The 116,436-nt window shown below is 42.2% G+C and overlaps 3 protein-coding genes across 7 annotated transcripts; 1 reads left to right on the top strand and 2 right to left on the bottom strand.

Moving 5' to 3' along the window:
• The first annotated feature begins 4,121 nt into the window (after positions 1-4,121).
• On the top strand, positions 4,122-6,882 carry LOC147893351 (splicing factor U2af small subunit A-like). Of its 4 annotated transcripts, none has more exons than XM_087385580.1 (7): positions 4,122-4,255; positions 4,430-4,681; positions 4,924-5,010; positions 5,195-5,276; positions 5,415-5,541; positions 5,667-6,074; positions 6,507-6,882. In XM_087385580.1, the coding sequence occupies exons 2-6, from the start codon at positions 4,445-4,447 to the stop codon at positions 6,049-6,051; spliced, it is 918 nt and encodes a 305-aa protein (XP_087241706.1). In that variant the 5' UTR covers positions 4,122-4,255; positions 4,430-4,444; the 3' UTR covers positions 6,052-6,074; positions 6,507-6,882. The 4 variants fall into 4 exon arrangements, with proteins under 4 accessions (XP_087241706.1, XP_087241704.1, XP_087241707.1 ...); XM_087385578.1 differs by having other exon boundaries at positions 6,185-6,882; XM_087385581.1 differs by having other exon boundaries at positions 5,667-6,078.
• Positions 6,883-11,773: 4,891 nt separating this feature from the next.
• LOC147893350 (uncharacterized) lies at positions 11,774-14,828 on the bottom strand. The gene is made up of 2 exons (XM_087386673.1): positions 13,422-14,828; positions 11,774-11,789 (listed from the first exon to the last, which is right to left on the bottom strand). The coding sequence occupies exon 1, from the start codon at positions 13,927-13,929 to the stop codon at positions 13,591-13,593; it is 339 nt and encodes a 112-aa protein (XP_087242799.1). The 5' UTR covers positions 13,930-14,828; the 3' UTR covers positions 11,774-11,789; positions 13,422-13,590.
• Positions 14,829-60,144: 45,316 nt separating this feature from the next.
• LOC147893349 (ENHANCER OF AG-4 protein 2-like) lies at positions 60,145-111,403 on the bottom strand. 2 transcript variants are annotated; one of them, XM_087385497.1, is made up of 14 exons: positions 111,281-111,403; positions 110,993-111,148; positions 110,737-110,911; positions 110,204-110,280; positions 108,707-109,946; positions 107,341-108,578; positions 106,815-107,241; positions 79,760-79,868; positions 79,557-79,669; positions 62,934-63,121; positions 61,754-62,853; positions 61,389-61,613; positions 61,129-61,254; positions 60,145-60,986 (listed from the first exon to the last, which is right to left on the bottom strand). In XM_087385497.1, the coding sequence occupies exons 3-13, from the start codon at positions 110,851-110,853 to the stop codon at positions 61,184-61,186; spliced, it is 4,905 nt and encodes a 1,634-aa protein (XP_087241623.1). In that variant the 5' UTR covers positions 110,854-110,911; positions 110,993-111,148; positions 111,281-111,403; the 3' UTR covers positions 60,145-60,986; positions 61,129-61,183. The 2 variants fall into 2 exon arrangements, with proteins under 2 accessions (XP_087241623.1, XP_087241624.1); XM_087385498.1 differs by having other exon boundaries at positions 61,129-61,234.
• Between the last annotated feature and the right edge of the window lie 5,033 nt (positions 111,404-116,436).

The raw sequence follows: 116,436 nt of genomic DNA, 5'->3' as shown, positions 1-116,436 counted from the left end.
TTGTTTTGCACGAGGAAGCTAACTTGGGTCCTTCAGGAGGATATTTCCAAGGGGAGTTAACTGCCAGAAAATGTTGTAGGTAGGATTATGGTGGGAAACCTTGTTCAAGGATGCTCAAACTAAGTGCATTCACTATGATGTGTGCTAGTGCATTAGACAGTTATTGGTCAATTAAACTATGCCATTGCAACCTACTTGTGAGTGGGAAGCTTTTCAAAGATGGAGCTTGGATTTTGTTGGCCCTTTCAAACCTGCAAGTTTTACACATAATAAATACATAATTGTAGCTATTGACTACACTACTAAGTGGGCTGAAGCCAAAGCACTCCGAGATAACTCGGCTCGGAGGAACACTGCTAAGTTCATTTTCGAAAATATCACCTACAGATATGGATGCCCTTTACAGCTTCTTAGTGATCAAGGTACACATTTCCTTAATGACATGGTGTAGTTGCTCAAGACTGAATTCAAAGTCATGAATACAGTTTCCACTACTTATTATCCTCGTGGCAATGGTGAAGCCGAGTCCATGAACAAAACACTTAAGCTTATCCTCACGAAAATAGTGCAATCATCCAAGAGTGAATCGGATACCAAACTTCATTGTGCTTTATAGGCATATAGAACTACTTATAAGGTCACTAGAAATCCTACTCCTTTTTGTGTGGCCTTTGAAAGCTTGGAAATAGTAGTTCCCTTAGAGTGAATCGGATACCAAACTTCATTCTGCTTTATGGGCATATAGAATTGCTTATAAGGTCACTAGAAATCTTACTCCTTTTCGTGTGGCCTTTGGCTTGGAAGCAGTAGTTCCCTTAGAGTGAATCGGATACAAAACTTCATTCTACTTTATGGGCATATAGAACTGCTTATAAGGTCACTAGAAATCTTACTCCTTTTAGTGTGACCTATGGCTTGGAAGTAGGAGTTCCTTAGAATTTACTATTCTCAGTCTTCGTATTGTTGCTGACTATCACTTGGATGAGTCAGAAGCAATCAAGGGGCGATTGCATTAACTAAGCCACCTGGATGAGTCACGCTTTTGAGCAGCTTGGTCACAACAGGTGATATACCGTAGGAGAAAGCCATGGCATGACATGCATATTGTGCCTAAGCATTTGAAGAGGGTATGCTCATATTACTTTACAATGCTAAGTTGGGACCTCTCAAGACAAATTTCAAATTGGGATGGAATGGTCCCTACTAGTTAGCTGAATTTAGTTTTCTCTAATGGGACAGTCCAGCTTGAAGATTTGCAAGGGAATGTATTCCTCGAGTTGTATCATGGAAGTAAGGTAAAGCCATACCGATCAGTGGGTCCCTCGGTCAGGTAGGACACGGATGTAGATCACTTGATCAACAATGCCTTGGTGAATTTTATGCCAACAAGAGTGCCAGTTAGCTATTTAGTGACAATGGAAGAGATGCATCGTATGCTGACACATGGCAGTTTAAACGTTGTGGGCACATTAATGCAAGATAATCATGCCTAAAAAAGAGAGACTCTACACTATAATGCAGCCATCCATTTTGACGGGACGTCCAATTTTAGATCTAGTTTGAGTACATTGGGTTGGGAACTTTCGTCATCGTCTCCATTTGCTTTTGCAACTTTCTATTGCTCTCATATTTTTGTTGTTTACTATAGCTTCTTTGTTTCGTCGCACCCAATCATTTGATGTGCTTTCCACTTTGCTTCTTCATCATCCTAATCCTCAATCAGCTTCTATGCAGTTTTCGTGGCTATGGAGAAGCGCAAAAGCATTCTAATCAATAGAAGAGGCAAAGAACACCCTCTCGTGTGTCGGCTCTATGCCAAATCGAAAATTTTGAGAACGACATTCTCAGAGGGATTTTGAGGAGCAATAAGCTCCTAAAGTTCACACGACTTCTGTGGAGGCAGGTTTGGAATGAAGCCTTAACAGAGGAAATTTTGGATTCCTACGATGAAGACAATCACAGTGTTGTGATCAACTATATTCAAAGTATTCAGATTCAGAGCACACCCAAGGCCTAGAAAGCTAGCCTCTGCCCAAAGGTGTGATGTATACTTTGATGAGGATACTACTCGACCTCGTAAGCAGCAAGGCGTTTGATGAGAACCTAAGGATCGTATACAGATTCTGTACGAGTTCATTGGTCTCAAGAAGAGCGTAGGCTCATATTCCATGACAATATGTGGCTTGGATGGTGGTGGTAGCATTAGAGGATGACTTGGTAGTGGATTAGTTCACTACCTTTGCAAAGGCGTTCGAGTCCCAACTAAAGGCAGAGAGCAAGGACCAGATGCACTGCAAGCTCGAGCCTCACCTTCGCATGCTGCATCACCGTCTTATGATGGGACAAGTTCCATGGCCCAACACTCTTCCAGCACAGGGTGGAGCAGGCTCATTAGGAGCCCAGAATGATGAGCACCTAGAAGAACAAGAATAGGGACAAGATGACATGGAACAGGAACAGGAGCAGGGTGACAAGGGTGCCAAAGAGAAGGTACAGGGACAGACTCCGGAGGAGAATAGCGGTGAGGGCACCTTCGAGCAAAAGACATAGGAATAGACACGGAAGGGAAACAATGGTAAGGGTACCTTGAGGAGCGAGGACAAGGACAAGCCTTGAAGGGGAACACTGGCAAGGGCTCCTCTGAGGGACAGTTGGCTCAAGAATGTGCAAAGGGGGCACAGGGAATTGAAATGCCGAGAGAGCAAAGGGAAGAGGAGGCTGCCAAGGGAACAAACAATGGCAACACCGAACAACCTTTGTAGAGACCTGCCGAGTAGTAACCCCGAGTAGTAACCCGAGCAACAGAGTGGCAATATAGCAACTCAGACCCACCACTACCTTACCTTTGCCTCCCTCTCCTCTACAAAGTTTGCCAAGTGTCGAGCCATTTTCCTTGGATCCCTTGCTGACTGAGAACAATCATCAGGATCCGAGTGCCACTTAGTCACAGTGGTAGGTCCTAAGGGAGAATATGGTGCACACGGCACAGGCCCATGACTACTTAGCCAATCATTGGCTCCCTCATCATGTCCTGGAACATAATCTCTTCATGCAGACGCGGTATCGGGAGGAGATGGACCAATTAGCTTGAGGTGGGTCAAGGCAAATCTAGCAGCGGAGTGTAAGAGTCTCCAGGAACAATTGGATAGCAAGAGAGTAGTGCACGACGAGCTACTCCAGAGCTACTCCCAGCTTAGCCAAACCCACAGTGAGCTGCAAACGGACTTTGGCAATCTCCAGTGCGAAGTCGAAAGGCTAAAGATGGTCGTTGCTGCCATGTCCTGGAGTGAGCTCATGGGTGTTGCGGGACCGACATCCAGCTATAGCATGCGTTGAAGATATATGCAACAAAGGGTCGACCCAAAGCTCTACCAGGTGGCCCAGGTTAAAATTGAGATGCTCGAGAAGGAGAATGCCCGCCTATGTCAAGTAGTTGCTTTGACACTGAAGAGCTAAGGGAGGAGAACACTTGGCTATAAACGAAGTTGGAGCAGTACGCCCAACTTCAATCACTTATTTGTCTCCTCCAAGCTCTAGACTAGATAAACACCCTCGCAAGTTGCCCCGAAGACAACCACCAGATTAGGACGATGTAGTAAGTTAGGTTGCTGTGCGTGAGCTTCACAGGCAAACACGCAGGCATGTATCTCGAAATCAAAGCCAGTAGAATGAGGAGGTACATTAGGGTCTAAGGTAGTAGAGGAGGTAACGGCCCAAGCACTAGTATTGGTTGATCCAGTGGATCGAGTAAAATGTAGGAGTATGGCTATGCAGACTTGTTGCGATTTTGCAGACACCGCTGTTCAAGTCAAAATTTTGACAAACACGTGATGTGGGAGTTCAGACCAAGCATGTTTTGATGCTGAACCAATTTTGGCGAGGCAAGATCTTCAGGCTGTGCTAGTTCCCGAAGTTTTGCACCGTGTTCTGGGCCGGGAAGAGATACCTATCAGATATCGAGCATGGTCGGCACATTGGAGGAGTTGTTTTTAGTGCTCCCCCAAAGTTGACCTACTATATAACATATGATTCTTGCACCTAGGCTCAGCTGAAATAGCATTAGAGCTCGCTTATCCCCTGCTCGCTTATCCCCGACTAGGGTTCACAAACCCAACAATGGCAAGTGAGGGTGGTTATCTTCCTGGTTGGAGCCCTAATTTATATTCGGTTCATCCGCATCTTCATCTTTGCTCGCAGGACAATTTCTTCGCTTGAATCTTCGTCTTTCCTGCCGTGGTGCTTGCCCAACCTCCAGGTCCTCTCCCTTGCCAGTTTTTAGTGATTGCGACTTTTCTTACTTTCCATCAACGCTTCTGTTCTTGTAGCTTCTTTTCTCGCAAGATGTTGCCTTTTCTTTCTTTCTTGCGTTTGTTTCCGCTCAATCCTGCAGATCCTTTGCCCTCGCCTGTCTCGCTTGCCTCTCCTGCAGGTAGATTTCCAGGCAATGGCGGAACACTTGGCCTCCATCTTTGGAACCGAGAAAGATAGGGTCAACTGTCCGTTCTATTTCAAGATTGGAGCGTGCCGACACGGCGATCGCTGCTCCCGCTTGCATAACAGGCCCACTATTAGTCCCACGCTACTGTTCTCCAATATGTACCAGAGGCCTGATCTGGCCACGCCCGGGATGGATCCGCAGGGTCAGAATATTGATCCTCGTAAAGTACAGGAGCACTTTGAGGTAGTAGATCGTTTGTCGATGGCTTTCCGCTCAGTGTCGGTTTATGTTCGACTCGTCTAAGCCTTCTTTTTGGAACGAGCGTACTAGTACGTTGGGACTTGGCGCACAAGATATTTTGTTACATATTATACTTGACACGGTTTAATTCGGTGTTCGTTTGTTGCATCGACTCTCCTCTCTCGTAACCTTATGGTATGCTTTTTATGCATGCGTTTTCTAAAGAAGAGGTAGATGTTTTGCAGGATTTCTACGAAGATATTTTTGAAGAACTCAGCAAATATGGGGAGCTAGAGAGCTTAAATGTTTGTGACAATTTAGCCGATCATATGGTAAAACTGTCAGCCGTGACATTTCAGAGAAGTTTAATAACGGTGACAAAGTTATGCTGGAAAGCTTGGGGATTTTTGTCCGTGCTTCTTGAAGTTTGTGGTAATTGTTTCAAATTTACCGTGCTTCTGATGTTTTTGTTGTGGTTAAGTCTTCTCATCGATTTATGTCTCTGCATTGAGGTAGGTTGGCAATGTATATGCTCAATTTCGAGAGGAAGAACAGGCAGCAGCTGCCTTGCAAGGAATGACAGGACGATTTTATGCTGGTAGGTGTTTTTTACAAGGATAAGCATCTATTTTCTTGTCTTACTTGATAATGCCACGTGTGTTGTTTCTGTCTTCAAGGGGTATCTCTGTAAAGTGGCGTGAGTGGAAACTGATCTGGCTCATATTGTCAATGGCAGGACGCCCTATTATTGTGGATTTCTCTCCTGTAACTGATTTTAGGGAAGCAACGTGCAGACAGTACGAAGAGAACACCTGTAATCGTGGTGGATACTGTAATTTCATGCATTTGAAGAAGACGAGCAGGTTTGACAAGATGTTTTTTTCTTGACATATACCGTGTGTTTTCTTAAGTGAGTTTGGCTGGCTTGTATGTAATGCTTTTTAAAGTTGTCATGGGCTCCAGTTGCATTGGGTTTGATTGCATACAGGGAACTTCGAAGGAAGCTTTTTGGAAGTTATGGAAGGCATGGCAAAAGTCGCAGCAGGAGTCGCAGTAGGAGCCATAGCCCTCGCAGAGACCACGATAGACGGGAGAGGTACTATGATGACTACCCTCATGGTGGTCGGGGACATGGGAGGCGGCATTATGATGTTGATGATCGGAGAGATGAACGCGATGATAGGAGATACCCTAGGAGGGAAGGCGAACGAACACACAGCCCTGGAGGCCGTCGTCGAAGTCCTCCAGGACATAGAAACAGGAGTCCTGTACGGGAAGGCAGTGCCGAGCGCAGAGCCAGGATAGAACAGTGGAACAGAGAACGAGAAGAGCAACAGTCTTCAGCTTATCCTAATGCTAATGGAGCATATTAGCTATCAACAGTGAGATTATTTGTGTAGGTAACTAGCCTTGCAAGTTTCCTTCCACCATTCGGGACAGCACCACTTTTCCCCTTGCACAAGTTGGCTACAATCTGTAGCTCACAGGTAGTTTGATTTTGTGCAGGTGTGCAGGTTGAGGATGCTGTACTCTTCAGTGTGAATGTTAGGATACTGGCATGGCTGATGTGCATGGATGTATTTGCTTGGGAAATGAATGTTTTGCATGTATGCGTATGCTTGCAGCATGTAAGTTAGGTTGGCATGGCAGGTAAACCATGGTGTATTGAGTCCTAGGTTGGTCAAGCAGGTTTTTGGGTGAAATGTATGGTTCATGTATTTCAATCTGGGTGGGCTCATATGTTTGCATGAGGTGGATGCAGGTTTCAGGTGTACCTGCCTCTGATGGGAGTAATGGTGTCTGGCGCTAACTGCAGTTTTGTTTACAGGTGGAAGTACAAGAACCTTAAAGTGCTATCTGATAGGCGTGTGGCACAGGCTCGATGCAGGATCTATACACATTGCCAGCCATGTCTACAAGAACCAATGAACTCGGATCTTGGCGCATACAAGGAGGCAGCAGCAACGCCAAGCAATTTGCTGATGTTAACTTTCAGTGTTCTGCAGGATGGGCCTTTCCATGTGTAGTAGGATCCTTTACTTTATACTCTGGTTGCAGGGTATTTTGCAGGTGTGCCATCTGAAGTTAAAGTCGAGTAATGTCATAGTTTTATGTTCTCGCTCTGTAAAAAAGTGGTTTCCTGATATGAGATTCAACTGGCTGGACCTTTTTTGCTTCAATATACCTGATTTGGGTTCTGTTTATTGGTGGAGTCCAATGTGAAGATGGTCCATTGACCAAATTTGCTTGCAACTGAGTATAAAAATATGCATAGGTATATTAGTACCTTTTAGCTCTTTTGGACGTTGTGATGTGTGGTCTATATTTGTATCAATGGCTGCCTGCCTTTTCCTTCTTGTATACCGATGGACTTGCTTGAGTGTACGGAAATGCATAGCCCTGTTTCATTCTTCAACCTGGACTCTCAAACATGTTTGTGGTTCATAACTTGTAGTCTGCAATGTGCATGTTGAACTTGACGACAAGTGGAGTGCTGTGAATTGTGCATGTGTTTGCTGTTACAAATAAGTGTCTTTCTGCCAGTTTTGAATATTGCATTGTGTGTTGAATCTTTTTCTTGCTCTCAAGTTGTCAGAGCTTCGTGTGGGTGCACCCCTGCCTATGTCTGCAGTTACTAATGGGTGCCGATAGTGTACCTCATGAGACCTACTGAGCTATTTTATGCATGGTTGAGTGCATGCTTCTCTGTAGAGAGCTGACACATCATATGATCTATTTTGTTGATCTACTGGCCTGATTGTGAAGCTTAAGTATCTTTGAAGGCGGAGTGCTGTGTGAAGTGTGCATGTGCTTGCTGTTTTTGAGATTAGAAATAGAATTAATGCTCTTCATTAAATTGTCATAATTGCGAAAGTGTAGGGAGACCTACAAGAGCTTTTTATGGGTGATTTGAGTGCAATGTTCTGTGGAGAGCTGATATTCTCCTCTTGTACAATCTATTTTGTACTGGTCTGACTAAAAACAAGTAAAAGCTTCATCAAACTACATATCACTGAGCTCTGATGATCAGTTTGGTTTGTATGGTACATTACCGAGAACTGTTTCTGCACTGGAAAATATCTTACTGTTTCTGAAGTAAAGTGATCTTTGAGCCAATACATTGGCTGAAGAGCAAGGTCTTGTTAATTTGATATGCTCATTGGGCTGAGTTTCTTGCTATATGGTGCAATGCTTTGCTATTGATGTAAGGGTAAAGCGAGTCATTCTGAAACTCTCTGTTTTATATGCCTTGAATCTTGGAAGAAATAGGTTTTGGAAGATTTACTGTGTAATCTCCCTCAACATGAATGAAAGTAATGTGAATTTCAAAAAAAACTTCCCAGGATTGGATTAGAGAATGCTACTAAAGAATTGAAGTATGCACAGTAGTAAAAGTGAAAAACAAATGCTAGGATTAGATCTATTATGATAAGCTCCTTGGATTACTTCAATTTTTGCTCTGGGGGATGTATTTGCATTTGACTATGGCGTTAGAGCAGAACCTCTATGGACTCCCGTATTTTTTCCCAAAAAAGTATAACCCCTCCAAAAAAAAGAGAGATTGTCTTCATCCATCCTAACATCAGTTATATGAGCAGGATCATAGAGTTAATATCTAGATTCTTAGTTTGAGGAGTCGAGAGAGTATAGCTTACCTAATTAATTCATTTGTTATGTCAATTTACTTATTAAGGCTTTTAATCTCAATATATTATTGGATACTCATAACTTGCTCTAAGAAGAAATTGATAGGGTATTTGTTAATGTAAAAATTGAATTGGAAGGGAAAGGAATTCAATTAAAAAGCTAAGATCTAATTGAACTGCAAAATAAGGAGCAAAGGGTGAGATGAATTTGTAGGGTCTTTTGTAGAAGGAAAAAGAAAGAGTTTTAATTTGAACCCTACTAAAAAAGAGTGGATGAACCCTACTAAATAGAAGGGGATTTTTCTTTTTACTTATATTGGCTTGCCATAGGTAGGCTTGAGATGGGAGGGAAAAATCATTGATATTATTTATGCTCTATTACATGTTAATTTGTGATTGGTGCGCTTTTTGGGAGGTTTCATTGTTATTTTGGGTGTTCCAAATTCCCATTGGCTGCTCCTAACTTTGGCAAAGAATATGGATGTTCTGCGGTCCCCTTGTATAACTTTTACTCAATTCTCATTTACTCCTCTTCACCCACTCTTAATCTCCTTCCTTCCCACCTGCTCTCTATGGTCATAGTAATAATGAGGTGGCCATGTGGTAGTCCCCAATGCATGCTCACCTACCACCTTCACCCCCTCTCTCTTCTTTCACGTTTGTCCGTTAAAACTTTAGAGACTTGTCTGTTAAAGCTTTGCTTGTCGATAAATGCCCTTTAGGGTGGTTATGATAAACTCTTTGTTGTCCCAATGCTAACAAAATCTCAATACGAAGACTTTGTATAAATGGATGCTCAAGTATGTGGGTATATGTGAGAGCATACTTTTATACTATGGTTTGCACCCATTGTTGGGTGTTGATGTCAGTGGGGATGTCATAGTAGCTAGTCCTTGCTATGCGTGATGGAGTTTATGGTTTTTAATCTTATGAGTGACTATCGTGAGATTGAAATTGCACTATATTGTGTTTTTAGAGGATGACTTTGGGAATGTTCTTGGATTCATCTAGGTATATATCTTTGTTGTTGTCCCAATGCCTAAAGTAGAGTTCAATCTAATCAAGTCGCATGTTGAAAGTATGGCACATGCCTCTCGTCAAACGCCTCCCTCACTCCTTGGGATGGGATGCATCGATATGCGAAGCTTGACTAACATGATCGCCTTGTGTATTCATCCTCACCCTATCATTGACTTTTGCTCTTCATAGATAGCACCTTTAAAAAATCGATGTGAATGCAATTCCTCAATAGATCTTTAATTCAATCTTGATGTTGTAGAATAATGAGAAAGCCCCAAATTTGCTCGCTTTCACTACAAACGCTTGCCAATAGGACTAGTGATTGGGTGAAACAACGTGAATATTTGTTTCTTTGTATTTGCAAGGTGTTGCTACTACTAAAATAGCATTGATGCACAGGGCATGCCATAACTTCAAACATTTTGGTTGACAGAGATATTGCTTAGCTGAGCTTGAGCACATGCTTGTGTATCGGAATCCATTTTACCAATGTTAAAAGCTAGTCGCTTTGAGTTTTTCAACATCATTGTAAATGATCCTACTAACCTTGATCTCTCAAGAAAAAGTTCACACACAGGGAAAGAAAGAAAGGCCTTCTCTTCTAGGCCTTAAAGAGTATCTATAGTGTTAGAAGCAAAACATGACCCAAATACAGTCATTGATAGATCTCGTCGGCCACAATCGTGAAAACAGACTTTAACATTGTCAAAACAAGAAAATACTTTGAAGAAAGGAGGAAAAAAAGCAGGGGAAAGGATACAAATTGTGGCACATTTTGGCACAGAAGTAATCTTGGAAGCCATGAAGATGAGAGCTTGAGAAGAGTTGGACGAGATGATTGGAACAAAGAAAGGCTAAACTTGAAAAGAAAACAGAATAGAGTGCAACAGAGCAGAGCAAAAGGCAAATACTTTACTGAGAATTCCACAGGGTAGTTTTGAGAAAGAGCCCTGGTCCCTTTATACAACATGGCACCTCCACCAACAAATTAGTCAAATATTTCTCTTGATGAAGATGTACTTCACTTCTATCTACAGACCACTCTATTTGAATACCCAAAAAATTGTGCGCATTCCCCACGTCCTTCATGCGAAAATTCAGTTGAAGTGTCATTTTGGTATTTTCTAACAGAGTAAGATTTGAATGGGCTATCAGTAAATCATCAACATACATAGCAACTACAATGACACTTTCAGCAGCACGTTTGAAATAGACACTTGGGTAACTAGAACACCTGGCAAATCCTTCTTGCAAAAAGAAAATGTCAATCTTTTTATACCAAGTACGAGAAGACTGTTTCAACCCATAAATTACCTTTTTCAATTTGCAAACTAAATTCTCCTTACCCATCACAACAAAGCCTTGAGGTTGCTGCATATACACGTCTTCATTCAACTCTCCATGTAAAAAGGTTGTAGTGACATCCATATGATGAACAATCCAACCATGTGAAACTGCTAAAGCTAGTAGAATTTTGACAGATGTAAGTCGAGCAACTAGTGCATAGGTTTCTGAATAATCCATCCCTTCACACTGGGCGAAACCCCTTAGCAACAAGTCGTGCCTTGTATCGGGCAATATCACCTTTTTCTCCTATTTTGAGCTTGAATATCCACTTACATTGCACTACATTCTTTCCTATAGGGAGTGGAACAAGAGCCCAAGTGTCATTTAGCTGAATAGAGCTCATCTCTTCTTGCATTGCAGTAGCCCACTTAGTAGCATGCTCAAATCTTAAGGCTTCATTGACAGTGAGAGGTTCAGCATCATCTACAAATAAGCCATGATCATGGTTGCCCAATTAATAGTCATTCAACCATGCAGGCACCCTACGAGATCTAACAAGTTGTGGCATCAATTCATGAACATTGGTGTCAAGATCCCTTTCATCAAAGCTATCTTCATTGGGCTGCTCATCAAGAGTAGGACCTACGGCTTGCATAAGGAGGCAATGGCATCTCATGATCATCACGATCTAGACTGTGATGCTGTAATGACTCATCAAGAATAGGCATTTATAAGGCATTATCATTCACAACAGCATCTGTACCAATTTCAAGAGAACATAGTGGCATGGGGGTTGCAAGAAACTCTGTGTAATCTCCATAAAAGGGAATGCCTGCATCACTTTTATTATCCATTGTACCAGGGCATTTCATCTTCTATAAACTTTACATCATGACTACATACAACTTCTTTGTTTCAGGGCAATACAACCGATATGACTTAGAGGAGTATGAGTACCCTACCATGATGCACTGGACACACTTCGAATCAAGCGTGCGTCTCCTTTCATCCAGTATATGAACCAAGGCTCGGCATCCAAAAGTTTTAAAAATAGAACACATTCGGTCTACAACTAGTCCATCTTTCTTCAAACGTACTACCTAGACATGCACTTGTTGGAAGGTAATTTATGATTGTTGCAGCAGTGGATGCAGCTTCTGCCCAAAACTCAGTGCCAAGATTAGCACCATAAAGCATAGAACATATCATATCAGCAATCGTTATATTTTTCCTTTTTGCTATGCCATGAGTGTAATAAAACTCAATACAAAACAGATGTGTATTCTCCACCCCCATCAGAGTGAAAAGCTGCTATCTTTTTAGAAGTCTGATTTTCCACCAATGCTTTGAATGCTTTAAAATTTTCAGATGTTTCACTTTTCATTGTAACCATATCACAAATATCTGAGTGTACTAATTGAAGACGCTTGTTACTACGTCGATTGAAGGGAGAAACGGATTCCTAGTTTGCTTTCCTTGATGGCAAGGCACACATTTATGTTGCTAACTGAATGAGCATGCTTCCATTCCTTCAACAAGTTGATCACGCTGAAGTTGCATCAATTTCCCAACACTAGCATTGAAGGACAAATTGATGTAATGGGATCATACCTAGGGTCCTAAGGTCTACGATTGTGAGTGTGTGAACAGATGGTGTGCCTGGTTAGGTGTCAGTAGTTGTGATTGAGTGAATCTAGGTGTGTGATGTGTGATTAAGAGATTCATGGAGGTGGTAGCTTGATTATAGGATCTTGGTGGCTTCTATTGTGACATCACATATAATGTACACTGGATACAACATGGTGCCTATATAATGGCCCTCTATTCATGAATACAATGCTCTTGCCTTTGCTTCTATCTCGTGTACTCTCTGCCTCTACCATGATCTCCATTGTGTTCCTAAAAGCATGACCCATCCTCTTGTGCCACAGAAGGCCGAGCATCTCTTTGCGACATGAATCAGCATAAAACATAGCAATGGATGCATCTTCAGTAACCAATTCGTATAGCTTTCCATGGCATACATCTTTGGCAATGATGTCTCCATCTACATGCCGGATAGTGCATTTTCCTCGTGCAAAGGTTGTTACATGACCCTTGTCATCTAAGGAACTAACTGAAACTAAATTGCACTTGAATCGAGGTACATACATTACCTCTTTGAGTTCCACAAACTCATCTTCAGGGAGGTGAATGCGCACTCTACCCATTCCAAGGCCAAACTAAAGATTGCAATTTTCCATGCGAATTGGTCTTGGAGCAATGAATGATTGATACTCAAACATCCAATCCCATCGAGGAGACATGTGCCGAGAAGCTCCGGAATCAAGGAACCATTTGTCAAGAACCTGATCTTCTTCAGCGGTGCATGAATCATCTACCATCAATACCTTGTCTTTCACTTTGATCTCCTCAAGAAGGGCTGAGAACTCTGGCTGCTTAGGCATCTCTCCTTTTGGCATTTTCAATTTACAGAATCTAGCAATATGCCCCAATTTCCCATATTCATAACAGCAGACTTTGCTCATGTCTCGTTAAACCCATTGTTTGTTTCTTCACTTAATCTTTCTTTACTGTTGCGTTGGCAGAGTAAGCAGAATCTCTTTCAGGTTTGTGCCTCCCTCGTCTAAGTTCTTCTTCAAGAATGCATGCAACGACATCATCAAATGTCATGCTATCTGTACTATTCCCTAGAGTTATAACCAGCATCTCATAGTCGTTGCTTAGGCTATTCAACAGGGTTCAACAACATATCCTATGGTAGCAAGTTCATCAATGATAGCTCGTACCTTTTCAATATGCTTGAGAGCTTGTTCTCCTCCTTGCATGCGAATAGTGGCTAGCTGCATCTTCAGTTGGTGCTTGCTGATGGGAGATCTACGTTCAAATAGAGTTGCCAACTTTGTCCACATTTCTTTGGCAGATGTGCATGATTGAACTTGCCTTGCTGGTCCATCTTCAAGGGGCACGACTGATAACAAACATCGCTTGATTGTCCTTCTCAACTATGATGAACTCCTCCTTAGTGAGCTCCTTGAAAGCCTCCTTCCCCTCTAGAGTATCAGGGTTCTCAATGACAGGCATAGCTACACTGCCAGTCGTTACTTCCCACAGATCATACTCCTTCAAAAACATGCGTAACCTCCATTTCCACATTTGGAAATCTACTCCATTGAAAGGCTTAACAAACTTGCACTCTAAAATAGGGATGCTTGAAGTAGCAGAAGCAGAAGCGAGAGGAGTGGCAACAATTCCTTGCGCTACTTGCCCCACGCTAGAATCTGCAGTAGATGCCATGATAGGAGAAAAGAGAAACACTTGATTCTAGAACAGCTATTCGCTTGAGCTCACCTCTATGCAAGATGCTTCATAGCGCCTAGCTTCTCCAATGCTTCACCGATGGGGCATAGGCACACCTTTGCCTCTCTCTCCCCAAACACTCGTCTCACCAGCGATGTAGTATCTGAGCCTTCCCACAAAATTTACCTCAACGATAAGACATAGAGCCAGAATCAGTACGCTCTCATACCATGAAAAGAAAACACAAATACTTTACTAAAAAATTTGTAGGGTAGTTCTGAGAAAGAGCCCCGGTCTCTGTATACAACTTGGAGCATTATGGCACCTCCACCAAATAGAGAATCTAGATCCTAAATCTTCGGGGATCCTTGAGCTTATCGACTCTACCTAACACCCAACACAGAGGGAATGAATTCTCAGCTACAATTCGGCAGTATGTTGAACTTCTTTATTCAACAAAACTTCCTTCTGTGTAGTAGAACATTTGACCCATTGTAGATGCATGCCACAGAGAATGTCTTTTGCATCCACCAAGCTGGGCTCCCTTTGCTATTGAAGCCTTCGTTCTTGTATTGATTGTGTGAGCGCAATTGTTCTCCAATAGATGGGTCTAGTTGGAAAAATAATTTATCAATCGCGACATGCCAACGAGGAAGCTTCAGGCCCATGTTCACTTGTCAGAGAAATCCTTGGGAGAAGGCATTGAACAGGGTTGCCAATCCTTGGGAGAAGGCATTGAACATGGTTGCCATACCTTTATTTGAGTCTGCCTCCTCCCCCTCCTCCTGCTTCTCTTGACAACGATGAATCGACCTAGAATATCTTGCACATAGGAAGAAACGCCTCCACTTGCATGAATAAGAGAATAAGAGAGAGAGAGAGAGAGAGAGAGAGAGAGAGAGAGAGAGAGAGAGAGAGAAGGCTGCGGCTTGCTGGTCTCAAGCTTGGGCAGCAAGGCATCGTGATGCTAAGAGGCTTGCGGCTTGCTGGGCAATGCATCATTGGGAGGCACCACCTAGCTTTTCCTTTGGGTACCACTTGGCATCTCCCAGCTCATCCCGCCACATGGCCACTCTTAAGAAATATAATAGATAATAGATAATAGATATAATAGATAATAGATAATAGATAGTGTTCCAAGTACTTACCTTGGATAATTCTAGTATTTGAGGCATATAGGAAATTATTACAGTGCTTGTACTACAAATTAATTAGGGCACACCCGTCATCATTAAGATGAAGCTTTGGTAGTGACCTACTAAGATAGGCCACCCATGGAAGAAATTAATGGAATCATTTTAAGCCATAGGCTTGATGAGTTGGGACTCCACATTATTATTGTGTCCCTACTCAACTTGCCCATGAGGTCATGTTGCTCTCTGGTAAAGCATCCAAGGCATTAATGGATTGTGTTGGGCAGCACAATCCATTGGTTGTGTTGCCCATGGGTTGTGTTGGGGTTCCACATAGCTCTTTGTAGTAAAACTTGTGCCGCTACTCAAACTTTGTGTTTGCCCATGCTACAACCTCTCTCTCTCTCTCTCTCTCTCTCTCTCCCCCCAATAGTCTCTTGCATCATTTCCTTTACTAAACTAATAGCTATTTATGCCTTAGTGTTGTCATGTCCCTAGCCTTGTTTGGTTCCCACTTTCAACCTTCCCTCTTCATTCATCCTTGCTTGCTTTTAATGTTTGGAGGGGATGCATCTGATGCTTAAATGAATCTCAAGCTAATTGCAATGCTAAATTTAGCGAGTGCCTTTAGAAAGTATTCAAGCAAGGGGTATAAGCAAGGCCTAAAATGAAATTTAGCATAATATATCCAATTTTCAAAATGAATGTTGAAGCCTACAGGGGGTACTTACTGGCTCTCAAAAAATAAAATCACATTAATTAGTTTTCCCTCCCTCTCGATTAACCTATGTTAGTGACAAATTACCTAAGCTCCCTACACCCCTCCCTGTGCCTCCCCATCCTTGCCCCTCAGTCAATCCTCAGCCTCCTCTTTCCTATCTCACTCCCAGCCTCCTCTTCCCTCTCTCGCTTGCCCTCTCTCGTTCCCCCCTTTCCTCTCTCTCTCTCTCTCTCTCTCTCTCTCTCTCTCTCTCTCTCTCTCTCTCTCTCTCTCTCTCTCTCTCTCTCTCTCTCTCCCCCCCCTCCTCTCTTCCTCACCCTCCTACGCTCAGGGTCGGTCTCTCCCCCCTCTTCTTCGCTCTCTTCCCTCACGTCCTCCACCTCTGTCCCCTCCTCTCCTCCTCGAACTAATCTCCTAGCCTCTCCCTCGCCCTCCTCTGCTTAGCCTGCCTCCTCCCCTCTCCCTCAACTCAGGTTGCTCCCTTCCCCCTACCCCTCTCTTCCATCAGTCCCTGATGCCTCCATTGGCCCTTCCTCTCTCCCCTCTCTCCCATTCTCTCTCTCAACTCAGATTGCTCCCTTCCCCCTACCCCTCTCTTCCATCAGTCCCTGATGCCTCCATTGGCCCTCCCTGTCTCCCCTCCCTACCGTTCTCTCTCTTGTTTCATCCCTCCGCTCTCTCACTATCTCGCTCAGCCACCCCTTGTTTCTCGCCCTCTCTCTCCATTCAATCTCTCTCCCTCCCTCTTCTCAGTGTTTCATCCCTCCGCTCTCTCACTATCTCGCTCAGAGCCACCCCTTGTTTCTTGCCCTCTCTCTCCACTCAATCTCTCTCCCTCCCTCTGCTCAACCCTCACTACCTCTGTCCACATCGCCTCCCTACATAATACAAATGGGAGGCAGGAAGTGTGAGACATCCATGGAAAGATGGGATTCAGAAAGCAGAGGGGACTCGTGGGGGAAACGAAAGGGAAAAGAAGAGTGAGGTGCCACCACCATACTAGTCTCTCCCTCATAATGAATTAACCACCCAGATATTTCTCGAAGCAACGAGATATTTCATAGAGTGATGGCGATGGCTGCAAGACACCTTAGCTTAATTTCTTAGGTGAAATAATTTTTTATTAGGGGGGCAAGTAGCTTAGTTAATTATTTGGACGGAGACTAATGCTAATCGATTTTTCCATTTTTCAATAATAGGGGTACTTACTGGAGGATGACAAAGTTGCTATTTGGCCACCACCTTGGAAGATTGAAGTTAACATATTATGTATTGTCCCATGTGAGCATGGGTATGGAGGTTGCTACACTATCAAGGTATTGCTCAAATGGTTAAGGTACTTTTAAATCCTTTCTTGGCCACAATCTACACATTAAGTAAAAGTTTTTCTCTAGCTTTCTCCTCCTTGAGCGATAAATCCATATGTTCTTTGAGCTTTTGACTTCACCTCATGCAAAATCAAAATGATCAAGCATTGAAATAACATGCAAAGGGGGGTCACTCACTCACTTGTATAGCTTCTTAAATGCATTTCTAGGTTAGATATTTAGTGCAGTTAGGTGCTTGTGTACCCTATCCAATTTATATTTTTAGCTTACAATTCTCTTGTTGGAGTTTCTTGATTTGTTCTAGACAACTCAAAGTTTGCTTTTGGTTCATCTTGCCTCGTTTGGCCTGTGATTGAAGAGGCCATTGTGAGAGAAGCCATAGCTTATGCAAAAGAAAAATAAAAAGAATTCAATGTTGTATATTTATGTGAGAGAGAGAGAGAGAGAGAGAGAGAGAGATCTATTAATGTCTGCAGAAGCCCTTAAAGGTCTATGAGACTAAGTACAAGCGACACAAAAGTGACTCACTACATCTAGATAACTAGAGAGTCGAGGGGGTGCAATACTACTATAAGGTGACCTTATAACATCACTTAAAAAATGAGAGTCTTTGGGTTTGAATTTAAAGTCTCGAATCAATGCTTGCCCATCTCAATAAACTGCCCATTTTCTTGCTTTGTGTGCTTCCTTGACCTTGACGAGTGCACTACTTCTTTGTTTGAGCTAGATCGGCATGAGCCTGTGAGGTATCCAAATCTTTGTACCCTTTAGCTTATGTGTTTGTTTGAGGATCTTAACTTTTGTTGCCCTCCCTTTGAAGTAGCCGTGTCATTTTGACTCACATTACATATATAATTTGTAGGCCATCTCCTGGTGGTTCTAATGATGCCCTATAGGCCATGGTATGTGCCTTGTAGGCATAAATATAGGCACTTGTAGTGTTAGTGCCTTTTAGGCCACATAGGACACTTAGTCCTATGTGACACCTAGGACACTTAGTCCTAGGTCTAGGTACTTGTACCTTGTACTCCTTTTTTTCATTATCCTAGTTGATGTGAAGACAGACTCTATCGACTCTTTGTACCTTGCTCTCTCTCGATTTCTATTCATCGATCCTATAGTGGTATCAGAGCAAGATTTGACTCGTCATTCTGCCTCGGAACTTCATTTCTCCTTACACTCCTTTTCGTACAGTCCGTACGACTGTACGGACGATCGTATTCAGCCTACACACAGGACGATCGTACTGTGCCATACATATCTCCGTATAGGCGTACGAAAGATCTAGTATCTGTTTCGTACTGCATTCTGTACCTGCATCACCGTACCTGCATGTGGGAGCATACCTGCTCCGTATTTGCACCGTATAGCTCTATACTTGAGTAGTTGTACAGATTCGTACCTACATCGATGTACAATCGTACATCTTTCATACAAAAGTATGAAAGGTCTTGTTACTGGTGTCGTACACTCTCTGTAAAATCGTAAGCTGTATTCCATACTTGCGCCTTCGTACAATCAAGTGTGCACATACAAGGCTCCCGTACAGCTCTGCACAGCTGTCGTACATTTTCATACTCCATACATTGGATTTCGTACTGACATTCATATTGTTTCGTACCTACGTTGTACATTGTACCTGCATAGTACTTGTTCTAGGATTTGTTTGCAAAGCCTACATTTTGAGGTCCATACTCTTGGACAGTACATTTGGGTCAGATTGTAGGACATTGAGTCACTTTTGCAGGACATTGAGTCAGATTTTCAGACATTGAGTCTTTTCTGAAGGACATTGAGTCAGATTATCATACATTGGGTCACTTTTGCAAAGATCTCAGCAAAATTTGGGGCTTTTCTGTATTTGCCCTCTTTTTGGCCTATTTGCCCTCATTAAATTTGGGGTTTTTGCTAGATTTGTTGTTTTTGCAGTGAACATTGCCTGCCATAGTCACATTTGGGTCAGATCTGCATTTGCCCTTTTGATTTGGGTTGGAAATTTGAAGATATTTGCTGTCATTTTTTGGACAGCCAGCTTTTGCATTGATAACCTTGAGGCTTTTGGGTTTTTAGGTCTCTTTCAGGGTATCACATTTGCTATGGCTGGGAACAATCAAGATCTATTTGGCATTCTTCGTGAAAATGATAAGTTGGATGGCACCAACTATCCGATGTGGTCTTATCTTATGAAACATATTCTGCCTCATATTCTAGCACTCCTGCTACTACTCTTCCAACTCAAGAACAAACAAGATGGGATGCAAGAGATGCAAATGCACATTCATGTATTGCTTTATCATGCAAGAGAATCATTATTCCACACATCTGGTCTTGCAGGATAGCAAAGGATGCTTGGGATAAATTGGCTTCTCTCTATCAGATTCGCAATAAGGCATGTGTTGCATATTTGAGAAGGCAATTATAGGAAGTCAGCATGAATGAAGGTGACTCTATGGATGCATACCTGACAAAGGTCAAGGACCTCATGGAACAACTTGCCAACATTGATGAGGTGGTGCCAAATTCACAGCTTGTCAGTACCACATTGAATGGACTGCCAGATACATATCAAGGGTTTGCTACAACCCTTCGATTAGTGGCCATGGGTAATCTAGACCACTATTCTTTTTATCAGCTAGTTACTTTGCTTTTGCAGGAAGAGCAAAGTAGAGCTAATAGACAAGCCATTATTCTTGATCATGCATTTGCTTCACAATAGACAGGAAGAGGCAAGGCTTTCAAGCCTATGGGCAAGCCAAAATCTGCACATATAGCAGCTGCAATTCCTCCCATGCATCTAAAAATACAGCAGATAAGTCCAAGAAGAAAAGATGCAACTATTGTCGCAAGCCTAGACATGACATTTCAAAATGCAGGAAGCGCATTGCTTCGGAGAAAAAGAAAGTAGGATTGACAGTTAATGCCTCTCATGCTATTGCCCCCATGAGCTAGAAGATGCTTCACATGCACATGCTCTTCAGGATGATTGGGCATGGGCTGTTGTCCATTTCTCATTTGATCCCTCCAAAGCTGATACATTCTTTACTGCTAATGATGCTCAGTCTTGGTACTTTGATAGTGGTGCTTCCAAGCATGTCACATCTTGCAGACACTTGTTTCATTCTTTAGTTGAATCACCTCGAGGGGGGATTGTCACATGTGCTAATAATGCTTCATATGTTGTAAAAGGAATTGGAGATGTGCAGCTCACATCCATTTCAAGCCATCCTGTCACTCTGACAAATGTTCTTTTTGTGCTTGGAATTGAAGTCAACTTGATTTCAATTTCAGCAATTGCCACTTCAGGTTTTAGAGTTATTTTTGATGGCTACAGATGCCTAGTTTATGATCTTTGTGATGACAATGCCATAGTTCTCACTGGCACTTTGCAAAAAGGGTTTTATCACCTTGATCATCACTCAGCTGCACTTTCTATTGAAGCATTGGCTATTTTAGATTCACAGCTTGCTAAAACTCATCTTTGGCATGAGAGAATGGGTCATCTCAATTATCGAGCTCTTGCAAAGCTACATTCACAGCAGATGGCAAATGATGTACCTCAAACTCACATAGTTTCCAAACATGTGTGTGAGGGTTGTCTTTTGGGTAAGATGCATCGATTTCCTTTTCAAAAGAATTGTCCAAAACTCTCACAAAGGAAATTGTAGCTAGTGCACAGTGATGTTTGTGGCCCAATGAGGACAAATGCCATTGGGGGGTACAAGTATTTCATGACGCTCATTGATGATTTCACAAGATAATGTTGGATATATCCTTTAAAAGACAAATCTAAAGTTTTCTTATGCTTTCAGAGATGGCTGAATATGGTTGAGAATGAATCAGGATGCAAGCTTTTCACCCTCAACACAGATAGTGGGGGAGAGTATATGTCAAAGGAGTTTGATGCATTTCTGTCTGCACAGGGCATTATTCACTCATGTACTACTCCTTACACTCCTCAGCAGAATCCTATTTCTGAAAGGAAAAACAGCTCCACAATGGAGATGGCCAAATGCATGCTTAAGGCCAAGTCTTTGCCCCTCCTCTTGTGGACTGCAAAGCTAAGCCAGATGTTGACATGTTTGATGCCTTTGAATCTTAGTTACCTCTGCCATCCTCAGAAGAGGACTTTGACCAGCAACATGAGCCTCCGTAGGCCCTCCATCAAGCAATAATCAGCCACTACCTCATGCTGATTTGCAGGTTTCTCTTCCGGCACAAAATGATCCCACTATTCATGATGTAGTCATTGAAGAAAGATCTGTTAATAGACAGCAAAGGCAAGTTCCCAGATGGCTTCTTGATACATTGAGGGACAGCAAACAAGATCAGCCTTTTGCTGCCCGGACAAGATCAGGGAATAGACAGCATGGTCACTTTCTTGAGTTTGCACTCCTTGCTACACCTTGCAATGAAGAGCCTCTGTGCCATAAAGATGCTTTTGACATCAAAGAGTGGATGGATGCAATGAGGGCTGAGTTACATTCCATTGCTAAAAATGACACATGGGAATTAGTAGATCTCCCTCCCAGCAAGCATGCCATTAGTACCCAGTGGGTCTACAAATTAAAAAGGAAATATGATGGTAGCATAGATCGATACAAAGCCCGCAAAGCCTGTCTTGTTGCAAAAGGGTACACCCAACAACAAGGCATTGACTTTGAGGAGACATTTGCTCCCACATCTAGGATTACTACCATTAGATGTGTTATTGCCATTGCAGCCCATCATCATTGGCAATTGCACCAACTTGACATCAAGACTACTTTTCTTCATGGGGATCTACAGGAAGAAGTATATTTCACACAACCTCCTGGCTTTGAGCTTGTTAATTCTGAAAATAAGGTATGCCAGCTTAGAAAAGCCCTTTATGGTTTGAAGCAGGCACTCAGGGCATGGTATGCCAAAATTCATGCACACTTACTATCCCTTGGTTTTCAAAATAGTCCCACAAAACCCACTCTTTATGTCCGCGGGAGTCGATCTGATTTTTTAGTGCTGATTTTATATGTGGATGATATGCTCATCATAGGCCCAGATACTCAGCAAATTGCAGCTTTCAAGACTGATTTGCATCAATTTTTTGAAATGTCAGACATGGGACAGCTCCACTATTATTTGGGCATTCAGTTTGCTCATGTTGAGGGGGGTATCGTGATGTCTCAGTCCAAGTATATTGGACAGCTCCTTGATCATTTTCAGTTTGAGGATTGCAAGCCAATCTCTACTCCAGTGGACCCTAGCTTCAAATTCTCAACTCATGATGGGAGCCCACCATGTGATATCACTCTTTATCAACAGGTTGTTGGATGCCTTATTTATTTATATCACACCAGACCTGACTTACAGTATGCAGTATCTCAGCTCAACAGATTCATGCACATGCCCAGTTCACAGCATTGGCAGGCAGTGAAGAGAGTCTTCATATATCTCAGAGGCACTCAGGATTTAGCCCTCTTTTATGGTGATCAAGGTTCACTTACCATGCATGCTTACACGGATAGTGACTGGGCAGGATGTTCCGACACCAGAGTGTCACATACTGGCAATTGGTTTTTGCTTGGCAATTCATGTATCTCTTGGCTCAGCAAGAAGCAACCAATAGTTGCCACATCTAGTTGTGAGGCTGAGTATAGGGTAGCTTTCACCGCTATAGTAGAGTGTGTTTGGCTTCAACAGTTATTTACAGATCTTGGTATTCGCCAAACATCCTCCACTTTTGTCTACACTGACAGCCAGCGTGCTTTGGCCATTGCATGTAACCTAGTGTTTCATGCACGTACCAAGCATATTGAAGTTCACTATGGTCTTGGTTGGTGACAGTGAGGGACTATAGCTGTGTGCTTTGGCTCATTTGTGCATCCAACAAGCCTGAGTGCCTCAGAGCTTGGTGTATTCTTATCAGCAACCATAGAGCTTGACTATTTTCTTATTGGGATTCGTCTCCTTGTCTCACACAGTGTGGGTGTTCCCATGTATGTTGGCATATTTCTTTGTGGTGTTACATTGATATCATTCTTGTGTGAGATGATGTGTGTTTCATCGTAGGACATTGATTGTGTGTTCACTCACCATTGGTTGTTTCATCGTTGATGCGTGTTTCATCGTAGGACATTGGTGTGTGTTCACTTACCATTGATTGGCTGCTCACCTCTTGACATGCTATCACTAAGAGGACTCTCTCTCTCCTTTGTATCTTCTGATACTCATCATCACCAAGAGACTAACAAAGTGGACTACAGAAGGGAAGGAAAAAGAGGAAAAGTGGTCTTTTCTGAGAAGTGTTTGGGATACCAAAGTAATTGAAAATGTGAAACTCAAATGGTTACTGAGAGAGGAAGCATTGCTCTAGTGAGCAATGAAGTGAGTCAAGAGGCAAAGAACCATCATGACTTAAATGTACTATGTGCAACTGTCTAGAGTTATAGGGGAAACATGATTGTGTGTGTGAAGACTCGACAAAACTCCGTTTCATAGTGAAATGAAAACAACTTTGGTAATAGAAACAAAAAAGAAAATTGCTATGAGACATTACAAAAAACCAAGAGGAGCACAATTTGCAAAAGAATTATAGAATGCATGACTGTATAGACAAGTTTTGCTTTGATAAGTCATTACAAGCATCACTTTTATTAAGGAGGGGAGTATGCATACCTGTTGCCATCCAATAAGAAAAATGATAAGAACCATATTTTAACTTAGTTGGGAAGAGAGGTGTCATAAAAATGATAAGAACCATATTTTATCTTAGTTGGAAAGATAGGTGTCATAAACACCCCACCCTTGCTATCGGGATCACCATAAAGATAGCTGCTCACGCTATAGACTTATAAAGCTAAATTTTGATATTATGCTTTAAGTGTAGAAATAATTGGGGTGAGTTTAAGGAAAAGTAAATAAATGGTTATGTAAGGCAAAAAAACTTAGTGTATTTAGGTGTGTGGATGTAAAGGAGAAGGAGGAGGGGAAAAATTAAGGATAAGAGCAATAAATGTAAATTTAAGATTTAAAGCATAAGGGAATGAGAATTTAAAAGAAAGAGGAGTTTAAAGGAATCTCAAAGGTATTTAAAGAAAGAATTTTAAGAATTTTAAAAAAGAAGAAAATTAAAGAAAGACTTTTAACGGAATTTCAAAGAAGGGAAAATTAGAAAAATCGGGAAGGCTTAGGAAAAATAGAAGGATTTGAAGGAATTAGAAAAATTAAAAAGCAATATGGAGAAGTAGAGAACAGTTAGCAAGAAAAAGGAAATTAGAATAAAAATTAAAGAAAAAAAGGGGAGAAATCGAGAGAATAGCCCCCCAAAAAAAAGGAAAATCTAGAAGAAATTAGAGGAAAAAAGGGAGAAATAGGGAACAATTAGGGAAAAATAGGAAATTAGGATAAAATAAAAGAAATTAGGAAAAAATGGGGTAAAAAAGAGGAAAAGGAAAACTTAGGAAAAAATAGGGAGAGAGGAAAAATAGGGAGAGGAGAAGTTTGAGAGAGTTGAACTTAGGGAATTTAGGAAAAAGAGACAAACGTGATTAGTGAGAGGAGAAAATAGATAAATTGAAAGAACTAAGGGAAAGTTTAGAGAGAGAGAGAGAGAGAGAGATTAGGGAGAGAAAACATAGAGAAATATTAAAAAAAGGGAATTAGACTATATAGGAAGAAAAAATAATAGGATTTTTTTTGACTTTTTTTAAAAAAATGGAAAATTTTAGGAAGATTTTAGAAAATATTAGAAAAATATTATGAGAAAATATTTTTATTTAAAAAAAGGTTTTAGATGAGAAAAAAGGGGGGGGGGGGAGTTGAGAAAGGGTGTGACACTCATTGCTTGAAAGCCACACACATCATGAGAAAGAAACAAAGGTGAGCTGCTACTCCTTCTCGACCCCTGCTGCTCCCTCTCCCTCAGCCCCTCCCTCGCCCGCAGCCCCTCCCCCTCCCTTAGCTCCTCCCTCCCTCCCCCTCCCCCTCCCTCACCCTCTCTCCCTCTCCCTCTTAGCCCACCACCCCTTCCCCTCTCAACCTGCCCCGCTTCCCCGCCCTCTCAGCTCGCTCCCCCTCCTTTGCCCCCTCCTCTCCCCCGCTCCCTACCCCCTGCCTCAGCCCTCTCCTCTCCCCTGCTCCCTACCCCTGCCTCAGCCCTCTCCTCTACCCTCCTCTCCTCTCCCCTCCTCTCCCTCGCTTCTCTATCCTCCTCTCCCCCGCTCCCTGTGGGGGTTAAAGGTCACTATGCCTTTACCCCGGTTATGTACAATACTCAAACACATATATAAATGAATAAAAAAGAAGATTAGGGTGTTTTGTACCCACCAAAACTTGTGTGGCTCTCTCTCTCTCTCCCTCTTCCATTCTTGCTTCCGTTGAGAGCACTCTCAACTCGTATCAGAGCCCGGGTGATCTAGCTGAGTGTGCGTGAATGCTTGAAGCTCAGCAGCTCTGTGGGAGGAAGGAGAAGCTCTATGGGAAGCTTTGTGGGTGACTTTACTTACATTCGAGTGTGCAGTGACCTTGGAGGAACCTTTGGAAAAGTCACTTTGGTTTTGCGAAGTGGTTTTGAGAGCCTGTTAAGTGTTTTCAAAGAAAAAGTCGTTTTTTGAGCTTTTCCCTGTTCCGTTCGATGATAGAGACTCCGTATTGACTTGTAGAGCCAACTATTGCTTGCTTTTGGTATCCACTTCACTTTAGGAGCTTAGAAACACCTTCATTCTTGAATCTGGGATCATTTCATTGGATTTCTGACTCACTGTGTCAGTTTCTACGTTTTTCTACCCGGGTGTTGGAACTCAAGTTTGGAGCAACCATTTGCAGATCTGTCAGTTCCGGTGGACTCAGGAGGTCCTAAAACTTCTATGTTGCTCATCATTCACACTCCGGTGGAGTTTACAAACAGCTCTGTTTCCAAAAACGTTTTTCAGTCCGTGTGTTGAACCCAGTGATTGAGACCACCGTTTCCAAGACCGTCTGTCCCATTGCGTTTCGACGCCCAAAAACCCCTACTTGTCAGTTCTTATGCGATTCGGTGGAGGATTTGCAGAGTTATAGATCTCTGTGTATTCGATTTCGTCTCTCTATTATGCATTTTTCATTCTAAGGTTTTGAAACCTTAGATTTATGCCACATGGCAGTGGATAAGTGTTGACTCCCATTTCTCACTCATCGGTTGGGATTTTGGAGTTTCGGCAGAAGAGAGATATTTGCAGATTTTCTTGCTGTTGTTAGTTGGAACGTTCAGGGCCTCAAGGGTGAACCTCACCACCGCCGTAGGCAGTTGATTCGTAACCAACTTCATCTAGGTGTTAGTGGGGTTCCCATGGACATTCTCATGATTCAGGAACACAAATTGGATGCCAGGGATTGTTCCAAGTTGGGTAAGCTTCTTTCAGGCCACACTTTTTGGTCACCCACCTTGGGCACCAGAGGAGGTACTTGCATTTCTGTTTCTTCTTCTATACTCCCCTTGGTGATTGGGCATGGGATCATAGTCCCTTCCAGTGCTCAGTGGACTATACTTTTGATTGATGGGCATAAGGTTGGTCTATTAAACCTTTATGCACCCAATTCTAGAGGGGACCGTGTTCTTTTTTGGAAGGAACTGCTTTCTTGATCACATATTGCATATGCTTGGATTATAGGGGGTGATTTCAACATGGTTGAAATGCCCTCAGACAAAAGGGGTGGTAGGGAAGGTGGCCTTCACTCCCTAGAGATAGCAGCATGGGATGCCTTCCTTTTTCAGTACAGCGGTAGGGATGCTTGGCATGACGATGCTTTTCACACTCAGCCATAGTCTCTCCTGTTTTCTTGGTCGAATAGGAGATTGTAGATGACTATACATGCATGGATTGATAGATTTTATGTGGATGATTGGGCTCTTGATAGAGGTGGTACTATTTACATTGTAGCTGCGGTGTCCACTTCGGATCATTTTCCAGTGGTTTTGATGGTCTCAGATCCCCATGTGAGGCGTCGCTCTGCCAGTATCAAGATTATAGATTCTTTATATGTAGAGGAGGGCCTTATAGAGACAGTGTTGAGGACCTGGGTATCTCATTTGTAGGATGGACAGCTTTCTCCTTTAGATTTAGCCATAGACCTCTCTGATATCAGTGACTTTTATCTTTCAGTTGCTCGTATCAGAAGGGGTGTGATCCTCAGGTGTGAGATAGGTATCCACCAGCAGTTGGCTTCCCTCCAGAGGGAGGAGCAGAAGAGGCCTATAGATGCTTAGATTTAGGAGTGCCTTGCTACAGCAGCAAGGGCTCATCAGCAGTCACTTTTAGATCAAAGAGCAGAGTATGCCTTTCATGCTAGAGAGTCATTTTGGACACAGAATGGAGGTAGAGTCAACAAGCAGTTCTTCTCTACTCTTGGCCCCAGACATAGTAGGGAGAGTGTCTCATAGCTTGTTGACTCAGGCCGAGTTCTTCAGACACATCCAGAGGCTGTCTTGCAGGTTGCCACCGACTTCTATGCCTCCCTTCTTACAACAGATCTAAACACTTAGGCTACAGATGATGCTAGAGTGGTTATTTGGTGACACTTACTTGGGTTGGTGATAGGGGATATGACTGTTTCACTTGATGCACCCTTCACAAATGTAGGGGGCAAGGACTTACCCCCTTATTTTTTATTACTTTTTGGGATCAGATTGGGGATCATATTACCTCAGCCCTGCAGGGTGTATGGGACTCGAGTGAGATGCCAAACTCACTTATAGAGGGCCTCATTCATTTGATTCCGAAAGGGGGTTGCAGGAATTTAGTGTCTAGACCGATTACCTTGCTAGGTACCTTGTACAAAATCCTAGCTAAAGCTATCAGTCTTCGTCTGCATCCCTTTCTACTAGATCTTATCCATGATACATAGACGGGTTTTGTGCATGGCACGAGCATCTTTGATAACATCTTCTCATTTTGGGAGGCTTCGGAGTGGGCCATGCATAATGGCCATAGGCTGGCCATTCTACTCTTGGACTTTGAGAAAGCTTATGATAGGGTAGACTGAAGTGGCACACTTACTCACTTTGGCTTCTCAGATGCATGGATCAAAGGGGTGTCAGTCCTCTACAGATCAGCCCATAGCCAGGTTCTTATTGGTGGAGTTAGGGGAGACAGGAGATTACTAGATCAGTCCATCAGTATTGCCCCCTAGCCCCCTTTTTATTCCTTTTTGTGGTTGAGGCTATGAGCTATTACATTAGAGCTCAAGCTGGAATTATAGGGCTCAGGCTTCCTTTGAGGCAAGAGGATGAGCTCTTAGATAGTGAGTTGGTAGAAGACACGGCTATATTTTTAGATACCACTCCACAGACACTAAATTCAATAGGACATCATTGGATTTGTTTTGCATTGTGGTAGGTGCGCACATTAACTGGAACAAATCCAACGGCTTTTGGATCAGTGATGAGGATACTCCAGTCTGGGGGATTGACATTCAGATATCTAGGATGCTAGGTTGGGTTGGGCATCTCTCCAACACAGCAGTTCGCTCCCGTGTTAGAGAGTATCAGGAGAAAACTCATCTTTTGGAGTTCAGGTAGACTTGACCTTGCATCCAGAGTTGTGGTTGTGAACCAAATATTGTTGGCCACTGCTTGGTTTGTTTACTCATGTTGGTGCAGTTCTAAGATTGTATCGCTCAGCTCATGAGACCTATCAGGAACTTCCTATGGAGAGGTTTAGATGGCACCTTAGATGTTGTATCCAGGGTGGCTCCCCATAGGAGAAGGGGGTCTCAATATTATTGACCTGATCTTGCAGTGTATGGCCTTGCTTTGCAAGTTTGTAGTATGTGGATTGATGCTTAGAGAGGAGCCCTGGAAGGAATTTTTCTCATGCAACATTCAGTCTTGCACCCCTTCTCATGGGGGAGATCAGTTGGACAACAACAGATGGATCTTTACTTCAGCCCATCTCAAATCCACACCTTCCCCTCTCATGGTGGCTACTATTTTGAAAGCTTGGGGCTACTTCAGAAACACTCTTCGCAGAGTTCCACCCACTTCTCATGAAGAGATTCAAAGGCAGCCAGTCATGTGGAATGACTCAATTTTGGATCATCATGGAAAGCCACTAGGAGTGTCACATTATATGCAGTGGTCTAGATGGGAGAGTGGACCTGCCTCTATCATAGGCATTTGGTAGGCCTTTATGATACTTCCAGAGGATCAGAGACTTTTAGCAATTGGCTACCTCAGAGGGAACGCACTCAGGATACAGTAAATACAGACAACCATTCCACTAGAGTGGATTGATACAGATGACATGCCACTTACAGAGTCCACTTAGTGGGGAGAATTCTTAGGGATGGGCATTTCGTTATAGGTAATCATTGGATTGTAGGATGCACATGAGGATACCCTTGTCTTTGATGTTCAGTTGAGAGGCTGACTTATTAGATCTTCTAATGATATTCTTTTGGAGGTTGCATTTCAGCCTGTCAGGATTGCAAGATTCATGGAGTGGGGCAGGGATTCACAGTGGTATCTTGACCCTGATCCTATTCTCCTTGTGCTGGGGTCTTGGAGACTCTGGCTGTATGGTGGTTCTTCTATTAGGTTCTTGCAATGGGACCCAAGGGAGTGGAAATGGATTGATGAGGGGCACCGAGACAAGAGATTTCCCTTCTTTCGATATACAATTAGAAATGCCCAAAGATTTTAGCTCAACATACAGGTTGGAGGCCCTCCAGAGCACCACACTGGAATAGTTTTCAGATTTTCGCAACTGTGTGGAAGAACATTTGGCATAGGCTCTGGAAATCCCTCAGGAATAGAAAGGTTACTCTTTTCTTTTGGCTTTATATTCATGGAGGGATTGTAGTGAACTTGTGGAGATCCAAATTCTGGGCTGACCCTACTTATCCTTGTTGTCACATGGTAGTTGAGTGAGTACAACATTGCCTTTGGGATTGCAAACAGGCGAGGGCTATCTGAAAAGGTGTTGCTAGGATTTTCAGCATCTTTCATACAGCACCTTTCCATATGACTTGGGGTTCAGTGGCTTGGTTATCTCTTACTGCTGGCCCACAGGTGTCTTTCAACGGACATGATCTAGATCTAACTTTCATTGTACAATGACATTTAGTGGAGTCTTGTTCCCTCTAGGATGTTCCCCACACTCCTTTTAGAGCTGCTCATGCCTCAGTAGACACATCTTGGGAGATTTTGGCTAGCATTGCAGCTTGGCATATTTGGAGAGCCAAGTGTACAGAGGCGATGGAGAGTATCCAAGTTTATCCTTTCTAGACTACGGCCAAGATTTGGACTGACATAGTACACACTCTGATGGCCATTTGGGTGAGCATGTAGGGATCCTCCAGAGCAGCCACACTGCTACGAGAGTTACTTTTTTCAGAGTTTGGAGGGGATCTCCTTGCTTCTCTGAGTTTCCTTTAGGGTTGAGATGGCATTTTTAGCCTCCACCTTGGTTCTTTATTAGCTCACTTTGAGTTGTTTTCTCCTCATGCATTACATGATGTACTCCCACATTTGAGCTTGCTTTAGCGGTTTTCATTCATACTTAATGAAGTAGTTTTCTTGGAAAAAAAAAGAAAGGGTGTGGGGGAAATTAGAAGAAGAGAGGGGAAGGGTAGAGAGTGGGGCAAGAAGTTTTATTTGAAGAGAGAGAGAGAGGGGAGAGGTAGTTAAAAAAGTTTTACCAAATGGGTAACAAGGGAAAGAATGTAAGTTGCATGAAAAAAGGGAAGAAAAGGAGTATGTGTGTGTGTGTGTGTGTGTGTGTGCTTTAGACTTGACAAGACCCCTTTCCATAGTGAAATGAAAACAATGTAGTTCAAAAGAAAGAGCAATTGTCATTAATGAAAAGTATTGGATGCTAAGGTTTTATCAAAAGGTCAATGAGAGGTGAGCATAAAAATTTGTAGAATGCACAATTGTTCAAAAGGTTCCGCTTTGATAAGATGTGGCAAGCATCACTTTTATTGAAGAGGGGAGTCTGCATACCTGCCACCATCCAATAAGAAAAACATGGTGAGAACTAGTTACACCTTAGTTGGGAAGACAGGTGTCATAAACACCCCTCCCTTCTTATCAGAGTCACAATAAAAATAAACACTTAACCACTGACTTACAAAGCTAGTTGTAAAAATTATGAGTGCAAAGTTGTATGGAGTAATGGTATGGTCACTAGAAATGTGTAGAATTGTGTTAAGAGAATTATGGGGGTGATATACCGGATGTACAGTGAAGAAATAGGCATAAGCATTTCCAAAGAATGAATGAGAAATTAAGTTTAATGGACAAGATTATAGTTATGAGTATATATATAGAAGGTAGGGAGAGAAGAAAAGTTAGGAGAGACCGTTTTGAAAAAATTAGGCTAAATAGATAAAGAAGGTTGATAAGGGATATGACTATTTAAAAAGTTTTGCAATATTAGGAAACAAAAAAATGGAAAAGAAGGGAAGGGAGAAAAATTAAAAAGTGATAAGGTTTTAGAAGTTATCTTAACTTATGATTAAATAAAAATAACGCTTTAAGAAAAAGTAAAATTTACTATTATTGAAAAGAAATAAGAAGCATAAAAAGAAATAAGGCAAAAGAGACTCATGAGAGTGTTTTAAATACAAAAGGATTTAAATGGGTAATACTAAGTATAAAGAAATGAAAAAAAGGGTGGAAAGGGGAACATAAAAAGGGGGAATCAAAAAATTAAAAGGGTTAATTAAAATTATGATGAAAAAATAAGGAGACATAGAAATAGGTGAGAAGTACGTGAAAGGTAAGAACAAAACTAAAAGACAAAAGGAACCTATGAGTCCATGATGATAGAGAGTTGAAGCTGGCATGGTACAAGTACCGAGCGTGTGCAGAAGCGGGGAGGGTGTATGAGGTCACCATGTCACACAGCAGGCTATAGGAGTAGTAAAGTAGGCAACATAGATGGTGAGATGCCACGGGTGGGAGGAGATACCGTAGAGTAGGGGGATGGCACGTAGAGCATGCACAATAGCCGAGGGGGTTGCACAAGCAACAGCCGAGACTGTAGATAGAGCATAGGCAAGGGAGGAGTAGAGAGGGCCAATTGTGCAGGGGGGCAAACAATGCAAAGGCAAGCATGAGGGCACAGTCATCGAGAACCGTGCAACCTCTTAGCTCTTGAAGGAATAAAAAATCGAGTCAAAGAGAGCCGAGAGGGTAATAAGAGTAGTACAGCAAAGGGGGGCAGGGGATCAAACAATGATTTAAGGGGGGGTAGAGAGGACTTTGAGAGCTGTGGCAGGCGATTACGTAGGTGAGGGAGGGGTTTAAATAAGGCAGGTAGTCGAGGGAGAGAGGAATAGTTGGGGAGTGAGTCGTCATGGGCTTGGGAAAGTCACGAGGCATTTGAAAGGGAACTAGGTAGTTGAAGGGATCATAATAGTTAGGAAAGTAGTAGTAGTCAGTAGGTTTTGGGTGGGGGGGTGGGGGGGGTGGGGAAGATTGGAAGAGGTTTATGCTAGGTGGGGAATGTTAGGGAAATATGGTGGAAATCGGGGAGCTCAGTAAAGGAGGCAAAGAGTGGAGGCTCTGACAGCGAGTCAACAGTGTAGTAGTATGGGATAGGCTTGAAGATTGCAGGGTAGGATGTAAGAGCTAGGATAATAGAGTGTTATATAGAAGAGGAGGACAGGATAGTCAGGAGTAGGGGACAGGAATGTCGGGTAGGTGGGGGTTACTTAGGAAGGTGGGTAGTCCAGGAGTTAATACTTAGTTGTACTTAATACATGTAGGGAAACCAAATCGTAGGTAGATTAAATGTAGAAGAGTTTAGAAGTGGTTTAGAGAGCTTACAGTATATTTATGCATTATGTAATCCATTAGAAATGAATGAGTGTTAGTGAGAGAGATTGATAGGTGAGTCTGCAAATCTCTATTACCCAATGATTTAGTAGTTTCTATTCTGGAATTCAACTCTGGAATTCAACTCGAGCATGATAAGTTTATTTGGATTTATTGCCATTTCTGAAAACCCCTTAACATGGCTAATGAGGGACCCATTAATAGTCATCCTCCTTGTAGAATTTTGCTAGACATTAACTTGCATCTATAGGCAAGCTCATCATTAATCAAATGCTATTTATTCATTTTGATGATCATGCTATTTAGCACTCAGCTAAATTCTTTGAAATTATTTAGCATCTTCCAAACACGGATACCCTTTTACTAATTTTTAAATATCTTTTGAACGTTTATTTTCTTCTAGCATTTTTTATGTGGACTTGTCCTATAGATTAGGGGATCGATCAATCTCTCTTAATCACACAACCCTATTGGCTATGCCAAACCATCACATAGCATATCTTGGATGCTTAGTCTAACTATGGCCTAAACTCTTGCATGTTGGATATCATTGTGTGCTTAATGATGATTTGATCAACCTGAAGCTCAATTGGGATCCAAGTTAATGCTAAATAACCTTTAGCATTGACTAGAATGCTATCTTTTTATGGTACCACTCAGCTTCCTAGGTGTCAATCATGATGCCTATCCTTTGGAACCCACAACTCTTGTGCATTATCATGTCTAAGCAACAATCATCATGTCCAATTTGACTAAATATTTGGAAACCTTACATGTTTACACATTTCCTTAGCATGTTGCCATGTCAAGCGTCTCTCAAACATGAACCTTTTAGGAAATGTTTTTAGCATCTTCTTAAATTATGTCAATTATGCTAGCCCATAACAAATGAATTCACCAAGACAATTGCATCATCTTTCAATGCTTAGAAAAAATGAGCATAACTAGTGTAACCATTAGAGATAGCCATACATCATATCCTTTTTGTATCCCTTTTTAGAGAGCCATATGTCATATCCATGTTATATCCCTCTTTAGAGATATCCATAGTTATATCCTTGTCGAATACCTCTTTAGAGATCGCCATAGATCATGCCACTCTTTCCTACCCAGCACTAGTAGTTGGTAAACATATGGTCATACCACTTTTCATGAGTTTTCCATCTAACCCATTGGTTGGATGTTGGCAAGCTCTATTCTTTTAATTGTGCCATCACATGTGAGATAGAATCCAATGATGCATTAAATTTATCAATGGTATGACATGGTTTGGTGCATTGAATGGCCGGGGTTGAGACCTCACTAGATGAGGATTTTCCACCTTTGAATATTTGTATCAATGGACCCTCTTGCACTATGGTGTTTCATACCATGTATGAGTATTTATTCTCTAGGACCCTTCCACATGCTCAAGCACTTATCTTGTAGGTCCAGACTGCCCACACTAGGTAGTTTCCTATCACCCTTAGGTATTTATACCATGGGACCCTCTTACAATCTATAAAACTTTACTTAACATGCTTTCATAATTAGATTGGGAGGTCTTCATGGCTCCCACTTCAAGAACAAGCATATCATTTATTTTTGAAAATGAGGAATGTCCTTTCCTATATGAGTATAAAAGGCTAAGAACGAATATTTCATTGGATATAAATGAAACAAAATTGCAAATGCAAAGGTCACCAACATAAAGAGAGATTTTGTTCTTTTCGTAATAAAGGGTGGCTAAAGTGTTTGGACCTTGGTACCTTAGAACCCTGCTACCTTAGAAACGTTTTTGAATGATCTGGCAATGGCGATGAACTACTTTGAAGGGACTTTCCAAGCAATTAGAAGGTTATTCAGAGAGAGAGAGAGAGAGAGAGAGAGAGATGGTGGGCTACTAGGAGAGAGAGAGAGAGAGAGAGAGAGAGAGAGAGAGAGAGAGAGAGAGAGAGAGCATAAGATAAGATGAGGATAAATGCAAAGTGAGTGGATAAGTGTAATGCCTGTTTTCCTCGACTTGTTGTTGCTTTACCTCTAGGAATATAGACAACCATATGGATTCTTAGATAATTTAAAAAATGTTTAAGTCATAAGTGAAGTTTAAGTCACAAGTGGAGTAAGGAGTGAATGAGAGCATGGGTTGAGAAGGGATTAGTGGAGGTATGGGAGGATTAGTGTGCTGTGGGGAGGTTTAAAAAAGAGTGTAAAGGGGAGTTTTCATGGGGTGTAAATAAAAGAATAATTCATCATTGGAGAAGTATAGATGTGTGTGTGTGTGTGTGTGTGTGACACACACACACACACACACACACACACACACACACATATATATATAGAGAGAGAGAGAGCATAAGATAAGATGAGGATAAATGCAAAATGAATGGATAAGGGTTTAGGGTCTAGTTTAGATGTCAAAGTCCACTTGGGATGTCTAGTGTAGATAGGGTGCTAATATTTTGACTATGCATGCTATATGTTCTAATGCTCCTACTTAAATTGCACTAGATAAGTAGAAGGTGTTTAATAAAGTATTATGGTCAGAGTATGTGCATGAGTATAGTGACTATGGAGTGGAATGTACGTTAAGTATAACTTAACCATGATTTTCTCCTCTCAAGTCATTGAGAACACCAAGTGAAAAGAGAATCATTCTCAACTACTAGGTTCTTTGTATTGAAGAGGAGCTGTGTCAAGAGCATTGTTATAAGTTGACAATTTGATATTGGATTTCATGGGAGTTGGTTAAGGTTTGCAAGTATGCAAAGTTAAACTATTTTAAGGACTTTATGAGTACTCTCCTTGTGTCAACATGATGCCATTTTCATTCTCCATATCACTATGCAGGGAAAATAGTGGAAATCTCCCATGTCTTTCATATCAAACTCGGATGTGAGTTATTGCTTGGCTTTAGAAATTCATATGAATGTTTGAACCTATGATGATAAAGCACAATGAAAATAATATATTGTGCTATCTTCTTGATATAAAGTGATGGATTAGAAGTCATGTTGTAAAGATCTGTTCAGTGAGATAAAGCAATTTTTAACATCTATTTGATGAATAAACTAAGAAAAATGAAAAGTGAGGTTAATAACGATTCTCACCATTGTCATCTTTACATTTACTAGAAAGGCCTCTTAACAATTTTTGTGCCAATTATTTCATCCTATTAAAGCTTGACTTTGTGCATCCTATGGGCTTCTTTTCTTTAGATGTTTTGATGGTGATGATGATACCAATTTTGTTTGCATTGTCCATTGGCACTGCCACATCGTTTCTTTGTACATTTTGGTTTCCAATGACTTGGGTTTCCATAGTAATTCATTGTACATTTTGGTTCCTAATTACTTGGAGCTCCATAGTAATTACAACTTCTTATAATTCTATTTGGAGAATTTTCTTGGTAGTATCCTTTGATAAAGTTACCTTTGCCTCTAGAATTCCATGTTTTGTGAACTAAATAATGGGAAGATTGATAATTCAATAATTGTGTGCTAGGGCTATGAATATAGTTTCCTCTAGCTCATGACTTATGGAATTTGTATATATCCCTGTCCTTAATTGCTCTTGCATATGAGCATGTCTCACATGATTCAAATGTAGATGGAGAATCATTAGAGACCATTGCTATGATGAACATATCATATTCTTCATCGAGATGATTGAATGCTATTTAGACTAATATTTCTATCTTTAACTTTTGATCAATAGATGTAAGTTGATGTGCAATGTCTTTGATTCCAACCAAGTAATCTAGACTTGAATCTCTTTGATCAATAGATCTAAGTTGAGGGGCAATGTCTTTGATTCCAACAAAGTAATCCAGACTTGCATCCCTTTGCATATAGGAGGCATCAATTAGTTGATTCTTATGCATGATGGTTTTGGATATAGTTTTGGGTATTGAACTTCTTTCTCAAAGCTTTCCATGCATTAATACCAACTTCTTGTATTTGATAATCAAACCATAACAATTTTGATATTCAAGTTGATAAGATTGTGTGGTTATCCTAGTCTTTCATCCCAATTAGGTTGCTTTTCTTGAAACTCTTTAAATTTATTTGTCAATTGTGTTGCTGATGCTTGCACAAGAGCTTCCAGCCTATTTTCCTTTTTGTGATGATTTCTCATAGTTTCTTCATTTGAAATATGTCGAAAAGCTTAAATTCTCAAGCAAGTTGTTTTATTGAAAAGTCCTTTTAATTGGTCTACTATCAATGGTGTTATGGAAGTTTGATCTAGAGCTTCCAATCTTTGTTCCTTTTCTTCGATGGTGGCTATATGCTTCATCTAAACAATGTAGAAATTTGTAATTTTTCTAATTTTCATCATTTGATTTGCTATTTGGATAGAGGAAGATGATATCATGATGAGACTTTGCGATTTTGGTAATATTGATACAAAATCATTGACTTAGAGTATTTGATTCCTTGAAACTTTTGCTTTCAATGGATGGAAGATATGTGTCCAAAAAATATCGAAAAATGGGCACAACATATGGGTAGAATTACGTTAATTAATGGAAATTTTATGTAAAGATTACGTAGGGTAATGATGGTGGTGATGGTTAGCTTAGCTTCAAAATGGTGTAGCTTTACTCATCTATTATTGGATAAAACCTAGATTTAAATGGGGTCATTTTGAGATTTAATTAGAGAAGAAATTGGCTCAAAAAGAAGGGTGAGAATTTACTTTAAGGTGACTCACATATTGGGTATGAATGGACTTTGAATTTAGACCTCAGGTTACTTAAAATAATGGAAACTTTTGTGTAAAGATTATAGGATAACAATGGAATGATGGTTAGTTTAGCTTCAAAATGTTGTAGCTTTACTTGTTCTTTTTTTGGGGGTAAAAACATCATTTCAAAATGGGTTCATTTTGAAGTTTAATTAGATAAGAAATTGGGTAAAAAAGAAGGGTAAATTTTCACTTTAAGTGAACATATTGGGTATGAATGGAATATGAATTTTGACCTAGTGTTTATGAAATGGTGGATGATGGTTAGCTTTGCTACAAAATGTTGAGCCTACTTGTTATTTTATTGGGTCAACCTTGGGTTCATTTTGGACTTTCATATTGGGTCAACCTTGGGTTCACTTTAAGATGACTCACATGTTGACTATGAATGCACTTTGAATTTTGACCTGCACTTTATGGCATGTAAGCTAGATATGGTTGAATTAAGTTGATCAGACTTGGTTGGGTTGGGAGAGAGTAGTATGAGAGAAGTGGGGGAAGCAAAAGCCAAGGATATGGATGGAAGAAGACAAGTGAGTTACTTTAGTTAGACATAGACCTTGAGTTAAGTGATAGACCATTAAAACTATGCTTGGCTTTGGGTACTATCAAGGAAACGGCTTTCTGTTCTTTTCAAGGGATAAGGATAGGTCATCACAACAATGTGAGGGACTAGTTGCTTGCAAGGATGTCATCATGAGAGGAACATAGATGGCTCATCAGTAAGGCAAATTTCAGATTTCATAAGGAGAAAAATTTTGATAAGGTGATTATGGTCAGGAGGGTTGAGAATGAGCTTGCAAGATTGGAATCAAATTGGTTCCTGAGACCATGTAGTTACTTATTGATGATCATATCATAAAAATATTGGGAGCAAATGCTGAGTAAACCATTTTACCTTACTTTACTACTATGTAGCATGTTTGATTGGTATTTGGAATAAATTATTGCAAGGGATAATTGAAATATTTATAGCAATTCTAAATGAGAGATACAAGAGATTATTAGATTCCAACTCATGCATTGTCATCAAATCCCTATGGATTAGGTGCTAAAAAAGAAGCAAGAAGAAGCTTACAAACATTAAAGACAATGGGAAGCTTGTAGAGGATCCATTAGGCGATTTGCAAGAATAACTCTAATAAGATGTTTTGCATAGGCCTTGATAGACCTTATGTTTTGACTCCTCTAATTATAAAATCTACAGGATTCTAAGAGATTCCATACCCCTTGCATATTTTTAGGACTTCTTCAAGGCATTTCAAGTGATCCTTTTTTCTAGAGTGTACACACAAGCTGTCGAGGAAGACTTGTAGGAACTTGTTGAGAAATTCCTTGAAGGCGGTGTACATTACCCTTTGAAAAGTAGATGGGTCATTGCATAAGCCTAATGGCATGACTCTATAAGCAAGAATGCCCCATTCTATGGCAAACATTGTCTTTGCCTGATCTTGAGGTGCAATTTGTACTTGGTTGTACCTGCTGAACCCATCCAAGAAGCATACACTTCAGATCTTGCTACCCTTTCTAAAACTATTTCAGTCAATGGTAGGGGAGAATGATCTCTGATTGTTGCTGCATTGACGTTCTTGAGATTCACACATATTCTGAGCTTCTTGTTTTTCTTAGGAACAATCACAATTGGTGACACCCAATTGGTATGCTCAATCTCATAAATGAAACCAGCATCTAGTAATTTTTCTAGTTCTTCATAGACATGGGTGCCATACTTGGGATTTTTATTGTAAGGTGTGTATACCTTTGGTTTGGATCCTTCCCTTATTGGTATGGTATGTACTACAACTTCTTGGGCAATCCCTTTCATTTCTTTGTAGGACCAAGCCATGCAATCTCTATATTCCATCAGTAATGCTTTCAATTCTTTTTCTTCTTCTAGAGTGAGCTGTTCGCCAATGTATACAGAATTTTCTTCTTCTCCCCGTCCAAGGCAAGATTTAGTTTCCTTGTCTTGGCTGGTCCTTCATAAACTGGGGTATCTTCGATATTCTCTGTTTCTATGAGCTCTGATTCCCTGACTGGCCTAGGCATTGCTATTGTTGCTTCTCCCCTAGTGTAGTTTTTGAAGTAATTGGAACTTCCCTTAGTCCTTCATGGCACTTTGAGGTGCTTGCTTGGCTGCTAGCTCCACTAGAAGATATTTGGTGCAATTCACCTATGTTCCCTTGTTCTTCTTTTTTGTTACTATTCACCATTTCACTCTTCATTCTCACATTGGGTTTGAACTTTCTAAGATTTTTGCTTTGTGAGACCAGTGATGGATTTTCAATAGGAGTCGCACCCCCAATGAGTGGTTCTTTTGCCATATAAATACCTTCAAGCCCTTTAGGATCCCATTCAAAATTTGGGGACTTAGGTGCTTTTATGGGCTTAGTTAAGTACAATTCCACAACTCTGGTCTACATTCTTTTGAATTGGATGAAGTGCTCTAGCTTGGACATTTGGCATTGTACACCCTCCTTCTTTTTCTTGGACTGATTGCTATTTTCTAGTGCTGGAGGGTGGCCATGAGTGCTTGTAGGAATGCCAAGCCATTGTCAAATACTTGGCCCTCCAAGTTTGCATTAATAGCTTCCGTTTCCATATCCCAATCAATGTCGGCACTGTAGCCTTCTATTATGGACTCTTCAGGGTCACTATCCCACTTGACGCTTGCCATGAAGATTGGCATTTCCACTACTTCTGATTCATCATCCTAGATTGGTGCTTCTAGTTGTATCATTTGGGCATCCACATCTGGCAACATTGGATGTGTTGTTTTACAATTATCTATTGTAGCCTACATCTGTATCCAATTATTGATATCACTTTGTGTATCCCCTTCTATGGGGCTTTACTACATTGGTAGTACAGGGGATGCATGACTGGTGGCTGTAGTGGAGGAAGTGTCTTTAACATTTCTAGGAATAGTGGGTTTGATTTCCCCTATTCCTAGATTTATCTTGACAATAGTTTCTCTATTTTAGATAGTGATTCTATCAGTGCCCCAATCATGGAGTACTGACGCTTCCCTAAGCCATGGTCTTCCTAACAATATCTGGTATGCTGTGGCTCCCTTGGGAAGATCCAAGATAGTAGACTGGAGAGTGAACCTTACTTCAACAATTTTTGTTGACACATTGTCAACGATACCCAATGGCTTCATTTTCGTGTGGTCAGCTAGGCGGATGTTAAATGTGGCCTTCTACATTAGAGGTAGGCCCCATTCTTCATATAGCTCTCTTGCCAGAATGTCTCCAGCTCCGTCGTCCACTATTGCCAGGTATTGGCCAAAGGCTTTATACTCCAGTGGGATGGTTACATCTTTTATGTCATCCCTAGCACCAAATTTTAATGAAATTACCTTTTCCTCTTCTTCAGGTGGGGGGAAGTATTGTGAAGATTTAATCCATCCCTTGATACTCTCCCACATTGTAGGAAAATTTCTTAGTAAGTTCCCAATTGGCATCGTGATGGGGCAGCTTATCAAGCTTGCTAGTGTGGTGCCATCCAATCAGGGATGTTTTGCATGTTGCTCTATTACCCGTTGGAAGTTATTAGGATCAATCACTGTGTCAATGCTAGGTGTTGATGGTGCTCTGACCTCTGCTACTGCCATCCTGTCTATCTCAAATTTTTCTTGCTCTTGTTGTACCCAAGGCTTGGTAATGCGCCTTTTTAGTTTCAGCATTGGGGTATGCTTCCTTGGCTCCTTGGGTGGCACATTCCGTGGATGTGCTAGGCATGGTCTCACTGTGTTGTTGTGGGATTGGCATGGCTTGTTTTGCCAGAGGGCTCTTCACTTTTTGAGCAGAAAGGAGTTTTTGCATGCCGCTTCTTTCTACTGTCTTGTTATGATCAAGACTGGATGTGATGCCGCACTTTGTGTTGCCACACTGTGATTTTCCACACTTATCATCCCTAGGGGTACATCAGGTTTTAATTTCGTGGTTGGTTGAGGCTTTGTTCTTAGTGGACAATCCATGCGAGCATGCCCAAGTCCACATTCCCTACACACAGGTTGGAATGTAATGGGGTTACCCTTGTGTGGGCATTCTACTATGTGGTGGTTTTCTCTACAACCAAAACACTTGATGGGTGTTTGATATGTGGTGGGTATTACTTGATTAGCATACACCGGGATGATTCCTTTGGCACCATCTTGGTAGTACATAGGGTATTCTGTTTCATACTCATGGTGAGGTTCCAGCTCTTCAGGTTGGAGTTGTTGCATCGGAACTACTGAAGCAAGATTGGGAGCTCGTGGATATTGTGAAGGATTGGGATTCCTCATTAGTTGAGGCACTTGTGTTCTCACCGAGAGTGGGTTGAGATGTGGCGCTTGTGCATTAGGTGCCAGTGCTGGTTGTCTGTACATTGGGATTGGTGACTGTTGGTATTGTTGGGGCCGGTGTTGTGCTACCCTCATATTGTAGAAACAAGTATTTACATCATGCCCAACAACATTGCAAATGGGACACACCATAACCATGGGGGCTGAGTCACTTTTGGTAGGTTTAGTCTGTTCCTCAAGATTGGGCATTCATTGGCTGTATGGTTGGCCATACAGTGTGGGCACTAAAAATTTTCTCTCTGTGAGTACTGTGGTGGTTGAGAGACATGCAGCTTTTGCTCGATGGCCTACATCATTTCATCTTTTACTCTTAGGGCCATGGCTTCCACTCTGTCCTCGGTGACTCTGTCCTCAGTGGTGTGATCTTTTTTGGAAGTGCTTCCCTTCTTCTCAAATATTTCTTGTCACGTTGACTTGATTTATAGCCATCACTGTTGCCATCAGAATCGGTCATGCCACCTTCAATGTCAATTGTAGCTTCATGAGCATAGATGAAATGTGCATAGCTACTGACTTTTTTCATGTCCTTGCAAATGGGTTTTTTTAGTCCAGAGATGAACCAAGCTATGAGGCACTTGTCATCCGTCGGACGGGGATCACACTTTGCTATTAATCTTTTCATTCTTCCTAAGTATGTTCTGACCTTTTCTTTCTTGCACATATCTATATTGCCTAGTTGTAAATGCGGGTTCATCTTGTCCCCCATGACTTCTTCTTAGTGGGAAACCCCGTCCTCGCTATAAGAGCTTCATGTTGCAAGCTCTCTTGGAGCTTGCCAAGTGCTTTGAAGTCAAGGAAATATGCTTCCTCAAATTTTATCCTCTTATTAGACTCTCTCTTCAAACTTTCCATGCTTTGCGCATGAGTAATTGTGAACACAATTCTTGGCTGGCATCTTCATCAAGTTACAATGGTGTATTGTGTGTTTTCTTACATTCTTTACGCTTTGTTGAGTGCTACAAACTATGTTGTAATGAATATCTCCTTAGAGGAATGATTTCACTTGCAATTTCTTTGTATTGAGACCTTTTCATGCCTATGTTGAGTGTTGTAAACTAGATTGTGATTAAGTTCTTCTTGAAGCAATGACTTCCCTTGCAAACTATGTGTGTCATCTTGTCTTACCTATTTACAGGTAGGAATACTAAGGTAAACTCTTCAATAATGGGTAAATGTTTCTCCTTAATTTTCAAGAAAATATAATGTGATTTGCATGTTGAAACTCCTTGAGTTTTAGATGAGTGCCTAGATGTTGTGTAAGTTCTTTCCCTTGGTGTGCTTCTTACTTGGATTGTTGGAACTATGAGACATAAATGATGGAATGATAAATTATGAAAGATCATGAAGGATTCATGGGTATCTCCCTAGAGATGGAAGAATAAATTATGCCTTATTAGTTGGTCAAGGTCTACAAGTGGATGCATCCTTACAAGTGAATAAAGTCCTCTTGGGGTGCGGCACGGTCCCTAGCTTTTGGGCCCCATTAAATGTGCCATGATTTATTATTTTGTTGCATATGTTTAACTCCATTTATGCAGTCTTTTCCTTATGAAATGGTAAGACATTTTTTGAATTTTTATCTTAAAGAGGAAATGATAAGTTTGTTTCAATTACCATGTGGATAGGAGCATTGCCACATGCATACATATATCATGAAAGACTCCTTGTGCGTATTTATAAGAAGGTATGTGTGATTATGATTATGTTTAGTTAAGCAATGGGAATATGAATAACAAATTTTTACATATTCATGATACTTCCTATAAGCTTCATGGTATAAGTTAAAGAATTACAAGTGAGGTTTGGATTCATGTGCACCTCTATCCTTAGTTGTTGATAACATGAGGTATCAAAGCATTGAAGATCTTATGCCTACTATGAACTCTTTTGTTCAGTTATGGGCAATACTCAATCCATAAACGTGGCCTTCTATGATTAGCCAAGTATCTTCTGCCTTTCCCATCTCTACCCTTTCACCACTATCTTGATTAGTAGCCTTTCCAAGGGATGCAAATAAGACATCCCTCCATCAGATTGTGAAAGGAAAATTTTCCTCCTAATTGGGAAAGAGAATGAAGAAATACAAAGGCTAAATGTTTCCTCAAATGCTTATGACCATTCCCGATCTTGTCCCAACATCTCAACTCTTCCTAAACATACTACAAGAACACTGAATATTTTCCAAGGCTAGAGGGTGGCCATCAAGTGAAATAGCTTTACTCCACCACATTAACTCAGCTAGACTGTCTGGCATCCCCCTGAGTCCACCAAACCCTTTCTAGGTGCACTTTATGGCAATTTCCTAAATGAAAAGGAAGAGTCTCAATGAAATTCTCTCTTCTCAAAGTGACTTCTCCACAAGTAGGTAGCCAAGCCTCTAATGAGGGACATGATATGGAAACCTAACATTCACGGACCATGGCCCCATTTCCCACTTAGTGAGAGAACCCCTTTTGGACATGGAATATATGTCATGATACACATCACCAAAGTGATTGTGTACCTTTCTTGAAAGTGACCTCCACCAGTACACAACCATGTTGAGGCACATCATAAGGAAAACTATCATGCATGGAACATGTCCCCATTTCCCATTTTGGTGAGATGTGGAATTATGATGCAATTCTCATTAATGAAGTGACTTTCTTCTAGATTTTTATTTTTATTGGCGCATATATGTATCTTTTAGAGGATTTGTGATCAGGTAGGCAACAATGCAACTAAGAGACACTGGGCTATGGTCCCACAATGATGAGAAAGCTTCCTTCTAAGAAGGCTTCCTCCTTAGAAGATGTGGTAATGTGACTATATGGCATGCATTATCTTCTCATAAGAGAAGAAGGTCTGTGTGATGAAATGTATGAGACATTTGTTGAATATTATGACCATTATGAAAAAGGGATGAGAAATCTTGACATGATAAAATCCTAATGATAAAATATTGGAAAGCATGTTTGTGATTCTCTTGTAGGTTGGTCGAAGGTCAAGGTATAATATACCAATCTCATGATCATGTGAGGAGATGATGGAGAGTGAGATGGAGGTCGAAAAATGTGAGAATGTGGAGTAATGTGCTGAGGATATGAGCGTGGTGGTGGAAGAACATCCTTGCATATGACTCGTGTAATAAAATCCTCTAACTATTGGACTCTATCCTCTACATGGCAGAATTGTAAAGTGAGATGGAACTTATTATGATGCACATGGAGTTCTATTGAGTTCCATTCCACCTAAGAAGTGTCTGTCTGTTGAAGTCTCTTTGTGAGACTAGTGATCTCTGTGTATGCCTCAACCAATGCTGTCTCACTTGCGAGACCTTTGGTATGAATGCCAAAAATCTCATGTATAAGTGGACTCATGAGGCACTGGAGGGTGGATGGAAGGGGTGGCGATGGAAAGGATATGCTCCTGGAGGGGAGAGAGAAGGGAATAATGGAGGAGAGAATTGCTGTTGTGGAATCAAAGGGTGTTGCTAATGATGATAGAGGGGGTGTTAATGATGATGAGGGTGGATGGGTTGTCAATGATGAGGGTGGAGATGATCCTGCATTGTGGTGCACCTACATATATAGCTGCTCATAGAGGGACTTGAATGTTGTTGCCTTCATAGCCCACTGTGATGTGGTATGATAAAATCTTTCAAAGTGGCATCCCATCCCCATAGTTTGCCTTGCATTTTCTTCTTGATGGTTGTGGTGAGGCCATGTAGAAGGTTAGGTAGGTACCAAAGAGGTGATGCCCACCACTGCAAGTTGTTTTGCTCAATTTCATCCTTAATTACCTTATTTTGTGTGTGAAGGTGGTGGTTGGTATGTGATATAAGTATGAGGCAGATCCACTTCTATCTATCAAGCTATGCGAGAGAAGGAAGATGAGGCTTGTAGTAGAGGTACTAGTACTAGATCAAGGGATGTGGGATGGCGGATGGTGTTGTGGGTGAGCAGGGTGACACAACCATGGTGTCTTGTAGGAAAATAGAGAGGAAATGTGGGTGGAATCTATGGGGATGGCATGGGTAGAGACGCCAATCATAGAGCTAAAGAAGAAATAGGGGAAAAACAATTCAATGTGTCCACTGGTTTGAATGTGGAGTTATCCACCTTTGCTTGGTAACATTAACGAGGAGCTCATGAGGAAGATGGGGAAATGAGATGTGGTGGTGAGGGATTAGAGGTGCATGTGATAGGTTGTGTGGACTTAGGGGGTGGCATCTTTGTGGAGGGGGAGGGCTACACAAGAGGGGGAGGTGTGGAAGAAGTAGATAGTAGAGGGGGGGATGTGGAAGAAGTAGATAGCAGAGGGGGTGATGTGGAAGAAGTAGAAAGAAATGAGAGTGTGGTTGAATGAGGGAGATTTCTAACTCATCTATTGTCTCTATTTGGCCCATGTTGAGAGAATCCAACTCTTGAACAATGAGATCATAAAACTTTCTAGCTCAAAACATCCTCAAGAAAGCTTCCTTGAGGTCATTCCAATTGGCAAAATACCCAATCGCAAACTGGCTATACCATTTTTTGGCACCTTCTTCCAAAGTGGATGGGAAGAGAACAAGATATGCATCTCTCCTTTCCACTCCTTTGGACTTACATGCATACAAGAACCTTTGAATGTGGTCATTAGCATCCTCTATCAAGGCCCCTTTAAATTTGGGAGCTTTGACTATGACCTTTGCAAGAAGTTGTGGTAGTGGTTCCATTGATGGAGGAGGGGCAAACACTCGAGGTGGTGCAAGGGAGATATCCTCAAGTGGCCTACAATATTGTAACCGATGGTGAGAAGAAAATGCAAAAGGAGGAATGGAACAAGATGGGGAAGCTTCCAAGGGGGAGAGCACCTTCCTTAGTCTTCCTCTAGGCCTTTGTCCAGGGGAGACAAGTACACTTGAAGAACTTATCCTTCAGGATTTGTTGAGGATTTGTTGAAGAACTTGTCCTTGAGGACTCATTGGATGTGGATAGGTGAGGAAGGTACACTCCATCTGCTTGACCTACCACTCATGAGTAATTCTTGCTTAAACTTGAGAGTCCCACCATGATCGCCAAAAATTAGTGGAACTATAGTGCACTTTGTTAGTCTCTTGGTGATGATGAGTCTAATAGGAAGACACAAAGGAGAGAGAGAGTCCTCTAGATGATAGTATGTTAAGAGCAAGCAGACAATCAATGGTAAGTGAATGCACAACCAAGTTCTACAATGAAGCACACATCAATGGACAATATCACCTCACACAAGAATGATATCAATGTAACACCATAAAGAAATATGCTAACATACACGAGAATACCCACACAGTGTGAGATAAGGAGAAGAATACCAATAAGAAAAGAGTCAAGATCTGTGGTTGCCGATAATAATACACCAAGCTCTGACTCACTTGGCTTGTCAGATACACATAGGAGCCAAAGCACACATCTACACTCCCTCACTGTCACCAACCAAGGCCCTTGAGTTCTCGAGTCTCTTGAATCTCTGCCACAACTCTAGACTTGAGCTCCAAGAAGAAGGCTTCTCCCGCTTGCTCTCACATTCAGCCATAATGATTTCATTAGACCCTCCACACCCGTATCAAGGTTGCTCCCCCCACTCTTCTTGACTGTTTCAATGAAAACAAGGCTCTCACACTGACTACAAATCAACTGCCTCTTTTAAAAAAAGAATATAATTTAAAATTGAAAGATAAATCGGTGTAATTTTTCCTTGAAGGTTTTATGAATGATACCTGCAAAGTTTTGATTTCAACTTTCTAGGGGTTTTTTTGGCGTTATTTTCATAAAGAGATCCAGTAGATGGCAAACTCTTCACCAACAGGCATAAAACCCGTTGGCTGGCATAAAGCCAAAGTCAATAGGAAAATGGTTATTTTTTAATAGGCGAACCTGATTTTTTGGCAAACGGCTTTTTGGATACCAATTTTTTTTTAAGGCAACAACTTTAGCAATAGTTAACACATGAATTGGCTTTAGCGCCTTGCTCACAAATGAACACATGAGCCCTGGATGAGCGACCGAAAAGCTTGAAGTGACTTGAGGACTTGTAGCTAGAGGAAGCCAAGGCAATTGTTTTAGGAAGAGCTCAAGCATGGAGGGCATCTACTTTGATACTATTGAAACAACTATGCCAATTTCACTACTAACAACCATTGTGCTATTATAATGTATGTATGCTGATGATTGTAGCAAATTTGTTCAGAATTCATAGCGCACTCAATATGGATGCTAGAAAATGACAAAATTTTTTGAGTCTTCTGATGAGGACTTTGCAATACATTTGGATAGTCTTTTTTCAAATACTTGGGGAAGGCACCAAAGTGGTGTGCGGCCTAATGCTCCCTTTTATACCTTTCCACCCATTCCATGTTTTGATCCATGAGCTTGAATCCATGGCACAATTTGTTGACAAGATCAAAAGCATCATGACCTAGTTGGAAGGCATAAATGCAAAAGTAGAGAAAAGGATGCAATTGCAATCCTCCTTAAAAGTATGCTTGAAGAGTACAATGCATTGACAACAACCTTGAAGAATCTTCCAGATCCAAAATTTGAGGAATGTGTGTCATCTCTTCTTGAGAAAGGAAGAGAGTTAAAGGCATCTACATCAACATCTACATCAACATGTAGCAACCATAAAGAACAAGCATTGTTAAGAAAAACAGCAACAAAGAAGTGTTACCATTAAGGAAGGATGGGTCACTATCATAGTGATTGCAGGTTGAAGAACAAGCCAAAGTGTAACCATTGCAAGAAGCTAGGACACAAAGAATAAGACTACAGATTGAAGCAACAGTAGCAATCAAATATGTGGAGTCATCATCAAGCAATGATCAAAATGGCAACAATGACAGAATGTATTAAGAAGCAAACCTTACCACCTTTAGCCTATGTTTTGTAAAGGTCACCAAAACTGACACCTATGAGTAGGCCTTAGTATCAAACCTAACACTAAGAGTAGCTATGTAAGCACCGAGGGGAGCTATTAATCATGTTGTAACACCATACTTGACCACCTTAAGTAGCAAGTATGCACTAAGGGGAGGTGATGGACTTTGTAAACTCACATCTAACCACCTTCTAGTAGCCAATGCATCATGAAACCAAGGGGAGGTGTTGAGAGATATGGTGCATGTGCACATAATTAGAGGCAAGTGTATGAGCCAAGGTATGGTATTGTGTGAATTAAAGTGGCCACCCAAGGATGTGGACTACATGAGAAGATGATGTGGAGCAAGAGCTACCACTAGGAGAGATGTGGACCATAGGATCCCACATGGGTTGACTATTCTAAAGGCTCTCTCTATCTAAGATGAATCTATTGTATTGTTGACAAGTACAATGTTGCCTACCTTATGTCTCTCTCATGATACTTCTTATGCACTTTAATCCTCCTTGATTATTTTTCTCCTCATGTATGTGGACTAGGCTAGACACGATCCATATCTTATTATACATACCTTACATTACAAAGTTTCATAATTATTTGATATAAGTTATATGATGGCAAATGCACATTTTATCAATTTTAATCATAGATAGTGAACAACTATAAATAAATATGCATTGCTTTGCCTATACCGTACCTCTATGTGTCTAATGGACATAAAAATTAATGGAGACTTAATAAGAAAATTGTACTTGAATTTTTTCATGAGGGTCCATCATCACATGTACAGTACATTTTCCCATTTTTGTCCATGCATGATGCATAAATACAAAAAACTATGCATCAATATGCTTATATCTAAAGATGCTTCAAGACTAAAAATTGGGATTAGTTAATCTCCAAAAATGATAAGAATCAGTGTTCATATATAAGGTGAGTTCAAAAAGCATTTGAAGGCTTTATTACTTGAATAAAAGGATGTTTTGTCTATATAGCATTACATTATTATGAAAGGAGTTGATAAAAAATTTTGTTAGCATAAAACGAATTGGAAAGAAGATGCAATACCTATCATTACAAAAAATTTGGACTCAAAAAGGGCCGTGTAAGGGAGCCCTTGGGCTGGTGACATGGAAGAATAAGGTGAATAAAACCCAATAGAATACTGGCTGGTGGAGGGCAATAGAATATTGGAAGTGGCCTGACTTCTCTATTTCTTGATTCAATGGCCCAAACCATGATGTGGAGCACCCACTTGCTACCTCAACTCTCCCATCACGTTTTTTAACTGTAACCAAACTAAGAAACCTAGTTTCTCAACCAAACTTGTACCATTTGACCTGAAACTAAATCCTCCCATCCAACTACCACACTCCTTTCATTCTCTCTCATGCCTCTTGCTTCCCCCTTATGTTTTAGCACCATTTCAATTTTTTCTTTGCTCCAGCCCTCTTTTCAAATTTCCTGTTGCGGGAAACTTCTTTCTCTATTCTCCCTCTCATGGGATGGACTCTCACCCCAAAATCTCATCACTTCTCTTCTCTACCTACATTTCCCTCCCATTTCACTCTCATTATTTCAAAACTTTCAAGATTTTTGAATGAGATTCAACCTACCTTCTCCTTTCTCTATTTTGGGTGCTTCTCCCTCAAATCTCACCACTTCCTCTCTCATCTGAGATTCTCCCATGATCTGAAATCATTTTATCCAAGAAGACAAGGCAATCAATGTTCTAAGCAAGCCACGAATGATGCAAGGTGTTTGGAGCTTAGAAGGAGATATGGGACGAGATTCTTTGAGAAAGGATCAAAGAAGATTGACTTTCAGGCATTGCAGTTGTTGTAGATGCATGAAAATCAATCTTTCTTTTGCCCATCTCTCAATACTAGTCACTTTCCCTACTGCAATCTCTAAGGGTGCATGATTTTAAACCATTTGTAAAGGTTTGGAGCCCATCCAAATAGCTTGTATGGAGGTTTAGGTGAGATAATCTTTGGAACAATGCAACACAGTGATTATGATGAGATTTGTTTGTTAATGATGTAACTTTGAAGAAATAGTTAGTTTGTAGTCCATTTTGTGTAGTTGTGTTGTTTTGTTTTATTACATGGTTTGAAAACATTGAAATTTTTGTTTGTAGAAATGAGTCTTTTCCACTCTTACTATCAATAGTTTTCTACATAATATTGCTTGAAATAGATTTCGAGATGTTTGGGAGCATATAATTTGTTTTGAAGCAAGAACCATCAACTTCATCAATCCTGGAACACATTTGGGACCACTGGGAGGGACAAGTTTGATCACATTTTTCTTTCAAAGAACCTTGCTCCAAGAATCAGGTATTGTTCATTCATGTAGTTTTAGAATGTTTTTAGTTTTCAACTCAAATCAGGGTCTATTAGAGCAACTTGCATGGAGATTCAGGTGAGAAAACCTTTAGAACAATGCAAGATAATGAAAATAACAAGATTTTAGGATGCAAGTTTGAAGAAGCATTTAAATTGTAGTTTGTTTTGGTAATTGTGTTGTTTTCTTTTACTACATGATTTGAAGAGGAAGAAATATTTGTTTGTTTTAAAAGATACACTCTTACTATTGAGGTTTTTTACAGAAGATGGTTTGAAATAGATTTGGAGTTGTTTGGAAGCATATAATTAGTTTTAGAGAAAAATCCTTCAACTTCAGCATCTTGGATTACAAGAGGGATCATTGAGGACAAGTTTGATCACATTTTTCCTTCAAAGATCCCGGTGAGGTATTGTTCATTCACATAGTTTAACAGTGTTTGATGATAAGTAAATGTTTTTTTGAATTTGTAGATTTCAATCGTTAGATTTTGCATGCAATTGGGGTTTTCATTTTTACTTGGTTTGATACTTTTCTGAAACATGTCATGTTTGTATATTGTTTGTTGATGTCAATGTTATATTATATTAGGTGGAAAGTGCATGAAATCATGCAACCCACTCAGAATACCCACTCAGAATTTAAAAAGGTGGATATCCATTTTCAAATAGATGAAGAGAATGCACCATTTTTAAAGAGGAATGAACCATCCTTAGCAAGTGAAAGTGATTTAGTAGCTCTTCAAAATCAAGGAAAAACACATATGGATTTTTTGTTACAAGGGAAAATATATCCAGTAGATCCACAAACTTGTCAGACTCCTCAATTCCATGGATTGACTAGCTTAATAAAGTTCCTATGTAAGGGTGAGAATGGTTTGTTAGGATATGGGCCTCATCTTCACTGTTCGACTGAGGACCTTGAACTTCATGATATTCATCTTTCCATCCAGCGATAATTGTCGACGGAACACCAAAATGTGTTGAGCCACTCGATTAATGTAGTGGCGAATCAAAGCCATCCCCCCACCAAAAGACCCTCTAGTTCCACGCTTGCATCTGGTATATTCATCAACCCATAAGATATCCTGCAACCAACATATCACATCAAAACCCAAAGATTATATAATTTAATAAAACATCATTTTTCAGGAATTAATAAGAATAAGGTTTTTCACATATGAAAAATACTATTTTTTTAAAATCATATTTGGGAGGCCACTAAGACCCTAGTAGCAACCATGTGCATCATTTTCATGCAAAAAAACCTTTGTGCAGAGACTGGACTCTGGTCAAACGATGTCAGATTTAGGGCTTGCAAGGGGTTTTTTTGCATAAAAATGATGCACATGGTTGCTAGTTTCTCAGTGGCCTCCCGAATATGATTTTTTTTAAATATTATTTTTCTATATTACAAAACCATAACCCTAATTGTTTTCACAAATGGAGTGGCAAGGGCAAGTGGCAGGGGCAAGTGGCATTGGCAGGATGTCCTGGGTTTAAAATCATAAAATTTGGTTAGGTTTTGTACTCTAAACCCTAAACCCTATTTTTTATTCCCTAAAACCAATTGTATTCCATGTGGCCTGAATAAAAACCATAAACCTGTTATTTTCCCTATGTTTCAAAACCATAACCCTAATTTTTTCCACAAATGGAGTGGCAGGGGGAAGTAGCAGTGGCAGGATGTCTTGGGTTTAAAATCATAAAATTTGGTTGGGTTTTCTACCCTAAACCCTTAACCCTATTTTTTATTCCCTAAATCATATATGGGAGGCCACTCAAACCCTAGCAACCATGTGCATCATTTGTATGCAAAAAAAAACCCTGCAAGCCCTAAATCTGGTCACACGATGTCACATTTAGGGCTTGCAGGAGGTAGTCTCAGTGGCCTCCCAAATATGATTTCTTTTAAATATTATTTTTCTATATTACAAAACCATAACCCTAATTGTTTCCACAAATGGAGTGATAGGGGCAAGTGGCAGTGGCATGATGTTTTGGGTTTAAAATCATAAAATTTGGTTGGGTTTTATACTCTAAACCCTAAACCCTATTTTTTATTCCCTACCAGTTGAAGACAAAGCAATGATTTTTGTTGCTAAAATGGAACCTAGAATTATACTGATGATTTTGAATCACATGATGAAGCTAGCAGCAAAGCTACATACCTTTTCTGCCTCATCGTCGTGGAGTGCGTCAGCTATAGTGTCCAATTAGACTCCCTTTTGTGGTTGGTCTTGAACTTCATGTGAGGTGCCAGCTTCTTCATCTCTCTCCTTGAACAATTCCCTCTACAAATTCATGAACTCCTCATCGGACATATTGTACTCTTGTGCAGCATCATTGATTACCTTCTGTGTTAGTTGGATTGCCTCCAGAACGGTAAGCCTTGAGTCATCAAAGCATGCAATCTCATCGATTGGTGGATTGATTGGAGCATCAAAGTCAATGACATCATTAAAGGTGTCATTCGAGAGCCGACATAGCACCTCATCCTCTCGGAGACTAGTTTCTACCATCACTTCCAATAGAGTAAGGTATCCCTCACCCTCAATCCTGATTGGATCAACTGAAGCAAGGTGTCACTTGGTTGCTCCCTCATTTGGATTATAGGTTCCTTAATAATGCTCTTAACTACTTTGGAAAGTGTCTCTCTCTCTCTCTCTCTCTCTCTCTCTCTCTCTCTCTCTCTCTCTCTCTCTCTCTCTCTCTCTCTCTCTCTCTCTCTCTCTTCTCTCTCTCTCTCCTTCCTTAGCTATCTCCCTCTCCTCTCTCTCCCTCTCTCTCCCTCTCTCCCTCTCTCTCTGTCTCTCTCTCTCTTTGTCTCTCTCTCTCATTGCCCTTAGCTATCTCCTGCTCTCTCTCTCTCTCTCATAGACCCACAAGGTCTTCCAAGGATGTGAATATTTCTTTCTTTATTTCCCTCCCTTTGTGTCCCTCATTGCTCTCTCTCTCTCTCTCTCTCTCTCTATTCATACATCTAACTCTGTCTTGTGGCCAGGTGCATTATTTGTGTCACTTATTGCACTCTCAACCTCTCTCTCTCTCTCTCTCTCTCTCTCTCTCTCTCTCTCTCTCTCTCTCCCTCTCTCACTCTCATGGCTATCTATCTCTCTCACATACTCTCTCTCTTACACAATACAAGTATACAAACATCCACATAGATTTAAAATCATACATATTTATCGCTTTATCATTCATAGACCATAGAGAGCCATCAATCTAGAGGTGCAAACTTAATAAATAAAATCTTAAGAATAAATGAAACAACACTTTGTATTATTTATGATTTCTGTTCATACATGTAACAATGCCTCATTGCCAAGTGCATTGTTAAAGCACTAAGGATCCAAGAAACTCGATATTATGAAATACCTGCCACCATGTCTCCATTATCTCTAGAGTATGGGGGGGGAACAATTCTTACAAATGCTACTTGTCTCATCCCTATATCTAACTTTGCGATTATCAAGTATAAAATAATAGTCTTGGGGAGGGCTTGATGTTGCCAACTATAATTCTTCCCTGATAAATCGCATGGTCCACTCCTCTTCCAATTCCAACATTAGATCAGGATGTCCTTGCCGATAAATTGATACCTCGACAACAGGACTATGAGTCCCATCACGCAAATCATCATCCATTGCTTCCCATTGCAAGTTCTTCCATCTAAACCTTCTATATGTGAAAGTCATGCAGAGATTTTGCCTTCCAATGAAATACCTGCAAAATTTGGGATCTGTTAATACATACTATCCTGATCATTTTTTATACAAACAATAATTGTAAGATTTGCTCACTAAAATGTCACTTCTGAAGTGTTCAATCGACATTGTACTAAATCTTCAGCATGACATGTTCTTGTTGTCCATCCATTGTCAAATAGCTCAGACAGCCAGTCCAATTCTAAGCTCTTGCAAGTGTAAGTAATCATATTACCTTACTTTTATGGTGGGACATGCACATTTCCTCATTTTCAAACATGTATTGTGCATAACTGCTAAGAAATTGAGCATCAATATTATTATACCATATCTCTCTATGTCTGATGGCTATGAAAGTTTTACAAAACCTTAAAATTGAATACAAAGTTATAATTTAAAAGTTTCATAAGTATTGGACATAACTTATAAGGAGGGTTCCTTGGATACCTTTGGAGGCTCAATGGAGTTCAAATATTTTCCAAGATTAATACGAAGAACATTCAGTTTCAATGGCTTACAGATAGCATGACTTTGGATACAATGGAAAACTAGATGGGACATATTATCCCATTGGAAAGTAAATATAAGAAGCCACATGGTGGCTAGGAAGATACGAGAGGTAGTCATAAGTGCCGATGTGAAACCTCGAGATCAATAGGATTTCTAAGGGAAGCTAGTGGCGCCAACAAACCCAGCTAAAGTGGCAAAATGGGAGGAGTTGGATGAAGGAATTATCGGTGATTATTGATTGTATGATGGACACGGTGATTCTATTGATCGAGATCAAAGGAGGCTAAAATGCATCGGTAAACTTATACCATACCTTCATGTGTGCAATGGTCATGAAATTTTATGAAGAAATTTAAACTAGTGAATTTTTTATACTTTAAAATTTTTCATAAGGATTTTACATTAATTGTATGGTGGGCATGCACATTTTCTCATTATTGACCATGCATGGTGCATAGCTAGAATTGTGCATCGGTATCTTATACTATATAATCCTATGTGTCTATGGGTATAAAACTTTGCAAGGAACTTTTAATGAGTGTGTCCTTTATTATCATCATCACAAAGTCTCATAAGCTTTGGATATTACTTGTATGGTGGGACATACATTTTCAACCATATTACTTGTATGGTGGGACATTTTTGCATTTTCAACCATGCATGGTGCATAATGTCAAAAAGTGCATCTTTATGCTTATACCATTTGACTATATCTCCAATGGTAATTTAACTTTTCAAAAACCTTTCAAAGTTTCGTAAACATCACACATGACTTTTATGGTGGGAGATACACATTTTCTCATTTTCAACAAGATGCACAATAAGTTAAACATTGTGCATATGCCATACCTCTATGAATGCGGTGGTCATGAAAATTTACCAAGATTTTTGAACAATTAAGGCCCTTGTACTTGCATATTTTCATAAGGATTTAACATGATTTGTATGCCTAATTCACGTGAGTTGCATCATGTGTCAGGCTATTCTTTAACAAACAAAATAGCTTTAAGATGTAGGCAATTTTTGTGTTTTTGTAGTGCCTATATGCAGGGTAAATGGAGTTATTCCAATAGAACACATGCTCCCTATTGGCACTATGTTACCATAGAAACTTGAAAGAATATCTTTGAAGATGAGGATGAAATTGATGATCCAACATATGGACACCATGATGCCTTGAGTGATGCACTTTGTGGCGATGATAATTTTGCTTTTATAACTTCTCATGAAAATGATGAGCTTGTGGATTTCTATATCCTAAAATGAACATCAAAAAATTCAAAGACTAATGTTCCACTTGAAGACACACAGTGGAATTTTTGTGTTTGAGGTTCATTTGTGGTTCCCTGGGGGGCTTGGTACAAGCAAACACAAGGAAATCCCTATGAGTACAAGCTTTTGAACTTTGAGCATGAAGTTTTCTTGGAGTCCCACTTTGTCCATGCTATCAAGTTTCCAATGAAAAGAGAAGGGCGTGGGAGAAAATATCTATTGTCCTTTGAAGTGTATGAAGTTGTTTATAACAACATTCCCTTTGATATGTAGCACATGTTTCATCTAATAGAATGCATTTTTCTCGTTATTTCTCAATCATTATGATGAATTTATTTGTGTAAAAAATGTATATGAAGTCTTCTAAACACATCTTATTTCAGATTTAGCTAGGTTTCTTCATTGCTTCGCCTTATATGCAATGCTAAAAAAATAATAGCTAGTAGCTTGGGCATAGAACATGAACTTTCATAGTTGATAGCTACCAACTACAAACACGTATCTGCAAATGAGTGTTTTTACCATCTTAATTCCTAGTAGCTACCAAAGTGTCAAAGGAGATCACAATTTTGTGAGAAGACAATGTCACAATTGACGCTAGTTGCTCATGGAATCTTCAAATGAGATCAAAGCAATATTTTTGTACGTTGGATGTACACATGAGGATGTCGATCAAGTTTTTAGCACACTCTTAAGGGAAAGACAATGTTGGGACATGGAAATAATAGAAGGAGATGTCGGAAGAAAATATGTCACCATAAGGAAAATATAGAATGCTCTATGCTAGACAGAATGTATGGTTGAAAGAGATTTATTTGATGTTTTTGCAAAAGGTTGGAGATGATTTAAAAGTTTTTAGCCATCTACATTACTCTTACTTTTTTTTCGATCATGTGAAAAGTAAACGAAGGAGATTCAACTTATAAGGTGAAAAGAAAGGTGAGAAGAAAAAGCTATGAATCTAGCTTTTGAAATCTTTAAAAGGGAAAGCTATGATCATATACCTTGATAAAGCTTTATGGAGGCTAATAGATTAAACGAAACATTGGGCTTCAATTGTTCACAATCTCATAGACCTTCAAGAAAAAGAGACTACACATGATAGGAGATTCAAATCCCATAACTTTGTTCTAACAAATTGTGATTGTATGAGGCAAGTTCTTCCCTACATTTCTTTTACATTACTACATGTTTTGACCTTTGGTTGGGAAGCATGAGATATGGTAGGATAGAACTTCCTCACATCTTCACCATACACCTCTCTTCAATTACATCATGGGTTCTCTTTGCTAAGAGATGAAACTATATCCCCTTTTATGGATTGTAAACATGATTGTAATAATTAGACGGTTTCTTACCAATGACTTTACATTGGGGTTCAAGAAATTCAAAGGGTGGTTAAACTATTGGGTGCTATAGAAAGTATGCAAGAGAACCACAAATAACGAATTTTGAGGCTATTTAGGACGCAGACAATAGGCAAGAGGCCCGTAAGTCTAAGTAGTGTCGAGCCCTTATAGGCGGCTCAAAGAGGGGCCTTAGAGTGTTGTCCATAGGCTGCTCAAGTGAATCAAAATAGGCCCATAGTTACAAGAGGGCCATAACTGCTTATAGTAGGCTATGGGCTATAGGCTATGTATAGAGTATCTTTTTATTGCACAAGGAAACGAGTACCATTTACAATAGCCTACACATCTATAGGGCCCCTTAAAGGGATGAACTCGGACCATGCAATAGCCAACATACTATTTAAATATTTAGAACATTCTTGGGCTATGTACTGTGTCAAAGGGATATAGAAAAAGTAGAGTAGTATGCCTTGGAATCCATTGGGAGCTATAGTCCTATAAATTTCTTGATCTTCCTTAATGTTCAAAGATATTACATGGGTAGGGTGATCTTCAATTGACTTGGGGATTTGAGCAAAGTAGTTTCTAGACTTGGGGATTTGAGCAACGTAGTGCGTGGACTTTGGAGCTTGGATTTGAAGAGGATAAATATATATTTGAGAGGTAAATATTAGTCTCTCTAGTATTAGAATTTCAACTCTTTCAAAGCTTTCATTTCTTTGAATTGAAACTCTTTTTACTTTCAATTTAATTTATTATTATGATCAACCATGAATTACTTATTGGAATCTCCTCTAAGCAATCTTATGTCAAAGTTATTAGTTTAGATTTAATATTCCATTCTTAAAAGAGTGAGATGTTGAACAATCAAGAACCTCCTGAGGATGATTTAGGAGTTAAGGAAGCTAAAGAGGACACTTAGATCAACTATACACTAAGCTGTAAAAAAAAAATTGTACACTCCAATGGGGATTGAAGGGGGGTCCAACCATATATGTAAAACACGTTAAACGCTTAAATACTAACACCATTTGAAATAGTACTTAGAGGACCGTTTGTGTAAAAATTTAAAGGACATAAAAGAAATGTTCAACTTTATGGTGGGGGTGGGAATACTACTTTAAACCATGTTCTCAAAAAGATTTTTCCCTCGTCAAGATTTCGTCAAAGTTGTAATGCATGGACACTCATTTGAAAGCTCTTGAAAAGAAGATAAATCATTTTGTGAAAAGCAAGATTTCATAATGGACATGGAAGTGTGTTATTAGGGCTAATTTTAATGTAGCTGAGTGTACTAACGTCACGGAGTGGTAGGTCACAAAGGCCCTTATTATTTGTTTATCTGCATGCATGTGCACACATACATAAATACATATGGATACATACATATATATACTTACAATTGGAATATGTACTTGTAATTTTACACATATATTTTCACAAATATATATGGACATATGCATATTTTTAGTTGAATATGTATTTATATTTGTATACTTAAGTACATGTGCGTGCATGGATGTGGACGTGTGTATATACATCTATATCTATCTATACCTAGCATATTGCCAATCCATGGTGTATGCATCCTTGGAGATCACACAAGATCTCAACTGATGCAGGCCGTCATCATTGCTCACAAGGTGGCCGTCATCTAAATGAACAAAACAACATGAAATCCTGGCCAAACTCATTCTATGAAATCGATGACAGGAAACCTCTCACTCGTCTTCTGCAGTAGAGCAAGCTCTGAGAAAAACGTTCGTAGGTCAAGCTTCATCTCCCAGATAGTGATTAGGAGCGCAATATGGCCATTGTGATTATAACGATTGTTATTATCAAAAAACGGAATACATTTTTGTAGTTATCGTGAAATAGAATAAGCTCACATTTGCAAACGAAGTACTGATCTACATAATTGCAGAGTGTCTCGGCTCTTTGTGAAATAGCTACAGTGCAAGATTAAAGGAAATATCACTCCAAAATATATGAACAAGACCAAGTTTCATGTAGATGTGCAATTGGGCTTCCACGGCACTTTCAAGAGCCCTGATAAGTTCTTTGGATAGCTTCAAATCTATTCTTTTCATAGTTAAAGCAAAGTACTGCCTTCAATGCCTTGCTGTTGTTTTTTCGAGAATCACTTTTGTACACATGATTTCAAGCTTCCGAATTTCCTCTAATTATGTTCCCTTCGGACCTTTGACAGGTCAAAATGCAGGGAAAATGAAATGGAAACGAAGTACTGATCTACATAATTGCAGAGTGTCTCAGCTCTTTGTGAAATAGCTACAGTGCAAGATTAAAGGAAATGTCACTCCAAAATATATAAACGAGACCAAGTTTCATGTAGATGTGCAATTGAGCTTCCACGGCACTTTCAAGAGCCCAGATAAGTTCTTTGGATAGCTTCAAATCTATTCTTTTCATAGTAAAAGCAAAGTACTGCCTTCTCCATTATTTCCAATGCCTTGCTGTTGTTGTTTTTTCGAGAATCAGTTTTGTACACATGATTTCAAGCTTCCTAATTTCCTCTAATTATGTTCCCTTCGGACCTTTGACAGGTCAAAATGCAGGGAAAATGAAAGTATACATTGACGATACTCAGTATCAGGGTTCCATGGCAACAACGTGAAGGCAACTGGTACACAAATTGTTACACTGAACAATTTCTCAACAGTGTACAGAAGGGGGAACAAGAAAGGCAGCCCCTAAACAGAGCTTGAACAAGACTATGTATCAGTCTGCTGTCAATTGGAGAATAACATTGTATACATCTGCCAAAGGCAGGTAAAGACAAAAGTACATTATATACATGTCTCATAATCAAGCAGGTCCTCTAATTTATCAGGAACCTGATAACTTACATGGGACATACATCTGTTCACAGAGAACACTCCAGCAATGTTTCTAGTTAAGATTATCAATGACTTTCCTCCGAGATCTGTGGCAACAGGTACATGGATATAACTTATTACCATGATCCACCTTACACCCTTTAGCTTTCAAATTCTGGAAGGGATAAATCGAGGTCATTAGATAACCTAGCGGGGGGAAAAACAAAGACATGCAGGGTCACAAAGTACCTGTGCTCCCAGCAACTGAAGATGCCGTCAGTAAGCTGAGCAAGTGCAAGCAGCATCAATTTGGCCTGCACTTTGCAGTTGGGCCTCCAGGCCTACATGCCAGCATCTGTACTTGTGCTTGATTAGCTACATCATAGAACATACATCATGAAACTCAAAACCCATTAACTGTTTTCAGACTTCTTAAACCCTCAGCAAGAAAAAGAGACAACAACATCATTTACACACTTGTGGAGGCATTTGAACCCATGGACATTCACCTGTAGCATCAAGCATCATGCCTCCAGACATGCCTCTCAGATGGCCTGTGAATGAAGCATCTGACATTTCACCATTTGAAACATGCATAGCTGGTATTCCGGTGACTGTCTGAGGTAGTCCCTGTCTTTGCACACCTGGACCACATGCATACGAGACCCTCGTTTTATAATCCTGAGAGGCGAACTTCTGACGATGGAAGCTATCATTCTTCAAGGCCCTTTGACCTGTTGCAATAACTGTGTTAGCGCATGCATGCTCTGAGAGCATTTGATGCAGTATCAAGCATAACAACAAATTTAAATATCTGGATCTATTGAGACCAAAAGCCGAATTAGATCAGCTTCAACTATCATCCATCATGTACCTTCAGAAGAAATCTGCCGTTCACGACTACATTCCATCTCATTAAACCTTCTCCTGCCAATATCACCATGTAACAAATGCCGCTGCTCTTGGACAGGTTTTACATGCAGCAACCGCTGTTCTTTCTCAAATGAACGTGAGCACTGGTGTGAAGTTTTGGAGCTTCCGTATGTATACTGCCTCGGGGGTGGAGGGAGGGAAGACTGCTGATTGCAATACCGTGTCTGAGAATAAGCATGTCCATGCTGAATAGGCTGCACATGAGGAGAGTTGCGAGAAAGAGCCATGTGAGAACCAAATGATTGTGTCTTTTGCTTGATTGTGAAATTCGTAGGAGAGCCATATGCAGGGTCATTTCCTATTGCTTGGGCACTTCCATGACAAGACTTAGGCACAATTAACTGTCCAGAAGACTGTTCCTGATTGTAGTGCTCATATCTTTTATCGTCACCAATGAATCCAGGTATGTGATGAATAACTTGTGACTGTGTAAGAGCCTGCTGTTCAGCAGGTACTATGTAGCTGGAATCCACACTTAACTGTGGCATAAGAGGAGAGTGTTGAGTAGAAGGCAAGCCCACAAAAGAAGACGATGATCTATAGGAATGAATAAAGGGGTGAAGATGTGAATTTGGGAGGGGGGGAGGGGGAGGAGGAGAAGGTGGAGGTGGAGAAGAAGGTGGAGGAGGTGGGGGAGAGGAGGAAGGTGGTGGTGGCGATTCAGGTAATGGAGGAGGTGATGGAGGGGGACTGTCAGGAGGGGGTGGGGGAGGTTCTGCAGGCAGGGGTGGTGATCCAGGTTCTCCTTGATACACAGCAGCACTCAAGGAATCATCAGAGTGAACCTTTCTAGAGTTACTCTCCGGCGATACATCCTCCATCTCAAGCTCACCCTCCACTTCTTCTAAAATGTGTCGACGTTTCTCAACTGGTACTGGAGAATGTTCCTCAATGGGTGTCCAACAAATATCAGAACATTCTTCAGCCTCCTCAGCCTGTGCCGGAGAAGTGTGGTCAACATCTTTTACAACCCCGGAAGAGTCTTCATCATCCTCGAACATACGACTAATGATGAGTCCCGGCAGTGCAAAGCTCGCATTGCTGTCGCAAACATATCAAATAAGTTATACCAGCAATTTAAAAAGCATCACCCATTTAAGTCAGTATTGCTCCCAACTCACCTCCCATATTCATCTACAAACATTCCTTCCATTTCCCTTATGGGATCGTCCACAGCACGTTCATAGCGAGAAGGCATGCGAGGCAAGATCCGGCTTGCTTTGTCATCATCAGCTAACTCGAGATCATTTATGTAACTCCTCAAATAAGACTCAGGCATTACATTACGTGCGCTCCAGAGCCTCAGGACCTGTCAAGAGCAAATCCAGACAAGACTCAATACAAACCACTACGTAACAAGTAAGGCAATGCAGAGAAGTTCATGGACACGCTTATATCTCCCCCACCCCCCTTCCCCCCAAAAAACACATCTTCTGTCTTTCAAAACAATATAATGGCGATCACATACCACTGTCTAGTAGACTCAACTTTCAAAACTGTAACCCTTCACCAGCATATTTAAGTCCACCACAAAACAACACACTATACACTTTCAAGAGAACCTGTAACTTTAAGGACTTTTTGTGTCAAAAGTGCCACCGAAACACCAGATCTCCTTCTATGTAACCTTTTATACACACACACATATACGTTTATAAGGAGACTCAACTAACATGATTGCAAAGGCCAGTTTACCTTGACTTGATTACATAATTCAAGTGCATTTTCATATGTATACCTTCATAGGACTAGAATATATCCAGTATTACAAATTAAAATTTTTATAAAGAACAAGGAATAGAACAAAGGAAAATTTTAGAAATGAGTAAATGAAGGGAGAGAAAAAGAAGAAGAAGAAGAAGAAGAAGAAAAAGAAGAAGACAGAAAAAAAACTTAGTAAGCAAAGCTACACTTATGTTCTCGTCAGTAACCAAGCATAAGCTGCCATCTGGGTTTCGAAAGACTCCGGAATCTCGTGGGTAAACCTAGTGCTTACTAAATCGCAACCAAACAACAAAAACTTTGAAAGAAAAAAGGAAGAAACAAGCAGAAAATTAGAAGAAGAAATGCAAAGAGAGAGAGAGAGAGAGAGAGAGAGAGAGAGAGAGAGAGAGAGAAAGAATTAAATTAGGTTAAAATTTGTTGGTTGTGGGAAGCAATGGAAAGGGAGCAAGCAACAGCTCAAGGGAACTGAGAGTACTTGCCAATGGATAATGAGAAAGTACAAAGATATGGCTCCCAAGCAACCATTGGTTGACCAATGAAGTCAACCCTATGAGCTGACCTAACCTACAAGGCACATGCTAAGTGCTAACAAACCCCCCCTCCATGGTATGGCTGAAGTATCTTGGAAACGTCTCAGGATACCTGGAATCTATATCATGGTTGCACATGTTCGTCCAAGATGGATATAGCAACCTATGATATACAAGGAGATCATCATCACATAATAGATGGAGACAAGTGTAAGGCAAGCCAAAAAGACTCAAACTTGGGTCACGGTAGAGCCTTCGTGAAGAGGTCTTCTAAGTTGTCCTCCGTGGGAACATAGGACAACTGTATGTCTCCAGCTGACAGTCGATGTCGAACATAATGATAATGAACCTCAATGTGCTTTGTACCCGCATGAAACACTGGGTTATACGCAACCGCCAAAGCACTTTAGCTATCAGTGTAGATGGTAGTAGAAGCTGGCTGGCTGATGTCAAGATCTACTAGTAACTTGCGGACTCCGGAGCGAGGCACTCTCTACTATGGCTGTGAAAGCTGCCCTTTACTCAGCTTCATAACTGGAAGTAGCAACTGTAGGTTGCTTCTTGTTGAACCAAGCATGAAAGAGAGTCACTGTGGAACACTCTCGTGTCATAACAACCTGCCCAATCACTGTTCGTGAAAGCATGCAAGACCAATGGAGGCTCATCACCACAGAGCAGTCCCGAATTCTGTGTGCCCTTCAAGTAACGGAAGTCGCACTTCACTGCTTGCCCATGCTATGTGCTGGGCTTGTGCATGTATCTGGTCAATTGGGAGATGGCGTACTGAAGATCACGCCGAGTATGACATAAATAAATGAGACAGCCCACAGCCTGCTGATAAAGAGTGGCATAAAATGCGGCACTCCCATCTTCAGAGAAGAAACGGAAGCCAAGCTCCAATGGTGTAGAAACTAGCTTGAAATCCTCAAACAGGAAGCGGCCTAAGAGCTGTCCAGTGTACTTGGACTGACACATCTGTAGGATCGCTTAGGAGAGAGAGAGTGCAGGTAGCAAAAGAGTCGATGATAAACGCCTTAGCCGTCACGTCAAAGTTGGATAATCAAAAACAAAGAGTACAAGGTACAAGTACCTAGACCTAGGACTAAGTGTCCTAGGTGTCACATAGGACTAAGTGTCCTAGGTGGCCTAAAAGACACTAACACTATAAGTGTCTTTATTTATGCCTACAAGGCTCATACCATGGCCTATAGGGCATCACTAGAACCACCAGAGGATGGCCTACAAACCCCCCTCCATGGGATGGGCTGAAGTACTCTGGAAACGTCTCAGAATACCTCGTATTTTCTAGTCATGGTGGCACATGTTCATCCAAAAGGATATAGCCACCTATGAATGTACAAGGGATGTCAGATCACGTAACAAAGGAAACCAAGTATAAAGCCTATCGAAAGACTTCGAACTTGGGACGAGGAAGTGCCTTTGTAAACATATCTGCTATGTTGTCCTCTGTGGGAACATAGGACAACTCTATGTCTCCTGCTGACAACCGCTCCCGAACATAATGATGGTGAACTTCAATATGCTTGGTACGCGCATGAAACACTGGATTACGCGCAATGGCCAAAGCACTCTGGCTATCAGTGTAGACAATAGTGGAGGATGTCTGGCAAATACCAAGATTTGTAAGTAACTGTCGAAGCCAAACACACTCTACTGTAGCCGCAGCCTCACAGCTAGATGTCGCAACTGTTGGTTGCTTCTTGCTCAGCCAAGAGATACATGAATTGCCAAGCAAAAAACAATTGCCAGTATGTGACACTCTAGTGTCGGAACATCCTGCCCAATCACTATCCGTGTAAGCATGCATGGTAAGTGAACCCTGATCACCATAGAAAAGGGCTAAATCCTAAGTGCCTTTGAGATATCTGAAGACTCTCTTCATTGCTTGCCAATGCTGTGAACTAGGCATGTGCATGAATCTGCTGAGCTGAGATACTGCATACTGCAAGTCAGGTCTAGTGTGACATAAATAAATAAAGCATCCAACAGCCTGCTGATAAAGAGTGATATCACATGGTGGGCTCCCATCATGAGCTGAGAATTTGAAGCCAAGGTCCATTGGAGTAGAGATTGGCTTGCAATCCTCAAACTGAAAACGATCAAGGAGCTGTCCAATATACTTGGACTGAGACATCATGATACCCCCCTCAACATGAGCAAACTGAATGCCCAAATAATAATGGATCTGTCCCATGTCTGACATGTCAAAAATCTGCTGCAAATCAGCCTTGAAAGCTGCAATTTGCTGAGTATCTGGGCCCGTGATGAGCATATCATCCACATATAAAATCAGCACTAAAAAATCAGATCCACTCCCGCGGACATGAAGAGTGGGTTCTAAGGGACTATTCTGAAAACCAAGGGATAGTAAGTGTGCATGAATTTTGGCATACCATGCCCTGGGTGCCTGCTTCAAACCATAAAGGGCTTTTCTAAGCCGGCATACCTTATTTTCAGAATTAACACCCTCAAAGCCAGGAGGTTGTGTGACATAGACTTCTTCTTGCAGATCCCCATAAAGAAAAGCAGTCTTGATGTCAAGTTGGTGCACTTGCCAATGATGATGGGCTGCAATGGCAATGACACATCTAATGGTAGTAATCCTGGATGTGGGAGCAAATGTCTCCTCAAAGTCAATGCCTTGTTGTTGGGCATACCCTTTTGCAACAAGACGGGCCTTGTATCGATCTATGCTGCCATCAGACTTCCTTTTTAATTTGTAGACCTACCTGGTTCCAATGGCATGCTTGCCTGGAGGGAGATCTACTAATTCCCATGTGTCATTTTTAGCAATGGAATGTAACTCAGCTCTCATTGCATCCATCCACTCTTTGCTGTCAAAAGCATCTTTATGGCACAAAGGCTCTTCATTGCAAGCTATAGCAAGGAGTGCAAACTCAAGAAACTGACCATGCTGTGCAAAAGGCTGATCTTGTTTGCTGTCCCTCAATGTATCAAGAAGCCATTTGGAAACTTGCCTTTGCTGTCTATTGACAGCTCTTTCTTCAATGACTGCATCACGAATAGTGGGATCATTTTGTGCCGGAAGAGAAACCTGCAAATCAGCATGAGGTAGTGGCTGATTATTGCTTGGTGGAGGGCCTGCAGGAGGCTCATGTTGCTGGTCAAAGTCCTCTTCTGAGGATGGCAGAGGTAACCAAGATTCAAAGGCATCAAACATGTCAACATCTGGCTTAGCTTTGCAGTCCACGAGAGGAGAAGCTGAATGTTCAGCAAAGATTACATCTCTACTGACAATAATCTTCCCAATATTTGGTTGGTATAACCGATACCCTCTGCTCTCCTGGCTGTAACCAATAAATATGCATTTGATTGCCTTGTCATCAAGCTTATGTCTCAGCTGAGATGGTACATGAACATATGCAAGAGACCCAAAAACTCTCATGTGTGAAAGTGAAGGCTTCCTGCCTTTCCATGCTTCATAAGGTGTAATAGTCTGCAATGCCCGTGTAGGTGATCTATTCAGCACATAGTTGGCACACATCACTGCATCAAGCCAAAATTTATTGGGAAAAGACTTGGCCTTAAGCATGCATCTGGCCATCTCCATTGTGGACCTGTTTTTCCTTTCAGAAACAGGATTCTGCTGAGGAGTGTAAGGAGTAGTACATGAGTAAATAATGCCCCGTGAAGACAGAAAGGCATCAAACTCCTTTGACATATACTCTCCCTCCCTATCTGTGTTGAGGGTGACAAGCTTGCATCCTGATTCATTCTCAACCATATTCAGCCATCTCTGAAAGCATAAGAAAACTTTAGATTTGGCTTTTAAAGAATATATCCAGCAATATCTTGTGAAATCATCAATGAGAGTCATGAAATACTTGTATCCCCCAATGGCATTTAACCTCATTGGGCCACAGACATCACTGTGCACTAGCTCCAATTTCCTTTGTGAGAGTTTTGGACAATTATTTTGAAAAGGAAATCGATGCATCTTACCCAAAAGACAACCCTCACACACATGTTTGGAAACTGTGTGACTTTGAGGTACATCATTTGCCATCTGCTGTGAATGTCGCAAGAGCTCTATAATTGAGATGGCCCATTCTCTCATGCCAAAGATGAGTTTCAGCAAGCTGTGAATTTGAAATAGCCAATGCTTCAATAGAAAGTGCAGATGAGTGATGATCAAGGTGATAAAGCCAGCCCCTTTTGCAAAGTGCCAGTGAGAACTATGGCATTGTTATCACAAAGATCATAAACTAGGCATCTGTAGCCATCAAAAATAACTCTGAAATCTGAAGTGGCAATTGCTGAAATTGAAATCAAGTTGACTTCAATTCCAAGCACAAAAAGAACATTTGTCAGAGTGACAGGATGGCTTGAAATGGATGTGAGCTGCACATCTCCAACTCCTTTTACAGCATAGGAAGCATTATTAGCACATGTAACAGTCCCCCCTCGAGGTGCATCAGCTAAAGAATGAAACAATTGTCTACAAGATGTGACATGCTTGGAAGCACCACTATCGAAGTACCAGGACTGAGCATCATTAGCAATAAAGAATGCATCAGCTTTGGAGGGATCAAATGAGCAGTGGACAGCCCATGCCCAATCATCCTGAAGAGCATGTGCATGTGAAGCATCTTCTGGCTCATGGGATTCAATAGCATGTGAGGCATTAACTGTCAATCCTGCCTTCTTTTTCTCCGAAGCAATGCACTTCCTGCATTCTAAAATGTCATGTCCAGGCTTGCGACAATAGTTGCATCTTTTCTTCGACTTATCTGCTGTATTTTTAGATGCATGGGAGGAATTGCAGCTGCTATGCACAGATTTTGGCTTGCCCACAGGCTTGGAAGCCTTGCCTCTTCCTATCTGCTGTGAAGCAAATGCATGATCAGGAATAATGGCTTGTCTATTAGCTCCACTTTGCTCTTCTTGCAAAAGCAAAGTAACTAGCTGATCAAAAGAAAAGTGGTATGGATTACCCATGGCCACTAATCGAAGGGTTGTAGCAAACCCTTGATATGTATCTCGCAGTCCATTCAATGTGGTACTGACAAGCTGTGAATTTGGCACCACCTCATCAATGTTGGCAAGTTGTTCCATGAGGTCCTTGACCTTTGTTAGGTATGCATCCATAGAGTCACCTTCATTCATACTCACTTTCTGTAATTGCCTTCTCAAATATGCAACATGAGCTTCATTGCGAATCTGATAGAGAGAAGCCAATTCATCCCAAGCATCCTTTGCTGTCCTGCAAGACCGGATGTGTGGAATAATGATTCTCTTGCATGATAAAGCAATGCATAAATGTGCATTTGCATCTCTTGCATCCCATCTTGACTGTTCTTGAGTTGGAAGAGCAGCAGCAGGAGTGCTAGAGGAAGAGGCATCAGGAGGAGTACCCCCTACAGAGGGACCAGCAGTAGAGGCAACCACTGTAGCATTGGCTGGCCTCAGATCAACCCCAGAAACAATATTCCACAAATGCTTTGCAACTAGAATATGTTTCATAAAATGGAACACATCGGATAGTTGGTGCCATCCAACTTATCATCTTCACGAAGAACTCCAAATAAATCTTGATTGTTCCCAGCCATAGCAAATGTGATACCCTGAAAAAGACCTGAAAACCCAAAAGCCTCAAGGCTATCACTGCAAAAAGCTGGCTGTCCAAAAATGACAGCAAATATCTGCAAATTTCTGACCCAAATCAAAGGGCAAATGCAAATCTGACCCAAATGTAACTGTGGCAGGCAATGTTCACTGCAAAAACAAAAAATCTGGCAAAAGCCCCAAATTTATTGAGGGCAAATAGGCCAGAAAGAGGGAAAATACAGAAAAGCCCCAAATTATGCTGAAATTTTACAAATGTGACCCAATGTATGCGAATCTGACTCAATGTCTTGCAAAAAAGACTCAATGTTCTCCAATCTGTCCCAATGTATTGCAAACAACAAGAGATTGCAGACCAAATTCCAAAGCCCCAATGTTCTTGCAAGAAATTGCAACCAAAGAAGGTGAAATGAACTGAAAGCCCCAAAAATTACCAATGTCCTAAATGTGACTTTGTACGTGCAACACCTGTACGGAGATCTCGAGAAAAGTACTAGCTTTACAGACAGCTCAAATACCAGATCAAGTACACCATACGATGTACGGTGTACGACTGTACGGTTGTACGGCCATACATTGGACGGAGATTTGAAGTACTACATTTGTACGGAGACTCCCATGTGCAGGTACATAAGATGTGCGTAGTGCAGTACGATCAGTACGGACATTATGACGATGCAGGTACTCATTTATACGACGGCGCAAGTACGGTGGCTCTAGTATAGAACATAGCGCAATGAAGTACAGTACGGCGCAGTACTGAGTGCATGTACGAATGTAGTACATGTACAAATTTGTACGGAGTGCATGTACGGATGTACGACAGAGGTACAGATTTGTACGACGACGCAAGAACATACTCAGTTACGACAGACGTACGAGCAGCTGCAAGAAACGTACGATATCCGTACGTGACTGTACGGACAGTACAGACAAGAGGCACAGAAAGCAAAGCTGGGCTCTGATACCACTGTAGGATCGCTTAGGAGAGAGAGAGTGCAGGTAGCAAAAGAGTCGATGATAAACGCCTTAGCCGTCACGTCAAAGTTGGATAATCAAAAACAAAGAAGTACAAGGTACAAGTACCTAGACCTAGGACTAAGTGTCCTAGGTGTCACATAAGACTAAGTGTCCTATGTGGCCTAAAAGACACTAACACTATAAGTGTCTTTATTTATGCCTACAAGGCTCATACCATGGCCTATAGGGCATCACTAGAACCACCAAAGGATGGCCTACAACATCATTATAACCTGCCTCAATATATGCAAACTAGATGCCCAAGTAATAGTACAATGAGCCCATGTCTTTCATTGCCAATGATTTCTGCAAATCAGCCTTGAAATCTGCAATTTTTCCCATATCTAGCCCACTCACAAGCATGTCATCCACATAAAGAATAAGAAATAATGCAGCACTCTTTCAGACATAAAGAGTTGCCTCTGTTCTAAAAGCCACAGGCTATCAAATATGCATGTATCTTCACATACCATGCCCGGGGTACCTACTTCAATCCGTAAAGGGCTTTCTCAGCAGCCAAACCTGATTCTCAGAACCTTTTTGCTCAAAGCCACGTGGCTGAGTGGCATAGACCTCTTCTTGTAAATCTCCACGAAGAAAGGCGGTGTTAATGTCCCAACTGATGAACCTCCCAAAATCTGTGGGATGCAAGAGCAATGACGCACCGTCTGGTTGTAATGCATGAGGTGGGAGAAAAGGTCTCCTCAAAGCCAATGCCATGTTGTTGTGCATATCCCTTGCAACAAAGGAAGGCTTTTCCGTTCGACCTTATAAACCCATTTTGTGCCTATAGCATGCTTGCCTGCAGGCAAGTCGCACAACTCCCAAGTGCCATTTGCATGGATGGACTCAAGTTCAGCTCTCATGACACCTATCCATTCTTTGTTGTCAAAAGCATCCTTGTGACATAGATGCTCTTCATTACAAGCACTGGCAATCAAAGCTACAACCAAGAAATTACACTGTGTTTGTTTGTTCGCATGTCTAGTGTGGGCAGGTAAAGGCTCAGTCTGCTTGCTGTCCTTGAGGGTGTCCAAAAGCCAAAGCGGTACTGATCTTTGCTGTCTAATGACAGCCCTTTCCTCTTCAAGTGCCTGCTCAATAGCATGGTGATCAACAGGAGGCACATCAAGCTGAGCAGGAGCAACGGCAGGAGGATGTGAGCTTGAAGTATGTGGCATTATGCTCTACACTGGCTGTTCTGAATTTGTAGGTGATTGGAAGAGGGGCAGCAAAGAATCAAAGACATCTGAGGCCTCAATGGATGGCTGTTTTTTGCAGTCCAGCAAGGTAAAGGCACATTCTCAGCAAAAAAATCATCCTTACTGACGATAACCTTGCCTATGCTAGGCTGATACAATCGATATCCCTTGTTGTCTGAGCTGTAGCCAATAAATATGCATTCAATGGCCTTGTCCTCAAGCTTATGCCACAGCTGAGATGGAACATGCACATATGCCAATGACCCAAATGCCCGTAATATGTGAAATAACAGGCTTCCGGCCGGTCCATGCCTCATAGGGTGTGATAGTCTTCAATGCCCGAGTGGGTACTCTATTTGAGTACATAGTTGGAACACGTGATGGCATCCAACCAGAATTTTCCAGCAAAGACTTGACCTTCAGCATGCATATGCTTATCGCCATCTCTGTACAATTTTTCGTCCCTGCAAGCCCATTCAGGTGCGGAGTATGTGGCACTGTGCACTGATGAATGATACCCCTGGCTGCTAAAATTTCAGAAAACTCACCGGACACGTACTCAATCCCCCTGTCCATGTGGCAGAGGGATGGCATTGAGGGCTAAAGGCAGAGAAATGGCATCAAAGAAAGCACAAAGGGCTGGCATACACAGAGAAGAAGGGGCTAAAGGCAAGATCCAAACCTTTAGACCAGCATATGGCATTGAGGGCCAAGGCGGGGGCAAATTGCATGCCAGTAGAAGTGCAACTAGTGGAGGGCTGAGGGGCTTAAACAGTCGGCAGTCCAGCTATGCTGGTTGGCCAGAAAAGGACCAGACCAGTCAGCCTGGCACGTGGCAGGTTGGCTGTGGGTTGGCCTAGATAAGTCTCCTAGATCTGGTCAGCCAGCCTGGAATATAAATAGGGGCCATATGGGGCTTTGCTAAGCTCGCAGAAAGCCAATGAAGGAGCACACAGCCAGAGTTAGTGCAGAGAAATAGGAACAGATCTTGGGCTCATCAATGAGCTTCAAGGAACCAATATGCATGTGACAAATGAGGGAGCAACTTCATGTATGGTTTTAGCCCATTTTAGTGCAATATTGTTGGGGGTAAAGGCACATTGCCAACCCTTAATTAAAGAATTAAAGATAGGACACCTATGACTGTCTTAAGACAGTCATAGGGTAAACCTAATCCTAATAAAACATAAGTGAGTTTGTGGTGTGGCTCACTATCACTTCACACCCGCACTAGAGTGTCACTCTCTTACTCTCTCTCCCTTCCACTACTCTTCCCCCTCTCAACTGGTATCAGAGCTTCCTCTCCCAAGCCCCCTCTTCCTTGCCTATCCCTTTCCGTACGGACGTACGGCCAGATCCGTACGGCCGTACGTCGTCCGTACAACTGTACGGACTGATTGTGACAGCGCAGGCGGCGACGGACGGCGACAGCGCGGGCGCGGGTCAGATCGACGTTGCGGGCGTGGTCACGGCGTTGGTCGCTGGTCGCGGGTATCCGTGCACAGGAGCTGCTAGCTGCAGCTCGAGGCACCGCATCCAGCAAGCAGCCAACAGCTGCATAGCAGCTGCTACTAGCTGCTAGGCCTTTCGAGGCATTGTGAGGGCGCAGGGCAGCAGATCAGGGCGTCATCGGGTCGCAAGACTGCATCAGTCAGCTCCATAGCTGCGGGCGCAGCTATTCGACGTCATCTGTACGGACTGTCCGTACAGTCGTACGGACAGCCGTACAACTGTACGGACGACAGTCCTTCACAGCAGGGTACGGACGACAGTCCTTCACAGCAGGGTACGGACGACAGTCCATCTGCATGTACACTAGGTTGGCGTCGACAGCAGGGTACAGAAGTACAGCAGGACTTGTTTGTTTTGCTGCAAAGTCTCAACTCGTTTTTTTTTTTTGGGGAAGCGTGCTGCTGCGAGGACAGAAGTACAGCAGGAGCTTCTATGCATTTACTGAGTGCAATTCTCAGTTTTGGGTGACCATTTCAAAGGGCTTTTGCCTGGATGTGTTTGCAGTATATGCCTTGAGGCAGTGTGTAGCCAGGGAGCACACATTTGCTTTATTTCCGCAGTGCATTTGGTGACATTTGTTGCAGGTCACATTCTTTGTACGCACTTTGAAAATCTCAGTTGAGCCACGCTTGGTCAGGGTGCATCGAGTTTACTCGGTCCCTAACTGCCCATCGTTGACAGTGCTCAAAAGATTTTCTTCTTGGTGTCTGTACGTTGTGATTTGTGTTGTTACTGAGTACACAGGGGCAGTCTATGCATTGCACATTGTCAGGTACAAGTGTCAGAGAGATTTCATATTGCATGCTACCTCAGTGTTGAGGTGTTCTCCACTTGATTCAGGTGTCAGATCAAGGGGCTTTTGCCCAGACTTTGTTTGATAGCACTTGGGTTACCGACAGAGATCTTCAGATGCATTTTCTCCCCTTGGTCTAAGGGTGATTGCTTGGGATTTATCCCATTTACTGTTGCAGGTTTTGTGACAGGCTGAAGGGTCATTTACTGTTTTTGGGGTGTTTGTCAAGTGGTTTCTGCAATTTAACTCAGTGCCATACCTCATCTGAGGTGGGAGAAGTGATCAGTACAGTCAGTACAGCAGTGTTTACAGCAGTGTTGGTGATTGTGCACTGTTAAGCACTTGTTGAGCAGCAACAGCAGTCTGAAATCACTGTTTTTATGCCTTTTTGAGCTCAGAACAGTTTGTCAGAAGGTACAGTATTTGCAGGGACATTTACTGTTTTGCTGCAGATTTTACTGACAGTAAAAACAGCACCATTGAGAGTGCTTCTGGCTCTTGAATAGAGCAGGCTTTTCTGAGAAATCAGAACTTTTATTCAGTCTTTTTACTTCCAGGGAGTCAGGTACTTTCCTCATCTGATATGGCATCAGGAGGAGGTGATTCTTCAATTCTGAACATGAAGAAACTGGAAGGAGCACATAACTATGCATTATGGGCAGAACAGTGCTTGAATGTACTTCTGTTAAAGAAGATTGCTAAGCCCATAAGGGTAAAGGGTGTCAAGCCATCCGATATGGCAGCTGATGACTGGGAAGAGCTTGATTTGTCCGCGAGGGCAGCTATCATGCTCACTATTTCAGACACTCTTGTGTTCAATGTACAGGCTGAAAAGACCTCTTATGGTCTATGGCAAAGACTAGAAGAATTATATGCCCAAAAGAGCTCAGCCAGTAAGGTTTATTGGCTGAAGAAGCTGGTTGATCTTCGCATGAAGGAAGGTACAGCTATGACCTCACACTTGAGTGAGTTCAATGCCATCTTTACACAGCTGATTGCACAGGGGTTGAACCTTGATGAGGAGTTCAAGGCTACTTTCTTGCTGTGTACCCTCCCCGAGAGTTGGGACACTTTCAAGACCACCCTGTCAAACTCAAATGCCACTCTTATTTATGCTGATGTAGAGAGCTCTCTCCTTATGGAGGAGATGAGCAGGAAGAATAATGCGGGCAGCAAGTCTTCAAATGCTTTGCAGGTACAGAACAGAGGCAGGACTCAGCAGAAGGGGAGATCTGCTAGTAAGTCCAAATCCCGCAGTCAGTCCCGTGGCAAAAAGGACATTGAATGCTTTTATTGTGGCAAGAAGGGACATGTGAAGTCGAAGTGCTTCAAGTTCATACGGGATCAGAAAGCCAAGAAGGCTGAAACAAAGGATGCAGGAAATGCAAGCAAAGGCAAAGGCAAGGCCAAGGCAGATGACTTGGATGCAGTGAATGTTGCAGCAGAGGACAGTGACAGTGACATACATGATGTTTTATGCTCTTCTGCTGTAATAGCACATGCTTTGGTTATTGATGGCCATTACATGCACATCTGGCTCTTGGATTCAGGTGCCTCTTTTCATGTTACTCCTCATAGGGAGTGGTTTACTTCCTACACAGGTACTCATGGAGTTGTTCATCTTGGGAACAACTATGCATGTCAGATTGCAGGGATTGGCAGTATACAGATAGTATTTCCTGATGGACAGTCATTTATGCTTGATGGTGTTCGCCATGTGCCACAAATCAAGAAAAAGCTGATTAGCACTGGCTTATTAGATGACAGTGGTTACCACACCACATTTGGGGATTCCAAATGGGTGATTACTGATGGCCAGACTGTAGTGGCTGAGGGTTTTAAGAGTGATACCTTGTACCCTCTTTATGTTTCCAATGTGGGTAATCATGTTGTTGCCATAACCGAGCTGCCAAAGGTTTCATTGTGGCATAGCCGGTTGGGACACATGTCTGTTAAAGGAATGCAAGAACTGTCACGTTTGGGTTATCTGCCGCCTCTCTCTTTTTCAGATTTGCCTACTTGTGATCATTGTATTTTTGGCAAGCATTCTGTGACTCCTCATAAGAGGAGATCTCCCCAGAATAGAGCACCACTTGATCTAGTGCACACTGATTTGTGTGAGATGCCACAGTTATCACTAGGGGGTGCAAAATATTTTATTACTTTCATTGATGATGCCACACGTAAGGTGTGGGTCTATTTCTTGAAGCATAAGGGAGATGCCCTAGATGCTTTCAAGAGGTTTGTCGCTCAGGTTGAGAATCGGACAGGTCGTAGGCTGAAATGCCTCAGATCCGATAATGGGGGTGAGTATGTGTCACATGCTTTTGTGCAGTTTTGCCAAGCTAAGGGCATCAAACAGGAACTCACAGCCCCTCATAATGCATCTCAAAATGGTGCAAGTGAGCGGATGAATCGAACTATTCAGGAGAAGGTTCGATGTATGTTGTCTTATGCTGCATTACCCCATGGCTTTTGGGCAGAAGCCGTGCAAACAGCAGTTCACATTATTAACAGGTCACCAAATAAGGCTTTGGAGTTGAAAGTGCCAGAGGAGGTGTGGTCTGGCAAGCCTCCCTCATATAAGCACTTACGTGTATTTGGCTGCGAGTGCTTTGCTCATGTACGCAAAGATCTACGCACCAAACTGGATCCAAAGTCTATCAGATGCATCTTTATGGGATATGGTGACGAAGGTGAAATGGGGTACAGGTTATGGGATCCCGTTAAACGGAAGATTATACGCAGCAATGATGTCATCTTTAAAGAAGATAGTGTACACAAGGAACCCGTGCAACCTGTGGAATACAGGAGGGTTATTTATGATGATGTTGGACAGCAAAGAATGCCCATTTATATGCAGCAGCAGCCTGCTGCAGATCACCCTGTTCAAGAGGGTATACAGGCTGAAAATCAGCCAGATAATTTTGCCAATGATGCACCACTGGATGTGCCAACAGATGGGGCTGTAGAACAGCCAGATATGGTGGTACAGCCACCCGTCATGCATGAAGAACAGGCTGGACAGCAGCCTAATCCGGAACATTTTGTGAGGAGGAGCACCCGTGCACAACGGCCTCCTGCCAGGTTTGTTCCAGGAGCCAATAATGTGGCTGATTTTATCATGCTGACAGATTGTGGTGAGCCTTCCAGCTTCAAGGAAGCTATGGGAAGAACAGAGAAAAAGAAGTGGGAGAAAGCCATGCAGTCAGAAATGGACTCCCTACTTCAGAATGATACATGGGACTTGGTGCAGTTACCTGCAGGCAGAAAGGTTTTGCCATGCAAGTGGGTTTACAAAGTCAAAGTGGATTCAAATGCTTTACCTCGGTATAAGGCCAGATTGGTTGCCAAGGGATTTAAGCAGGAGAAGGGCATTGACTTTGATGAGATCTTTTCACCTGTAGTCAAGATGACTACTTTGAGAGCAGTGTTAGCTCTTGTTGCTCATGACGACATGGATTTATGTCAGATGGATGTGAAGACAGCTTTTCTTCACGGAGATCTCCATGATGAGATCTATATGAGTCAGCCAGAGGGATATGCTGTTAAAGGGAAAGAACAGCTTGTGTGTAAGCTCAAGAGGAGCTTGTATGGACTCAAGCAGGCGCCAAGAGAATGGTACAAGAAGTTTGATGCCTTCATGCAGTCCCAAGGGTATCATCGGTGTGAGACCGATCATTGCTTGTACAAAGGATGGCAGTTTGATGCTACTCATTCTATATGTGGATGACATGCTTATTGCCAGTAAATCTCAGCATGAGATTCGTGTTTTGAAGAAACAACTGCATAAGTCTTTTGACATGAAAGACTTGGGTGATGCAAATCATATTCTTGGCATGCGTATTACTCGTGACAGGTCCAAGGGACTTTTGTTTCTGTCACAGAAAGAGTACATTGACAAAGTACTGCAGAGGTTTAAAATGGAGGGGGGGAAGTCCATTAGTACCCCGTTGCCTCCACATTTAAAACTCAGCAGTAAGGACAGCCCCAGATCAGATGATGATAAGGCTGAAATGGCCAAGGTTTCGTATGCATCTGCAGTTGGATCTTTGATGTATGCCATGGTTGCCACTCGTCTGGATATTGCTTTTGCGGTGGGAGTCATCAGCAGGTATATGGCAAATCCAGGCAAGCGGCATTGGGAAGCAGTGAAAGGTGTCTTGAGGTATCTCAAAGGTACCAAAGACTTGTGCATATGCTATGGTAGGCAGGATGCATTGGTGCATGGTTTTACAGATTCAGACTATGCACGGAATGCAGATAACCGGAAGTCTACTACCGGTTATATTTTCACATTTGCAGGAGGTGCTATATCATGGGTGTCTCGGTTGCAGAAATGCGTTGCACTGTCAACCACAGAAGCTGAATATGTTGCAGCCATTGAGGCTTGCAAGGAAGCAATATGGCTTACTCGGCTGGTGGGAGATTTGGGCATTACAGGAGATATGCCAGTTTTGCATTGTGATAGTCAGAGTGCTATCATGTTGGCAAAGAATCCGGTCTTTCATCAGAAGACCAAGCACATAGAAGTGAAATATCATTTCATCAGGGAGGTACTGGAAGACAAGCGACTTGAGCTTGTGAAAGTGCACACTGATGATAATCCTGCAGATTTGCTCACTAAGAGCTTGCCTACAGAGCGGTTTGCACATTGCCGCCACATCATGGGATTAGGATGAGACCATTCTTACTTTATGGTCTTGTATACAGTAACTGTATATTGCTGTAATTTTTATTCTTTTCTCCCCTTTAGGCACATTGGCCTTTAGGTGGGAGGTTGTTGGGGGTAAAGGCACATTGCCAACCCTTAATTAAAGAATTAAAGATAGGACACCTATGACTGTCTTAAGACAGTCATAGGGTAAACCTAATCCTAATAAAACATAAGTGAGTTTGTGGTGTGGCTCACTATCACTTCACACCCGCACTAGAGTGTCACTCTCTTACTCTCTCTCCCTTCCACTACTCTTCCCCCTCTCACAATATATCTTGCTATTCATTACTGCTGTCAACAATCTCTGATCTGAGTGTTTGTGAGTTTATTCTTGTGTACAACTGTCAATTAAACTTTCAATTAACCTTTGGTTCAAGATTACTGTTGTCCTCCATTCTTCCACTGCACGGGAGGTCTAGAAGGTATCAATCCTACTAGGGTACAAGCCTAGATTCTCCAGCAGGATTTTCAAATCTTCAATCACTGAGCAGTCATATCCTCCATTGAACGTTTTGCACTCATTTGTAGCATGAAAATTTGGATTCCAAACTGAACTATTCAAAACGATTTTTTTTTGCTTGAAACTTGTGCTGTTTCATTTTCAGAGTGCATAAGATGCATCAAAAACCAAATCTTACCTTTAAACACTGTCGTCGATTCTCACGAGCCACACTTCCTGGCGGTGCAGCTGCATTCAACAACCGAGGCAATGCTGCCTGCACAGTTGGAGGATAGACTGCTCCAGCAAAACCTGCAAGGCTTACAAACAATGTCATGCAACTCCAAACATCTAGCAAGATATTCAAGCCAAGCCATGCTGTAAGAAAGTGATATTCCATACCCTTTGAACTCCCAGAGCATTGAGTGATAGAATCCACTAAAAAAAACAAGTCCACTCGACGGTGAAAGCTAGGTTCATTTTCGAGTCTTTGAGCAATGATTTCCACAACCTATTGCAAGGCCAAATCATCATTATACTATGCAGCAGTTACACAAAGTGAATTGGGAAATAGAAAGTTAATTTAATCAATAAAATACAGAATCTTAACATTGCCACCATGAAGAATCCATAAATGCGAAGCAAAATCAGCATTGAGTAAACAAAGCAACCATATGTCAACCAAATTACATCCAAAGGAGAATAGGCATCAATAAAATACACTGCCAAACACCATCCAAGAGACAATGTTAAGATGCTGAAGATAAACAAACGTTCATATAGAAAACAAATCCCAAACCATCAGGCACAATACTCTACCACAAGTGCATGCTATGAACCTCTTTATTAAGAAAATGTGTATCTGTCCCACCTATTTTGCTTGCATGCATTTGTTATCTGACTAGTAGATTGTCTCTTACTCAAGATAATGATAGCTTCCATACTAGGAAGGTTTCGTGGCCATTCTTGATACCTTACCCCTTCTTTCTCCATCAAGCCTTAAAGAATCATTAACAGCCTAATTAATAAATGATAATCAATCGTACCATCAGAGAAATAGTGTTAAGCACACAAATATAATGAACAAAACTCAACCAATGAAAGCATACTCCAATGAAAACTCAGTAAACTGAATGTGTCATTGCTAACAAATCTATTATTCCAGCTCTGCAAGTTTCTGCTCAAAAGTCCACAGTAATCGCACAGTCGGAGTGAAGCAAGGGCATCCCCTCTCATTGACACTCTTTGGGCTCTACATTGAAGAGGTCTCGACCACGACCTTCATTGATCACCTAGGAGGTGAGGGATCATTGCTTTCTAATCTGATGATACAGATATTATTGTATGCAGATGACATAGTCCTCATATCCTCTTCAACAACAGGCCTACAAAGACATCTAGAGGCCCTACAAGTGTCTGCATGGAGAGATACTTAACAATCAACCTTGATTTTCAACACCTCGTGAGTAGTACTTCATCGACACAGCTTCAACTAGTGGAGATCCTGCTGTCGTACACTTATCTAAGGGCAATCTTCACGGGACTAGTTTTACATACACAAGGGCAGGGAGCTCTATCCCGACCAGAGTGACAATGCTTTTGAGCACACTTCCAAGACCCCCTCACAAAGGGATGTCGTACTATCTAAGGGCAATCTTCACGGGACTAGTTTTACATACACGAGGGCAGGGAGCTCTAGCCCGGCCAAAGTGACAATGCTTTCGAGCACACTTCCAAGACCCCCTCACGAAGGGATGGCTGTTTGATGCACTAGTGAATGTATGCAAAACCCTTCTACTGGAGTGATCTCTTGGCAACCAATTAGCGGAGATTTGAGAGATTACACATGATTATATGATTACACACACACACACATGCATGTGTGTGCGCCCAAAATTTTTTTGGGTGAAAATTTTGATGCTTTATATTACAAAGTAAAAGGGGAGCTCAAGAGTACATCAGTTGAAGATTTCAGTATATGACAAGTATACATTATAATCTATGTAATGAGTTTGCAGACAATCAAAGAAAGATTGCTGCAGAAAACGTCGGAAAAGAGAAAAAGGATCTCCAAAAATCTCTATGATTTCTATCCTACACACACACACACACACACACACACACACACATACATATATTATATACATATACATTTATATATGGTTTCAGCCTTATGAGTGACTATCATGAGATTGAATTTGCACTATTTTGTGTTTTTAGAGGATGAGTTTAGGCATGTTCCTGGATTCATCTATACACACACATACACGCACGCGAACGCACATAGACATATATGTACCTCTATAAGACTAGAATATATCCAATCGTAGAAATTTAGAATTTTTGTTGTTTTGAAGTCCAGTATTCTACAAAGAAAATAAAAGAGAAAGCGAAAGAGACGAAATGAAGTTAACAATTTTTTTTTAAAAAACAGAACGTAGATACTTAGCAAGCAAAGCAACACTTATGTCGTCATCAAGGCCCAAGCATAAGCAGCTATGCTGGGTTTCTAAAAGACTCACACACACACACACACATGTATGTATGTATGCATGTACGCACACACACACACAATATATGTGTGTGTGTATAAAGAGAGAGGAGTGTGTGTGTGTGTGTGTGTGTGTGTGGGTTCAAGATGGCACAGGAAGTCTCTGTGCCATCGTTTCCTGTTTCTTCGTCGTCCCCTGCATGTTTTGGTTGTCCACTTGCAGCCCCGTTATCTCCTTCGTGTCCCCTAGACCCCCAGTCGGTTACCACCTCGTTCCCTAATTCAGTCTCTCGCTCGGCTGTTCCATCTGCTGCAGCATCTGATGATCCGTCTACTGTTCCGTCTGTTGTCGCTCCTTTTACCTTTCAGTCTTCGTTTGCCCTTCTCTCAGCCTCTACAAGGAAAAAACTTACTGTTCCGTCTAATGTTCCGTCTGTTGGCGCTCCTTTTACCTTTCAGTCTACCGCTGCCCTTCTCTCAGCCTCTACAAGGAAAAAACAGGCCCTTGATCTCTTCGAGCCTGACAAAATGCTTAAATTTGACTTTTCTTTTTATCCTTCGTCGTCGATGCAAAGGGATCTTCTAAGCCGTTTATGTGAGGATTCTGTCTTGAAGGCTCAAGATTCGCTTTCGCTACTGTGTAGAGCTCTCCCTCTAGACTCTTTTCTTGATAGTATCTGTCACGCACAACTCAAAGTTTGTCTCTATTTCATGGGCAGAGTGATGAATTTGGCTTCCTTATATGCCTGAACGACAACAGCTGTTGGGGTGGAAAAAATTTCCTCGTTTGTTTTTCTTGGAGAAGGTTTTTATTATGCGAGATGTATTGATGTGGAAACAGTATACCAATTGGTCAGTAAGGTAGGGGTGCATGGCGCAAGTTTCGTTGCATATGCTATGCCTTGGGATCCTCTTTTTGACCCAGCCAAGAGCCTCATACGTTTCTGTCCTGTCTGGGTCACTCTCAAAGCCTTGCCCGTACCTTTGCTCTCGCATATCTCCTCTATTGCAGCTCTTTTGGGTAGAGTGCTGCATTTCCCCAAGCAGGATTTTTTGGTTTGAGCAGGGACATCCGAGTCTGTGTCTTGTGGTGAATCAGGCCATATCTTCATGTTTAGATCTTGATTTTGGTATGACCCATCCTTTTCGCATTTTGTTGAAATTTGCTTCCTTCCCGAATGCATGTTACAAATGCAAGGGTCATTTTTTTCGGTATTGCTCTACATCCGCAAGTCATTCAAACTGTGTAAAAGGTGCTTTGCTCCTCCCTCAAGTTCCTATTCCTCTCCAGTATGAAAAGTTGGAACAGCCCAAGCATAAAGAATGGAGACGGGTGAACACTCAAGGGAAAGCTTCGGTTGCAGTGTCAAATCCTTTCTAGACTCTTTCTTGCCAGGATACCCTTATGCCAAACTCTCAGTTGCAGAAGTCTCAACTGGCTCCTATTGATGATCCTTCTTCCTACATTGCTTCTACTTCTTCCATTGTTGTTATCTCTGATCTTCGGGAGCCTGAATTGCAGCTACATGTGGATATATCTCCCTCGGATATAGTTCTTGATGGTCATGAGGAAGATTAGGACACACAATTGGATCTCTCTCCTTCCAATATGATAGAGTGGAAAATACGGTGGATTTGAGAGTGCAAGATACTCAAGATGCTTCTCCTCCCTCAAAAAGTGCTTCTACAATTGATGATATGCATCCTATGTTGCAACAAGTTTTTGACCCAATGATTCAACGGTTCCGTCTTCCTGCTTATGTCAAAAAGAATCACAAAGGTCAAAAGAAATTGCATTTTATTGATGGCACTACTACTTCACTCAATGCTTTTTTGGTACAATAGGGGATCACTTTGGAGGATATTGTCTTTACGTCGCCACCTTGAGGCGTGTAAATTCATATTTTCCTCCTTTTGTTTTTGGAGTTTTTTGGCAAATTCCATAGTGACTTTTCAACTTTTCTAGTTCTCAGTTAACTTCCTGGCTTTTCCCAAGGGCCTTCTTGTAATCTTTTCAATTTTGTACTTCATGGTGGGTTTTCACCTCTTCTGAGGTTTCCCACAAAGAAATATAAGATTTCACTAAAAAAGTGTGTATAAAGAGAGAGAGAAGTATAAGAAATTTATTAACGTCCACGAGGGGCCAAAAATCACCCATGGGACCATCTCAGTACAATGTAAAGAAAGTCTCCTCAAAAAGAGGGGTCAAGAATCTATGAGTTCCTGACGACATGTAAAAAGACGGGTGACAAAAGATCCCAACCCTGCCGTAGAGGCAGTAGAGAGAACTCATGTCAACTGAGCGGAGTCCTCCAATATCTATTGGTATACCTCCCTGATATGTGCATATCGGGGGCACTATAAAGCTACATGTGCCTCCGTCTCAACTCACTGCAAGTCACAGAGAGTACAAACTTTGGCGTGTCTATGCTGATGCATCCAAGCTCCCTTCTCTATAGCGAGAGAGAGAGAGAGAGAGAGAGACACACACACACACACACATACATGTATGTATGTATACATACATACATACATATATATATATACCTCTGTAAAACTAGAATATGTTCAATCATACAAATTTAGATTCTTTGTATATATATATATATATATATAGAGAGAGAGAGAGAGAAAGAGACACACACACACACACACACATACACACCTCCCTCCCTTTGTAAGACTAAATATATATCCAATCATACCTATATATATATACACACACACACACACTTTTTTTTGTGAGAATAAATATTTTATTGATGTGAAATAATTACATTGATAGTTACTCCAAAAGCAGAGTAACTACTACTCAACCGAAAATCTCAGTATAAGCCATATATACATCATGATCAATCAAATGAGGCTGAAAGCAATCATAAAATGATTGCCGCAAAGATCGTTTGAAAAAAACTAAAGATGAAAAAGTGCGATCACCAAAGACTATGATTTCTGTCCATCCATAGAGTCCAAAGTGCCCAGTAGCATACCCAAACAAAAAATAAATCAAAACCCTGTCTAGCAGGATGAAAACCAAATAACCAGAAGAACCTACCAAAAGTAACAGTAGGAAATCTCACTCGAAGCCCTTGACGAATGAGAGCAAGGAAATCACAAGTATGTGTACAGTGCCACAAAATGTGAGGCACAGATTCTGCAAGATGTAGACATTTGTGGCAAACAGCCGGGGCAATATGTCTATGCGTGAGTAACTGCCCAAATGGAAAAATGCCAAGTAGGACTCGCCAAAAGAAAAGTTGTTGCCGAAGAGGGACTTTATAATGCCAAAGGAGAAGCAGCCACTTTTTCCACCACTTTGATGGGCGATCCATATGCCAAACAGAATTAGCTGTATCAGAAACCCAAGACGGAGGCAACAACACTTTATACAGAGAGGGCACCTTCAATGGACAGGTTGAAGAAGAGGAAGAATGAAGAGTCCAATCCTCAAGCCTATCTTGAAGTTCCAAGCGAGGTACCGGCAAGAAAGGTTGAAGCATTTCTGAAATTTTGTGCCATAAAGGACGGTAATGAGCTCCCAAACCATACTTGCTAGCAGCCGCCGAAAAAGATAAAAGAGTGTCATCATCCTGAAGTACATCCGCCACAGAAGCAATACCTTTGAAAGATATAAATAAGAACGCCTAGATTCTTGTATAGCCAAAGGAGGGTGAAAGACTTTGGACCAATAAATATTCTCAGAGGCCCTCAAAGAATTTCCCAACAAAGAATCCCTACCATTCCATTCCAAGTGGGATAAGATGTGCTTCCAATCAAGAAAACGAGAGACAAAAGGACAACCTCTGATCTTGCCTTGAATAGAGCCAAATAGGAAATCCCACTATGTAGGTTGCCAATGCCCAAAAGCAGAAGTATCAATATGCAACAAAAGAGAGCACATCAGGGGTGATCCCCTTGCATAAACTGCAACATCATTTTTCCCCTATGAGCAATTATATGCATTTGAATATTGAGTATGTTCAAACCCCCGTGCATCTTTGGAGAACACAGACGATGCATAGAGAGTAATCTGAGACTTTTCTTGCTATTTTTTGAACGCCAGAAAATCTCCATGATAGCAAACATAAAGGAAACCAGATCTGCCTTAGTAAACATGATGAGAGGCAGATAGAATTGTATGTATGCTATCAAAATGGATTGCGTTATTCGCAAACGAACATGTAATGGCCAAGTTGCAAGCTTCCAATATTCAAGTTTTCTCCTCAGCTTTGTGAGCATCCAATCAGTTTGTTGAGAACGAGTGAGTCCCCAACCTAAAGGATAGCCAAGATGTCAAATCAATTGAGAAGGTAGAACAATTTCCCTAGGCCATAAAAGACTATGCCAGTCTTTAGCATGCAACGGCAATAGCTTGGATTTCTAAAAATTCACATGAAAACCAACAACTAAGCCATATGGAAAGGGCCTGCATAATCAAAGAGAGATCGCTCTGAGTATTTTTCGGGATAAAGAAAGAATCATCAGCATATGCTTGAGCGATCATGCTACAGTTGCCAGGAATTTCCAATCCATGCAACATGTCAGTGTCCAAAAGGTAGCCCATATATTGAAGCATTGGATGAGTGGCTATGGCAAATAGTAAAGCACTGAGGGGACAGCCTTGCCGAACAGAACCAAGAGTCCAGGTTGTAGAAATATCCCGTGAAAGTATACATTCAGCTTTACTATCTTGATATAGCCAATTGATAACTTGTTGCATTTTTGTGCCAAATCCCAAGGCCTGCATCGCTTGTGAAATAAAGTCCCACTGAACAGTATCAAAAGCTTTCGCAATATCAACTTGCAATAGCAAAACATCCTGCTGCATATATTTGGCATATTCTATTCCAACATAGGCATTAGCAATGTTGTCCGTGATATGCCTACGAGGAACAAAACCATATTGCGCAGGATGCAACCCATCATGCAAATAGCCTTTTATTCGATCAACCATCATTTTGGTAGTAAATTTGTAAATGATTGGCATAAGTGTGATAGGTCTCCAATCAACCAAAGATTCACAGATTTGCTTTTTTGGAAGGAGTTTAATAAGACCTCTCTTCCATGTGTCTGGCATTTTCTGATTTTGCCAAGCAAAATTCACCATATGCAGCAAAGTGTGCTTCAAAAGAGGCCAATATTCTTTAAAAAACTCAACTGTAAGGCCATCCCATCTTGGAGATTTCCATCTACTACAGGATTTGATTGCATCTGACAATTCTCTTTCAATAAAAGGTTCCTCCAATTCCAAAGCTTGAGTAGTAGATAATACTATAAAAGTAAATTTCTTGCAGACAAAACCTGCTGCGAGGGAGGATCTGCATAACCAAATTGCTGAGAGAAATGTACACAGACAGAAGCAAGCTATGACTGTGATGTAGTCCATGAACCATCATGCATAAGCACCTTGCAAATGTTTGTTTTTAATCTCTTCTGATGCAAGCTTTTAAAAAAATGCTTGGAAGAACAGCCTTTATCTGTGAAAGCTCTTTGTCTTGCTCTGGTCTCCCATTTAGCAAGTTTCCTTTGATCATTGATTTGGAGACAATGTTTAGCCTGGCATAGTATTGTTTAGCCTGGCATAGTTTCCTTTGATCATTGATTTGGAGACAATGTTTAGCCTGGCATAGTATTGTTTGCTCATGCAAGGACAAAGGACGAAAGTGACTGAGTTCAGTGAGGTCTTGGAAAGTTAATTTAGCATGAGCAACAGTTTCCCTCAGAGTCTTCATGTAAGACTTGCCACTGATTACAACTTGCATTTTGGAAACAAAAGAATCCCATGCATTATCAATATCAAAATGGCTCTGAGAAGACAGCGATTGATAGGCTTCAGTAACCATTGCCTTGAAAGCAACATGCTGCAAAAAAGCTATTGTTCACAATCAGATGTCGCCTTTGAGGCAGTCTATCATCTGGCATATCATGAAAAGATAGCCTCTGTTGGAGATAAGTGCACACTAAGTGTACTATTTCCTAGTCTACATTTGTCTAAGTCTAAGTCTAAGTCTAAGTCTATGTCTATGTTAGAATTATAGACATAATTCAGCAGTGACCAATGTAATATAATAAGCTAGTTAGGGGCACTTTTCCCTCATTAAGAGGTTTTTTCCCCTAACTGCAGTTAGTTCACTAACTATGGTTAGTGACTACTAAGGTTTTGTCACTAGGACAAAACCTTATCTTTTTCCTTTAGTGTGTTGTACTCACTATTCTATTGCAACTACGTCTTCAGCTTCCAAGCCTCCTTCTCTCTCACTCTCTCTTGCTCTCTCTCACTCATTCTATTTGCTTCATTTGGTATCAGAGCAAACCCAAAAAGAACGGTTTTTGTCACTACTGCAAAAAGCCAGGTCATCACATAGCAGAATGCAAGAAAAGGATTGCAAAAGAAAAGAAAAACAACTCAGGTATCGCTGTTTCAGATTCAGCCCCTCATGCATCTGACAGTGGGGATGCTGCAGCCAACTTTGTTGGACAGGATTATGCCTTTTTATCTTGCATTTCAGACTCTAGGTTGGCTGTTCCAGATGCTCGGGATAGTACAGTCTCTTGCAGTGATGATACATATGCATTTTTGACTTGCAGCTTTGACTCTTCTACAGATGCATCTGCTTTCAGTGTTAATGAAACACTGAACACATGGTATTTTGACAGCGGTGCATCCAAGCATATCACTTCTAGGAAGTGTCTTTTTACTTCCTTGCATCCACCTCCCGTTGGTAAGAAAGTCACTTGTGCCAACAACTCCTCATATACAGTACGTGGCACAGGAGAGGTTGAGCTCACTGCAATTGATGGCTCAATTTTCAGACTTTCAGATGTCTTATATGTGCCTGGCATAACCAAAAATCTTCTTTCAGTGTCCACTCTTAACAGAGGGGGATTTCAAGTCATCTTTGAGGATGACAAATGTGCTGTCCGAGACAGGGAAGCTAACTATGCCTTAAAGTTATCTGGTACTCTACTGCGTGGGCTTTTTCAGCTTGATATTTTTGAGAAAAGAGCAGCCCATGCTCTGGCAATGTCTACCCCTACAGCTGCCATGCAAAATGCAGAATTATGGCATGCCAGATATGGCCACATGCATTACAACAGCTTAATGACACTTCAGAAATTTTCAATGGTTGATGCATTGCCACCTCTTGAGATACCTCCTCCACATGCCTGTGAAGGGTGCATTTTAGGTAAAATGCATAGATTCCCCTTCAAGAAGGATGGTTCAGTTAAAGCTGTTCGCAAATTGCAGCTTATACACAGTGATGTCTGTGGTCCCATGAGGACTCCGTCATTGGGTGGTCATCTCTACTTTGTCACATTCATTGATGACTACTCCAATTTTACTTGGGTTTATGGGCTGAAAAAGAAATCTGAAGTGTTCACGGTGTTTAAACACTTTTCAGCCATGGTTGAAAATGAAACCGGACTCAGGACACAGACATTACGCACGGATAGAGGTGGGGAATACCTATCTGCAGAATTTGATGCTTTTCTCAAGCAAAAGGGTATTGTGCATCAACTCACAGTCAAGCTGACCCCTCAGCAAAATGGCAAAGCTGAGATGAAAAATAGAACCCTCATGGAGATGGACAGATGTATGCTGAAAAGCAAACACATGCCTCATAAATTCTAGCTAGAGGGTTTAATGTGTGCCAATTACATTTTGAACAGGGCTCCCACTAAGGCTTTAAAAACAAAAACTCCTTTTGAGGTCTGGAATGACAGGAAGCCTTCAGTGGATCACTTCCGAGTCTTTGGATGCCTTGCCTATGCACATGTGCCAGTTGAATTTAGGCACAAATTGTCAGATAAAGCCATCAAATGCATATTTGTTGGATACAGTGCAGAAAGCAAGGGGTACCGTCTCTACAATCCTGCTACACGCAAAATCATTGTAAGTAGAGATGTGATATTTTCTGAAAATTCAGCTCACACTCAGGCTGAATTTCAAATGCCTTCGTCTTCAGAGGATGTCTTTGAAGGGTTGCTACCCATTGCTTTGGGTTCCCCTGCTGATTTTTCTGATCCAAATCAGAATTTACAGCAACCTCCAAATGCTTCAGTTCCGCCACAGGATGTCTTGCCCCCTCCACAGGCAGTGGAACAGGTGGTGCAGCAAGAAATTGCAGACATACATGCAGCAAAAACAGTCCCAAACTGGCTGTTACAGACTCTCAGGGAGAGTAAACTTGATGCTCCGTTACCTGGCAGGACTCGCAGTGCAGCAAGGCACATGGAAGGTGCTAATTCAGTGGAATCAGCATATGCAGGTACTCTCCTTGATGAGGAGGAGCCTGCCACATTTGAAGAGGCAAAAGGTAATGTGCATTGGATGAATGCCATGCACGATGAGTTGCAGTCCATTGCAAAAAATCAGACTTGGGATGTTGTGGACTTGCCACAGGGTAAACATGCCATTGGCACACGATGGGTATTTAAAGTCAAACGGAAGCCAGATGGCTCCATTGACAGATATAAGGCCAGGCTGGTTGCTAAGTGCTATGCTCAGAAAAAGGGCATAGATTATGAGGAGACATTCGCTCCTACATCCCGGATGACCACCATCCGATCAGTAATTGCAATGGCTGCACATTTTGAGTGGAATGTTCATCAGTTGGACATAAAAACAGCCTTCTTGAATGGGGACTTGCTGGAAGAGGTGTATGTCAGACCACCCTCCGGGCTTTGAAATTACAGCAAATGCACTTCAAGTATGCAAGCTCAATAAAGCTTTATATGGGCTGAAACAGGCCCCTCGTGCATGGTATGCCAAGATACATGCCTTTTTGACCAGCAAGGGGCTGCACAATAGTCCTACTGAGAGCACCCTCTACATCAAGATGGATGGGGGGGAAATATTAGTCATCCTTCTTTATGTCGATGACTTACTGCTCACAGGGTCCAATGAAGAAAAAATTGCAGATTTCAAAGCTGATTTGCAGACCAACTTCGACATGTCAGATTTGGGGCTGCTTCACTTTTATTTGGGGATCCAGTTCTCTCATGAGAGACGTGGCACTGTTATGTCTCAGTCCAAGTATGTTCAGAAACTCTTGGACAGATTTAACATGCAAGAGTGTAAGCCCATATCCACTCCTATGGAACCAGGGCTGAAACTCACAATGCATGATGCGGGAGAATTAGTTGATGCCACACTTTACAGTCAGGCTGTTGGATGCCTCATATATCTCTGCAACACTAGACCTGATATTCAGTTTGCAGTATCTCAGGTGAGCAGATACAGCCCAAAAACTATGCATTGGCAGGCAGTTAAGCGCATCTTCCGTTATTTGCAGGGCACAAAGTCTTTTGGCTTACTATTTCCCAGGGGGGTGACTTGCAGATGTATGCCTACAGTGATTCAGATTGGGCTGGTGATTATGACACTAGGCAGTCCACTAGTGGCAATTGTTTCTTTCTGGGTAAATCTTGTATTTCATGGCTGAGCAAGAAACAATCTACAGTGGCTACCTCATCATGTGAAGCTGAGTACAGGGCAGCTTTCACAGCAGCAGTTGAATGTGTTTCGCTGTGACGTCTATTTGCTGATCTTCGTCTGTCTTTGGAGGGTCCCTCTCCAATTCTCACTGATAGTCAGAGTGCCATTGCAGTGGCAAAGAATCCAGTGTTTCATGCTCGCACGAAACACATTGAGGTTCACTATCACTACGTCAGAGAGAAGTTGCATGCAGGAGAGATTAGTATGATCTTTGTGTCCACACATGACAACGTTGCAGATATTTTCACCAAAGCACTACCACGTGAAAAGTTTGAGGCATTTCGCAGTGCCCTGAACTTATATCCGTTTGGTGATTGATTAGCCTTGTACATGACATTGGCACTACAAGGGGGTGTTAGAATTATAGACATAATTCAGCAGTGACCAATGTAATATAATAAGCTTAGGGGCACTTTTCCCTCATTAAGAGGTTTTTCCCCCTAACTGCAGTTAGTTTACTAACTATGGTTAGTGACTACTAAGGTTTTGTCACTAGGACAAAACCTTATCTTTTTCCTTTAGTGTGTTGTACTCACTATTCTATTGCAACTACGTCTTCAGCTTCCAAGCCTCCTTCTCTCTCACTCTCTCTTGCTCTCTCTCACTCATTCTATTTGCTTCAGTCTAGTCTTTATGTCTTGAGTGTGTGCCATGTGGCACTTCTACAATTATCCCATAAGCACTCTTGCTTTATGTCTTGTACTTTGGCCCATACATTCAATGGGTCACATCATTGTAATCAATCAGTCTAGCTTGTGTCTTGTCTACACTCTTCTCAAGGTATTTCTTGTCTTTCAGTCTTGTCATTTCATTTCCAGTTTCTAGTTCTAGTTCTTTTTCCATATTCCAACATGGTATCAAAGCTAGGTTGATCCCTCTTCTCTCCCCTCAGTCTTCCTCTTCTCAGATCTCTCCCCCGCTGCAGATCTGCCCCTCTTCTCAGATTTCTCCCTCTTCATATTTTCCCCTCTTTCTGCCCCGTCATTGTGCTCCAGATCTGCGCGCCAGATCTGTGTGTATTCCAGATCTGTGTGTACGCCAGATCTGTGTGTATCCCGCTTCAGATCTGCGCCAGATCTGCGCTCCAGATCTGTGCAGTTCAGCCACAGATCTGAGCGCCAGATCTGCGCAGTCCTGCTGTTACTCACCTGCTGTCACGCCAGATCTGCACAGTCCTGCACCCGTACCTGCTATCCGTACGTCGTCCGCTGTCCGTACACCGCCCGTATTTCGTACGATGCCCGTACTTCGTACGTCGTCCGTACTCCGCCGTCCGTACTCCGTGCTCTGCTGACGTCGTCCGTACTCCGTATTCTGCTATGTCAACCCTGCATTTCTACCTCAGGGTCAAGGCCTCTTCCCTGGGAAGAAACATCCGCCTAAGGAGTGGATAGCAATGCAGCAACCTCTTCTTCAGGGAAGAGGGCTCTGCTAGCTATCACTGCAGCCCATGTGATTCCAATTCCTGAGTTGACCTCTGGAGAGTTTCCACTAGAAGATGCACCATTCCAAGTGCGAGAGGGTGGAGGTCGTCGAACACAAATAGCTTTTCTTGGACTTTGCCATCCATCAATTGGAGTTTTTGGTCCTTTTGCTGAGGGTTGAATAGCAGGAAGCAAAGGGGAAGAAGGAGTCCCATTTGAAACCACTGGGGCTTTGCCTTTATCTTGATTCACAAGAAATTGTCTATTACCTTTATTTTTATTCCCAATAGAGGCAGGAGCATCCTTATTGGGCATCTCAGCAGACAAAGTAGTAGGAGGCATTTTGTGCTGATTCATTGGACACTACGAAGCCATGTGCCCAAATTTTTTACATTCAAAACAAGCCCCTGCAAATAGTCCCCATTTCAATTTATAGAATGCACTTCCCATGTCAACATTGTTTACCGTGACTGAATAAGACTCCGGTGTAGGATCATCAGTATCCCAGAGCATGCAAAATCGATTAGAGTTGCCATTAGGCCGCGGTGGGCAAACCACTTTGCCTAAAGTCGCTGCAATTTTAGGCAAGAGTGAAGCCATGCATTGCGAAAAGTCTACAACTTCAACCCAAACCGGACATCAGTGTCGAATCAGAGCTTGATAATCCCTTGTGGGGGACCATGGCAAAACGTGCACCATTTGTTGGCCAAAAAAGAGTGGCGAATGTTCCAAAAGCATTTGCCTGTGAATCTCATCTACCATAATGACCTCAAAAAAGCCTCTGGCTGCATAGTGTACCTTACGAACAAACGAGCCAGCCAATGTGCGGGTCAACCAATTGCCTACCTCTGCAATAGGTGGCATCCGACCTGGGAAAAATAAAATAACTGCATTTTTGGCATATTCTATAACTGGATCCACAATTTCATCCACTTCAACCATGAGACCAACCGATGGAACAGAGTCTTTCCACTCTTTCCTTGTGTCTACAAATCCTTCGTGCATGACATCATAAACCAATTGTGCTTCAACAGAATCATGCACGGGGTCATGCTGACCCTCAACCTGCTTTTGCTTTTTGCATTGAACCGATTGATCCTTTTGAAAAGTTTTTTCATAAGAGTATTCAGCCATATCTTCTAAAGAAGATGGAACCCAAGAAGAAGGTACCCTCAGAACCAGCGTGTAGAGGCATCCTGTGAGCAAATCCGGTACAACCACCACCCAAGAGCAGAGAATGAGCCGGCAGTAGCAGCCTGAACAAGGTGGGAAAGGCCGTACAGGTCCGTACACCTGTACGAAACTGTACGGAGCTGTGGCAGATCTGTACGACAGGGATTCAGGACCCCAAACAATCGGTTTTTGGTCGCTGATGTGGAGCAGCAGGTAGCTGAGGCAGACGGGCTTGCCAAAGGAGTCTAAGGAGCTGATGGGAGGGCTGGAGCAAGGGCTACACGACCTCTCTCTCTCACACGTCTCAAACACCACACACACACACACTATACAAAAACCCACTGCGCACACACACACACACACACACACACACAGGTCCAACAGCAGCAACATCAGTTCCACCAGTTGGAGTAGGAGTTGTTCCAAAAGCAATCAGAGTAGCTGAAACTCCAGCAATCCCCACACACACGTGTGTGTGTGTGTGCGCATGTGTCTGTGTGTACATCGAGGAGCTTCAAATCCCATGCTCTTCAGAAGCGACACTCCTTGCAAGAGAATGAGAGACCTTTTAGATGGGACTTGACCTCTATAGAGCACCTTAGGCAGAAAGCTCCAGCCTCACAGTGGGTAGCACACCGGTACGAGAGTGCAAGGCTGGACCTTTAAGCCACGGAGATCTGGCGCGTTGGGCTCTCCTATCACTCCCCTAGGGCTCCGTAGGTCCAACAAGGGGTCAAGATGACCCAACAGTTCTTCCAGACTACTAGACCGTGCTTAGCAGGGACACAACTTCAGCGTTTGAGAGACGAGGGTGGGTAGACGCACACAAACCCACAGAAGATTTTGGAGCCCCGGAGGCAGTATCACATGCACCCATGCACTTAGGTGCAATATGGCACACTGGCTACATCAACAAGTGCGTAATAGTTCCCTAATATGACATTTTGTCGTATGATGCGACCCCTTTGTGAGCCGTTGTCCAGGGATAGTCAAGCACAAGCTACGTAAGCCAGTCTCTAAGCCTTAGGTCAAGTCAAACAGTCAAGTCTTGTTCGCTGGTACCCACTGGAGAACAATAGGATAGTGTTTCCATCTTAGGGCTTAGTTAGGTCTAGGTCATAGCCTAGAGAGCCTGCCCAAAATGGGCCAGACGGGGGCTTTTATAGGTTGGAACCAAGCCAACCAGTCTGTAAAACAGCTGACTCAGTCGGCTGTTTACAGCCTGCTGGTTGGCCCAGCCTGTCACACGGACGTGAAGTTATGAACCGTGACTTACTTTGGCTTAGGGGGCTAGCCCAGGGGAAGAGACACTTCCCAGAAGTCCCTAGGTGCACACACTAGGCCTACTTGCTAGGGGCAAGGCAAGGTTTAGAGGGGTCTTAAAGTTAGGCCCAAGGAAACCAATGTTTCATTGGTTAGAAGGGGTTAGGATTTTAATGTGAGGGGCAAACCAATGTTCCATTGGTTTGCAAGGGTTAGAGCTTTAATGCAGGGCCCACGTGGCATTCCCTCATGCACACCTACCCTCTTTCTCTCCTTCCAAGGCTAAGGTACGTTTTCTTTTTGGATTATTCTTTCTTCACGCATCCCGAGGTGAAGGGGCACGCCATACGAATTCCAAGGAAGGCTTGACTCCTTGCATTTCTTGGCCTGCACACATCTCGAGGCAGTCCGTACGGCTGTACGGACTGCAGGAACTGCATTGAAGAGTATGTACCTGCTGTACGGTCCTTTCAACGCTGTTGTATGAGGTCCTTATTGCTGGCTGTACGGACAGATGCATGCTTTTCCAGGCTGATTGTACGGACTTTTCACGTGTTGTTGTACGGGATCCAAGGCGGACTGTACGGATGGTTTTCCTGCTAGTACGAGTGATTTTGCTGGCTGTACTGGCTTTATTTGCTGGCTGTACGGACGCCATTAATGCTGCTGCTGTTGCACGGATTCCAAAGGCTGCTGTACGGGACGCTTATTCACTGTTGTGCGGCCCCTTTCCCTTGCTGTACGGCCTGCTCAGCTTCTCTTTCTTGCCCGTGATCCTCTTGCTCTTTCTCCCTCTCTGATTCCAGTTCGTTATCTCTCTCTTCCCTCTCCTCTCCTAGCTGCCAGTTCCTCTTGCTAGCCTCAACATTGGATGTGTTGCTTTTGGAGGTGTTTCGGAGCCGGATTGAAGTCAATTGAAGCTGGTTTGAGTTCCCTTGTCGCTATCCTTTCATGTGATTGCATTTGGAGATTTTTGGGAAGTGTCTGGATGCCTGGTCATTAACAGTTGGTTACAGTCTTTGTGGAATGCTTGGATACTTTTACAGTTGGTCATGGACAAATGGTGAATGCCTTAGCTTTGCCTTGGCACTTGGGTGCTAGTGTGTGCACTAGGATGGAACGCAGGTTATAGCAAAGGTTTGGCTTGGACTGTGGAATTGCCCGTGGGGCAGAGCACAAGGGAGAGCCCTTGTTGTATGTACCAATTTTATTCCTAAAGAAATAAATAAATACCGGAAGGGGCGCCAAGTGTTTGGGGCCAGTGTGGTGTCTTGTACTTGGTTTCATTGAGGAGGGGCACTCTAGCCTCCATCCAGTTATTTCTCCAGCTGTTTCTAAGTGGTATTGTTTAAAGTTAAGTGGTTGGAAATGATGCAATGTGGCTGTGAATAATGAATATGCAATGCAACTTATGGTCTACTGCCCTTTAGGAAACTGAAGGCCGGTTTCAGTGGTTCCATTGCCGGGATATCATCATCTTCCTACAAAGGTGAGCCCTGGGAGTGTGGGGTGAAGAAAGCCCCATTGCATTTTTGTTACAGCCATATCATCAACAATCATGTTGCACCGCAAGAGATCACTGACTATCTCCAAACAAGAAGCAGACAGCTTTGAGATGGAGCACAACACCAGTGAGGGTGAAGAAGAGCAAAATGATGAGGGACAGCATGTTTCTTCTGAGCATGCCACTGAGGATTCGCAGGACGAGTTAAATGAGGCAGAGGAGCTTGATCCCAATGCCCTTTTTCAGTTACAAATGCAAAGTGCAGTGGGAGCCCTGTCACAGCTGCAACAGACTTTCATGGAGATTATGCAAGCTTATCCTGGTGGTAATGCTCCCCCTGAAAGCAAAAAGACAGCTGAGAAGAAGCATACAAAGCATAAGACGACTCACAGGCGTGTATCTTTCAGTAGACAGACACCAGAGATGCCCACAGTCACCCCTGTAGCGGGTAATGTCAATACTTTTCATTCACTTAATCAAGGACAGCAAGTCCTTCCTAGCCCATGAAGCATCCAGGATATTTTGGCTGAGGATCGGTTTTTCAGTCAATGGTGGGACAGCCCACCGAAGGGCTTGGTATGCCTGGTACATACTTGGGTAGTTTCCAGCCAGGAATGCAGAATTTGCAGCAGCATATGGAGGGTGGAATGCCCCCTGCAAATGCCAATATGATGTATGCAAACATAGGGATGCAGCCCGGTATGCAGACAGGCATGCCAGGAATGATAAGCAACACTTGGAGTGTGCCACAGATGCAAGGAACGGGATCTGGAATGGTCAACCCCACCATGGGCACAGGCGATATGGTACAGAATATGGGATCCACGATGCCTCCACCATATTTACAGCCCCCGGTTTATGATAATCTTACTCCCAAAGGTAAGCTGAAAGATTATAAGGAGGGAGGGGCAGTTGTGAAGTTTGAAACCTTCAATGGGATACAGGATACATTGAAGGCTCTGACATTTGTGCAATAGTTTGATGCTGCCTATTCCGGTGGTCATTTCACAGAGTCTTCCAAGGTACGAAAGGCAGCCACCTTCTTGAAGGGTAACGCACTCCCATGGTGGACAAATTTGCTTTTGAAGGGTAAATCCCTTAACACTTGGATTGAGTTCAGGCAAGTTTTCTCATCTGCTTGGCTCACCACCACTTTTGAAGTGGATATAATGACAGCATGGCATAAGCTGGATGCTGCAAACTGTAAGAACCTTGAAGAATATAACAAAAAGTTCTGGGAGGCCTTATTGTCAGTCAGCTCGTATAGGACCGTATCATTGTCTGAGCAAGTGGAAAAGTATTGTTGTGGGCTGCCAAAGGAGCTTCGTGACTATTGCACCAAGACAAAGGTCTCCAACATATCTCAACTGATTGAGAATGCTACTACAGCCTATGCACTCATGCAAGGGATGACTCCAGGATTCAAAGGTAAGCAGCAGGATGACTCTTTCACGAAAAGGGAATTTGCCAAGACAACCAAAGTCAAGTTTGATGTGGACCAACGACCTAATAGTAAGCCCAGTACCAAAGAGAGATTGTCTCCTGAGGAACGGCAAGCCCTATTTGAAGCTGGAAAGTGTTTCCTTTGCAAAGAAGAGGGCCATCAGGCCAAAGATTGCCCCAATCGTAAATGGAAACAACCTATGGGAGCACAAGAAGCGAAAAAGGACAGCCACGTGCGCTAGGAGATTTGTTTTCCTTTGGTGGAAAGCAGTAATATTGGTATGATTAATTGTAACAGCCAGAAATTGGAGAGTCTCCTCTTTCTAGGCTGCTTTGTTATTTGCAGGATGTTTATTCCCTGCTAGCTTTGCATGGTAATTTGCAGGATGGTTCTTCCCTGCTAGTTTTGTTGATTTTTGTATCAGTCAGAAGATGGAGAGTCTCCTCTTCTAGGCTGAATGGTAAATTGCAGAATAAGTAGTCCTTGTTACTGTTGGATTGCTCTTGTTGCCCGGCATGGCTAGAGCAGCACATCCATGTATCACATGCCTGTTTTGGATGCTCTTGTTGCCCGGCATGGCTCGAGCACTAAATCCATTTAGTACATGCTAGTCGGTTTTTTATTTGAACCATGAGACAAGGATCCAAGTCTAGCATAGATCGGCTGAACCGATTCAGCTTGCGGTGATGCAAGTCTGAAAGGATTTCGAGTACCGGGATCTATGTTCCTAGGATCCATTACTGTGATATGTGTGTGGTTCAAATTATTGGAGGCAAGTGAAGTAGCAGATTTCAGTCAGAGTGGTGTGGTCCACTCAGTTGTTGTGCTTTGAGCTGACTTCTGTTGTAGCTCCTTCAGGCTCAGTAGAGCATAGGTCTAGACCATTGCCTGATGCTCAAGAGGGGGGTAGTTCCTCCACCCCCTTATCAACAGACAGGCTCACGGTATCTAAAAGTCGCTTGGTGACACTATATGTCTCACCCGAGGTATTGTTTGCTGACAATACATCTGCTACGGGACTTCTATGATGAGTGTACTAGTCACTCCACATTGATGATGCATTGATATATGGATGGACACGCGCGCTCTCCTAGACCATATCATCATTGCTGGAGGTTTATGTTTATAGCAGCAAACTTGATACTTTGCTGTTTCAAGAGGAGGGTATGTCACGGGGATGTGAAGTTATGAACCGTGACTTACTTTGGCTTAGAGGGCTAGCCTAGGGGAAGAGACTTCCCAGAAGTCCCTAGGTGCACACACTAGGCCTACTTGCTAGGGGCAAGGCAAGGTTTAGAGGGGTCTTAAAGTTAGGCCCAAGGAAACCAATGTTTCATTAGGATTTTAATGTGAGGGGCAAACCAATGTTCCATTGGTTTGCAAGGGTTAGAGCTTTAATGAGGGGGCCACGTGGCATTCCCTCATGCACACCTACCCTCTTCCTCTCCTTCCAAGGCTAAGGTACGTTTTCTTTTTGGATTATTCTTTCTTCACGCATCCCGAGGTGAAGGGGCACGCCATACGAATTCCAAGGAAGGCTTGACTCCTTGCATTTCTTGGCCTGCACACATCTCGAGGCAGTCCATACGGCTGTACGGACTGCAGGAACTGCATTGAAGAGTATGTACCTGCTGTACGGTCCTTTCAACACTGTTGTATGAGGTCCTTATTGCTGGCTGTACGGACAGATGCATGCTTTTCCAGGCTGATTGTACGGACTTTTCACGTGTTGTTGTACGGGATCCAAGGCGGACTGTACGGATGGTTTTCCTGCTAGTACAAGTGATTTTGCTGGCTGTACTGGCTTTATTTGCTGGCTGTACGGACGCCATTAATGCTGCTGCTGTTGCACGGATTCCAAAGGCTGCTGTACGGGACGCTTATTCACTGTTGTGCGGCCCCTTTCCCTTGCTGTACGGCCTGCTCAGCTTCTCTTTCTTGCCCGTGATCCTCTTGCTCTTTCTCCCTCTCTGATTCCAGCTCGTTATCTCTCTCTTCCCTCTCCTCTCCTAGCTGCCAGTTCCTCTTGCTAGCCTCAACATTGGATGTGTTGCTTTTGGAGGTGTTTCGGAGCCGGATTGAAGTCAATTGAAGCTGGTTTGAGTTCCCTTGTCGCTATCCTTTCATGTGATTGCATTTGGAGATTTTTGGGAAGTGTCTGGATGCCTGGTCATTAACAGTTGGTTACAGTCTTTGTGGAATGCTTGGATACTTTTACAGTTGGTCATGGACAAATGGTGAATGCCTTAGCTTTGCCTTGGCACTTGGGTGCTAGTGTGTGCACTAGGATGGAACGCAGGTTATAGCCAAGGTTTGGCTTGGACTGTGGAATTGCCCGTGGGGCAGAGCACAAGGGAGAGCCCTTGTTGTATGTACCAATTTTATTCCTAAAGAAATAAATAAATACCGGAAGGGGCGCCAAGTGTTTGGGGCCAGTGTGGTGTCTTGTACTTGGTTTCATTGAGCTGTAGGGGCACTCTAGCCTCCATCCAGTTATTTCTCCGGTTGTTTCTAAGTGGTATTGTTTAAAGTTAAGTGGTTGGAAATGATGCAATGTGGCTGTGAATAATGAATATGCAATGCAAGTTATGGTCTACTGCCCTTTAGGAAACTGAAGGCCGGTTTCACAGCCAGCCCTATAAAAGGGGCCCTTGGCAGCCTCTTTCCTCACTCAATAGCCCTCCAGCCTTCAGCACTCCTTCAGCCTACCTTCAGCCCTCGGAGCAGCCTCTGTGCCTTCCCTTTTCTGGCCCTGATCAGCCTCCATCCCTTGGCCATCAGTTCAGCCATTTGTGAGAGAAGTACACGCACATCAGCACGCTGTTGGACCAGCAAATAGAGTAAGGTTTGGGTACTATTTCAGCAGCTCTTTTCAGTTACTTTTTACAGTTTGCTCAGATCACTTCTCAGCTCTATATTTCAGCCATCTCTCAGCTCTCTTTAGAATCTATTACTCCTAGCTTTCACTCTCTCACTCACTCAGTAACCCTGTTTCCCGGTGGACAGCACGAGCCTCTTCCTTGCCTTGCAGAAGTGCCTCTCAGGTATTGGTTTGGCGGTGCCTCTCAGGTCTTGGTATTGGTTTGGCGGTGCCTCTCAGGTCTTTGGGTCTGCAATACGTGTGCAGAGTGTACTCTTCAGAAGTGTGTTTCCGTGCTCTCTCGAAGAGTGTTATAAAATGAGCTACAAACTGATGAATGAATTGAAGACTAGCTGAATGGTTACACTTACCATCATTCTTAACAAAATTTGGAGTGGACCGGGTGAGTGGTGTTACATTTGTCGACGACGAAGCTATGGCAATGACAGTTGCCGCGCTCAAACTTGCCTGCATAGTGGCTAACATCTGTTTGTGTTAGAGAAGCATCGCCTCTCGATTTAACTTTTGTTGCCTCTCTACTTGGGCGAGCTCTGCAGGCCGCAGTGCCTCCTCGTTCCTGCGTTCCTCACGCATCACTGAGAGCAGTTTTTCAAAATCTATGGTTCGTCTTTCTTCCAACGCTCCAGACGTTGTTTTGTATGGTCCACCTTGGGATGAATGTTCTTCGAGTTGCTGTAGGAGGACCCGATTATGCTCTAGAAGATTTGCCATCACTTCTGGAGCAAGATTCTTTCTGGTATTCTTTCTCCTCTTCATAGCCCGATTACGAGCAGGCGCTGACTCTCGCCCAGAATAAGAGATGATGCTGAACGGGGGAAAGCCCAAGCACGTCCACAAGGATTCCAAAGCCTTGCAGCAGTCAAACAACACAACGGGTAAGGATCAGAAGAACGATAACCAATATCAAAATAAAGACATCGAGGCTTCTAGTCAACACAAGGATTCCAAGGCCCCGCAGCAGTCAAACAACACAATGAGTAAGGATCAGAAGAAGGATAACCAATACCAAAATAAAGATAGCCAGGCATCTAGTCAAAGGCTTCCAAGCCAAAGATGACTCCAGATGAAAAGACTAAAGCGGGCATTACAAGAGGCTATCTACAGCCTGACGAATAGAAGCAATACCACCAAGAACATCGCTGCTTTCATTGCCACCACATCGCTGGGCACGACGAGAAGGACTATCCTAAGTTTCTTACCGAAAAGGCTGCGAAAGCACATACTTCTTCCATCGCCAATGTACTAGCTCTTCCAACCCCGCCACCAACCTCAGCTACAAATGTCGTCTTCTCTGCTTTGAACGCCATCCCCACAATGGTCTTTCAAGGTAAGAAGGAGGGTGACCTCTCAGACCACAAGAAGGCACTCCTTCGAGCATATGGCACAGCTAATGGACATCAATTCATTATCCTATTCGATATGGGAGTTCAGAAGATGTCATCTCCTCTTAGCTTGCCAAGACAGTGGGGTGGACTTTTGTGCCTCACGAGCTTGAAATGGATGGCTTCACACCCAGCTTGCGCACACACATCACACATAAGTCCATCCATTTTACATTTTCAGATCAGAAGGCCACCTTTACGTGGAATTTTATTATGACACCTTTCATTCAGTGGTTTCGTGAGCATGTACCGACGCCTAATTGGCGTCAGGACACCTTCACTATTGTGGAAGGTTTACTTGAGCCCACTGTGATACGCGGTGATCTAAGCATACCAGGGATTCCGTTAATATCTCATATTCAAGCAGATCGTGGCATGTGCAATTGTTTATGTTCAGTGCCAGATCACTACAGTTCAATACGCTCCTCTGATGGGACGAGCCATGGTGGATCTACTCCAAGAGTTCCAAGACATCATGCTTCGGGATGATCTGCCACCCTAGCTACCTCCCAACAGACCGGAAGACCATAGCATCGATTTGATTCCGGACTCCACACCTCCAAGTAAGTTTCCTTACCGACTTTCCAAGTCTATGGAGGGTGAGTTAGAGCAACAATTGTCTCAGTTGTTGCGTGCAGGGTTTATTAGACCGTCATCTTCGCCATTTACTGCACCCATTCTATTTGTGGCAAAGAAGGATAAGTCCGCACGATTATGTGTAGACTATAGAGCACTCAACAAGCTTATAGCCAACAACAACTTTTCTATGCCCTGCATTGAGTAGATCTTGGGAAGACTCAATGGTGCAATTTTTTTCTCAAAAAACGATCTCAAGAGTGGCTACCACCAAGTCCGGATTTTTGAAGCTGATATCCCAAAGACAACTTTCCAGACAGAGCGAGCTCGTTACGAGTTCATCATCATGCCATTTGGTCTGAAGAATGCACCACCGACGTTCAACAAGATGATGTCACAGGTATTTTTAGATTATATTGGGAAGTGCATGTTCATCTTTCTCGATGATATCCTTATCTTTTCCGCTACAACAAAGCAACATATTAAGGATGTGCGATGTGCCCTACAGTTATTGCACGAGAACCAGCTATACCTCAACGCAAAGAAAAGTGAGTTCGGGTTGGTGGAAATTCAATATCTATTGGTGCTCAAGGGATTCGATTAAATCCAAAGAAGATTCAAGCTATCACCAGTGGGCTATCCCCATGACAGCTGATCCTTTGTGGGTTTGTATCAAAGCCTACAACTCGTATATGGATGGATTCTCGACATACGCAACCCCTCTTACAGATTTATTAAAAGGGGTAAAGATACGCAAACAAAAAATTCAAGTTACACGCAAAGCATTGCAGGCCTTCCATGACTTGCAACGGTTGGCCATAACAGCACTAGTTATGAAGATCGCCTCTTAGGATGATCCATTTCTGGTGATTCACATATGCTAGCAATGTCGCCATCAAAACAATTTTACAGCAAGAGGATAGGCCCGTGGCATATTACCGCAAAAAGCTCAACGATGCCGGAAAGAACTATTCAGTTTACGATAGAGAGCTACTCGGTGTCATCCAGGCATTAAAACATTGCAAGCCTTTCCTCTACGGACGGACTTTCACAGTCAAGACAGATCACCAAGCCCTTAAGTGACTTCAGACAATGCCTAGTTCACAATGGAGTGATCGGCAGCGACGGTGGAGTCGAATATTCCAGTAGTTTGGGGGAATGATGGAATACGTCCCCGACAAAAACAACCCTAGTGCCAACGTTCTCAATCGGATAGGCTTAATCCAGACCATTGAGAAGGCCAATGTGCTTGAAATCCAGGGAAAGAATCTTAATAGTATGAAGGCACAATACACGGATTCAATAGAGTTTGGCACACAGTTCTAGTTAGCCATGACTCTAGCCCCAGGCCATTAACGGTTGGCTTTCCTATAAGAAAAGATTATGTGTACTCAAAGACAAACAGCACCTACTTCATCATGATGCCCATGACGCCCTCACCGGTGGTCATCGAGGTATAAATGGTACTTTGGAGAAGTTAGAGCCCTATTTCTAATGGCCAAAGATGCGGAAGGAAGTATACCGCTATGTTCAAAATTATCAGATATGCCAAAAGGTTAAGGCTTCCCACAAGAAAGCGGCTGGCTTACTTATGCCATTGCCAATACCCCAAGACATAGGTATGGACTTCGTGGGAATACTTCCAACATCCGAAGGCACTCAATATCTTACTATTGTTTGTCACTTTAGTAAATATTGTATGCTTATTCCCTGCAAACAGACGGCCAACGCTGAAGATGTAGCTCGTTTGTTCATAAAGTATTGGTATCCCATTAGAGGGTTGCCAACGACCATCACATCTGACAGGGACTCCAAATTCACGTCAAATTTTTTGCAAGCCTTGTTTAATAATTTTGGTACGAAGCTGAAAATGTCCCAACACTTTCCATCCGCAATCGAATGGAGAGACGAAAATGTATAATGGTATCGCGTTTGATATCTAGAAATCCAAATCATAGCAAGTATGCTGCCCCCAATAGTGGCTACAATTCGCCAGCAGAATCTCTCCAAACAGCTCGCACGTGCAAAGTGATAGAGGATCTGGTGCTGGAATCAGCCGTACAGCAATCGGATAAACATGCAGGGACAGTAGAAGAGATTCGCAGCAAGAAAAGAGAGCTAGGAAAAGAGGGAAAAAGACCATACACAGGTGACAACACTAGGGGCCAGAAAGAATGGCTCCCCCCTAAGGTCTTATTTCAATAGAAAATAACTTTGTACAACTGGCTCTGAGAAGAGCATGAAGCTAAGTACAACTCTTGAATGATCTTGGAGCTTTGAGGCTCTTCTTTTATAGACTTGGCCTGGCAAAAAGCTAGACCTGCTTTCTAAAGCTATTTTTTACAAAAAGCTTAGCTTTTCTGCTCTTGCCCACTTTAGGGAAGCTTTAATGGCCTTTTCAGAACCCCAGGGGGGCTCATTAAAGGACGCCATCTTCTAGGAGCTCCAAGTGCTTTTTGCCTTACGGGACCTACTTATTGGCACTTGCTCTGTCAATTATGAGCCTTTTTTGCAGTCTTCCAAGTTCTACGCATTAATTAACCAAACACCAACACTTTAACCCATTAGGGGTTAGCCAAATGCATGAATTCCTAGTTCTTAGACTAATCCTATCCCTCGTGAGCGTCCCCACAGTTCTAAAATAAAACAAAGCTTGTTCTAGTTAACCAAAGTCAACATTATTTGACCATAGTCAATCTATTTTATTTCTTGGGAGAAGTACCAAACGGTGGCAGTGGATGCCAGCTGCCATCACTGTACAGACGCCTGTGTTAGAGACGATTACTTACTGCTTTGGGGATGCCTAGCATAGCTCTCAAGATTGTGGCCAGCACACAACGTATGCAGTGAGACTTCACTTAGGGATGGTGGCGTGGCTTACAAAGGGGGGTCACACTTTCTCCATCAATCCAACCTCTCCAGTTTACAAGATCCAGAGCCAGCACGTTTCCAAGATTGAGGTATATGATGTCACCTTCCACATGCACCCTCTACTTTCACTAAAAGACCGTATGGGAGATGGTGTCCAACATCACTAGTTGATTGCCCACCAGTCTGGTGATGGGAAGCCATCACGTTAACAGCCACCCTTGTCGCCATCTGGCAGGACATTATGTTCACCCTATGCGCCATTTGGAAGCGCGGGGCTCCATGTTGTAGAGCGACCATCAAAAGGTGGGAGCCCTTTTGCAAGGCTTGGCTTGCAGGCATCTTTTACGTCCTTACCCCACCAGAGGGGTTCGCTGGATATAAACCACCACCTTGGTTGTTAGCCCCTTTTACAAAGACTCCCTAGGCAGTGAGCTGGGTTCTCTGAAAACAGGCTGGTTTTTCTTTCTGACAACCAGGTTTTGTTTCTTTTTCCATGATCAGCACCTTTCGGATTGCTGATTTGTATGGTTGATTTTTCCAGAAGTTCTTTTCACAGACAAAACAAGCGTCTAGCCAGCATTTTCCTCAGTTGTTCGAATGCCACATGAGCCCTGGCGGTAGTCAGCCATTCAATCAGCACATCATAACATCCCAGCTGGATGCGTTGGGCTAGATGGGAAGCATGTATTATCTGAAGAAAGGTCCACTCAATCTCACACAATACAGCACCAGATATGAGAAGCATACCAGACAACCATTGAGGCATTGTAGACAAACAGCATTCCATACAGCAAATTACCAAACCATAACAGCAATTCCCCCTAGGTAAAATGTCGTCTGCAGTAGCTGCTACAACATGAAAACTTTTCATCCCATTCTTCGATTACCATACAATGGCTCAGAAATTGCACGACAAAGCATGATAAAATCATAATCCAATAAGTTATACCTGGCTAGCAATCCCAAAGTTTGCACATTCAAGGGCATGGCGCGTAGCTCGGGCAATGCTCTCCTTTGTCCGTGATAACGTTTCCAGCATTCCTTCAAACGTGTCCCGAGCAATAGATACTTCAGTATCCCCAGCAGAAGACAGATCCCTTGAACTTGCCAGCTCACCCGAACCAATCCTTGCCTCTTCTCCAGAGATTCCAGATGATTCCAGAATACTAACTGGAGCTCCAATCCTCTGGGAATCCTCTGTTGGGACAGCAGATAAAACTTGTACCGGTGAACTCAACAAGGAGCCCCCACCAGGGGATGGGCTTGATATGAAGCCAGCTGGAAACTTTTCCACCTCCATGACGTTTGAAAAACTTGGTATCGGTGCTGCAACGCGAGCTTGCCGCTTCTGCTTCACCTCCTTAGCAGCTTCAACACTTAGCCCAAAACAAGATATCATCAAGGCAAGTACAGACCATGTAATACTGTTAAATCATTCCAGGTTCGTTTAAATACTAAACATAAGAAATACTTACGCTGCTCTCACTTTATTAGCATTGACCTCGGCCTGCAGCTTGGAAGAACCCATAGTGTCTACTCGAGCTCTTCCAGTTGCGCCATTGCTCTTGACCAGCTCTTTCATCCGTGATTTTGTAGCTGACTTTTGCCTCTCTGAAGGGGCCTCTAGGAGCATCCTTGACATACCAGCAGCAATCCTACAACGGTCCGACCATGCCGATTTGGCATGATTTTCCTGTTCCTTGCCAGCAGCCTCATGGACAGGTCTGTCTCCATCACTCCCAACTTGTTTCCGTGATCCTACAGGGCCAGAGGCACTTCCTTGTGTTGCGTTTGAGCCTGACTTTTTCGATGTAGCCTTGGGCCCATGACCAAACTTCTCCATATGGCCTCTCAAAGAATCCCCACTTCCAGCTTTAACTTGAGTTCCTGGAATACCATAATTGGACGTCCTACTTCCCAGTTTCCTTGGTGATATAGCAGATACGCCCTTGCCCTGTGCAGGCCCATCCTCATCATCACTTGCCTTTTTGGTTTCTGCCTTTTCACTCACACCTTGGACTGCGAGTGAATTGTGTGCTAACTTCTCTGCCATGGCAACCCCTGAGTGTGTAGTAATGGATTTGTCAAAGCTTGTCTCCACACCCTGCATCGTCGTATCAAACTCGTCAGTTTTGCTGACAGCATTTTCTGAGTTAGAGGCTTCTGGCAGCCTTGTCGCCTCACCATTAATCTTCATTTCATTACCTTTTCCAGCCTGAGGACCATCACCTTCGGGGCAAAGGACTTTAGGCTGTATGTCAACTAATATATCGTCCATTCTTTCCAGCTTGTTACCACCACGAACCTCCAGCACTGCTGCAGCTTCAGCTGCACACTCTGTCATTGCCTCAAAAGCACGCTGCCTACGCTTTGATGGCGGAAGTGCAGCCTCTCCATCAGCTATGCTACTCCGGATTCGATATTTATCTGCCTTTGGTGGCAGACTAGAACCCCTGTCCAAACATGCTCTGGCCCTCTTAACCAGGGGCAGATCACCATCAATACTGCCAGTACATTCAGCATCCCTTGAAGCACTTGCCACCACAAGGTCAGCCTGAAGCTCCTCTTCAACTTCCACTGATGCTTTCAAACTCTGCTTAAAATGGGGATGGACAGCTACAAGCAGATCTCCTGCAAGATCAGAAACATCTGCAACATGTTTGCCCCCTTTCTTTCTTGCCGCACTGTTGATCTCATTCTCACTATCAACCACCTGAACCGAACAAATGACAAAAGAGGATAAAACGTAAACCTTCAAAAGTCACAACATGCAGGAACCTATCATCAAGCTCAACAGTCAAATGTTTTAAGATGGCTAGACTTTCAAGACAAAATTCGAACCTGCATATTTTGCTGTACTCGATTAGACGTGATAGTTTGACCCCTCTTCCTCCGCTGGTACTCTGCAACTATCATCTTACCCTGTGCATCTGCCTGTTGCCTTTGAGGCGATGTTCCTGATGCCTCCTGTTTTGCAACTTCTGCATGAGCAAAGCTGTTAAATTCTCTCTCAGCCTTCCTCAGAGCCCTGTGTTTCTTCTTGGGGAGAACAGTCTGCTGAAAGGATTCTTCAGCTTCTTGTTCATCATCATCATCAGATTCCAAAAATGTTCCAGTCCCTTGCTTTTCATGTGAAGCAAAGTTCATGGGTACTTTTTCAAATGTCTTCCCTGGATGATTACTTTCTGAAATCTGCCTGTGCAAAGATATGTCATCATTTGCTTCTTGTGGTATGTCTTTGAGGCTGTCAACATCTGCTCTGTCTAAAGCATCCTGAACTGGATTTTGAGAAAGCACTGCTGCATAGCGGCTATGATATTTTGACAATCTATGTTCATCTCTTGTTACCTCAACATCACCAGGGCACTGACTCTCGTCTAGAATGTTTGTAGCCTGCATTGCCTTACCCTCCTCAATAGTTGTATTCAATATTTCCTCTTGAACCTGCTCCTTAGTCTTTAAATTTCTTGTTTCATCATTCCTGGAGAGAAGCAAAATGTCAACCGTACTAACATCCTTCTGTTCTAAGGTTTGTGCAGACCGTGTCAACAACTTCCTCAAAGAGGGCCCACTCCTTGGGGTCGTAGCAGACAAGACTTTCAAATCAGAAAGTCGATCGTCTGCGAGAGTTTTCCTCCGTTTCTTAATTGGCTCATGGGCAATACTACCATCCACCCTTCCCTTCAATTTCTCAGGATCAATATCGACATCTCTCCCGGTTTCACAGATGCTATTAATCATACCCCCACCAGTTTCAGTACAAATTCCTTCCAACTCTGCCAATAGACCTTTTTGATTAGCATCCAACTTGTCTCCAGTAAACTCCAACACTGCATCGTTGATTAGCTTGCTGTCCTTATCTTCAATGGCAGGCACCTCATCAGCAGCCCTGTCCAGACTCTCATTTTCAACAATCTGAGAATCTTCTTCGTTAAGGTCACCCGACCCTTCCTCAGCCTGACATATTTCTGCTACTGCACGACAAAAGACTGTTGTTGCGCCTCTTCCTTGTGCCTTGTCAAGCACATCTTTCTTGGTCTCCGGAGTGAAAGCTTTCACATCTCTTGGTAAAACAAAGGCTCTACCAGGCAGAATAAAGAGTCAGTAGAACCCCCACAATGAATGAGGTATACAAGAAAAATGACAACAAACTTCCCATATGCACAAAATCAATCTTCTCAATTCTGTGTTTTTAAAAGTCTATTACCCCACCCCAGAATACACACTCGCTCTGGAGATGCAGGAAAGCCAAAAGATGGGACTGGTGAATCCAGCTGAAAGTATAGAGCTTCAGTCACACAACATGAAGGCTGCAAAGTATAAACACCATTAACTCACATTTGCTCTGTCCCAAAGAAGAAAACAAACACTCTCCGCCGATCCTTCACACGGCCCCAATCTTGTGGTTCACTCACCTGCAAAGCAGACACAAAAAAACTTCAGCCAATACCCACCTGTGCCCCAAAGATCAGCATGCATTTAAGATCAACTGCCGCATATAACTTGGCTGTTGCAAGCCATTACTTGAGTCGTTTAGGTATAAGATCGACGCACATTAAGTTTAAAGCTGCAGTAGCATAACACCTAACTGTTCTATATGAAGGCGATTGCCAATAGCTCATAAATCTTCAATTAGCAAAGCGCCCTTCGTAGCTGCACTCACTATTCTTGAGTGCATACCCACTTAGGGCAAATAAGTAGCCACAAAAGAGTGATTGCCGTGATCATCGAGACAGATTGCCTTTGGGCCCATTCATCGTAGCACAATATAGAATGATTGCACCCAAAACATACAAGAACATGTAATAGATACAAGATAAGCTCAACATAATAACATATCACGGCACTCTTAAAAATTGAAGAGTCCTTACCCGAGCAGGCCACCAGGGGAAGCCTTTCACTTTAGCCAGCACGAGATCACCTACGTTCCAGACTTGCCTTACTGCTGCAGATGCAGCTTTCCCGCCTTTCTTTCGAACCGGAGCCATGGGTCCTTACAAGTACTTCCACCAGCACCTTCTATTTCTCGTTTGCAAGCACCAGCCCCTGCCCATTCACTCTAAAAATGAGGACATCAACGCTCGTATTTCTAGCAGCTAAGACAACAAATCCACGCCATTTTCTTACTCTGGCAGCAGCTAGCTTATCTTCTCTCTCATGGTCGCGACGCCTTCAGCCTCGGCGTTTTCATCAGCACGGATAGCGAGAAAGAGGACGGGAACCACAGTACAACCTAATGCCAATCCAACCATTTCTTCCGCAATAAATTTAATCTCCGCTACCCTGCATATACATCGCCATTGATACGTTTGCTGCGCCTCTCTCTCTCTCTCTCCCCCCGTGATTTCGGGGTTTCACAAAAAGAACAACAAAAATTCAAATCAGTAAGAACCAAAGCGGGAGAGCAGGAGTTGCCTAGAGGAGCGATCTGGGGGGGAGCAAGCATCCAGATCCTTTGCAACAATCACCAGCTGTTTGCCCTAAAGATGCACACAAAGCAGCAACAACAAATTCTCTCTCTCACATTCAGCAACACTGAAGAAGACGACGAAGAAAGATGAACCTTGTCTAACCCTGCAAAATAACCTGGATTACAATTTGACGGCGCGGTTAGCATCGATGGTCCCCTTTGACGGCGCCGTGAGGGGACGTCCGACCTTTTTGGCCCAAGGTTATGTTAGCAATAAATTTTATGATCAGCACGGGCTAGCCTAAGGTTACGGTGAGCAATGAATTGTATAGGGCTAAGGTTAAGCATTTATGTCCCATTCGTGCAAAAAAACATTATGTGCTAACCAAAGCAAATAACTCTAAGTACAATACAACTATGACATATAGGAAATTACTAGACTAGAGTGAGAGTTGATGGTGACTAGCAACTATGCACTTTATATGAAGAAGTGGATGTCCAAGTTTTCAATTTCCACACACATTCAACACTCTCGAGTCTCACCTAAAGCCACATGCACATTACTAGTTTGATAATACAAATTTAATCCTATCCTTATTTCTCTTATAAACTAGACCACGATGCCTTTTATATAGAACTAAGTGTTTTATAAACTAGACCAAAGTGCAATAGAGAGGATTGATTCTGGAGAAGAGTAGAGATTTGATACAAAGGCTTACTCTATCATAAGAGACTAATTCAATTCGATTATCACGACAAATGGTCACAACACTAAACTAGCCATGCATTGTCGCCTCAGGTCGATCGACCTTGTTGGATCCAACTCACAAAATTATGGCATGGGGAAGGATTTTCAAGAGAATTGCCTTTTTATCTTTGTCCTCCACACTTGCACCACGTGCATGCAATTGCCTTAGCAACACTTGCATTCTATTCAAGAAGACTCCAAGTGAATTTAACTCATCCATCTAAAGGTCAAACAGTTCTTGCTTTGAAATTGTCTTTGGAATGCTTCATACAAACTCCAAATAGTGTCTCTAATGTTTGCCAATTATATGCTGTTGTCACGGTCATGTCTAGGTGGTGGAAGTATTCCGGTCCCAGAGGCTCTTCCCAAATAACCAATGGCCTTTTGCCTCCCATGCTAGGATCTTGTTTGCATTGTGTGAGCGCTCCTTTGGCTTCTTTTTAGTGCCAACAACAAGTCCCTAAAGCCGTTTCTGCATGAACAATAAATGAGATGTGAGCTGCCACGTTGGTAAATTCTTACCATTGAATGTAACCAATATCCCACCATATTTCTCCTTAGGCAGTGTATCCATTTCTAGACCTCAAAGGATTCAGCTGAACATGGAAACAAGCCTCTACAAGCACTTCAAGTGATGTCTCTTTCTTGAACTTTCTACTCCTCCACTTCATGCCAATCGTGAACACCTTGTGACCCAAATTCTTCCACATGTAGAGCTTCTTCACCTTCAAATTACCAGCTACCTTGTACTCTACTCTGTACCACTTGATCACCATGCAATCAATTACACATCTTTTGGCACATAATTGCAAGAGAATGAATAGCTTCTAATTGCATAAAATAACACATGGAATGAAAGTGCAACAAAGAGAACTGATTCGAGAGAAGAGTAGAGATTTGATATGAAAGGAATTGCAAGAGAATGAATAGCTTCTAACTGCATAAAATAACACATGGAGTGAAAGTGCAAGAGAGAAAGAGAAGAGTAGAGATTTGATACGAAAGGATTACTCTATCATAAGAGACTAGTTCAATCTGATTATCACAACAAATGATCACAACACTAAAATTGCCATGCAGTGTCTCCTGAGGTCGACCAACCTTGTTAGAGCTCACAAAATTATGGCATCATACTAAACACGCACACACGAAGCTAGACCTTGGCTAAGAAAGTTGGTTGAAAAGTGCACTAGAAACTAAGGAATTTCCACTTATCTAGTTGCCAGAGAACCCATGAGATCCACCAAGAGTCGTGTCTACGTCCAACATCTACTATGGAATCACCATGTGGCTTTCCATGCATGGACAAGCCAATCACCACTCTTGCAAAGATGGCCCAATCACTGAGCTCCCACCAAATCGTATGACAAATAACATTAGAGGAACACAACCTCCTCTCAAACCTTTGACTATCATCAAGTCTTCCCATGAGGTAGACCTAAGAATTCCAATGAGGAATTCCAACACTACATACCATGAAAGTGTAGAGTAGTCCAAAAAAGACTAAACGAGAGATGACTTGAAAGTTCCAGTTATATAAAATAGCAGCACTTTGTCTAGCCATGTCAAACAAAGACAAACTCCAAAAAATAGTTGTAGAATGAGACCTATCGAATATTACCTGAGTTGTTATTAAAGGGGCACCAAGCATTGAAAAGGTCCAGGGGTAGAGCATGCCAGAGGCAATGTAATGCAAGGCTAGCCCAAGTATTTCCTAAACTCGCTCAGTAGGGGGAGGTGCTCAATGAACAAGGGGCCGGGAGGTCCCAAGAAAAGATAAGGATCGTTGGCTGGTCAGACACATAGAGCAACTGAGTGCTAGAGGGGCTTCCAAGGGGGGGGATTGAATTTGATCAGTGTCAGTAAAGCTTGAGTAACTATATCGAGGGAAATTTGCTACCCTTTCTCGGCTAATGGGATGCCTAGCTCCTTAGGCAACTTTCCAAGTGAGTGAATCTCAATAGGGTCCCCTTTATTAGGCATAGAGGCTTCAAGTACCTTACCAAATGAATGTGCCACACCCTTTCTTGTATCTAGTTTATCTTGGGGAGTTGCTGATTCCTACTTCTTTTCCTCATCTTCCTTCCTGTCCCCCCTGGTGTTTTCTAAAATTAAGCTTGATATCCTTGCCTTCTCTTGGTGTGATGTGGCTTATAACCGCTACATGAATAGGAGAGAGAGTTGCATCTATCCCTTCTACCACCTTTTATACACTCCAAAAGCTTTATTGACAATAATACATAGCATGAGGTTACCAGAAGCTTGCAGTACTTCTTTTTTTACAATTATTCAACCATGACCATCTATTATTTATGACTAGTTACCAATCTCATGTAAAGGGATACTTATTTTTAGAATCTTGGTGGCTAGGAGTAAATTTTATGGGTTGTTCGACTTCTATTAGGGTTGCTATTATTTTGATTAGTTTTGGCCAAATGACATTATACTATTTCTTCATTGCTAACTAGAGGGATCTTATTGACGTGCTATTTGGTAGCCATCCTAGAGGTTTGATGATTGAGCAACCTTTTCTCTATATGTCATTGTTGTGTTGTGCATTTCGTTCATCAAGTTGAAATGCAAAGACTTGTAGTTTTCTTCTTCTTATTGATCATAGCCCTTTTCCTCCTCTGGCTTTTACGGTATTCCACTGCATATTTTCTCTAAAATGGGAGTCTCTTGTATTTTTGCCATATCACTTTCACTCTTAAAGTAGATGTGGAAGTTCTTTACTTGTGACATCTCTCAAAAATAGTTGACTATGCCGCAATGCCTTTTCTCCTATGAATGCATTCTCAAAAATGAATTTAGCAATACTCTGAGCTAAGTTGTCTCGGAGTGCCTTAGCTTCTGTCCACTTAGTAGCATAGTCAACGCCTACAATAATGTATTTATTCTAAGTAAACCTGGCTAGCTTGACAAGACCGACAAAATCCAAACCCCATCTCTAAAAAGCTTCCCATGGACGAGTGCATTGCAAGGGCATATACTGATTAGCCAATAGGTGTCCAGTGCATTGATAGATGTCACATTGCATGCACTTAGTTTGAGCATCCTTGAATAAGGTTTTCCACAACAAACCAGCCTGCAAGACTTTTCTAGTGGTTAACTCCCCTTTAAAATGTCCTCCGGATGGACGTGAGTGAGCTTCGTACAACACAACGGCTCAATTGTGTGGCAAAACCCATTTGCAAAGAACTCCATCTACACACTATCAACACAATTGTCCATCGCGATCGAGGTGTACTTCCAAGCCTTCAAGGCTTGTTGCCTGCCTTATCCTAAGGCATTGTATGAAGAAATGTGGCCTTAGATAAATCATCCATCATATCGGCATACTCATTCTCACAATAATCCACTGCAAAGAGTTCAGCATCTGGTAGTTCCATAGTAACATGTTGGGTATCCTCGGGTGCTAGTAACCTAGACAAATAGCAAGCTCCTACATGAGTTTATGAATGATTTTAAAAGTAAACTCCTAAAGTAGGAGCATCCAATGAACGTGTCCTTGAATGTCAGTCTTGTTGGTGATAAGATAAAGTAAGGCTTGGTGATCCACATAGAACACAAAAGGATTACGGAGTAGATAGTGCCTTAGTATCTGCACACTACCATTCCCAAATTTTCTCACTCGATAGTGCTATAATTAGACTTGGTATGTGTCAATAATTGGGTGGCATAATATGCTAGATAGTCCAATCAACCATCCGACTGAGCCAAAATAATGCGTAAGGCATATCCTGAAGCATCTACATGCACATGAAAGATGGCATCCCACCTTGGTTGCCTTAGAATAGGAGTAGCCATTGCTCAGCTCTTCAAATCATGGAAAACCATAGTCAACTAGGCATTCCACTGAAACTTAGCATGTTTCTTTATCAACTCATACAAAGGCATTGCAATTTTGGCAAAGTCTTTGATGAACCTGTGATAGAAACTAATAAACCGCACAAAGGAATGCAATTGAGTTAGATTATGAGGCTTAAGCATTTGCTGTACAGCTTTGATCTTACTTGGCCCTAGCTCAAATTTTATGCCATCTTTGGAAATGACATGGCTGAGTAGTATTCTGTCGACTCGAACACAGAATACATTCTTAGTTGCGTTCAATGAAGAATACACTCTTAGTTGGGTTCAATGAGATACTAGCTTGTTCGCATCTCATTTTCCAAGTACCCATGTCTAAAGAATAAACATAGAAGTCATCTAAATAGATGGCAATGAACTCGATGAGATACTCTTGGAAAGTTTCAACCATAAACTTTTAAATGGTTGATGGGGCATTTCTCAATCCAAAAGGCATAATTCGGGTTGCATAAGCACCCCATTTTGCAATAAAGGCAGATTAGACTGATCTTCTGGAGCCACTGTGATTTGATTATAGCCACGATTACCATCCATAAATGAGTACAT

The sequence above is a fragment of the Dipteris shenzhenensis genome, chromosome 15 (genome assembly GCF_047967505.1).
Source record: "Dipteris shenzhenensis isolate YYH24624 ecotype China chromosome 15, Dip_SZ_1.0, whole genome shotgun sequence".
In the NCBI taxonomy this organism is placed as follows: Eukaryota; Viridiplantae; Streptophyta; class Polypodiopsida; order Gleicheniales; family Dipteridaceae; genus Dipteris; species Dipteris shenzhenensis.
Note: the sequence above shows the minus strand (reverse complement) of the source record. Positions and strands in the feature narration are given on the sequence as shown.

Coding starts and splice junctions, on each gene's coding strand:
- LOC147893351 (XM_087385580.1), top strand. CDS start 4,445: ATGGCGGAACACTTGGCCTCCATCTTTGGAACCGAGAAAGATAGGGTC. Junction 4,682..4,923: donor AAGTACAGGAGCACTTTGAG/GTAGTAGATCGT, acceptor GATGTTTTGCAG/GATTTCTACGAAGATATTTT. Junction 5,011..5,194: donor ACAATTTAGCCGATCATATG/GTAAAACTGTCA, acceptor GCATTGAGGTAG/GTTGGCAATGTATATGCTCA.
- LOC147893350 (XM_087386673.1), bottom strand. CDS start 13,929: ATGGCATCTACTGCAGATTCTAGCGTGGGGCAAGTAGCGCAAGGAATT.
- LOC147893349 (XM_087385497.1), bottom strand. CDS start 110,853: ATGGCTCCGGTTCGAAAGAAAGGCGGGAAAGCTGCATCTGCAGCAGTA. Junction 108,579..108,706: donor GAGTACAGCAAAATATGCAG/GTTCGAATTTTG, acceptor TGTTCGGTTCAG/GTGGTTGATAGTGAGAATGA. Junction 62,854..62,933: donor TTTGTAGATGAATATGGGAG/GTGAGTTGGGAG, acceptor TGTTTGCGACAG/CAATGCGAGCTTTGCACTGC.